Source organism: Pseudoliparis swirei, chromosome 20 (genome assembly GCF_029220125.1).
Source record: "Pseudoliparis swirei isolate HS2019 ecotype Mariana Trench chromosome 20, NWPU_hadal_v1, whole genome shotgun sequence".
NCBI lineage: Eukaryota > Metazoa > Chordata > Actinopteri > Perciformes > Liparidae > Pseudoliparis > Pseudoliparis swirei.
In genome coordinates this window covers 5,360,580-5,477,894 of record NC_079407.1, presented here as the reverse complement: position 1 = coordinate 5,477,894, position 117,315 = coordinate 5,360,580, and the positions used below count along the sequence as shown (strand labels likewise).

Below are 117,315 nucleotides of genomic sequence, written 5' to 3'. Positions count from 1 at the left end.
GCTAGTGCACCGGCTTTCCTCGTATACACACCAGGGAAGTAGTGGATTACATCACACCTCGAGTCATCCATGGACAAACCTTTTGCATCTTGCAAATGCCAAAATATCATGACCAAGTAGAGGCCCGTTTCCAGGCAGTGGAAACAACAACAACACAGACTGAAATGCTTTGGGTTGGATGTCAGCAAAGTGCTGCTCTATCCTGGGAGGCAGCGAAGAAGATCTCAAAATGCAATGAAAGCAACAAAACCACCAAACATACGACCAATACCTGTGAATTAGGATGAATGAACTTTAATTCTATAATTCTCGGGAAGGAACAGCAGCTCGTAATCTTCATATCTGGATTCCTCTCTCACAGATGACGTCAATACAGTTACATTCATTTTATACTCGGTTTTATTTCCTAAACTTTCTGTAATAAGTACATATAAAGGCAGAAACACATGATCTGGCACATCCAACATGGAACTAGCTATTTAAAGCTATAGCATCACATTGGGTTTGTATGTGATTCATTTAATATTCAACAGCTGGATATCAGAACACATTATTTCTAGGTATAAGAGCATAGTTAAAAGGCATGCTGAGATATGTGGAGGTTGATATGTTGAGTATAGCCTGATAACAAAAAGCTGAGTCTGAACTGTTCCAAAACATTTGCGATACAACATTTTTTTGCTGCTCTTTTACTTTTCAGAATGATTAATGCGGCTTCTTTTATCAGTATTAAAGCCTCGTGGGACTACCGGCATGGTTGGAGACTATTTTTAAGATTTCATAATTAGGAGAAGAGAAAAAAAAACAGACTGAAAATGAGACTAACTTACAAAACCTGAGATCATTTTTTTCCTTGTTTCTGGAACAGGAATATTATTTAGTGTTTCATACAGTGTGTTATTTTTGGTTCACAGGTGAAAAAACTTAAAACCTCTCACTTCAATATAGGTCATACGACACAACTTTTTATCTTTTAAATACAACCATGGGGCCACAAGGTCAGATGTTCGTGTGTGTGTGTGTGTGTGTGTGTGTGTGTGTGTGTGTGTGTGTGTGTGTGTGTGTGTGTGTATTTCTCGGATACATTTCAAAATAACATTAAAAATCCCCTTAGCTGCTCACTTCCCCTGGCATGAGTCAGGAGCACTCTGTTAACCACCGTCTAAGCAATGATGCTAGTCCCAAAATATTTGTCTATATAAGTGTTTAGACAGACACAATGTGTGCTACACTTTACACATGCTATCTGAGGTGTGTATGGTACTCTGGCTCCTTTAGAATGACACCAATGTATTCTGTGTGAGGTTGGGATGCAGTACGAGGTTTTGAGTTCCTCTGCAGCCGCTGCACACCTCCACCTGACGTACAGTCTCGTACTTAGCAGAACATTGTCATTACGAGACATGTTACAAAAGTACCTGGAGCTGAGACAGTGACAAATACTTCTGCGGGAAGTTCGACGTCTCCCTATTGTTGTCAGAGCAGCAGTTTAAATTAAAGTATCCACATTTGTATTGTTCACACGGCAGGCGATGTGACCGTATGAATTCATTGATTTGGGAGAGTGGAAAACTATTTCTAAAATGTCCAATTCTAGTGGTCATTACTAACTATTTGTTATTTTAGAAGTTAAGGAATGCCATTGTTGTGGCCGAAGCACAAGGTTATGTTTTGATCGCCGTGTATTTATTTATTTATTTTTATTTTTATATATTTATTTATTTATTTGTATGCGTGTTATTCGCATAACAAAAAAAGTTTTAAACCGAATCGCATGCAATTTGGTGGGATGATTGGTTATTATCCGGGGACCATTTGATTAGATTTTGGGATTAATCGGGTGAAAGGTCAAGGTCATGGAAAGGTCAACATCTTCTTTTTACCATAGCATGGTCAATTTTTATCCAATTGGCATGCAACTAATGCCAAAATGTTCATAATTCAATGCCCAATCTTGTGATATGCGAAGGTATGCGCTCTACCGAGTGCCCGTTCTAGTTATATATGTCGCTGATGTCGTCGACGCACTAATGGGCAGCATGTCTTAGCCTGTCTTGACTCACGAGACCTGCAGTTTACCTATTGTCTGGAACAATCCTCTCAAGGTCTTCAAAAGCCAAATGCCAATCGTTGGCATCATCACTACTGCAATGCCAAACAGAAGAGTGGCTTGTTTTCCTTTACATTATTAAAATATGTCTCCAAGAGAACCATAGTTTTGTTTTATTAAATCCATACAGGTGTACACTTCCATTTACCGTCCCCAGTGTGACCCATACTACCCGTACATAATGCCCATACTACCATTTATTTACCATTAAAAAAGATTCATCATGTCCCAATAATAATATGTAAATTGCAATACGTTAAAAATACCAGGATGTACCTCGTAAGCTTTTCGGACTCTTCTGACCCGTAATCCTCTGCACAGCGGATATATACGAGCAACCAGGTTAAAGTTCAAGGTGTAATGTTATGACAGAGTAGTGGGTGTCAATCGTATGCATACTACATGCAACAGTAGGTTCTTTGTAAGGGCAGCTGCAGTATGTACTTAAAGTAAAAAACAGAAATACGTGAAATGACCACAATGTCCGAACGCGTAACCTGGTGGTGGCACGTAATGGGTTAAAACTACAATGTGAATATAAAGTCAATCCTTTGTATGTGTTTGATATACAGCCGTAATGCAGCCACATGAATATGCACAGGGAGAACCACTATGTATGGTGGACCGGAGGGGAACCAGAGTGTCGTTGGGTTATTGTGAAGTTACGTTTGGAATATGTTGACGTATTTTGCTGAGTTTACGTACTTATTTTAAACCTAAACCGTATGACTAAGTTGGCATGACAATCCATCTAATAGTTGAGATATTTTATTCAACGTAGACTGACGTCCACAGAGCCTCTTGCAGACTGCAGTGCCCCATAACTGAGAGAAATGAGATCATTTACATAATACATTGGTCATTTATGCTCTGTGTTATCCTGGTGACTCTGAATCAGTTACAACTGTACAGAGCAACACTGGAAAACACCTAAATCAAGAAGAGCTGATTTAAATGAATACCAGACAGAAAACCATGCAGATCATGTGTGTGTGTCATTGTTTGTGAGTATGAGAGCGCTCACATCATGTTGGATAAAACCACGATATCCAAAGGAACATTTACATTATCATCATCTCTCTCTCTCTCTCTTTATTCTCATGTGCATTTGTTAGTCACATATCCTAAAATGTCCTCACCTAAAATAACAAGACACGGAATGGCTATCATGAGACCAGCGTGAAAGAAATCCACAAAATGTGCAACTTTTTTGACAGTCTTCGTTAATTCCTATATTTCAACTGTGCAGGATGTTCAGATAATAACCAATAATGTGACATCCTTATGCAGGAAAAATCCCTCGGTGTGTATCTGAAAAAAAGGACCAAATCTCAAGACAGTCATGTTATTATTGGTCAGCATTTTGCCTCATCTATGGCCAAAATCGTTTGATCATTTGAGGGAAAAACACTTTTTCGGTGGGTTCAAAGGAGTGCACTCCAACCTCAGTGACTGAGGGCAGTTTTACAGATACAGGCACATTCCTCAGAAAAGAGGAAGTGGCGAGGTGCTTTTACATGAATCACCGGGACCCTTTGAAAAAAGTGGACCCAAAACACTATAAATACCGCTCAGAGCTTCTTGATCCCAATGACTGGTTGGGACAACATGGAGGCAACAACAACGAGAGCTTTTCTGCTGCTGGCGCTGGTCGCCCACTCCTTTGCTCTGCCTCTGCCGTCCTGGGACAAAGACAGCTGGCTTTTAGCGGAGGTGAGACCTGAGCTCTCTAATTCAGACACAAATCCTGTGAACTGGTTCCAAGTGTGTTTTTTTTCTTCTTTTCTTTGCCATATAAAAAAAGAGTCCAGACAGTGTTCTTAGGAAGTCTGTTTGTTATGGATGTCATCACTGCTTCTGTTGTCTTTTCAACACACAGAAGTACCTCCGTCGCTTCTATGACCTCCCAGTTGGTCTCCAGGGGAGACACAGGTCCTCAGGTGCCTTTCAGACCAAGATCAGGGAGATGCAGAGCTTCTTCAAAATCAAGGTGAGCGTATTATTATTAATCCTATCCTGGTAAAGTCAGTGAGCAGCTGTTTTGTACACAACATTTTTGAGCTTCGACATAATATTGGTGGTTCACCGTGAGATCTTTTTAATGGGAGATCGATAGATAGAGATAGATAGATATATACTTTATTAATCCCCAAGGGGAAATTTGTCGTCACAGTAGCAGCACCAATAAACGAAACACACGAGAATAAATATTATAAAATATAAAATATGAAAAACAGGGATGAAAGATAAAGATGTATACAAGTAAAATATAAAATACAAAACACAAATTTTAGCTTGAGGAGCATTTTATGTGATGCTCCTCTTGTGAACATGTGGAGATGTCGAGAACATTTTGGTTTACATAAAAAAAGAAATTATTTTGGAAGCTTTTTTTTGGGGGGGGTGGAGGGAGGTTGAATTGGGTTTTCCAGTTATCCGTGTAAAGATATTTTCCTTCCACCTAAACCTGCCTCCTGAAGGTGACGGGGAATCTGGACGACAACACTTTGGCGGTGATGAAACAGCCCAGATGTGGCGTCCCTGACGTCGGGGAGTACAACCACTTCCCTCGACAACTCAAGTGGCAGAACAACAACGTCACGTTCAGGTACGAGCATCACGATAATAAAGAATATAATACGGTGAACGCCAGTGTCATTTATTCAGTCTTTTTCCTTCTCGTAAATCCCCTGATGTTGCAGGATAGTGAATTATACACCGGATCTGCAGAAGTCTGACGTCGACAGAGCCATCCGCAACGCTCTGAACATTTGGTCTGACGTGACCCCGTTGACCTTTAAGAAGCTGCGCGACGGCAACGCCGACATCATGATCAGTTTTGGAAGTAAAGGTAATTCTGACAGACACGGATGTGGGTGTTTATACACTGAACCTGCTAATCACATGCTCTGAATTTCACTCGTCCACATTCAGCAGCATATTTTTTGAACTAAATTGCCTCTGCTTTATTGTGTAGAGCACGGAGACTTTAACCCCTTTGATGGGCCTGATGGATTGCTCGCTCATGCCTACCCGCCGGGCCAAGGCATCGGAGGAGACACCCACTTTGATGAGGATGAACAGTGGACCAAAGATTCATCAGGTCAGCGCCGTGCACAAATGTGCAGCACGAGTCCCTGACCTGTCTCCCGATGATTCCAAGCGAATGTGTTTGCGTCCGCAGCTTACAACCTGTTCATCGTGGCGACCCACGAGTTGGGCCACGCCCTCGGCATGTCCCATTCCAGAGACCCGGGCGCCCTGATGTACCCCGTCTACTCGTACACGACAGGCTTCCCGCTGTCCGAGGATGACATTGAAGGCATTCAAGCTCTCTACGGTTGGGAGAATACAAGATCACAAGTCAAATTATAAGAGATACGCCGCTGGGGGGGAATATGATGAGAACATGTGCGTTAATGCCAGATGTCCTGTCACAGGCCCAAATCCAAGCTCAAGGAAAGTGAAGCCAAAGCCTGTCGCGCCCAACAAATGTGACCCCATGTTGAGCTTTGATGCCGTCACAGAGCTCAGAGGGGAAACCATCATCTTCAAAGACAGGTACAGGAAGAACCATCTTTTTTCATGCAAACACCAAAACACATAAAACTAGAATGGGCACTCGGTAGAGCGCATACCTTCGCATATCACAAGATTAGGAATTGAATTATGAACATTTTGGCATTAGTTGCATGCCAATTGGATATGAATTGGGTGAAATTGGGCTATGGTAAAAAGAAGATTTTGACCTTTTCGTGACCTTGACCTTTGACCCGATCGATCCCAAAATCTAATCAAATGGTCCCCGGATAATAACCAATCATTCCACCAAATTGCATGCGATTCAAGAAGAAGTTGACCTTTTCGTGACCTTGACCTTTGACCCGATCGATCCCAAAATCTAATCAAATGGTCCCCGGATAATAACCAATCATTCCACCAAATTGCATGCGATTCAAGAAGAAGTTGACGTTTTCGTGACCTTGACCTTGACCTTTGACCCGATCGATCCCTAAATCTAATCAAATGGTCCCCGGATAATAACCAATCATCCCACCCAAATTTCATGCGATTCGGTTTAATACTTTTTGAGTTATGCGAGTAACACGCATACTAATAAATAAATAAATACACAGCGATCAAAACATAACCTTCCGCATTTTCAATACGAAGGTAACAATAAATAAGACATGTTTGGGGTTGCTCCATCTGTGGTGACTTGGTTTAGTTCAAGCTCCCGAACGAGCCAAGCACGGAGCGTGGATCGGCGGCTGGTCAGAGGTGCCCTTGAGCAAGGCATCGAAACCCCAACCTGCTCCTTATGCTCGAATGGGTTAAATACGGACACAATGCTGTGTGATTGTGTGTTACAATACACGTTTATTTAGATTGACATGAACCCATCTTCATCCTCATTGACTAGACGTATCACCACCAGTTGATTATTTTGTGACTCAAACAACTTTGTCTAAAGTACTGAAATGTGCATATTGTGGATCAGTATTGTACGCGATGTTTTGTCAACACGTCGTACTCTGTTGCAGATTCTACTGGCGTCTCCATTCTCAGATGCCGGAGCCTGAGCAGACACTGATCAAGTACACGTGGCCCTCCCTCCCCAACAAGGTGGACGCGGCATACGAGTACCCCGAGAAGGATCAAGTCATCATATTCAGCGGTGGGTTGTACATACGTATTGTATTGTGTCATTGTGTTGGGTCATACGACACCAGATATGGACCAACAGCTCTGTGTTTCAACAGGGATCCGAATGTGGGCTTTGAGTGGATACAACCTCGTGCACGGTTACCCAAAGTACATCCACAAACTGGGTCTTCCCAAGACAGTGAGGAAAATAGATGCGGCCGTGCACATCGGCGACACCGGGAAAACTCTGCTCTTCACCGAGGAGAAGTATTGGAGGTGTGCGGTGATGATTTCTCCGTGAGAGTCGAGTTTAAAGTCGTTGAACGAGCGCACGACCTTCTATCATGACGTGTCACCAAAATAGTGTCGTCTCTATTTGTCCCACAAAGCTACGATGAAGCGACCGGCACCATGGACAGCGGCTCCCCGCGGTCCATCGAGGTGGATTTTCCCGGGATGCACGACGAGGTTGACGCGGCCGCGTATCGCTATGGTGATGCCTCGATTGTCATATTTTCTGCATATAGTTCAAACGTGCAACTTTTTTTCCTGACTGATATCTCACTCTGTTGTCTTTCAGGATACTTGAATTTCTTCCACGAACACCTCCGGTACGAGTACAGTTACACCTCAAGGAGGGTCATTCGCATCATGAGGACCAACTCCATCCTCAACTGCTGAGGAATGCCAACGAGGACTTTATAATATATGTAACCTAAATGCAAAATAACATGCGCGTTAAAAAACGATGCAGTTCATTGAAGTGGAGCCATGCAGGGTTGACCTGTTAAAGCTTATTTGTACTCGTGCTGGACACCTGTTAGTCATACAGGATCATTTGTCATACACCGAATGCTGGAAAATTCCTCAGAAATTTATTTTTTCTTCGATTATTTTATCTATATTTATTTCACATCTCTATATTTGTACTACTAGTTTCTCTACAAACAGCAAGATCCTTAGCAGGTTAAGTTTCTTGTCAATATCAGTTTGTCTGATTTTGTGAGCTCTGCATTTGACTATAGTGTAAATGTTTCACTAACTTTAATAGTTGGCAGTTTAATATATTGTTCTTTTTTAAAGTGTTGTGAATTACAATAAAAAGCAGTGAAATAAAGTTGAATTGATGATTGTGTGCTGAAAAACTGAACTTAAAGTGATAATGTACCATTTAGTGATATGTTGAGGCACAATATTTCATTTAAAGAATTGTATATTGAGTAAGTTAAATATGAGGTTTAACACATCACATGAATGGGACTCTGTATGAAATATCTACTCAAACCATATGTTTTAACACAGACGTCATCACGTGTCGTATTTCTGACACGTTTAAAACGTGTTAAATAAAATGTGAGGAAACTAAAGCAACCGGTACGGTCTTTGATCAGGACAAATGAAGCTGTCTATCAGATGAAATAATCTTAAAGCAACTGGACTCTGCCACACAAAATCATTAATAGCTTTTTAAAATGTATTTTTTTAAAATACCACATCCACCTCATCTCAGTCGGACACTATCCTGGGACCAACACTGGAAAGAAATTGGGTCATGTCCATGTGGTTCTCCACCTTCTCCACTAGAGGGCGCTCTTATCAACAGTTTGAGTACGTGACGTCCTGCTTTAACCTGGCAGTTCTGGGACAGTGAGATAGAGAAAAATGTAAGAATACACAGGATATATGCAACATCAGCACAATATTCCACTGCTGAGGTGTCAGGTCTCTTCCCCCACCAAGTGTCTCAGCCCGTTCCTAAAGAAAACAATCAGTTTCTGCTTCATAAGCACAACAAATGTTAGGGAAAAACTTTGGCTCTGGCCTCATTAGATCCGCAAAGCCGCAGATTCAGACTAACAGTATTAGTAAAGGGCAGGAGCGTCGTTAGGCCTATTTTAGGGGGGCTTCAGTCCCCCTAAAAAGTTCTGGCATTATTGGCTTTAAAAGTTAGTAGCCTACAGCCGATGAGTTTAGCTCAAAGGAAATGATGCACGGAGAGACCTGTAAGTCCAGGTGTAGTTACAGAATATCGGTAGGTGTTAACGATTGTTAACATGTCTCCATTGCGCGAGGTTTGAAATACAAGAAATATCTATTGACATGTCTATTCTTTGCAAAAATATATATATTATTATAATATTGTTTTCCATTGAATGGTATATTTGACACTGAACTAGTTCACCTGTATCTCACTGATAAGTATCCAAATGAGCATAAAATATCACTATGACCCTGAAATTCTGTCTCTAACAATGGATACCCCACCCCCCCCCCCCCCAAATAAAATTGCCACGCGCGCAAACATAAGCAGTCATAACTCTCCTCTTGGGGCTTAGCCCCCCTTTCTTTGAATCCTACAAACGCCCCTGGTAAAGGGTCATTACACACAGTATCGTCATCCTCCATGATTAATATAACAATTATCCAATTCTCTGAACAGAACATTTGGGGAGCATGCGTGACGTTTTTTGTGTGTGAGCGGTCTACTGGAAGGTGTAAGGTCTGTTCTGAAACCCTAACCCTAACTTCAACCGGCCTCGTCAATCTATAATACTAACATACAGTCACTCTCATGCAACATACATTCATTCTTGCCATTTACATTTGCATAGAGTAAACATTACCCCTATGCTTCATAATACATTAATAACAATATCAATATTCTCCCGAATATTTTCGATTATAATATCTTTCTATATGTATTCATTTAAAACATAAGACCTCTGCAGATGTTATCAAAATAAACTATTACAACCTAACAATGGTCAGCTTCTCTATCGCTGAAGTTAAGGAAAGAGTGACGCCCGAGCCGAGCGGCGTAATCCACAGGCCCGACCGTGTGGAGGTAATTGCAGTGCAGCGAAGCAGTCGCCTCATTTGCTCCTTTTTGGAGGTATTACGCGTCACCGCTTCGCAAATCCCACGTGTGCATCCCCGATGTCGGCTCTGAGAGTTCCCAGATGGTTTATCTGAAAGCAAATATGAAGACTCGCGTGACGTATCGATTCTGACACATGCTAACGTCATGTGTCCGAATTGATACCTCCCCCCTTCCAGGATGCCACTTATAAGAGTTCACGTGTTCTGAACAGAGAAGTCTGTGATTCCCAACAAGGGGAACGGACGTGACAAAGGAAACATTCAAACAAGAGAGCTCTTGTGCAAACACCCGAGGCTGAGGGGGTGGGGGGGGCTCAGTGACCACTGATGCAGCTGTCTTTGGTCTAACATCCTCCCTCTTCCTGTAACTTTACCTTGATGTTTATAACGCTTATAGAGATTTGTGGCCCCGGCAGAGAAAGCCGATCCACTTTTGCAGAGATGGAAGAAGCACCCATAGACATTCAGATACAGCTGATGTCACATTTATAGCTCTCTCTCTCTCTCTCTCTCTCTAGTGTATGTTTATTCCAGTGAGCGGATCACCTTTTTCACCTAGAGGAGGAGTGTTCACTCTTCGTGGAAGGGGAACAAGACGTTCTCTTGTCTCTGAGTATTCGCCAGTGACACGCTCTCGCTCCTCGGCGGTTTGCAGGAATTGGGCGACTCCTGGTATCGACTTAACGTTGGGCTTTTTTTTTAAAACGCAGTGCAACAGAGAGGCGTCAAAAAGAGAGACACTTTTAGCCCCGTGTGGATTTAGAGGTCATTTAATGAGGTTTTTTTCATTCCAGTCACATTCGGGCACCTCTCCCTGTTCCCTGTGTCAAAGGTCATTACCATATCTGACTCTTTCATTCCTTTTTTTCCAAAATGCAGCAAACTGGAGCAGCGCAAAAAAAGACCATAAAACTTTTAATTTGTATACGTATCCGTTGGTTACAGGTTCAGCGAGGTCAATGCATTGCAGAGCGTCTGCTGCCCTGTAGCCGAGACTCAAAACAAGGCGGGTAAGGGTCCGAGCATCTGTGCTCCTGGACTGGAATGATCTCCCTGAAGTTAGTGATGATCTCATTCACCTTTTTCTTTGCCCTAAATGTTACTTTACACTACTTCATCACTTTTTTTTAGGTTTGCCTCCCGTTCAAGCGCTACAGCGCTTTGGTGTAAATACAGATGTAGGATCCTTTGAGAAAGCCTCGTCCTGCCCAGCAGCTCCTAGATGGAAACCAGATGGAGGAGGATGACGGAGAGGGTCTCAGGATGTCTCCCTTTTCTTCTAGGAAACTCCCTCCTCGGACTACTAATAAGAAAAGGCTGATGCAAAACTCCTGTGACTCCTACTATAATCGTTTTAATGTGTGAGCTCGAGCAAGCAACATGGTTTTTGGGGACATACATCTTCTTTTGTTATAACTTGTGTTCTTTAAAAAGCCTTGACAAACACGTTCCTACACATTTTACAAGGTGCACGTCAGAGCGTGGGTGAGCCGTCGGTGCCGGACAGGTAGTGTGACGTGGTTCAACTCAGTTTAGGAACAGTTCAGACGAATGTGGCTTTTTTGTTTGTGTTGACAGCTGATATCAATCATCCTTCTGGGCGTTTATTTTCCGTTGTCTTTGGGCTTTTTGTCTCGTCTGCCCGTTAATCTTCCTTTTCCCCCCCGACTAGAAAAGAAGGAGGAGAAAAAAAAGTGTTTCGAAAGCAGCTAAAAGTCTGCGTCAGTCTGAGTTTCTTCCTCCTATATTTGCAGGAATTGGGATAAAGTCCGACTCGGTTCTGAGCTGACCCATAAGTAGGTCATCCTGACCAGATACGACCCGGGGGCAGATACAGCCGTGTCGTAAAAGTGACCAGGAAGTTGAGTCAAAGAATTCCTCTCTTTGGGTCGACAACAGACCTTTCTGCAGGCTTTTAAGAGTATTTATTTTTTAAACCTACAATTTTAGGTGTTCACTCCACATTATTAATAATTGGTAATTTGTTAAGAAGTGCAGGCAAGGCCTTCGTCAAGAACACGGACGTCTTTGCTTTAAAACATAGTATAGACAAAAGGTAGAGGAACTCTTAAAAGACATCATGCATCTTTTTTTATTTATATAGTGTAGGAAGCAAAACGCTTTTCAATTCAATTCAGTATATTTTATATAGCCCAATATCACAAATTACAAATTAGCCTCAGAGGGCTTTCCAATCTGTACACATACGACATCCCTGACCTTTGACCTCTCACATCGGATCAGGAAAAACTCCCAAGAAATAGAAAAAACTCTTTCACAGGAAAAAAATAAAAAGGGAAGAAACCTTCAGGAGAGCAACAGAGGAGGATCCCTCTGCAGGATGGACAGAAAAATAGATGTCATGTGACCAGAAGGAATCATTACAGAGTTATAACACATTCAATGAGGATAACAGAGTGTATGAATAGTTGGTAATTCGTTTTGCATATCTTAAAGTATTCAAGGACATTTTACGCCATTTCAGTTTTAAAAAATTACAACTGGAATGCTAAAAATAAATCAACTGTATCAATGAATAGTCAAATAACTGCTAACTAGCGAACACTCATTTTACCAGTAGCCCATGTTGGTGTTTCCGTGACCAACTATAATTATATATGAATATATTTTCTTTACTCTGTGTCAGAAAACACAGCGTCGGCTAAAATGAGAAACACGATCCAGGATTTGTTTGATCAAGCTAAGTCATGCTGTTCTCTCACATTCCTCCCGTCACACGCCGTAGATTCATAAGAGATAAGCCGGAACCGTCTCAAGACCTCCTTTAACAAACAGACATGTTTTTAGCCAGCACACAGCGTTAATTCCAGTTGCATATGGTGTTGTTATTTGAACTGTCACGTCTTAGAAATGTGTCACATGTCACATGACCTTTTGTGTGATTTTCAATGATTGCAGTGTTCACCTTGATGAAGACTCGTTGGGTGGGAAGACGTTGGTTATCCAGAGATTAAAAACTTAGTCAGTGCTTTGGATGCTTTTCAAATTGCAAATCAATAGACTTCCACTGAAAAATATGTTTATTCCTTAAAAATATGACTTATTTTGCTCGATTTAAGGTCATCGGTAAAATCATTATATCCTTTTTTTTAAATCACGACCCCTTAAAACAAAGTTTTGAGAGGCGATTGTCCAAGGTTGCACATGTTTAATTGTGACAAAGAGTGATTAAAAAAAATCTATTTTCATTTCATCTTAGAGGCTTAGAGATATGTCTGAACATGTTTTTTTCCCCTGCTGCCTGCTTTTAATCATCTAGCGGCCCCTTGTGAGCCCCCCCCCCCGAAGTTGAGAACTATAGTGCCTTTAACCACAACGTGGCATCAGTTGTTTTTACATGAGCATCAAATGCAATCCGTCACACCCAAATATTGTTTAACCCTAAAGGAATGTGTTGCATTGTCATCGTTTAAGCCCCATTGTCTTTAGGATTTACCAACAGCGTAGTGCAATACAATGGTACAAACCTTAACAGCTTAAGTAGCTTTTAAATAAAACAAGCACATCTTTGTTGCCTGTGACAAGTTGAGCTGATCCTTTGTTTGTCTTGAAAAAAAAAAACCCTGTGAGCTGCGGTCCGCTGACACAGGGCGCCTCGGTGTCCGGTGTCACGGCGGCACGACGAGCCAGAGGGCATGCGGAGCATCAATACCTCAATATCGCTGCTACAAGTGTCACTGGAAGTACGTGACAAAAACACAGGTCGTGTTCAATTTAAGGAACAATTATTCCCTCTTACATTCCAAACAGATTAATAAACCGGCCTGTCAAAAAACACGCCTGGGTGTCGGCCTCCTGCGGGATTTGAAAAGTGAAGCAGAGGTCAGAGCAGCGTGGACTCGCTCTCCAATTGAATCAGCTGCTTGGATAGCCCGATATCCTCCAGAGGATTCATCCGGGGAAGGTCAAATCACATTTGTTTCATAGTTGTTCATGCAAGAACAGGAACACTTAATTCTGGTTCTGCTTGTCTGAATTAATTATACAGTCCAAAGCTCCCCTCTGCTTTGGAAGTAATTACATCTTAGAGCCAGACCACTGCAGAGAGGAGGGTGATTACCTTTTGATTTGTTCACTCCCACATCTACACGCTGCCACAATGCAAACAGCACGGCCACATGAAGTCGTTTCTGGATATTTTTTAATGATATATTACGACGTTTAACACAATCTTTTGTCGCTGTTGGTGTGCTTTGAAAAACAACAACACAAGAACAAGAAGAAACAGGTAAATGAAGTTGTTTTATTCAGAAAAAAGGCCAGATATTCATCTTGTGTAATCTCGTTCCGGCCTGCATCAAAGCGAAGTGCAGATAACAGCAAAGATACGTACGTGCACATGAGATATACACGCCGATAGTGTTTTTTTCAGACTTCAGCTGACTGAAAACATGGCTCACTCACTCAGGGTCTCAGGGTCAACTCGAGGCACTATGAGGATCTCTTGTCCTCCTGTGACTGCACCGTACGTTTTCGTAATGAAGTTACTTCGAAAACACGAGAGCGAGATGTCACAGGAAGATAAAGAACGCCACGCTTCTCCACGGATGTACTTGAACGCGTCCTTTTCTTCACGTTCAGAGGAAATTATCTTTGTGTCAGAGCGGCGTCAACAGTCAGACGGGCATATTCCAATTGTGAAACATCATAAGCTCTGATAAATTGTGATTAGTCATGTAGAACTTCCTGTTTATCCTGTACTGCACAATGCAGTTTGCATGCCAACACATCTGTGCATGGCCCGGAGTAGAGAGAGGGGCGACCGGGCCTGATGTTCACTCAGCGCAGCGTTCTTGGCCACTGAGGTTTCATGATTACCTTCGCATTGAAAATGCGGAAGGTTATGTTTTAATCGCCGTGTATTTATTTATTTATTTGTATGCGTGTTACTCGCATAACTCAAAAAGTATTAAACCGGATCGCATGAAATTTGGTGGGATAGTTGGTTATTATCCGGGGACCATTTGATTAGATTTTGGGATCGATTGGGTCAAAGGTCAAGGTCATGAAAAGGTCAAAATCTTCTTGAATCGCTTGAAATTTGGTGGGATGTTTGGTTATTATCCGGGGACCATTTGATTAGATTTGGGGATGAATCGGGTCAAAGGTCAAGAAAAGGTCCCAAAAAAATTACCACAGCGCGGTCAATTTCTATCCAATTGGCAGGCAACTAATGCCAAAATGTTCATAATTCAATGCCCAATCTTGTGATATGCGAAGGTATGCGCTCTACCGAGTGCCCGTTCTAGTTCAAACTCTTTTCGTCACACATGAAGGTCTGCAAAAGTGGGACCAAAGGGGAAGAAGTTGCTTTTATCTGTAACCCGATTTGTTTCGCCGTCGCATTCCCCGAGTGTCTTTGCGATTTCACAGCGTTGTAGCGAGCGTGTATATCTCTATATGGAGAGACGGCTCGGTTCCTTCGGGTGTCAACGCGCCAGGCGTTCAGATGGACGCGAAAACACAAACATCTGGAAGTGTTTTGGGGCAACGGGGTCAATCCGCGAAGGGCCCTGAGGCGGCCTCAGACTCGACACGCACACGTAAGCCTCGTTAAACTCAGATCTGTAAGACGACTGGGAGGATGAGACCTCGGTGTGAAAACTCATGTTCGGGATATAACATGTACGGGACAACTACGGAGCAATCCGTGAACAAAAAAACATGAGACACACTTTTCTTTGAGAGAGGGGGGAGGGGGGGGGTGTTTCTAGGTGTCTTGGGAGTTTAAAAGATGTGTCACAGAAAGGAAGGAATAATGTCTCCTCTGTCTCACAGGAGAAAACTCCCTCTCCTTTCTCCACTCGCCTCCTTCAGTCACCTCCTTGGCAGGTTACCAGCCCAGTGTCGCACCATTTTCTAGCCTTGGCACGTCTGTCCGATTCAGTGTTATTATGGACCATTCAAGATGACGTGTGTGTGTGTGTGTGTGTCTGGACACTTATAAAGTGAATAAAGCAATGGGAGTTAGTTTCAATCGTAAAAAAAAGCAGCTGAGCAATCAAAAGTTAAGAAAGTGCTGCGAGGGCAAACCACCGAGATCTGAAACGTTGCTCTCGTCCTGGAGAGCGTCATGCCCTGCTCTGAGTCAGCGTAGAGCCAAATCACACACACACACACACACACACACACACACACACACAGGTTAAACCAGTTTCATGGCCAAATGTTAAATCGTGTCGATGCAATATTCCTTTTTGGAATTTGTGCTCCTCTGTCGACACGTCACACAGAACAAAAACATACGTCATTCAAACCACGAGAGTCCATTTATTACACATGATTTATATATGTATACACGTATATATATATATACACACACACATGTATACACGTATATATATACACACACATGTATACACACATATATATACACACACACTATATAGTTACATACATATAAATATAAAGACTGGGCAATTGACCAGCTGAATAGGTGGATTTTCTTTAAAACCGCACGACCAGAAAACACTAAAGGCCTTCACAGATTGCCGACGTTCACAAAAACCCGAACACGCCGTCCGGAGGCCGGTCCACAGCGACACCACAGGAATGCGGGACCGGTGGCGCTGCACACGGCAGCACAGTGCCGCTCGGTGTTGACACGCCAACGGACGCTGGCATCGCCGAGCTCCCAGATACGAGAACGCCGTCCTGTTCAAAGTCGATTCGACAGCGGGTCAAAACAAACCCCCGGTCAACGTGGCCCCGGCGTGTTTACTCCCGTCGGGCAATGTACAAAAGACGAACAGGACACGGATCAGCGAGCACCGCGTCGGAGGGGGTTTTGAGGACGCTTAACGGAGTATGAAGGTTAACTGTGGACAAGAGGGCCGGTCAGAGAGAACAACATTCGAGGAAAGGAAACGGTCCTTTTGAGAGTGTAACGAGAATAAAAACCTTTGCAGACGTAACTGTGAGTTAGATCTCTGGTTCTTGGATCGGATGGATCAACATTTTCGGGATATATTTATTTCTATACACGTGTGCAATACAATAATATAGAATACGCACATTAGTTTCCTTGGGTGAGAGTTAAATAAGAAGATTGATACCGCTCTCATGTCTGTGTGTAAGTATAAAGCTACAGCCAGTAGATAAGTACAGCGGGGGGGGGGGCATCCAGGAGGTCTCTGCAGGGGCCACGAGACCCCCGTCTCCGGTCTCCGTGCCAACAGGTTGTAGCGTCACATCGAACAAACGAAACTCCTCTCGTTTTAACTCTCAGCGAGAAATAGAGCCGCCTCCTCCTCCTCCTCCTCCTCCTCCCAAAATGTCTCCCTGTCCCTTTGATCGTTTCAATAAGGCGTCACATTCAAGTCAAATCATAAATCATAGTGGTCAACGTCCGCGTGGATATATTTATGAGCAAAGCACAGGAGGTTTTTGTATCGCGCCGGGTGACGTTTGGGTCGCGTGTCGAAGAAACGGAACATCGCGACTGGAAGAAGTGCAAAAATCTCTCAATGCGGTCCCGCTTTAAACGACGTGCACGACGCGCCGACGTCATCGTTTTGGATTGCCGATCGGTTCTCTAGCAGCCTGAGGAGACAAGAACGACATGGATCCGTGCTGCGTGTGGAATGCTGTATTATTTGCCGATACACTCCAAAAAGGCACACCTTGGCAGAGAGGTCAGTGAGTGAAAGTAACACAAAAATACAACAAAAAGAGGATTTTGCATATCAAAAGCGGATAAGGCACATCTCTGGAATCTCGTATGCTCTTTTAAGAACTTGCTTGTGCGACCACGCTGGAAATCAAACGTGTGTTTGTGCATTGTTGGGGTTTCCAGAAACTATCTAACCAATCCGACAAGCACTTCTGATGGAGTATGTTCTGATGGAGCGGTCCATTTCCAAAAATAAAGCCGCCGTTTCACAACACGATGCCCTCCACGTTACAGTTCAGCACCTCGTCGTGTCGGGCCTGGCCCAGTTGTCGGTGGAACTGTCCCTGTTTCTGGGTCCTCCAGCACTGGATGCTTTGTCCCAGTGTAATACTCTTCACGCTGGGCAGATGGGTCAGCATGTTACTGGGCAAAGACGCCACGCCGGAGCCAGACAAAATCAGCTCCTGCAGGGAGTCCAGTCCGGTGAAGACCGCCGGGCTCAGAGTCTTAAGCTCCGGGTTATTTGAGAGATCAAGAACTTGCAGGCTCTGGAGGCCCTTGAAGCTGGACGGCGCGATCTCCTGGAGCTCCCGGATGCCGCCGACGGACAAATAGACCAGATCCTTCAGCTGAGCAAACGCTCCCTCCTTAATCCCGGCGATGGGGTTGCCGTCGAGATTGAGGTACCGCAGCGAGAGTCCCGCCAGCCTCGGTACGCGCGACAGCCGGTTCGACGACAGATTCAAGCTCTGGATGTGTAAAAGGCGTACGTGCAGGATCGCGGAGACCGACACCAGCTGGTTGTGAGACAGATCCACGCTGACGGGTTCGCCGTTGACTTTCGCCGCGAACACGTCCATGTCGAACTCTTGGAAGCGGTTGTGGCTGAGGTCGATTTCCACCAGAGGCAGGCCCGAGAAGCAGCTCGGGGAGAGGCTCTCCAGGCGGTTGTGGCTCAGATCGAGAGTCTCTAGGTAACGCAGCTTAGACAAAGCATTGGGTGTCACCTGGAAATGGGAGAGACAAAGAATTTTAAGAGGTATGCAGTGGTTAGGTTGTATAAAGTTACGGAAATAACACCAGACTTTGAGTGTTCACGTGTCAAAAATATTTGTTTAACCCTCCTGTTACCTTTCGGGTCAATTTGACCCCATTCAATGTTTAACGTCGGTGTTCTTTGGGGTCAATTTGACCCCAGGCTGTTTTTCACTGTGTCAAACATATAAGAAATATCAACTTTTTTATATATTTAAAGGGCTATTTAGGTCGTCAACAAACAAACATAAAGTACCTCACACTTAAACTTGGAAAACAATATAATAATAATAATAATAATTCGGACTTCTATCGCGCTTTTCTAAATACCCAAAGACGCTTTACAGGGAACAAGAGACAGACAGAACAAACAAAAAGATAGCAGACAAGACGAACAAACAGGAACAGTAACGTAAAGAAAGGAAAACATATTTTAAAAAAATATTAATTATAATAATTTTCTGGAGGTTTTAATTGCTGGGGTCAAATTAACCCCACGGGTAAAATATGTCAGTAAATATAAAGGTAACAGGAGGGTTAAACATTGAATGGGGTCAAATTGACCCGAAGGTAACAGGAGGGTTAACAAAACAGAAGCTCTTTCGACATCTACGAACATCAAAAGGTTAAGCAGCTTCGCTCCAGACCGAGCGGTCTTCGCTGGAGCTCATTTCGAACACCGACCTCGGTGATCAGGTTGTCGCTCAGGTCCAAGCCGACGAGAGTGGTGTAGCCCGGGCCGGCGAGCATGGCGTCGCTGAGCGGGCCCATGGCGTTGGAGGACAGGTCGAGGTGGGCGGTGTCCAGCGGGATGGGGATGGGCATGGAGGCGTCGGGTCCCAACCCTCGGCAGTCCACCCTGGTCAGGCTGAAGCTGTCGAAGAGGCCAAAGTTTTCCACCTCGCAGTGGCAGCCGCGGTGGCAGTTCTTGACGGCGCTGGACTGGACCGAGGCCAGCAGCCACAGGCCGAGGCACAGGAGGAGCGCCATTGTGCTCTGGAGAGGGGGAAGAAAAAACTATTGTTTACATTTGGAGCCTTTCCCGTGGAAGTTAGAAAAGCACGTCTCTTTATCACGCTCTCAAAACAAAAACACAGACAACCTCAATTATCAGATCAGATATAATTTCTTTCAAAAACTGCTTGTTTCTGGTTTTATAAATTAAGACAAACAGTTCCTGCTCAAATGCCATCTTCAAGGTATTTGTTAAGCTTTATGGAAAGACTTTAAGCTTTTATTTGAGCTACTTGGGCAGCCCCAATGTCCCTCCCTCTTGGCTTCCCAAAGGGTGTGACCCAATTTCTTTGATCGAAGAGTTAATTTGCCCTTTCTTAGTTTACTCACTAGAATTGAGCATGCGTGGAAAAAACAATTGCCGTAATATGTGTCCCGTCCTGAAAAGAAGAAAATATAAGACGCGCCCCTCTTCTTTGAATAAATAAACCGCATCTGAAACAATAACAGATGGGAGAGCTTCAAAATTTCATTTTTTTTTTATTTCTATTAAAAAAAAATAATATACCAGTCAGTACTTTGGAGTCAAAAGTCAAAGAAATGATAAAAATGCAGCATGTCTTACTTCAAACGAGAGAAAAACCTCTCGCTCTTCTTTCAGGTGTTGCCGCGGCTGTTGCTCGTCTGTGTGTGAACGCTGAACGGAGCTCACCCGGGAACTTGAGCGACGCAAGCAGTACGTCACAAAAACACATATCATTGGCATGAGTTATGCAACAGGTAGAAATCAACCCCGAGTGACCCTGGCATGACAAGGCAAAGTGTGCGTTAAAGACACAGCTTTACAGCGCATGTTTCTTTATGACATAAACGAGACACGTCTGCGAGCACTTTCGCTCCATGATTCACCCAAAATGCGCAAAAAGGGTCGGCAGATCTCAGCGAAACGCGTCGGTACATTCTTGCAAGAAAAAAGTTGAATAATAATCCTCACTGATCCTCCGATGATGTTTAAATTCCTTTTGGGAACACGCCGCTATCGGGTATATCGGACAGGGGTTACAGTTATGTATCTTTCCTTATGCAAGAGGATGAGGTTACGTCGCTGCATGGTGCTTATGGGCGAACATATGCAGACTGATTATCGTGGCTCAAAGTCTACCGAGAGCCGATCACCTCTGTGCAGAGTTCCTCTGGTTTTGAGCCCTGAACTCCTCGACGACAACGACGGTTCGTAATGCCGACAGTCAATGAGTCGCCTGCAATTGTGACAACATGTTGCACTTTTTTTTAATCTACGGTTAATATATGAGTTTTTGTCAACTTTGTTATGAGTTCACTTTATTGAGGATACATTTGAATTTTTTTTTCTAATTAATATCTAATGTTTTGAGTCTGGCCTCAGCGACCGAGTCCTTCGCTGCAGGTTTTGACCAATCAGGAACGGCCGAGTTTTAACCGTCCTGTTACCTTCACATTTACTGACATATTTTACCCTCGGGGTCAATTTGACCCCAGCAATTAAAACCTCCAGAAAATTATTAGAATTAATATTGATTCCCAAGTTTAAGTGTGAGGTACTTTATGTTTGTTTGTTGACTACCTAAATAGCCCTTTAAATATATAAAAAAGTTGATATTTCTTATATGTTTGACACAGTGAAAAACAGCCTGGAGTCAAATTGACCCCAAGGAACACCGACATTAAACATTGAATGGGGTCAAATTGACCCGAAAGGTAACAGGAGGGTTAAGACTCGAGTCAAAATTGAGCCGAGCTGACAAATATTTCACTCGCTGAACACAATTTAACAGGATTTTAGTTTCCGGTTGAGCGCTTCAGAAGCTAAACGGTCCACTCAGGGGACAAACCACATGTACAAAAAGGACAGAGGGGAAAACTTGATGATTTACAGATATCGCACACATGATGTGTTTGGGGAAGTTACTCTTCCACTTATTTCTACTCTTAAACTCTAATTCTGTGTGTACATATCACATCATTAGCTGTCATAAAAAACAATTAAAGTCTGGTCCCTTTCGGCCCACTCTGCAATTACACCTCGGGCGAACACCGTCCTCAAAAGGAGCCGCCTCGCTGGGAGACCACAGGGCAGCCGTTTAGCAGACTAAACACGGGAAACTGCCAGTAAAACCAAGTGGTTATATCAAAATAAAGATGTTTTCACGTCTACCGCGCTGGTATTCGGCAGCTCGTCACCTCGGTGCGGTTTTCTGCCGTCCCTCTTTCCCTGCTCCATCTGTTGCTTCACGCGAGGAACTTTCTGCACCAGGTGTTCCTCTCGACCTCTCGGCAGTAAATCGAACGGGGCCAACAGCAAACGGCTGCCGGCGCTGCCTTCCAATCAGACGCCTTGTGACGACTGCGTTTACCAAAAGGGAGACTGCAGTGAGAGCTGCAAACCCCTTTTCTGAGTGGACAATCGGCAAAGGCCTGTGAAATCCCGCCCTCAAAAACACCTTCTCACTTTCTGAAGGACTTCTCACAGCTTTTCATCCTGGGATCCTGCTGTGCTCCGAGCGCCGTCAGCCATTAAGTCGTTTCCTTTGTTTCCCGGCCCTCCTGCAGCTGATGCGGAGCAGAGATCGCCTTTCATGGCACCATTTTGTACTGAACTACATGCAGACTTTTGCCCCACTCTCACGCCGTATGCGTGTTATCGGTGTAAACACAACCATCCAATGTGTCAGAATCTGTAATAAAACCACCACTTTTATTGCCCGCAAGCAATACACTTATCTAAATTCATTTCACAGATAAGTTAGATTTGTTTTTCCTCCAGCAGGCTTTTCTTTATCTAAATAAATGCACATTTAAAAAAAGACAGAGATAACCCACCATAGCTAATGTCTACTTAGTTCTCCCATTCATAGACATATAATTGCATCTTTTTCAAACATCACCTTTAGCCCTAAATTCGTTCGGATTTATTCTTCGTGTCTCAATTTATTCTTCTAGATGAAGCCTGAAAATGGTGCAATTAAAAGATAAATGCCACAATAATCCATTTAAGCCAAATGAATGTACAACACTGAGGTGGAGGCAGCGAGTTTGAATTAAATTGATGTTGCTTAAGCGATATAAAACATTTAGGCAACACCAGTGCGCTTACAGCGAGGAAATAAATAAACTTAAATACATTTTGCAAAGCAAGAAGAGACCGTATTAGAGAACAAGGGAGATAAAAAGTTCCAATAGGTGTAGCTAACCGCATGGCTGCAATATAATGACCACTTATGTCAATGAGACAGTGTAATATAATAGTTTAACCGAAGGCTGGGCTTTGGCAAGAAAAAGGTACTTGTTATGCTGTGTGGTTAAGATAAGCCAGTCAATACCAGTTATCAATGAGTTCCTATCATTTGACACAACAAAACACAGAAAGTGTATATTATTACAATTAGACATGGTCTCATGTTTTTCTAGTACTGTACTTCAGAATAGTTTTAAGTATTTCCATTGCATGCTACTTTATAGTTCTTCTCCAATTCATTTCAGATTAAGATTCTACATTTAAATAAAACTGTGATTGGCTAACAAAGTGTGATAAAACAAATATTTGTTTGAAATACACACACATATATATATATATATTTTTATAAATTCAATCACAGTATTGCTTTTATTGTACTTGAATCCTTCTTCCAACCACTGTTTCTCTCAAACAAACACCATCCCATCAAATCCAGAAGCTTTTCTCCTCCTACATCACAAAATTCGTCCCATCTGGGGCATGCGTGTCTGTCTGCGTTACCCCGGGGAACCACCGCCATGCCCCGGGGAAACACCGCCATGCCCCGCACAGCCACCTCCGCAGATCACGTTTCTTGCAGCCGTAACGTGGCAAACCACGGAGGCAGCCGAGGGCTCTACTGAAGCCCCCATCGAATTAAAATACCCCCCCACCTCCAGGAAAAAAACACAACAAGTAGGCTACCACATGTGCGCCTCTAAAGTATCTCCAAAAACTAACTTGCGACGTCAACCCCGCCCCTTTCAGCTGTCAATCACAGCTCCACATGTCAACGGAGAGCGCGTGGATCATCGTTCGAGAGAGTTTGCGCACCCCGTAAAAGTTACTTTCTGCGTCCGAACGATTTGCGGTAACGATGCACACGCGGGCGCCTGGTCAGCGCAGACGAGACACCAGGGGCGGTTTCTTAAAAGCACGTGAAATTTGATCTGACCACAGCGGTCCGTCGCTCTGCGGCGTGTCTGTGTCCGAAACTTCGCTGCGGAGAGACGGAGGATTTAACGGACACTTTGTGATAAAGTAGGATTTTTTTTTTTAAGTTAACGATAAATGGTCACACTTTTAGAATTTTTCTCACCAGTTTGAGTAAGTTACTCTGGTGCCTTTCCTCCAGACAGCTTTTTTTGGCCGTTTTTCCTTTTTTCCCCTTCACTTCACCGCTCCCATTTTCCGGACCCCCGCAGCGTCGCCGTGTCCCGGTGGTCGATCGGTGCTGCTGGTCTACATGAGCTCTGCTGGATCCCTCTGCGTGTCTGCGCAATAAATAACTGCCAGGAGCCTGGAAACACTGGGACACAAGTCTGTTCCCATCCCATAAAGTCCTGCCTTCCTTCGGCTCGTTTTTTTTTTTTTTACCACCATCAAATCCGCCAGCGTTGGAAAAAAAGCACTTCCTGCCGGTAGCTTTTCAAAATAAAATGCACCTCTGGCGAATGTTTGCGCTATAGATAATGAAGCTAACTGTTCGTGTCAGTTTGGGATTTCGTTGGGTTGCTAATGATGATTTTAAAATACTGCAGCAAATAACCTAGAAAAGAAGGAAGGGTCATTACGTCCCTAAACTCACTCCACATGTGTATACAAACGGTGTCGGCTTTATAAAGCTACTAGTATCTTACGACTTTAGATATGTTTCCCTTAATTCGTCAATAAACTAAACCAGCATGTGTACTTTGTTTAGCTCCTGTTCGCAAATATCTCTGTTTAGATACCTTTCGTTCATTTGGAGGTACAACTGTTGACGTTGGTACAGAAAGAACCCCACATATTGTACGTCACGTGTACATTTCTCACACGCGTACACATTTCTTGGACCACATTGTCCCGATAGTGCTCCTCCGATTTACGCTTTTATTTTTGAAGGCCGGCGCGTGTAACATCCGGTCTCGGAACAACTGTTTGAGGTAGCTTTGGCGCTGCCTGTCGGTGCGCACTCTAGTGGGGACACCGAAAACAAATCCGCGTGAAAAAGAAAAGTTGAAGTAGAGCATTGCGCAACTCGGTGGTTTGTTTCATTTGGCCGAAAAAGCATATTTTGATGAAACTGATGAAAAACATTGTGTGAACGGAAACCCGGACCTTTCCTGTTGCTGCGCACGCAGCGTTTCTGGCCTGGTTCTATACAAAGACGAGCTGTTGGTGTGGTTGGAAACTTTTGAAAAGATAAATCCTGCAGGGTTATCTTAAATAGATCATTTAAAACTATCGGCTTTTTAAAATAAAGTTTCACAGGTCCTTTCATAAATATAAATAACACATTAAATACTATAATAATATTATCAGACAGTCGGACTAATATTAGGCTTCAGTAGAGTCAAACACAACCTATACAAGTCCAAGGTGTGCATTTATTGTCATGGGCCATGGTAAATTCATGGATAACCTAGGCTACAACCTGTTTCGTACGTTATTATAACAAGTTCTCTTAGAGACAGAGGTCAAGAGTCCGATGGCGAACATCTGTTGCAACTCACACGACACTCGAGTGTCGGATGAGTTGCAACAGATGTTCGCTCCCTCACACATCGCTTTCCTTATGAGAGCATATCAGTGTTCAACCAGTTCTACATTCATTCGTGCACTCTCTCTCTCTCTCTCTCTCTCTCTCTCTCTCTCTCTCTCTCATGCATATTTTCTTTTAAAAGGAAGAGAAAAACAGATTAAAAGAATTTAAAATGCCTAATAAAAATACATGTTTTACTAGCTGTGATAGAAAGGAGAAGCTATTTTGACTTGTCATTTGGTGTTTCACAAGTAGCTACGTGTATACACCCACGCACACACGTACACATTTCCATGTTGTGGTGTCTGGGATCCTTCAAGGCTGTAAAGATAAGATTGGGTCACAGGCGGACAGAATGCAGAGCTCAGTATGAAGAAAGGAGCAAAAAGCCTCAAGACCTGTGTAGGAAAAACATGATATATGATGATGAGCCTCTCAAAGCAAACAAGACCAAAGTGGACATTACAAAGACATTAATACATGAGTGTATAACTCCCGTTAAATTCTTCCAGAATGTAGCTTGAATAGTTGTTATCCCTCAAGTAGTTTGACACAGTACCGTACTCTGCACATATCAAGCGACGATAAAAGCTATAAAGTCCCAAAGGCCTACTAAATATAGTGAACATTACCATAGCTATTTCATGGATCCTAGAGGGATGAATAATAGTAACTGAAGAGATTTAAGGTCATTTAAGTCATTTCAGATCTTCTCATCTCTTCTCATCTGGTTCTTTCTGTTACTGAGTATTTTATTTATATATTAAATAGCATTGAGAAAAAAGAAAAAGTTATTGTTAGTTTTTATATGCATCCATAAAGGTTCATTTTCCGAGAGCTATAAATCCACTCTCTTTATCCCATGCAGTGTAACATGCAGTAAGGCTTTCCGCCCGCTAGATGGCGCCAGAGCTAAAGCCATTCTCGAAAGAAGTCACCGTCTGCACAATGAGGCTGGAGAAGCCATTCAGAGAAACGACTGTTGGCAGGCACAAGAGGTCAGTGCAGGGGCCATATGACAAGAGTTAATTGCGTCACAGCAAACTGTGCTCACTCGTGACCTGCCCAGTAGTCCGAGCATGTTTTTTGGTTGTTGTGGTCATCTTTTCACAAATCTCCATGTCATGTATACTCATCATAGATAGGTCTGATATTTGCTATGATCAAGCACACATTATGGTGAATATGTATAGTCTCAAAAGTGACTAAGCCCACAAAGAGATACTGTGCTTTATTCTTCCTAATTAAAAATATTATTTTATAACTTAATTTGTTGAATAGAATCAACTATATCATATTTTGTGAGAATACGACATATCCCATTTGATTATCTCAACGTTACTGGTTAAATCTTCTCAATCCTTAAGCAACATTCAAGAAAGGCCTTTTGAGGATACTTCAATATATTATCAATATGCAAAGCCTAAGTGACTTATTTGTGTCTTTCCTCTGTGTTTTTTCTGCACCATCCTCATGTTATACATTTATTTGTTATCATATAATATACATTTATTTAAATAATCTATCTATTTTTACCCATGATGCATTTACTTATCCTCACTGACATGTTGTGGGTGGCTGTATTGAACATTAATTTCATGTTATATGTGTTTGCGTGAGACTTATGTTCCATTCCACAGTCTCTGAGACAAAGCACAGAGCTGGTCTCAGGAGCAGCATCAGATGTGTTGTGGTCACTGGTCACTGGGCGGACGTATTGTGCCGAGTCGTCATTTCTGTCCTCTATTCCTGGATGCAGGACAGCGGCGTCAAGGTGTTACGTTTAAGAGGCTCATCAGCTTATGTGGGATATAGGTCAACAAAGGTGGAATCACTTACCGGCTCCATGCATGTGCACAATATCAAACAATATTCCTGCAGCTTAATGTTTATTTACTGGCTTGCTGGGATTAGGTTTGAAGGGAGTTTTTGACACGTCATGTCCTCAAAACACACACACACACACACACACACACACACACACAACAGCAGGAACAGCAGGCAACTGCAGCCTGGTGCTGGTTTCTAGATTGTTCACCATTTTGGGTTTGAGGAGATCAAACAGATCCTCAAAAAGATTGGAAAAACTGCAATGTCTCTGTTTGAAATCATGACCCGGTTAAGATCAAGATAATCCACATACCTTGTTGTGAGCACTTTCATGTGGAAACATGTGGTTGAAATAAAATTGTTGAATTTGTATTTGTGTTTTTCTTTTCTCTTTATAATTAGTTTACATGTACTGTCCCTTTAAGAAGCTTTTATTATTCCACCCTACATTGTATTGAGATTCTTTTCCCTGCAGTTTTATTGATAACATTACTGGTTCAGTATAAAAGGTCAAACTCTTTGCACTTCCCTTTAGTAATACAGATATTTCAAACTAGTAAGGGAGGGAGAAACTAGAGTCAGTTTATCCTACGGTTATTATTTATACGGTAATATGCTAATGATTTGGGATGTGTTTATCACTTCGATGATTGCTTTCCTACCTCTTTAATTTGTTTTGGTGGCTGTTTGCTTGCTAGTGATCACTGGTTTACTCCCATCTCCTGCATGGCATGATATGGTTCTGTTAAGTCATCCTCCCGGCCCATAGTGGGCCTTCAACGCTCTCATCCACGGTTGGTGTTGTAGCAACCGGCTGTTCTTGGACTAATTTGCCAGGCAAGGCATGCTTCTTCAAAATAAATAAAAAAGCTGAAAAGACTGACGCAGGCAAAACAGGGCAGCAGAACTCAGGGGACCCACAGGGAGAGCCCTTCGTTATCGTTAATTACCCACCACCAGGGTTCAAATTCACTTCATCATCTGCAGGCACATTAGACCAATTAAAGCACGGGTCAGGTGTCTTCATGCAATGCGGCTGAGGCGTCTCCAGGGCGAGACACATAACCCCACTCTGCACATCGGAACATGTTTGTTGACGAATCACAAAGTTGTATTTCAGGTCGAGGCTATGGGAGGATTTTTTCTTTCTATATTTTTCATGACATTGACTTTTGGAAACCATCATAAACTTTATTAATACTTGGTATTTTGTGACTATACTTATACAGTAACTGGTGGGCGAGAGGTCCTGTAGCCTCTCCAGTGGATGCTTTTAGAGTAGACTAAGGCCGCCTGTCAATCCTCTTATTTGTGCCTCTCTGAAAATGGATTAGACGGTAACACCTATACGTTGTGCCCCGGGTCACTTTGGAGGGATTTGATTGAATGGGCCTGTAGCTGACACTGGCCTCCTATATTCATAATACATCAATCAAACACTCTTCCAATTTTCATTTTTGAAGAAGGGTTGCTCACATTTTTGTATTTTTAAAAAACTATTTATTTGGACTACATTGAGGCCAGGCGTAATTTTCCTCGATCCTTTCTCCGGACATGCATCCCGTGAACACAAGTGTGTTTGTGGAAACGCACGGGAGCCTTCAGAGGCGCTGACTGCGGGACGTAAGTAGCTCTCCAGGGTGCTGAAGTCCTCTCCAAAAACACGACCGACGCAGCAGCAGCGCACGAGCTCTCTCTCTCTCTCTCCAGCCTTGTCACTTTCAGCCCGGTAATCCAAACACGATGACTTGGCTGCGTCTGCGCCGGGGCGACACCGCTGATCCTCGGGGGTGAAGAGCGACGGTTCTCGGGACATGGTGCAGGCGACGGTTCATGTTGGGATACAGAAAAAAAAGTGGATCCGAGAGGACTCGTGTGAGATTGTCTCATCGGACCCCGAAGCTGTCCTGACATGGCACCGAATAAACGGCAAGTAATGTATGTGTTTAAAACTCTTTGTGACTCGGGAAATATATTTCTTGAAATAATAATAACAAATGTTATTCGTGCCTGTTTCGCAGGTGCCAGGGGTCTGATTGATAGTTCAATAGGGAACACAACTATCCGCCGCCTTGGACGCCCTGGGAGGACAATGCAACATATTCATCCGCATTTCAGAGGGGCGCTATGGGAGTCACACCATCCATGTTTGCCCATAATTAGAAGCAGACCAAATCCAACGACACTGCCCTTTTACAACTCCCTGCTATGGGTCCTCGTCGGAGTGTTCACGTTCCCTTGCTGTGTCCGCTGTTTAATATTCAAAGTGGGGGTCCTGGGGCCTTGGAACTGCGACCCCGTGTACTACAGGGCTCTGCCCGCCGCGGCCGCCAGGCTCGCCGTAAACAGGATCAACGGAGACCCCGATCTGGATCTGGGCCTGACGATGGACTTCATCATCCTGCAGGAGCCTTGCGAAACCTCCAAGGCGCTCACGGCGTTCATTTACTACGAGAAGATGGCGGATGCGTTCGTGGGCCCCAACAACCCGGGATACTGCGTTGCGGCCTCGCTGCTGGCCAAGAACTGGGAGAAGGCCATCTTCTCCCACGGCTGCGTCAACTACGAGCTGGACCGGGTCATCGGGTACCCGACTTTCGCCAGGACCGTGCCTATTCCCACCGAGGTGTTGTTCACCGTCTTGAGACACTTCCGGTGGGCCAGCGTCGCGGTGGTCTCGTCCAATGAGGACATCTGGAGGGACACTGCCGGGAGAGTGGCCCTCGCGCTCAGGGACAGGGGGCTTCCGGTCGGCCTGGTGACGGCTGTCGGTCTGGATGAGACGGAAGTGGAGCGCACGCTGCAGAGGATCCAGGCTGCGGGAGAGGTCCGGGGTGAGTCCGCGTCGGCGTTATGAAATATAAGGTTATGGCACTGTAAAGTGATACCAGAGCAGGTACAGCGAATTAATAATCCTAAATAGTAATTTTGTAAAACAATATACTTATAACACCTGTCATATGGGCACCATTACGTCACCGTCCCGCCATTTTGACATTGCAGGTTTCACCTTGGACTTGAGGTGAACTGGGTCAACAACTTAATTAGTTTGTTTTAATCAATAACTGTTGATAAGAGGTTTCATGACAGAGCACTTTGAACTTTGAACTGAATTATTGGAAACATGTGAAATAGGGCGTTATGATATTTGGGGTTGTCACCTCTCAATTATTTGTCCATGAATCAAAGAGTTAAAAACAAAGTGCAATTACTGCTCTCACTCAGTGAAGTAGGTCTGTTGTTAACTCTTGGAGAATATTACGTCCTCTTGAGGAGCAAATTCGAGGAGTACAATGCTGCATTTTTCACAATTTACACCTACTGACACGCTAAATCATCACGATACCAAGTTCAGTCGCATTATCACTCTTTATATGTCCATCAAACAAAATATTGTGTGTTTTTCCTTCTCTGTCTCAGTCATCATCATGTGCATGCACTCCATCCTGTTTGGAGGGGAGCAGCAGGGCACTTTTCTTCTCAAAGCACAGAAAATGGGTCTGACATCTGGGCAGTATGTGTTTGTTCCCTACGACACCCTCCTCTACAGCGTGCCCTACACCAACGTCTCCTACTTCCCGCTGCAAAACAGCAGCAGGCTGCGGGAGGCCTATGACGCCGTGCTCACCGTCACCATGGCCTCTGAGCCTCTGTCCTTCAACGAGGCGTTCGCGTCGGCCCAGAGGAGTGAGGAAATAACGGTCGCGGTGGAGCCAGAGCAGGTAGTCTTCAAACTCGCGAGGACATTGACAAAGTTATTAGCTCAATCATTCCGTTTCTATCCTTCCACCACAGATCCTCAAGGAAAAAAAACTCAAATAGATGCTTATTACCTTCTCATTGAAGCTGCGGAAGGTTATGTTTTGATCGCCGTGTATTTATTTATTTATTTATTTGTATGCATGTTACTCGCATAACTAAAAAAGTATTAAACCTAATCGCATGAAATTTGGTGGGATGATTGGTTATTATCCGGGGACCATTTGATTAGATTTTGGGATCAATTGAGTCAAAGGTCAAGGTCATGGAAAGGTCAACATCTTCTTTTTACCATAGCGCGGTCAATTTTTATCCAATTGGCATGCAACTAATCCCAAGATGTTCATAATTCAATGCCCAATCTTGTGATATGCGAAGGTATGCGCTCTACCCAGTGCCCATTCTAGTTACTTTGTGCATTGTATCTAAATGTACGGCTCTGACCACTTCTTGCTCAGCATATCGAGAGAGGATGATTTAAAGTACAAATTGGAAAAATACGAGTGAACTTCTTGTTTTTTCCCCTGTGCTTTCTGCAGGTTAACCCACTCTTTGGGACCATCTATAACAGCATCTACCTGCTGGCCAACTCCATCCACAATACCAGGAGAGGAGGCATGCGGCTGTCCGGCTCTAACCTGGCGTACTTCACAAAGAACATCACGTTCACCGGCTTCAACCAGAAGGTCAAGGTGGACACCGGCGGGGACGTTAAGACCAGCTACGTCATCCTGGACTCGGACAACAGCGGGAGCAAACTGTACCAGACCTACCTGGTGGACCTAATGTCCGGGAAGCTTAGTTTTGCCGGGAGGTCAATTCAATTTCCTGGAGGATATCCTCCGCCGTCCGACTCCAGTTGCTGGTTTGACAAGGATGCCGTGTGCACGGGAGGTAAGAGGCTTCGCTTTCGCATGAATATCGGTGAACATAGAGGTGTATGGATGCAAGTCCTCACAGTTATTTGGCATGTTCTCCATACCTTTCCTCTCAACATCAAGTTACCTGTTGTCATCTTCAGGTGTGGAGGTTACCTACATCATAGTGGTGTTCGCCGTCATCTTCACTCTGGCGATAGTCGGGCTCGTTATAAGTCTTTATATCAGGTACAGTTCTCTTTCAAGTCAAACAAATGTAACCTTGTGTTTCTCTACTGTACTTTACTCTGTCTTTTCCATGATGCAGGTAACAAAGAAGATGCCTTCACACACTCTATGGTGTGGTGTGCACAATAACAGTTGAAAGAAGTCCCAAAAAGCATGAGTCAGCACAGACAACATTCTCTTTGAAAGTCCTTTTAGCAATACTATATTCTCCAAAAATACACACTTGTTAACTGATATCAAAAGTCACGTCCTGACCCTCATTCATTATCTTCCCGTCTGACTTTAAGCTGATGGGAGACGAGGAGTTGCTCTCATAAAAGAAAAAAGCTTTTATTGTTCATGTGTCTTTGGCCCCAAAATGATCTTAGAGATGGTTTTAGGAAACCCTCTGGCATCGGTGGAGCAGACTTTCTTATCTAAATCTCATTGGCAGGAGGAGACTCCAACAAATCCAGCTGGTCAAAGGTCCTAATCGGATCCTCCTGACCTTAGAGGATCTCACTTTTATCAATCCTCAGCTTAGCAAAAAGGTAAGCAGCGTCACCACCTCTCAGCCGTCGACACAAAACAACCTGTAGCACATACAACTGTTGTGTCTTTCTCGAACCTCTTGGACATAAAGCATTGAATGTTAATTCAGAATATGAGAAATTGTGCACATTTACAAGGTAAAACGTTTTTTTCTCTCGATGGCACTCCTTTCTATCAAACCTTTCCCCTGCTATTTGACGTCCCACAGAAAATCACTTTAGAGGATCTGAACGGGTCGAAGAGCACTCTGGGGGAGAAGTCTGCAGAGCGCTCGCGCTCCGTGAACAGCATGCAGACCACAACTCAAGAGACCACCAATGTAGCTGTGTACGAGGTACTTAACACTAAGGAAGGCATTGCACCCGCTGCTTTGGCCTGCGTGTGAATGCAATATTAAAAAATACAGTGAGTGAGGGAGTAACGGGTGTCCTTGTCAAGCAAAAAGGTTTGTTTTTACTCAGGAACCATAACGAAACCTCCCAGATTTGGGGTCGGATGGATGAACAGGCAGCGGCAAAATGGTTATTAAAAGTTTGGAAGAAACGCATGATCTATATTGGTTACCTTCGCATTGAAAATGCGGAAGGTTATGTTTTGATCGCCGTGTATTTATTTATTTATTTATTATTTATTTATTTATTTGTATGCGTGTTATTCGCATAACACAAAAAGTATTAAACCGAATCGCATGAAATTCGGTGGGATGATTGGTTATTATCCGGGGACCATTTGATTAGATTTTGGGATCAATCGGGTCAAAGGTCAAGGTCATGAAAAGGTCAACATCTTCTTTTTACCATAGCACGGTCAATTTTTATCCAATTGGCATGCAACTAACACCAAAATGTACATAATTCAATACCCAATCTTGTGATATGCGAAGGTATGCGCTCTACCGAGTGCCCATTCTAGTTTAATATATAAATAGGTGGACAGCAACACAAAGGTTTGTAACAACATGGCTTCCCTTGCAGGGCGACTGGGTGTGGCTGAAGAAATTTGAAGAGGGGCAGTTCAAAGAAGTGAAGCAAAGCACCACCAAAATGTTCACAAAGGTAGAGCAACATGTTAAACCGTTAAAAGCTAGTATGGTGTTATGAGGATCGATCACGTCTCATAGGGTCCATCGGACCTGGCTGGGTCTGATGCCATGGAGCTGCTGATGCCCCGCCCACTCCTCCTCTCTACCTCCATCTGCCTGATGGATCACGGAGGTCTGGATCGTGGGCCATGCCTACTACCAACTATTCATACACTCTGTCATACTCATTGAATGTGTTATAACTCTGTAATGACTCCTTCTGTACACATGACATCTATTCTTCTGTCCATCCTGGAGAGGGATCCTCCTCCGTTGCTCTCATTTAATTTAATTCGAAACACAACTTATTTCATCCCATCTTTCCATCAACGTGTGTATCCGCTTTTCGCAGATGAGAGACCTGAGAAACGAGAACGTGAATCCGTTCCTCGGCTTCTTCGTGGACTGCTCCATGTTTGCAGTGGTGACGGAGCACTGCTCACGGGGCAGCCTGCAGGACCTGCTGAGGAACGAGGACGTCAAATTGGACTGGATGTTCAAGTCCTCGCTTTTGCTCGACCTCATCAAGGTAAGCGCCGACATATGCACGATATTACAACTATGCGCCCGCTGTGGCCATCATCCCCGTGGGCTTGTTGATATTTACCTTCGCATTGAAAATGCGGAAGGTTATGTTTTGATCGTCGTGTGTTTATTTATTTATTTATTTATTTGTATGCGTGTTATTCGCGTCACACAAAAAGTTTAAAACCGAATCGTATTGGGTGGGATGATTGGTTATTATCCGGGGACCATTTGATTAGATTTTGGGATCGATCGGGTCAAAGGTCAAGGTCATGGAAAGGTCAAAATCTTCTTTTTACCATAGCACGGTCAAATATCCAATTGGCATGCAACTAATGCCAAAATGTTCATAATTCAATGCCCAATCTTGTGATATGCGAAGGTATGCGCTCTACCGAGTGCCCGTTCTAGTTCCTTTTGGATTAACTCCACTGTTGAACATATTGTGCTTCCAGGGTGTAAAATACCTTCACCACAGAGACTTCGCCCACGGCAGACTAAAATCTCGTAACTGTGTGGTCGACGGGCGTTTTGTCCTCAAGATTACCGACTATGGCTTCAACGAGCTGCTGGAGTCTCAGAAAGCTGCTATCAAAGAACCTCCAGCTGAAGGTACATTTGCTCTAAAAAAGAAACGTTTCATTAGTCTTTATTACAGTTTTGAGTGACGTTTTTCTTTTTCACTCAGAATTATTTTGGACAGCTCCAGAGTTCTTAAGAGACCTAGCGAACTCACGCAAAGGCACCTCCAAGGGAGACGTGTACAGCTTTGCTATCATCCTTCAAGAGGTGGTGGTCAGAGGGTCGCCATATTGCATGCTGGGTCTACTGCCCGAGGGTGCGTATCCCAGAGCGTGTGTAGATCTCAAGAAGATGTCACCGACATTTACCACGTTCTGATTTTTTTTAAACGTGATTGCGCAATCTCTTCTGTCCGCTGGCCAGAAATCATCCGGAAGGTGAAGAAGCCTCCTCCGATGTGCCGCCCCACCGTGGCTCCGGATCAGGCTCCGATGGAGTGTATCCAGCTGATGAAGCAGTGCTGGAGCGAAATGCCTGAGCGCAGACCGACGTTTGATGAGATCTTTGACAGGGTACGAGACACGTGGCTATATTTCATCTCCAAGCTTACAATTGTTATCCTTCTCAAATAAACCACTCGATGGTTTAACGAGATTCTCTGTGTGTTTGCTCGAGCAGTTCAAGCTAATCAACAAGGGTAAGAAGACGAACATCATTGACTCCATGCTGAGGATGCTGGAGCAGTACAGCTCCAACCTGGAGGACCTCATAAGAGAGAGAACAGAGGAGCTGGAGGTGGAAAAACAGAGGACAGAAAAACTGCTGTCAGAGATGCTACCGCCGTGAGTTTGTACACGCAGGAGATTGTATTTATCTTCCCGAAATCCCTGATCATGGGGTAATTGTAACGGTTCTGCCCGTCTTCAGTTCTGTGGCCGAGGCCCTGAAAACCGGTGCCACCGTGGAGCCAGAGTACTTCGACCAGGTGACGATCTACTTCAGCGACATCGTAGGTTTCACGACCATCTCCTCGCTCAGCGATCCCATCGAGGTGGTCGACCTCCTCAACGACCTCTACACTCTGTTTGACGCCGTGCTCAGCAACCACGACGTCTACAAGGTCAGGGAACACGCTCGATGTCCGCGGCACACAACCAGTGAACGTAGGACACGCGCTGATGTCCCCGTACCGCTATCTAGGTGGAGACCATTGGCGATGCATACATGGTGGCATCGGGTCTGCCAAAGAAAAACGGCAACAAGCACGCTGCCGAGATTGCCAACATGTCTCTGAACATCCTCAGCTCAGTAGGAACCTTCCATATGCGGCACATGCCAGACGTTCCCGTCAGGATACGCATAGGAATCCATTCAGGTGAGAAAGTACAACGTCTTCATGAGTGTTTTCCACCGCAGTGAATATGAGGGGCTCATTTCAGCTGAATGCCATGTCGACATTATTTACATGTTAATAAACTGTCATTACCTTCGCATTGAAAATACGGAAGGTAATATTTTGATCGCCGTGTATTTATTTATTATTTATTTATTTATTTATTTATTACCTTCGCATTGAAAATGCGGAAGGTTCTGTTTTGATCGCCGTGTATTTATTTATTTATTTATTTATTTGTATGCGTGTTATTCGCATAACAAAAAAAGTTTTAAACCGAATCGCATGAAATTTGGTGGGATGATTGGTTATTATCCGGGGACTATTTGATTAGATTTTGGGATCGATCGGGTCAAAGGTCAAGGTCATGAAAAGGTCAAAATCTTCTTGAATCGCATGACATTTGGTGGGATGATTGGTTATTATCCGGGGACCATTTGATTAGATTTTGGGATCAATCGGGTCAAAGGTCAAGGTCAATGTCATGGAAAGGTCAAAATCTTCTTTTTACCATAGCACGGTCAATTTTTATCCGATTGGCATGCAACTAATGCCAAAATGTTCATAATTCAATGGCCAATTTTGTGATATGCGAAGGTATGCGCTCTACTGAGTTCCCATTCTAGTTTATTTATTTATTTATTTGTATGCGTGTTATTCGCATAACTAAAAAAGTATTAAACCGAAACGCATGAAATTTGGTGGGATGATTGGTTATTATCCGGGGACCATTTGATTAAATTTTGGGATCGATCGGGTCAAAGGTCAAGGTCATGAAAAAGGTCAAAATCTTCTTGAATCGCATGCAATTTGGTGGGATGATTGGTTATTATCTGGGGACCATTTGGTTAGATTTTGGGATCGATCGGGTCGAAGGTCATGGTCAAGGTCATGAAAAGGTCAACATCTTCTTTTTACCATAGCGCGGTACATTTTTATCCAATTGGCATGCAACTAATGCCAACATGTTCATAATTCAATGCCCAATCTTGTGATATGCGAAGGTATGCGCTCGACCGAGTGCCCGTTCTAGTTTGAACTGTTTTCAGTGTCACTCCATTCAGAGTCCGACTGTTGAATCCATCTCGCGCTCAAGATGAAATTCAGAGCACGGGCCGAGATATTGCCTCCACGCACAGCGTCAACAAAGCGAAGCCAACTCAGCTGATCGATCACTTTGTCCGAACATACGTCAGATCAATTCATCCAGGTCCGTGTTGTGTTTCCAGGGCCCTGCGTCGCCGGGGTGGTCGGTCTGACGATGCCCCGGTACTGCCTTTTCGGCGACACCGTCAACACTGCCTCTCGTATGGAATCCACAGGGCTGCGTGAGTTTCCCCCGTACGCCTACACACACCACGTCGTGACGTGGCCTCAGTGTTTTGTATCTGGTAGAATCTCTTCTCTTTGTCCAATCAGCTTATAGGATCCATGTAAATATGAGCACTGTGAAGATCCTCCATTCTCTCAATGAGGGCTACAAAATAGATGTCAGAGGCAAGACAGAGCTGAAGGTAACGTCTACCGTCATATAAGCTCAGTATTTGTTTGTTTTTTAGACAAATATATTACGCGAGTCTCTGGTTCTATTTAAAAATGCCTTTTTTGGGGGTTTCAGGGTAAAGGTATTGAAGAGACATACTGGCTTGTAGGGAAAACAAACTTTGCAAAGCCTTTGCCAAAGCCGCCGGAGATCAAACCAGGGTAAGATGAATCCTAAAATAATAACAAGATGTGTACAAATTGTTTCATTATATCGGGATGACAACATCCACCACTTGGTATGAGTTGGACCCGATCACATGTTCTCATCTGAATGCTACTTCAGGGAAGACAATCACGGGCTGAGACCTGAGGACATAGCCGAGTACAGGAGAAAGAAAGCTGAGAAAAAAGCTTGACCTTCTTAGTCCAAACTTGGGAGGTAGAGACCTGCATGCCAGCCGGTGTTGTGTTGTGTTGTGCCGATGTCACCGTGGGCCGCCAAAGTTAAATGTGATCAAGCGCAATCTCTGAGTCCGACCTGTGATCTACTCGCCTCATTAATCTCTTGATTTTATCACCTTCTACATCTTCTTAAGCAGATTGGGGAAAGCCCACTTTGTTAAATTCACTTTTATTGTGGCTGGCTCTTTGTCGCTCACTCTTTTTCTGCTTTGTGGCATGTTGTCATGGTGATTTGTATTTTTCCCCGCCAGTGCTTTGCCTTAAAAACAAATGTCATTGAAGAACACAATATCGGTCTGACCTCCATCCTCTGCATTTACCAGTGACAACTGGCAGGAGATGGTAACAGAGGAGATCAAGACCCTTTTTCGCAAGGCCAACCGGCAGGTGGACAAAAAGATCTGAACGGGAGGACGAGAAGACGAGATGCGAAAGAAGCAACACCGGAGGAGAGGAAGAGGGGAGGACGCGTCCAGAGGAAGAGGCAAACAAAGAGCTGGGTGCAGGCATGGGACAGAGAGCACCGCCCATACTCTCTGCGGCTTAATGTAGACTTGTTTAAGAGGATTGTCCATCGACGGGCTAATCTGCCTGCGGCCAGCGCAGCAGAACGCGGCGGTGCAAATGTGATGAGAGTTGTCGCATTACCTGCCCACGTAGCCGCTGGCAGCAGCGCGGGGAAGGTGCACCGCTCCTCGACGAAGGGATGCACTCATTCCACTCCTGTGCGCACTCACCGGCCACTGAGTGGTCACCTATTTCAGGGCAACCAGAGGTTCACCCACCGGAAGATCGAACGCCCTCAAAAACGCCTATTTCAAAATGAAATGTTACACTTTCTGGAAAAAAAATTTGTTTTTAGTTTGCTCATGATTGAGTCGTGGAGGCCGAGGATTTTACTTAGTTATGGCTGAATATTAATTGTTATTAATCCCCTTCGAAGTCGGGGGGGGGGGGGGGGGGCAAAGGCTGCTATTATATAAAATAACAAAAGAAAGAAATATTATAATAATTAAATCATATTCATTAATATTAGTGTTTTTGTTTTGTTTTTTGGTGCTGTCACCTTTTTATTTACACTAATGAAAGGGGTCATGACAATGCAACAAAAGTAATCAAGATTATGATATATTCTTCTTTCTGTTATAGTCAATACAGTTTTACGGGCCTTTAGGGAAACGCGCTGCTGTTTCCAAGGTGCTCAGTGATGCACATGATTTGTTAGGCAATCTTTTCAACATTTAAAGAATTCTTTTCCACTATAACAAGTTTATAAACTCTTTAGCGCGTCAATGTGAGAGCACGAGCTCGATGCTGATGCTCACGCAGATATTTGATGTATTACATCAACCAAAATGCACTCTAAATGAAATATCCCTCTGTAATATCAGATTAACTTTTGTACACAAATCCAAAAAGTTGGAAATGCATAATGTGTTTGAGAGCTGAGCGCCTGCTAAAAAGAATAAGTTAGTTTTCAAATTAAGATAAGCATCTGAGTAAAAATACTCACAAACCCAAAATGTGTCAGTTATTTAACCAACCTTTTTTTCTTTTCTTTCTATAACATTTGAACATATTCCCCTTCATCTCATCATCTGAATGTTGACTATAGGAGCGACTTAATTCATGCTTGGTGTGCAGAACAACAGCAGCGAGTCAGAAACATGTATATTGTGGAATTGATATGTTGGTATTTGTCTTGTACTGTATTACTGCACTGCAAAGTATAAAGTGTATGTAAAAAATACGTCAATAAGTAATACAACATTAATTTGTAACCTCTTCATCAGCTGGCCTCTTCCTTTCAGTGTAACACGTCGTTGTCCTCTTTGCAACCACAGGGGGGCGCTACAGCTACGGAAACCCAGAAGGGATGAGTTCATATTTCAGGGGTTACATCAGTTTGTAAGAGAGAAGACTGATTGTTTTTTTTATTGTTTTTATTTGCGATGAAATGGACGATACATGAAAAGTCTTAAGATAAATTTGATTATTTTTATTCAACACACACACAACTCTTTTATTTGCTAATATGATGGAAGATTCCCACTCACCATGATGACCCTGCACCCCAGAGCTGCTGTTTTCTCCGTTTGGGCCGTCCCAACAAAGATCCCGCTGGTTTTATTATTCAGGTCAGTTGTGTTGTGGGAAATGAACCACACACATTTGTCAGATTAGCAATAACCCCCACATTCCTCCGACATTCCAGATCTGGGAGGATTAGTTGACCTCCAGCCAACTGGAAAGATTTTTGTCCTTTTCACATTCCTCTGTTCAACACTCCAGAAGACTCAACTCAGCTCGGATGGTACTCAGACATGATGTGCAACACACACACACAGATTGTCTTTGTTATTATTTATTGAAAAAAATCACAACTTTATTACATGACACACAATTTCAACAGCTTCATTGTGGAACACAGTGACAACATGGCACCACCTGGTGAGAGAGTGGATGTGAATGAAGCACCAGGGAAACAATTCAGTGCAGGCCGAAGGCCCACAAAAAGAAATAAAGAAAGAAAACTGGAATGGTGAAGGGAAAGAGACATTTCTTTCTTCTTTAAACATTAAAGAGGATACAAGAAAACGCGCATTGGTTTGCAATAGTGACAAAAACAGAGTGTTAAGAAAACCGACTTAATATAAGCGCGTTGTCTGTCGTTTTGTTTACAGAGATCGTAAATAAGGCAAATAGTTGGACATATTTGGAACATTATTCAATGCAAGGGGTCTTGAGGCTGAGACCTAATAACCTGGGAAGGTTGAGTGCGTCCTGACACAGTAAGTTCAGGTGCTCAGTCCACAGGTCGCCTATTGGAGGTAAAGGTCATATACCATAATAATTTCCAGCCACCGTTTTTAAGAAATAACAAAAGCCGCCCTTCACAATTCAAAACACTAACATTATAGCTCATCGCGCATCTTCTCTCCTTTTGGTTTCACCACTCTGCCGATGTACAGGATGGAGTCGGTCTTGTTGTCCTTCACCAGGAAGATGAAGGGGTGATCTGCGTAGAAAGTTTTGGGGTTACTGAGCTTGCCGGAGCCGTAGATGCTGTTGTCGAACGGGTTCCCCTGCACGTCCAGCTCCAGGGCGGACGCGTGGAAGACGTTGGACAGGTAGAGGTCCTTCTTTCCGGAGATGTTGGACAAATCAGCCTTGGATTTGTCCACGGCCTCGGTCAGGCCGAGCTCAGCCAGATGTTTCTAGAAAAGAGGGTGGCAAGTCAAAAGGGCTGTGGGTTGACTCTTAAATGTTCTACAAATCCAGGGTAGGAAACTTGTGAAATAACATTTAACCGTTGTGAAAAAATAATAAATATACTTATTTAAGCTCACAATTAATGAGCAATTGTCATAAAAAATGACAATAATAAGACTATTAGGCAGAAGTCTACAGATTCAAAGTGTTTTTTTAGATTTTTGGAACAAAAAAACAAAACAGAAAACATAAATCAGACAATCATATTCAATGTAATTCTTATTTCTTCGTGGTTATTTATTCTTATTCCTCATTTATTTAATTTTTTAATAATTCAAAATTATATATATTGATTTTTGTTGCCTAGTGCAGGTAATACAGATAGGACACACACAACAACGCTATTAAATTATCAAAAATTATGGGGGCTTTTTGTGCTCCTCTCCTAGTGATATCAAGGGCAACATTATATTTCTTCGGGGCAGTTTTGCCCTTTGCCCTCGTGTATATCAAATCCACTATTTACCTGCAGGTTGTGGCTGACTTCAATTGCAATTTTGGGAAGGGAAATGGACACAGCCTTGTTTTCCATCTTGCTGATCCAGGTGTCCACCTGCTTCCTGCTCAGGAGTTTCTCGAGGCGTGCCAGGGGCTCCAGGAAGTAGGGCATGATAACGATCAGAGACGCCTGCTTCTGGCCCAGAGGCATATTCAGCACGAGGATACGGTTCTCCGTGTCATCGTGGAAGTCGTACAGGCCTGCGGAGAGAACGCAGATCCGATATTTTGTCTTGTCTTTGAAATCTTTGTAGCACAGAAGCAGAGAGAGACGTTCGGGAAACTCACCTGTGCGATGCATCATGGGAATTCCGACGGAGAAAGAGCGAGTAACCAGGAAGGAACGGTCGTCCACCATTTTATCGTTGAACGTCTCAGCCCAGTGAGCTGTGGGACACACGGGAAGAAAAACCTCGGTTAAACATCCGCACAGCCCTATTGACGTCACCATGCCTTCCAGTTATAAATACAACACACTAATTAATACTCACGCTTCCAGTACATGGCGTTGACGATTATGACTCCGTCCGGGTTCTGCACGTCCTTGATGATCTCCGGCAGCTTGCCGTCCGTGGCCTTGGCCGCCCACTCGTTGATGGAGTTCACTGCGCTCCTCTTGTCGAGGAAGTTTATCTTGGAATGGTCGTAGTTGTAGTGCTTCTTGCTGTTTTTCACAAAATCATCAGCGAAGGAGACGGAGCTGGGGCCGTAGAGGCGGCTGCTGATCTTCCAGGTGGTGTTGCGTGTCTTGGCGTCGCTCACCTAGGAAGGGGGGGCAACGAATACACGGGCACAATGTGAGCACTAGTTTGATGCTGGGTCTCATATCCACTATTTCATATTGTTCGACGTACTTCGGAGAGCAGCTCGGAGAGGCCTGCGTGCAGATGCTCGTCCTTCAGTTTGTCAACGCCGAGGACGGTTTTGACCTGGGAGGCGGTGGAGGACTTGCCCCCGAGAGCCACCATGCCCAGAGAGGAGGCCACCACCACGGGGGAGATGAGGATGTTCTCTGTGTCTTTCTCCTTTGCCATGCTGTGGTAGAGCCTGAATTTAAAAAAAAAAAATCAACAAGAAAGATTATTTACTTGTGTTTATAACAGGAAACAAACTTGAAACGTTACAATAGAAACATTAAAAAAACTAGAACGGGCACTCGGTAGAGCGCATACCTTCGCATATCACAAGATTGAGCATTGAATTATGAACATTTTGGCATTAGTTGCATGCCAATTGGACAAAAATGTATCGCGCTATGGTAAAAGAAAAGATGTTGACCTTTCCATGACCTTGACCTTGACCTTTGACCCGATCGATCCCAAAATCTAATCAAATGGTCCCCGGATAATAACCAATCATCCCACCAAATTTCATGCGATTCGGTTCAATACTTTTTGAGTTCTCCGAATAACACGCACACAAATAAATAAATACACGGCGATCAAAACATAACCTTCCGCATCTTCAATGCGAAGGTAATCAGAGTCATGTGTGCACGTCAGACCTGAAGGCCAGACTGGCGCTGCTGTCGGCCAGCGTGGCGGCGTGGCTGCTCAGCTTCTTTTCCTCTGCAGAGGCCGCGAGGGCCAGCAGACAAAAAGCTACGATGCTAGTCATCCACATCCTGTCAGTCTCGGAAAGCAGCTGCGGCAGCCTGTGCAGAAGGAACAAAAGACAGAGACGGGGGTTAACATCTCTTCACCAGGGCTGCTTTCATGAACTCTAATTAGTCTGTATTGAGTATGAGATTTGAGAAACAGCTTTGATTTCATCAAATTATATGTATCAGGAAGAAAATAGCAGGATTGGAGACTATGTTTGTGGGCAGCTGCTCGTTGGGCAGGGTTGGCTCGGCCCACACGGAGGCTTGGGAACGCCTCCAGTTTCAGGCAGACATGTTCCTTGCCACGTCGGCAGCAGCAGCTCGAGTCTTATAGCTGTACAGCTGGAGTGCAGCTCTGACTCGACGCTGAAATTCGATGCCTCTCTGTGCTCTGCACTCATTGTAAAGGATGTTAATGCAAGTCTGCACTTGGACGATTTTAATGACTTCATCCTGAGCCAGAATAATCAGGATACTTTTACTTTAACCAACTTTTGTCTCAGAGACACTGTGTGAGCCTGAAGGTTAGATTAAATTCGTCCCAAACCACGGATTAAATACAAAAGGGAACTAGAACGGGCACTCGGTAGAGCGCATATCTTCGCATATCACAAGAGTGGGCATTGAATTATGAACATGTTGGCATTAGTTGCACGCCAATTGGATAAAAATTGACCGCGCTATGGTAAAAAGAAGATGTTGACCTTTCCATGACCTTGACCTTTGACCCGATTGATCCCAAAATCTAATCAAATGGTCCCCGGATAATAACCAATCATCCCACCAAATTTCATTCGATTCAAGAAGATGTTGACCTTTTCGTGACCTTGACCTTGACCTTTGACCCGATCAATCCCAAAATCTAATCAAATGGTCCCCAGATAATAACCAATCATCCCACCAAATTTCATGCAATTCGGTTTAAAACTTTGTTTGTTATGTGAGGAACACGCATACAAATAAATAAATAAATAAATAAATAAGTAATGAAATGACGCCACGACAGCGGCAGCTCTGAACTCCTCCTCCACCCTTCTGATTGATTTAAGGTTTTGTCTGCATCTCTGTATTTGTATTTTTGTGAGACGGCAGAAATGACTTTGCATCATGTTTGGATACCTTGAGATGCTTTGATGTCTGCAATTTTCATTCTGAAAGACAAGAAGTGTAAAATAATCTCCACAGAGCAGGCAGGGAAACATTATACAGGCTCTGATGGAGGCTTATTCTGTGTTGAATACTTTCTACATTTTATATCCTAGTTTACAACTTTTACACGAAACACGTTTAAGTTTGGCTTGTTATACAGGTTATTTATCACTTTTTTGATTGTCTGTTTGTGACTCAGAAGAAGAAAAAACATGTGTCACGTCGACTGTGCCTCAAATGAGCGGCACTAACTTCTAGAGAACTTCTGGAACCTGATGGATTCAAATAAAAAAACACAGATTGAGTTCCCTTCCTCTGATTGCGCTCAATGCATTGAGATAAAGTGCATATAACGGACATGCTAGAGGCACACATCATGCTGGAATAAGTTTGTATGAAGACCAAAGTTGTTGTTTTTCTCTCACAAAAATATATAAACTGTCATATCATGTCAAACAGCCAGAGAGATATAGAAGAGATTTGAAGAGAAGAGAGGTTCAAATTGATTTTTTTAAATAACACAAAGTTGCAATAAAACTCTCACGAGTCACGAAACAAAGCCCCCCATTCACCCTTTGCATTCCTCCTTGAAAATAACGATGGTTATCTTCTCACCCTTACCTGGCACAGATTCACAGAGCTTCTCTTCGGATTTGTGTCCTGCGGATAGTGTGTCTGTGAGACATCCTCCTGCTCTTTATACCCCTGAGAGGGAACTTTCCAGAAAGGGGGAATGGGATATTCAAATGAGGCTGTATGTCTTTCCTCAGGAAACTGGGAGCTGGGACCTCCCCCCTTGAAACCACAGGAATGAGAAGGGGTCGGCTGAGGTTAGCTCTGTCGCACTGGTCTGGGCTCAGTTTGGAAACTTTCCGTCCTGCGTCTGCAGACAGAAACTCAGAGAGAAACTGATTCTGGGTCAGTTACAACCAGAACTCCTCCTCAGCCTCTATAGGTGCTGATGCTGCTTGCTGACTCAATCTCCAACACTGGTTTCATCACATGTATAAGATGTGTTTTTTTACTTTTAACTGAATGATTCTGGCAGAGGGGCGGCCATGAAAACATAGAAACACTGATTTTGCAGTTCATTCGAGTGCATGAGCCTCTTTGGAGCACGACTCTCCCGAGGGCGGGACGTCAGTGAATGAGCACGTTGTTCCCAAATGTCCACAAAAGAAGAGCACTCATTTTACATTGAGCTCGTGTCAAACTACAGATGGAAATGTCCAGAACTTTAAAAAGCTTCACTTGGTGGTATTCCTGCCTCCCAGCAGATCTCCAGCCCTGCCTCCCACCTCCACAGCGCCACGTCATGTCCCACTCTGCAGCATATAGCAGGGTGGTGGTAGAGTGGGGGGTTTAAGGAGAAACACTGTCGTAAAAACGGTCATGTCCCGACCAAAAAATGACAAAATAGAATAAGTTACAAGTGCTCGTGTAAACCTGTTCAGTCACACACAGCGGATTCATCTTCATTTTTGCATTATCACATCAAAAGTTGAACAAGGACCATAACACTACCTTATTTTCCTGTGTAACGTGTGTAAAGAATCTACAGACAATGACAAATTTGCCCCAATCCTATTCAAGACATGCGGTAGTCCACACAGTACGTACAGGACACATTGTACTTCCGTGCTGACCAGGGGCGGCTTGTCCATAAGGGCGATTGGGGCGACGCACTGCCTCCGGGGAAAAGAAAAAAGAAAGAAAAAAGAAGAAAAAAAGAAAAGAAAAAAGTCGCATTCTACCACTGGACGTCTGCTCTGCCTCAGTATGTCATTGTCCAATCAGGTAACAGTCATTCAGTCAGCCTAAAGTCGTGCTTAAAATGGCCCCGCCCCTTCTGGGGCGATTTTGGAAAATCGCCCCAGACCTCTCCCATTGACTCCAATGTTAAACCCATTTTTTTCACAAAACAGAGCTCTCAATGCATTCTCTATGGCTTCCGGGAGGAGTCGCCCCTCCAGGTCTTGTCATAATTAATCGACGTAAAAGCGTCTCAGTACGTCATACAGCTTCGACAGAGGCGTATTCAGTCGGCCAGTGCTCAGGGCAACAGCAGCGATTCAATTCTTTCTTTAAAAGAGACTCCTTTCGGTCGGCGTAACATCGGTCGACCTCGGAGACGTTCCCTGTCGCTCTCCAAAATAAAATGAAAATAAAATCAGAAACACATTGTTCCTCATTCTCGAACATTTTCTGAGGTGTCTTCTGAAACGTTTTCTTCCTGACTGGAAGATGGGCGTCAGAAAAGATCTCCGCCTGATGTTAAAGAACGCCTGTAAACGGGTTCTCTGACAGCCGTGTTGTCAGCTGTGCTCCTGAAAGAGGAACGTAGGACTACAGGTGAGGCGCAGGGGAAATGCAGAAAGACCTTTATTGACAACTCCACATATTACACACGGTCAAAGTACACCGACATAAAACTAAGTCATGAATAAATAAATGTTGAAATGCCTGTACCTTAATGTAAATGTTTACGTTACGGTATTTACAAGTTGCGCCTGCGCATGCGCGACAGCCGAGATTCTTGGCGACTTGCCAGGTCTTACCTCCGTGAGTTTGGCTTTTCTGCTGTTGCCCTTCAAAACAAAAGCTCAACATTTAGCTTTTTCTTGTCTGGTGGAGCAATCTGGTTTACTTGAAAGTGATTGCAATTGTATTTCTTCTATTATTTGAAAAGCACAGATGCAGGAATCACAAATGGGGATCTCATATTTATTATTATTATAATTATTTAAATCTTGTTGAAAAAAATCACCAAATCAAAGACCAGGAGCTGGATTACTGACAGACAGCTCACAGACGGCCTCAGACTGTCTGTCTGCTTATGAACTAACTACAAGCTCACAGACAGAGTTCAGTCACAGCCGTCACACTGACTGGAGTCACATGACTTGATGGCATTGTGAGAAAGCTACACATAGACAGCTGTCTGAAGGTCTGTGGTTTTGGGAGGGTTAATCATTATCAAAAAAATTGCCCCCCCTGAGAATTTTTTCAGGAGCCGCCACTGGTGCTGACTGATGAGTGGCTCGTCTCCTTTTGTGTGACTTGTTGGGGGCAAGCAACCAGAAAGTTCGATGAAAGTTTGAGGTAAAAAGAAAAAACAAATTCTCCACAAATCCTCCCATCACAACCCTTATTATTCACATTTTGGGGGCCAGTGAACCCACTCTACAATGTCCCATTTGAAAGGTTTGAGAAAGCAGCCCCCCCCCCCACACACAAACACACACACACACACACACCCCACCCTTCAAGGGGTGTTTGTCATTCGGAAGAAGCTTCTGGATCAACAGTTTACACGGAAATTCCTCAGCAGCATGTGCAGAGTGACGGTATCCAACAAGTCTGGACGGATCTTCTATCTAATGCACACATTCCATCTTAAAATAGGATTCCTTTCTTGGTTCCTCTTGACTAAAAGGCATGGAAGGTCCAAGCCATTAAAGTACATAAAATGTCATTAAAACATATTGTGTTTTTGTACAATAAGGAGATAGTCATGTTGTAATAGTGCATAATCTCAAAGCAGACTAATGAGAACATTGAATGATGCAATATTTCACCACCAATCAAGACTGCTTTTAATAAGAAGCTAATAAAGTCATGAAGCAAGAGCAGGATTAACAAACCTCGGTGGGAACACGACTGCAGCAATTAATTGCTATTTGAGGACAGAATAGGCCACTCAACTTGTGGACATCGGTACAACTTCAGCACAGGTCTTTTTTACTTTAGCTGTGGCTCTCTCAGTGCTGCTGAAATAGAATTGATGAATAAGGTTTTGTGCTTGCTGTTTTTTAAAATTGTTTTCATTTTAGTATATCCTTCAAAGTAAAAGCCTGTTGTAACGGTTCATTCTGCTTCTCTCTAGACGGATCAGTGCTTGGTTTCCTCTCTAATATACTTTCCAGATGGGCTGCAATATTGTTGTTTGCTGATTCCAAAGCCAGGGTCTCATCCGGTGTCAAGGAGACAGTTTATATTATTCTCACAGAAAACTAAATGTATCATCCTCGAGGGGGGAGAGGGAGGAGTTCTCATCACTAAAAGTTTCCAAAAGACCAAAAGTTGCCAAGTTTTAATATATATATAGATATATATATCTATATATATAGATATATATATGTCATACATCTGGACACAAAGACTCCAGTGAAGGAAGCAGAGCACAGCTGCCAAGAGGACCATGACGCAACACCCCGGAACAGTTTCAGCTTTGCTGCATGATGTAACTTTCTGAAGTTTTGAGTGCAGAAAGCTGCGGGATGCAGTCTGTAATCTGTTTATGTTCTCGGTCAATCTAAACCAGACTGGAGGCTGTAGTGTGCTGGCATAAACTTTGTGTCAACTGCTGCTTTACAAGGAGTATTGTCTTTAAACATTTAAAAGAGTTCAATTACTGCTCCCTAAAAACAATATTTTACACTCCTTTTTTTTATATACTTGATATTTTATATAGGTATTTTTACAGAAATACAACCTTCAAAAGTAAGAATGCATAATAATAATAAAACATACAAATAAATAAAAATGAAGTAAAAATGAACCATGCATCTGGCTCAGAAGGGCTGGAAGGAAACACAAAAATAAAAATGTAAAAAAAACACTTCTCCAATGTTGTCAGTCAATATTACATTTATTGTACACTCCGTTTTAAGACAGTTTAGGTCATATTATTATCATACAACTGTCTGTATTCTGTCACTAAACAGTTCATGTTTAAGTTAATTAATAATATATTAAGTTAAACTGGCAGTGGTGTTTATGTCTGATTGAACATATATTCAAAATAGGAAATACATTTTTGGCGGGGGTCAAATTATTATTACATCATATAATTAAAATAGCCAAGTGTCAAATGTTTAAAATCTTTATTAAAAAAAATATATATATATATACATATCTTTTTGTTGTTCTTCTTTTTCGAGTAACAGTTTGTATTGGATCTATCTTCATAATGTCAAGGCCGCTCAGGTTCATCTTTCTAATAGTTGTAATAGTGACTAAACACGCCCCCTAGTGGGCAAAGGTTTGAAAACTTCCTCCAAAGCCATCAAAGTTTGCTTTGTAGTCATTAATGTCTTAATTAAGGTTATATTCAGGCCTGTATTCTTCATTCAGGCGAGAGCTGTTTTTAATTTGCACTTTGTTTGATTAACTTTTGTTTTTATCTGCCACTATGTGCTTGAGAAAAAGATGTTTAACAGAAAAAAATAAAGACAATGAACCAAGCATTTGGCTCTGATGTTATACATCCCGAATGTCTAAAGAATTATAAGAACCAGTGGAAATATTCCCAAACTATTTTTCTAGGCACTTTATACATGTTTTAGTTACCACTACATTGCATTGTGGACAAACAACCACTAGATGGGGTGCAAAGAAAACCAAATGAAGTATCTGTTGATATTCAATAAAAGGGTTATAGTCACAGTGACTTCCACTTTCTGTTTCGTGGCCAATGACTGACACACGTCTCTGATTTCATATGTCCAGTGTGTCAAAGTTAAAGACATTTTAAATCAAAATGTTCCGAGAAAGATGTTGTTAAATATGTGAAAATCAGCGTGTCACATATATTGGAATAACGGTTTCAGATTAAAGTAATTAATTTCATCCTGACTCCCTCCAGAGATCTGAAGAGTCTTATAATATGTTGCTGTTCCAGTGCAGTGAGGCCTCTGAATAATTTCACCCTCGCCGTGAATATTCCAGCAGACCTTCCACATCATAACAAGCTGTTGAATTGGCATTCGTCAATGTCTGCGCTGGTGTTCTCATTATTTTGTCCGTGGTCCCCCCCCTCTCTCAGCACCAGTCACGTTCTGTGCCCTTTCGGTCAGTAGCAGTCACAAAAACTTCCGCCCTGCTGCAACACCACCTGCTCAGGAGACCCCATACCTGCAGCCCCACCTTTCCCTGTGGATTCTGGGTGGCATTTTGAAAATGGGTGGAGATCATAACAAAGTGCAACAGCTGGAGCTGCCTGCCTAACGCCTGCCTGTGGAGAGAGGAGCAGGGAGGCCCGGATCTGAAACATCAAACGGGGATATGCCACACAGGAAATTGTCCTGAGAGGAACGTTTCCCTTGCTTCCCCACCTGTAGAGATGTTGGAGAGACAATGTCACGGTGTGTGCGTGTGTGTGTGTGTGTGTGTGTGTGGTGTGTGTGTGTCACTTTGAGTGGTTGCGGAGATGTGAGCTGATATAATCTCAACATCTGGATATTTGCGTGGAAGTTATCCTAAAAGCTAAGAATATTCATGCACGCACACGAAAACACACACACACACACACACACACACACACATTTCCATCAATATGATGCTGATGTAGCTGGCAACATCACTGCTCTGCATGTTTCCTTGGTGATGAATCTAATGCTCCCAACTCCTCCTCAACTTCACACATAAATAGAAATCTTACTAATGGACAGTTTAGATATAGATGCTTCAAATACTGCATCTGTATTGGCTGATGAGTCATTTCACACACCATGGAGACCTGCTCATTGCGTCAGACCTGATGACACAAGAATAATAGGAACACGATAAATAAACAGTTCACATAATGCACTTTCATATTTAGTCGACAACTCTCCCTTGGTTCTCCCCTTTTAAATACATATCTACAGAAAAATCACTCCATCTAATCAAACTAGAGTCTTTGTAATTCAATGTGTTTTACGTTGTGTACTTCTGGACAGAACAGCAGTGTCTATATTGCCAATGTAAGAATTACATGGTATCTATGCAGTCAATGTGATGAGGTTACATTGAGTGGTTGAATGTAGTTTTTGACATCAATGTTGATACCAAAAACAAGAATATTTTGTGTGGAAAACACGTTTCATTTTCTGAAAACCTTACAAGAGGTCAACATCTGACATCATCCGTCACTGTGGCACCAGCTGACAGGACAAATCAGGGTGGATACTACGTGTCACAGTGTGTCCCGATCGGTCGTGAGATTACATGTTGCCTTTGAATATGATTCCGATGGTGTTCTCTTGACAAAAATCACTAAATCATTTTTGTTGGATGAGTCATTCGCTACGTGTCAATATAATCAAAGGAGAGAAAGTCTGAATCTGGAAAACACACAATCAATCCACCAAATGGTCAATACGATGTTTATTTGCCTTGGTTTCTTCCCTTTTTTCCGGTTTCTTCCCTTTTTTTCTCGTGAAAGGGTTGTTTGGGAGTTTTTCCTGATCCGATGTGAGGTTTTGGGACAGGGATGTCTACGTGTACAGATTGTAAAGCACTCTGAGGCCAATTTTATCAGATGCAATGGTCCACAATGATACTGGAAAGTAGACTTCACCCCTTGTGACAACAATCACAGAAAATAATATCAAAAACATGCCGTGCATATGAGTAATCTAACAAAAAAATACAGAATGAAAAGATTATAACACAGAAGTGATAAGAAGAGGATTGGTTTGATATAAATAAACCTGTTGTTTTTACACCTACCTTCCCAGCAGTTTCTGTTCATAACCTTTAACCTTTTTTTACGTGTCAACAAGCAGAACAGCATTTTCTTCATTATCTCTCATTATCAGTTAAGTGAAACCTATTGGGTTATTTGCTTTTATGATAATACACAGCTTGATAAAAAAAGCTTTAAAGCTCATGCTCAGGTTGCAATTGTATTTACACAATGTTACGTTCAAGTTACGTCGGAATTTTTGCTTGCAAACGACCAGTCGACGAGGGACCTCGATAACAATAGTTTTAGTGGTCTAAGGGTGTTCGGACTGACAGTAAATTAACACAACTTCATTAAAAACCCAGTGCACTCTATTTCATTAATCTCAATGTTGGTAATTCCAATAAATTAAAAGGACGCGGACCGCTTTATGGCGTCGCAACAGGACAGTCAACCGGACCAACGGTTCCTTTCAGTGTGCCCTGAAAGTCAGCTTGATGACGCTCACCCACTGTTGGAGGGCTGGAGATAACAACACAGACACACGCACACACACACCCACACAAACTCACACACACACAAACACACACACACTCCTCCCACCCATTCGGTACGTTTAATTACCCTGCCGGTGAGTGTGTGTGTGTGTCGGTGCTCACACAGAGACGAGGAGGCACGCTTTAACCGCAGAGAGGACCGAACAACACGCAGGACGGAGTAACCGAGAATATGAAACGGGACTTCTTTTAGCGGACGTTGGACCGACGCCTCCGCCGCCCTCCGCGCACACCCGGCTTTGTATTTATTTCTCCCTCTTTTGTTTTCGGTGTAAAATTTCGGCGCTGTCAGCATTCAGCGTCGCTGACCACCCACCTCTTCCCCTCGCACGTTACTTTCGACACCGGGGAGTTGTGCCCGTTTGACTACCGGGGGACAGGAGGAGGCTCATCACCGGGGGCAGGAAGGGAGAGAAAAGCCCCCCCCAACTTCACCGTGTGCCGCATAGCTAACTCTGAAATCAGAGGGAAGTGATACGGTTAGCAGCCCAGCAGGCAGGTGAGTGCGTGATGCGGTTTGTTTGAGGTGTTTATCACGTTTAACTTGCTTTCTTGCAACATTTCTGAACTGTTTAAAAACAATGCTTTCCCCACATGTTTGCATTTGCATACCTTCATTAATGTTAAAACATTTTCTTGTAAATTAGAGTCCCATTCCCCCATTCCTCCGGTATCACGAGCTAAGACTGCTGTAACGTGCCGATACAGTAGAATACAAGCTAGTACCCCTCACAAGTTGTGCACGTTTAATATTTGCAGCTTGGGTTTGACTTGCACTTACTTGCACATTCAGTGTATGTATTATTAGAGGCATGGCTTTTTACCCATCACGGGCTTTAAACTCAGCATTTCTCTCATGGTCTCGTGTGTGCGGAAAGACGCGAGACACGCCCATGATGTCCCACGAAAGTCAGGGTTCCGGTTAGTGAAACTATGGATCGATCAGTTACCCATCGTCGGTTTGTCCATCACAAATTCATGAATGAATGCAATTTGCATAATGTAAGTAATTAAAATCAATTCAGTAATTTTTTTTTCTCTCCCAAAATCACAAATTACATTGTTGGCTTTGCAATCTGTGCATACACATCCTCTGTCCAGTAAAGCCCGAGAGGTTAATTATGTAGTGAATTCTCTTATCCACATCCATTTGTGTTTACTCTTACACGGCACTATTGTCACATGAATTGCATAATAATTGCATTCAATTTCCCTTTTGAAGATGAGGGATTGTCATGGGGGTGTTTCCCGGTATGTTTGCTATTCCATGAAAGGTTGCACGGGGTCCTGTGCTGCATATTTATGTGGTGTATCACTTCATAAGAGAGACTGTAATCTAGTGAATCCAATTGGAGAGTATCCGCTTGGTGCATCGTCTCTGACCGTTAGCTCCAAACCTGACACTTTCTACACCTCCAGTGAAAACAGCTCGCCCAACACTTGCTTGTGTTTGTAAGGATTCCAGCTGACTGACGCCATTTATTTGCATCCTCTCAGCACGTCAAACAATACAGATTACAACCTCTTTGTTTCAATAGAAACTTTGAAAGGCTGTTTGCAAGTCTGTTTCTTTTGCTTTTTTGAAATAAATTTTTTTTTTAACAATGTCTATAAATAGATTGAAGAGTGGTGCGTACTATTATGGGTTTGAACTTCGATTTTTCTTTTCTTGTAGTGTAGAACGGAACATGTTTCTGCAAGTAGGGCTCCTGTCCTGAGGGCAGGCAGCACTCTGAAAATGTTTTCAGAACATGACATTGAATCTCATATTGTGTGCCACGTAATAAAAATAAACACTTGCCATTTAGAGGTTAACTGGAAAAACAGTGACATGACGTTTTGGTATCTTCAGTTCTTCAAATGTGCTTGTTTTAGAGTGGGATTAGCAGAAACAAAGTACAGCAATGCCCAAAAGACTTGGGCTTCTTTCAAAAAAATGCTTTAAATATTCCCCATGAAATGTTATTTTAGGAGAATAACTGGAGAACGGAGGGAGATGTGATCGGGCCGAACGGGGAGGAATGCAGTGCGCTGTGTTCACAGCAGTAATCCACTTACTGGTCACCGACTCTTTCACACACAGTTTTGCAACGCGTTTAATTCATTTCTTCTTTATCTAGCTTTTTCATGCATGTTGCGTCTGATTTGTAAAGCAGCTGTGCTGCTGCTTTCAACTTGTAGAATTGCACTGTATAGACAATAGCGGACCCTGGTGTGCATTCCAGAGTGTATTGATTCTGTGTTTCCAGACGTTCTGCCCTGCTAATGTAACTGCCACTGTGTACTTTATGTTTATGGACTGTATCCTTAAATAGCTGCTCCAAAGCGTTACATACCCATCCTGCAATGGATGCAATATCCTATAGGATATTTGTTAGCTTCGTACACCAAAATAAAACTCCTCTGAAGGATTGGTCAAAGCTGTGCAGAAACATCCAGAGGGAGTGCAAGTCTGACTTGTAAAGAATGACTTGTTATTATTGGCTGACATGATGCAGTGAGGTCAAGTCTCTCTCTCTCTCTCTCTCTCTCTCTCCTCTATGCACTTTCCCCAGTAATAATAATGAACCTTCACCTGAAAAAAATAATTTGTAGCCCCCAAAAGAAAAATGTGGCTTCACTCGCTGAGGCAAATGTTTAATGCAGAAGTAATGTGTAGCTAAATGTAATCTATAGATTTGAGAAAATGACAATAAAAATCATAGTACGCAGCCTTGTCTCGGTCCAGCACTATGATATGATTTCCATTTATCTTTCTGAGAATACATTTCTCGCCACCTTTTTAACAGGGCTGGGCTACAAACACGCAGCAACGATTACGGTCAAACTGGTGCTCAGGGGTGGAGGACTTTGCCGTAAGCTCGGGGTTCGTACGGTCATGGAAAACCTGGAAGTCATGGAATTTTAAAATTGTCATTTCCAGGCCTGGAAAAGTCATGGAAAAAAACTTAAATCATAAAAGTTTTGGAAAAGTCATGAAAATGTGTTATAATCACATGTTCATTTACGCCGAGTTTGAAATATGTAATGTTTTTCAAAGAAAGACGCTAAAAATATAAGCCGGCGTACGCTCTCAAAACGCTACATGTTCTACATTGTTCATGTTTATACCGAGATTTCAGTTTGGTCATGGAAATTTGGTTTAAAGTCCTGGAAATCCATCGGTCAACATGTGTAAGAACCCTGTAAGCTGGTCCGATTGGTCGGGAGTTTGTGAGGTAGACGAGCGTCGAGGGCGATCACGGAATCATCCTGTCGTCGAGGAAGAGCATAGTTCAGATTCACAGAACTGCGGGCCGTGAATGTGTTGATAGTTTGCTTATCGGATTAAATCCTCTCCTTGTTGTCAAGGGAGCAGGTGGCAGCTCCGGGAGCCGGACCTTTTTTAGTTAGCCTGTTGTAAAAACTTGAATGCAGCCAATGCAAAACCCCCAGGTTGTGTAACCGCAGCGGAAAGTATTCGCCGCTATTGACAAAGCGTTTGCAGTTATTTTAGTACCTTGCTCGAGACACACACACACACACACGTCGGTCGAGGAGGTGGCGGGGGACGGTGGGTTCTGACATTATTGTCAAATGGGAGCCCACAATAAAAGCAAAGGTACGTTTTTGAAAAATCTCTTGTTTTTTTTCCGCCTCTTCCCATTAGTGCAGGTAACATTCCCGAGGATAATTGGTAGTATTCAACCCTCGTCGGACCGCGGGAGGCTTGGGTTCGCTGTCGTCGCTCTAGTTTGCAACTTGAGCTCTCTTCAAAGTCCAAGGCTCAGACGAACTGGGAGGTGCACGGTTATGTTGTCAAAGCTGAGGCGCTGCTTTGAAAAGAGGCATAAATACCTACTTGGCTGCATAACAAGTCTGCTTGTTTTCCTTCCATTCTTGGGAATATTCCCACCATTTGAGACCCACCGCCGCAGAGTTCAAACATTGACCGAGTGAGAAAATGCGAATGTAGTAAAAATGAGAATCTGCCCTTTTTCATAGTTTTCCATATCATCAGCGCCTTGTTTTACTACTTTTGAGAAGTGTTTGAGGTTATTTTCTATTCCTCATAACTGGAGAAGGAAAGGTTATGTCAAATTTACACTGTTCTTGTATGAACTCATATAGTGCTGTTGCTTTTTTTGTGTCATGATCCCTGTAATAGACTTAAGTAAGCCGAATGATTATTGAGGGAGAACGCTCCGTTTCTCTGCCCAGAAAGCCACGTGGTACCATATCGGCACCTGCTCGTCTGGCCCCGCCTCCGGGGCTCAGACAGCCATCGGAGTAGAGGACAGAACTCTGTGTGATGTCAACAAGCAGATGGTGGTGGAGAGCCCTCATGTCGGCGTACAGATGGTCCCTCGATGCGACATACGAGTCGGCCCGAGGAGGCCCGAGCGAACCAAGCCGACGGCGTTCGCCGCACGCGGTACAACAATGGCACCCACCACGTCTCCGCATGCCACGGATGTCTTTGTCAGCTGTTTGTTTTCCAGGCCGCAGTATCAGCACCACAGTATCTCCTACGATTAGGAACCAACCCCAGAATACTTTCTCTCGCCCATACCAGGGCGACGTGCTCGGCGGGGTCCAGGCACTCTGCCTCAGCCATTGCCGTGCATTGCTTTTAATCCTCACTGCAGACGGCAGGAAAAACAATTAGCGTAGCGAATTAACTTAGAAAGCGCTGCTCCCGGTTGAAGCCGTGACTCGTTGAAAGTATTTCGGACATTTTTTTCCCGCGGAAAGGTACGGCCCCTGATTTTGTCTGCTCCATGTAACTCTGCAGTCACTTCATCCCCCATGCCGATCTGGCTGTCCTCTGCCGCCATGAAACGCGATTACACACCACCGCTGTTGAAAGAAAAGCAATTCTAAGCTACGGATTGCGACAGGGATTTTGACTGGTCAGCGCCCCCCCCACCCCCCTTTTCTCTCTTTTGACTGGCATTTTATGGCAAAAGCAGCTGTGAAAGCAGAAACATTTGTTGAATAAAACACTATGTTCAACTATATAGGGGAACTGTTTAAAAAAAACAAGGTATTGAGAGCCATGGTTGAAAAGCATTTCAAATAGGCTTTAGAGCTCTGACACGTGTCGGAGCTCCACTCTTTCACACAAAATGCATCAGTAAAACTAACTTCATCAAGAGCAATCGGTGGAAAACATCATCTGGCTATTCTTTACACCGTCATTACCAAATTCATGCTCGTTTTTTCTTTATTTTTTTACAGTTTTCCTACATTTCCAATGATATGCGTGGCTAACGTGGGACAGGCTGTTATTGTAGATTAAAGCTGCTAATTTGGCAGACGAGCCGAGCGCAGAAGCTCCGAGAGAAGGAACATCGAATCCAGATGAAAGTGTGACAATAAAGCGGTTTGAAGAAGAAGAAAAAGTCTTCCTATGAAGCTCGACTAAAGGATGCAGAAGTCGCAGATCTCGTGGTTATAACATAACACTATTCATGCCCTTTCAACCAGGCTGTCGTATTCTTCTTAACATGCATCGTGTTTTCGTAGAAACAGAAATGTACATGCAGCCACTTCACCGCCGCAATAATTAGTTTAGCTGCAAGGCTGTCAGCTCCGTCTGTGTCCGGTTGTGGGAGTATCGGCGTGGATAATACGCATCGGTTCCCCTAGTTCTCCACAGCATGGCTTCTCCTCCAGACATCCAAATCACCGGCCGTGCTAAAGCTGATGAGGAAAATGTGGCACACGTGTACATTAAGCCGACAAAGAGTCGGTTTCATCCGGTCGTTTTAAGGTGATAATTATTCAAACCCACTCACCGTCAGCTGCCTTAACAGGAGCCCGGTGTTTTCGTGCCGTCACCTCCCACCAGGAACATGCCTGGTTCAAACACTGCAAAGTTGATTTTGGCATTTCTTTGTTTGTTTTCCTTCACGCCTTCTTCTCCAAAAGCCTGTGTTTGGGTGGTTCCCTGAAGGGCACACGCCAACCCGATCCGGCCGCCTGTGGCCTTGACTCGATGAACTCTGAAAGGTGTTGCTCAGACTGTAGCTTGCTAATATTTTCATGGTACATCGGGGGAGGCCTCGAGGGAGAAGCACAGCATTTCCCGCACCTGAAGCACCTAAATCAATAATGAGCGACCTCTGAATCCACAATATGGCTTTATTACCTTCGCATTGAAAATGCGGAAGGTTATGTTTTGATCGCCGTGTGTTTATTTATTTATTTGTATGCTTGTTACTCTCATAACTCAAAAAGTATTAAACCGAATCGCGTGAAATTTGGTGGGATGATTGGTTATTATCCGGGGACCATTTGATTAGATTTTGTCATCGATCGGGGTCAAGGTCATGAAAAGGTCAAAATCTTCTTGAATCGCATGACATTTGGTGGGATGATTGGTTATTATCCGGGGACCATTTGATTAGATGTTGGGATAGATCGGGTCAAAGGTCAAGGTCAACATCTTCTTTTTACCATAGCGCGGTCAATTTGTATCCAATTGGCATGCAACTAATGCCAAAATGTTCATAATTCAATGCCCAATCTTGTGACATGTGAAGGTATGCGCTCTACCGAGTGCCCGTTCTAGTTGGTTTCTGCACCTACTCTGCTTCGTCAAGCCCCGTTGTCCCCGCAGCATCAGGTAAAGTCCCGTTGGCCGAGACCCCAAGCCTTTCTTCAGTTAATGGAGGAGACGTAACACGATAAGGGGAAGCCCACTCTTTGGAAAGCTTTTTTACCTCCAGATGAACAATGGAAGCAGTATCTCCTCATATCCTTTAAACCAATTATACTGCAGGTTTTATTTATGATTTTTTTTCTTGAAGCCCAGTCTTTAAAATGGACTTTACGTTGGTTCCTCCAGCCAAACTTAAGCCTAGTCTTAACTTCGCCCGGGCTCAGCGACGTACGTTCATGTTATCAACCTCCCGCTGCATAGCTAATCCTTTTTTTTTTCTCATTTGCTGCAACATTATTATGTCGGATCGGAGTAAAGGAAATCTCACGGAAATGGAGATACAAGAATGAATCACCACAAAAACAAGACCTTAATGCAGTGCCTCTCAGTCCTTTATTTTTTGAAAACTGAAAACATTCTATATTATGTTCACAGGCAGCTTGTTAGATGCCACGGGGTGCAGCTGCACTGCATTCTGGCCGCCGCAGCCGATCACGGCCACTTTTTGATGCCTACAGCCGTGGGATGATAAATGATTGTAAGAGTAACGCGTGCCCTTCGCGAGAAGAAGGCCTAAATCTAGAATGTGCAACTTGTGTAACGGCTAGGTCTGGCTTAGAACGCCAAGGTACGACTGACTTAGACCAGATGTGATCCCCGTTGTTGCATCTGGCCATCTGGTTTGGTCTGCCTTAAAATAAGTGTGTGGATTCAACTTTTTTCATCCCAGTCATTTCTTCCATTTCCTTCGCGCTAGCGACTGACATTAATGGCACTTCCTCTTCCTGCTGTCAATCTTTTAATTTCAAGCCACCGATGGAGCATTTATTAAATACATTTCCCGCCTGATTATCTCTGACTCCTATTTTGTCTGATGGATGAGCAGAGAGTCAAATTATGTGTCTTTTCTTCGACGATACAAGTCCTGCCATCGTTACTAATTATTTTGCCCGTTTATTCTTTGCTTATTAATAATGTGACGGATTCTTGGTTGCGTTTCCTGCCGTCGGGTCGGTTTGAAAAGTACCTCCCCTCTTAATAATTCCTTTTTCTCAGCTGGCTTTGAGTTACAGTCGCGCTGCTCGCTGCCTTGTATGGCACAGCCCGGAGTCTTTTAAACCCCAGGTTTAACGACTTTTGATATTGTAAGCTGCCGTGAAGACCGCTCGGCTCAGTCGGCCAGAAGAAAACCACAAATCATTCTCCAGCAGTGTCTCCATCGAGCTGAACTGTCCCCTCTGTTGACTGTATTTTGGTTATTTTGAAATGTTGCCTCTCAACAAGTTTGTGTTTTATACTTGATTCTTTTTTGTTGCATCTCAATGTCATACACCTGAGAGAGAAACTTGTACATTGATGTTACAGAGTAGTCATGCCGCAGCTCTTGTATGCTTAGTTCACTCTCATGAATATTCTTCAAGGGAAGGCCATAAATATTCCACGAGGACTTCATAGAAGTCGTGCTGTCAAAGACCAAGAGAGGTGTTGCCCTCACATTGACTCATGTCTTCTCTTAAAATATGCACTTTACACCACAACTACAGGCGCCTGCTCTGGCCTGCTAGACTGCTGCACCTACACAAGAGGAAGTAATAACAACAATTAGGACTCTGATTGATAAGAAGCAAAAGCTACCTGGTAAAAAAAAAAAAAAAATCTTCTTCCAATATTGTGTGAGAGCAATCTGCAAAGTATTAACCTCCTCTTTGCAGGTGCACCCTTTGTGGCTCTAACCAAGTGAAATCAAAGGTGTGTGTGTGTGTGTGTGTGTGTGTGCGCTTTCTTTCTTTCTTTCTTTCTTTACCCTGTGTGTGTTGTAGCCGGGTATATATTCTTTTTTACCCTGTGTGCAGTGTATGTTTAGTGTATTATTGTACATAAAAGGAGAGTGTTTGTGTGTGTGTGTTAGTTGTCGCTAACTGGCACAACTGTCCAGGGGTATTTGCGAGTGGTTTGTGGTGGCACTTGATGTGGGCCTCGTGATGAACAGGAGCTGTGGTCTGCAGGCTGTGGCCATTAATTATTTCCGCTCCACCACACTGACTTATGGGAGTGATTTATGTAAGGTTTTGGATTATGTTGACAACTTGTGTATAGCTGGTAATATTGATGGTTGCATTCGAGGTTTGAAGGAAACATGCCGCACATTGTCTTTGTTGGGTAATGCAGACGCTTTCTACTATCAACAAAGCCCCAATTACGGTGCATTGTGTTCATATGTTATGCGGTTCACATGTCGCTATTACTTGGACAAGTTTTCTAGATGCGTGTTCTTTTCGAGATATAGAAGAAGTAAATGTTCCTCCAATATGTTTTACAAAAAAAAAAATGAAAAAGTCTTTGCGAGCCAAATGTGTGTTTTAGAAATGAGCAGACGCCGCTGAGTCTGGTCGGGCCTGAACCAGAGCATGCACGGATTTTATTCCCTCAAAGTTGTTCTTGTAATCTGCTATCCCATGTGTTTGTTTTTTTACAAGTGTTGTCTTTAAGTGAGCATACTCTTCTGGTGTTCACTGACTCGGTTGGTGTTTTAAGGTTAAATCCTCTGCTCATCAACTTGATGGTGATCTCGGGGTGTTATTTAAGACTCTCGACACATGATGGTGGATATAGTTCATTATTTTCATCATGCTGTCGAAGAAACTCTGCTAAAGGAAAGCCAGTGCTTTGAGGGCCTCGGAAGTCATGCAGCGGGAATAAGCTGATTGACATGGTAATCTGTCCTGTGACTCTCCTGCTGGGATTAAACTCGTGTATATCTCCTCTTGTTCTTGATCCGTAGCTCTCCTTTACCAACATAGTTTAACAGTTAGTTAGTGGCCGTAGTTACCTTCACATTGAAAATGCGGAAGGTAATGTTTTGATCGCCGTTTATTTATTTATTTATTTGTATGCGTGTTCCTCGCATAACAAAAAAAGTTTTAAACTGAATCGCATGAAATTTGGTGGGATGATTGGTTATTATCCGGGGACCATTTGATTAGATTTTGGGATCGATCGGGTCAAAGGTCAAGGTCATGAAAAGGTAAACATCTTCTTGAATCGCATGACATTTGGTGGGATATTATCCGGGGACCATTTGATTAGATTTTGGGATCAATCGGGTCAAAGGTCAAGGTCATGGAAAGGTCAAAATCTTCTTTTTACCATAGCGCGGTCAATTCTTATCCAATTGGCATGCAACTAATGCCAAAATGTTCATACTTCAATGCCCAATCTTGTGATATGCGAAGGTATGCGCTCTACCGAGTGCCCATTCTAGTTTCTCTTTGCTTTACTTGAGCACTTGAAGTAGTTCAATGATGCACAGAGTAAACACTCGTACACATTCATGTAGTCTACTCCTCACCAGATTTCCCAGGAAACTCTTCTGGCTTTGTCACATCATGGAAAGTTGGATGAAAGAAAGCAGAGAAGCTTTTGCAATCGTGCATTTCTTTATTTTCCGCGTTGATCATCTCCGTTTGTAAAACTTGTATTTATCCGATTAAATCAGGATGGATCGAGGGAAAATGTGCCATTTTTTTTAGATGACTTAATCAGAGATGACCTTTGGCGATAACTACAGAGTCATACGTCCTTGTCACGTGATTTATTCTCAAATGGTAAACAGTTGCCGACTGTTACAACAAAAATAACGATCGAACCGACGGTGGGTTTATAAAAGCCTGTGTGTTTACTGTTCTAAACGCTGGTTTGTTTAGCCTAAACGGAGGAATAGGTCGGCAACATGAACAAACGTGGGCCAAGAGTACAACTTGGAAGGGAAAGGATATTTCATCAAGAACTTTTAAATAATGCCAGTATATTTTTCTACAGCAAGATGCATCTACTGTCAGTGCTGAGCCAGCAGTAACAGCTGGTGTAATGACTCTCTCATTGCTTGTTATAATGGGCTTCATCATCCACGTGTCGCTAATTAACTCCCTCACAAGCATCTTCTGATGCCGCGTGATTAAGCCAAGTCCTCTGGGTGCTTTACAACTCAATATCCGTTGCTTATGCTCGAAAAGCGATTCGGATCATATGAACCTAATGGGGGGGGGGGGGGGGGGGGGGATCAGGAAGGATTAAGTGGAGCAGTAGACGAAAAAAAAGCAGCTGAAAAAGATTGATTTTAAATTCTCGTGTGTCGTGTTTATGATTTTTTATAATGTAGAAATGTCCTCTAGTGGCACCGAGACGTCAGCGTTGAATTTGTCTTGTGCGTGAAACATCTCAAATGTGTGTCGATCCTCTGAAGGACACGATGATGAGTTCGATGTGTGTTTTGGACCCACATTGCAATCATTCAGCGCAAACATTTAAGATGATGTTTTTATTTTTCCATTTTTGTGAACAAATACTGACGAGGGTGAATTGAAACTGCAGCAGCTACTAGCTATAGTTGTACTAACATACAGCGCTCAATAACATATCAGAAACCACTGACAATAAGCATGACCTCTGTGAAGTTTATTCATATATACACTACCGTTCAAAAGTTTGGGATCACCCAGACAATTTCGTGTTTTCCATGAAAACTCACACTTTTATTTATCAAATGAGTTGCAAAATGTATAGAAAATATAGTCAAGACATTGACAAGGTTAGAAATAATGATTTGTATTTGAAGTATTAATTTTTTTCTTCAAACTTTGCTTTCGTCAAAGAATGCTCCTTTTGCAGCAATTACAGCATCGCAGACCTTTGGCATTCTAGCTGTTAATTTGTTGAGATAATCTGTTGAAATGTCACCCCACGCTTCCTGAAGCACCTGCCACAAGTTGGATTGGCTTGATGGGCACTTCTTGCGGACCATACGGTCAAGCTGCTCCCACAACAACTCAATGGGGTTGAGATCTGGTGACTGTGCTGGCCACTCCATTACAGACAGCATACCAGCTGCCTGCTTCTTCCCTAAATAGTTCTTGCACAATTTGGAGGTGTGCTTTGGGTCATTGTCCTGTTGGAGCAGGAAATTGGCTCCAATCAAGCGCTGCCCACAGGGTATGGCATGGCATTGCAAAATGGAGTGATAGCCTTCCTTATTTAAAATCCCTTTTACCTGGTACAAATCTCCCACTTTACCAGCACCAAAGCAGCCCCAGACCATCACATGACCTCCACCATGCTTGACAGATGGTGTCAGGCACTCTTCCAGCATCTTTTCACCTGTTCTGCGTCTCACAAATGTTCTTCTGTGTGATCCAAACACCTCAAACTTGGATTCATCTGTCCATAACACCTGTTTCCAATCTTCCTCTGTCCAATGCCTGTTTTCTTTTGCCCATACCAATCTTTTCTTTTTATTGGCCAGTCTCAGATATGACTTTTTCTTTGCCACTCTGCCTAGAAGGCCAGCATCCCGGAGTCGCCTCTTCACTGTCGACGTTGACACTGGCGTTTTGCGGGTACCATTTAAAGAAGCTGCCAGTTGAGGACCTGTGAGGCGTCTATTTCTCAAACGAGAGACTCTAATGTACTTGTCTTCTTGCTGAGTTGTGCACCGGGGCCTCCCACTTCTCTTTCTGCTCTGGTTAGAGCCCGTTTGTTCTCTGAAGGGAGTAGTACACACCGCTGTAGGAAATTTTCAGTTTCTTTGCAATTTCTCGCATGGAATAGCCTTCATTTCTAAGAACAAGAATAGACTGGCGAGTTTCACATGAAACTTCTTTTTTTTCTGGCCATTTTGAGAGTCTTATCGAACCCACAAATGTGATGCTCCAGATAATCAACTAGCTCAAAGGAAGGCCAGTTTTATAGCTTCTCTCATCAGCAAAACAGTTTTCAGCTGTGCTAACATAATTGCACAAGGGTTTTCAAGTGTTTTCTAATCATCCATTAGTCTTCTAAGGCGATTAGCAAACACAATGTACCATTAGAACACTGGAGTGATAGTTGCTGGAAATGGGCCTCGATACACCTCTGGAGATATTTCATTAGAAACCAGACGTTTCCACCTAGAATAGTCATTTACCACATTAACAATGTATAGAGTATATTTCTGATTGATCTAATGTTATCTTCATTGAAAAAAGCAATGCTTTTCTTTGAAAAATAAGGACATTTCTAAGTGATCCCAAACTTTTGAATGGTACTATTCTAGGTGGAAACGTCTGGTTTCTAATGAAATATCTCCATAGGTGTATAGAGGCCCTTTTACAGCAACTATCACTCCAGTGTTCTAATGGTACATTGTGTTTGCTAATCGCCTTAGAAGACTAATGTCTGATTAGAAAACCCGTGCAATTATGTTAGTACAGCTGAAAACAGTTATGCTGGTGATATAAGCTATACAACTGGCCTTCCTTTGAGCTTGAAGTTTGTAGAACAAAATTAATACTTCAAATATTAATCATTATTTCTAACCTTGTCAATGTCTTGACTATATTTTATATTCATTTGATAAATAAAAGTGTGATTTTTCATGGAAGACACGAAATTGTCTGGGTGACCCCAAACTTTTGAACGGTAGTGTATATATAAAAGTGTATATATATATTTATATTATATATATATTTTTTTAAAGTATATATACATATATAATATATATAGAAAATACACACACACACACTAGTCTCTCTGATGGGTCGCTACATTACCTTTTCAAGCTTCATAACATTAGTAAAAATCCTCTGTACATACAGTGGTGTTGCGCTGGTTATAAAAACATAAACTTGTCTCTTTTTGGTGATTTTTATTTATTTTGTCCGGGGGCTTTTCTTTCTTCTTAGTGGGTTAGCCTTGGATCTCACCGCCGTCTGCGGCGTGGCCTCTACCATAGTTCCCTGGTCGGGAGAAGACCCAGTTTTCTGCTGGGAAACTGCTGAAGCATTTCCTCCCTCGCAGACGGCTTTCCCTTACTGTGCCTTTTGATTGGAGGAAATGAGGCAGCAGAAAAAGGGGACGACAACTGCCGTTCCAGGGGGTGTTCGCGCAAAACCCCGCCTCTTCTCTTCTCGTTCGGACAATTTGCGACCGACGCACGAATGTCGGAAAAGCTGCTTCACTTGTTGACTTCACCTGTTAAATCCAGTTCAGTCATGACGGGGGAAACGTAGCTGGCGAGATCAAATGGTGTATAAAGACTTGGCTCAGTAGTTTTTATGTGAAACTACGCACGAAGAAAGGGGGCTTTTCTTATTTTGTACTCGACATCTGTGGATCTGTTTTTAAGCGTCACTGTGACAGTGCAGCCCAAATGGTGGTCACACCTACTGTGGTCCGTGGCGTCACATCCATGTTGGCAAAATATGATCGCTGTGATTTGAGCACAAGTGCAGACTCTTGGGTGATAATTATTTTCCTTCTGAGGTTCAACTGCAGAACATAATTGCTCGTGCTTTTTAAAATTAATTATTTTTAATTAGGCTTTGCCAATACGTAGCAGTTTATTACCTTCGCATTGAAAATGCGGAAGGTTATGTTTTGATCGCCGTGTATTTATTTATTTGTATGAGTGTTACTCGCATAACTCAAAAAGTATTAAACCGAATCGCATTAAATTTAGTGGGATGATTGGTTATTATCCGGGGACCATTTGATTAGATTTTGGGATCAATCGGGGTCAAGGTCATGGAAAGGTCAAAATCTTTTTTTTACCATAGCACGATACATTTTTGTCCAATTGGCATGCAACTGATGCCAAAATGTTCATAATTCAATGCCCAATCTTGTGATATGCGAAGGTATGCGCTCTACCGAGTGCCCGTTCTAGTTCAAGATGTAATTATCTCCACTGACTGTCATTTAGCTGATGAGTTTCCAGCGGTAATCATCATGGCTGATAAAGGGATTATTTGCGGCGCTTTTCATTCCGTCTTCGCCCAGCTCGGATGAGGTTTGGGGGGCGTACGGATGAGCCTCCAATCTCAATGTGACCAATCTCTAATGCTCTGCCTCCATTATGATAATAATCCGCGTCACATTGTTGGAATTAAAGAGTTGCTTAATGTTCAGCTCAATTAGCGGCGATGTGTTTTTGACTTTGACTTCAAGCGGCTGCATCGAGCTTCAAGAGGTAAACACGTGGCGCCGTTTAGCCGTAACGACACGGAGCCATCGCTACGGAGACGGGTTTGAAAGTTATAATTTGCCAACAAGTGACAACATGGCGTGCAGAACGTGGTTGTTACTTTGCCTGGGTGAACACAGCAATGAAGCCGTGCCGTGTCAGCGTTTCCTTCTCCAAGGCTTGGTCTGCATGCCCAGACACATCCATATTTGTGTTGTTCATGATGTTGTGAGCCGTTCATCACACACAACACACAATACTCATAGACAGGTGGCTCAAGTCTGCCAATACTAATGTGAAATAATTTCATCCAGTTGACAGTCACACGGTATTTATGTGTGCAGGACAACATTTTAACATAACATGTAAAAGTTTAGTATATATCATTGTCTATAATGAATGAAAAATTTAGACCCCGACCACTCGGAAGCATATTGGTTTCCGTTTGTTGTCTGAGAAGTATTGACCAATCGTGTGTAAGCAGTCTTTGGCCGAATGCGAGTAAACAGTCTGTGTTCGGAGAGCAAACGCGTTGACCGAGATGCAGGATTCAAGAGTGAAAATCCTGTGCTTAGAAAGCTGTGATCTCCATCGATCCGACAGACACGACTTATTCAGAAGAAACATCCGACAAGAATACCAGTTCATCTCATGGTTGTATAGTTCCTGATCTGATCGAGATCACTGCCTTCATGACCGTTTTACTCGGACAATAATACAGACTCCAAGTAGGATGCGGTGATTATTGATAATACAGAGACAAATTGTCTTTGACCAGTGGTCTGATTTTAAAAAGTGATTCTCTGCATTCGCCGTGTATTTATTTATTTATTTATTTATTTGTATGCGTGTTCCTCGCATAACTCAAAAAGTATTAAACCGAATCGCATGAAATTTGAAGGGACGATTGGTTATTATCCGGGGACCATTTGATTAGATTTTGGGATCGATCGGGTCAAGGTCATGAAAAGGTCAAACTCTTCTTTCTACCAATTTGTATCCAATTGGCATGCAACTAATGCCAAAATGTTCATTATTCAATGCCCAATCTTGTGATATGCGAAGGTATGCGCTCTACCGAGTGCCCGTTCTAGTTTCTTTTGTTATATTGCGCCGCGTGATTTATTTGAAGTGTAAGACTTTTTAAAATGTTCAGGCGTAGCATTGCCTGTCAAAACTTGTGTCATCCTGCCGGGGTGGGCGATGTTTGCGATACCCTCGGGTCAAGCCCGTCTGCCTCGGAGCAGTTTCACTAATAACAGGATACACGGCCACTGCGGCAGCTGCTAATGAGCAGCTGCCTCCAGCGTCAGACAGCTTGATTATAGCAGGAAGAGTGCAGTTGAGATGCATAAATACTCTGAAACTTCAGATGTAGCCACATGCTATCTGCGCTTCACAATCTGCGAGCAAAGAGGAATATCGCCAGTGAAAATTATCTCGGAAAACCGCGTTTGTGGGTACTCTTTAATCGCGTCTCTCTCATCAGCAGAGTTGTGTTAATTCCACATCAAAATGATGCTATTTCAGGCACGGATTGATCCGAGGCACCGCAGTAGGCTCTCCCACGTCCCCCCCGAGAGTGAATTAAACGTGTGATAACAGCCAGCACTGTTCTGTCATTATTGTGATTATAGCTGATTGCAGAGTCTCGGGGCTGAATCAGCAGGTGCTCAAATGAGGACCGAGTTATAACTCTTGATTATACGCAGCCTGCTACTTCCTTCCATCGCTAACGCAGCATTAGACGGGCATGCAAGGGGTGCTGGGTATTTTCTAAAGGGCCATGATATGATATTCCTTTATTCGTCCCACAGTGGGGAAATTTCAAAAATCACAGCAGCGGTGCACATCAGAGCATCAATGAAAATAAATATAAAACACAAAACTTTACATAGCGCTCTTCTTGCAGGGTTCGTAACGGTCATGGAAAACCTGGAAAAGTCATGGAATTTTAAAATGGTCATTTCCAGGCCTGGAAAAGTCATGGAAAAAATTTTAAATCCTAAAAGTTTTGGAAAAGTCATGTAAATTTGTTAAAATCACATGTTCATTTACGCCGAGTTTGAAATAATTAATATATTTTTTTTTAAAGAAAGATGCTCAAATTATAAGCCAGCGATAGCTCTCAATATGCAACATGTTCTACAGTTTTCATGTTTATACCGAGATTTCAGTTTGGTCATGGAAATTTGGTTTAAAGTCCTGGAAATCCATCGCTCAAAATGTGTAAGAACCCTGTTCTTGGGTTCAGTGCATCACATAATACATGTTCTGGTTTTTAGTTGCTACATTAACCATTGCAGCTGTACAAAGCATCCGCCATTGTCTTGTTTTGTACTGTAAGTTGACAGGATTTGCTCAAATGTCACAGTTGTGCAACATCCATTGTTACACTCGTTGGTCTTTTCTCTGGCTGGCCTTTCTTCTCCGGGCCTGACTTAAAAGCGAGAGAGGAGGCCTGCATGCTGTCTTTTGACCCAGATACGTAGGGCGCTGTGTGATATGTCCGTGGCCACTGTGATTGAATGTGATGTTCAATAGATGCTGGGCTCACCCATTTCAATTTGATTTCCTTTTCTTTTTCTCCTTGATCATATTGATGAAAGCTCCTAGCAGTCTCAGTTGTCATGGAAACAGGAGCTGGGGGGGGGGGTCTTAATTTTAGGCTTGGTGGTTTTCAGGTTTTATATCGAAGTGCCAGACTTGCTTCTCTACTGTAGTGTTTGTACTATTAATTGTCTGTTTTGGTCTCATCATGCTGCATCAATGTTAATGCTAACATTTCTTTTTTCTTCTTCTCCTCCTTCTTCTTTTTGTAAAAACAGGCTTGTTTCGTAGTCAGTGGGATGTTCGAGCTCTGGAAGCAGGACTGACTGAAGGAGCATGGTGAAACACCAACCCCTCCAGGTCTATGAGCGCCAGCTGTGTTTGTCATGTATCACTGGGCTCTACGGTTGCCGCTGGAAACGCTATCAACGTTCCCACGATGACACCACCAAGGTGAGAAACGGAGGGAACCCCTTTTTTGTGGGTGAACCGGATCAATCGGAAATGCTGTAAATCCCTCTGTGAAGCCTTCACGTATTCACTTATAGTTTAATATTTCCCTCTTTTTTTATAAATCAAACGGTTAATAGTATAAAGCTTGGTTACAAGGAATTGTCAAAACAACAATGGGGAGCAAAGCAGTAGGAAATGGAGTTGAGGCTTCCTTTGCTGTCATTGATTATCTCACAAGATAAGCTGTACACACACTCGCGTGTCCACATCGGGCCGGCAGTGAATGAGACCTGATTATGTCATTCTCTGTGAAATTTATCTGGCCACGGTCATTTCAATGATAACTGTACTGTCCTGGGAGATCGATGGAGAATGATATCACTTTTCACCTCTCTTAATAACATTCCTTTTTAACAACAACATGTAAAACCCATAGAACCATCTGTGTCCCTAATGGTGCCCAGATACCTTCGTCTCTCAACCTTGAATAACAATGTTCAATTATCTTTGAACAAATACGTCCTTGCCGGCTTATCCGCCACGCAATAACCTTGAGCTTTCAACATAGAGGTTCATTTGATTTTGCAATGCTCCACTGTTTCCAATAGCCTGTCATCTCCTGCTTTCTGCACATTTTGTCTTCGAATAATGAGATTTTTTTTTTTAGGAACATTATCCATCAAATGTTTTATTTTTTCTCTCTACTGGATTGTTGTACAGAACTTCGAGCCAGTGTGTTGTGCTTTCTTTTCATTTTTAAGCATTTCTTAATTCTTAATTCCGCTCTAATAATCTCAATCAATGTTTCATAATTTCAAATTTTTTATTTGTTGTTAAACCTGCAATGTCAGCTTAAGTATTACAAGATGAGTAATTTGTCCTGACCTTTCCCTTTTATCTCTATTCTGTATTTAGGAAGGACACACAGGTTATGTTGCTGCAACAAACACACACACACACACACACACACAGACACACACACTAGGTGGGATCATTTATTTATGCCCACATACCACACAGTAGACGAGCAGAACCCTAGGACACCGACGATCACACACAGATGGCAAAGAAAATATATGGCGTGCATTAAACCTACATTCTGTGTGTAAACAAACGCAGCCAAATGACACGGACAAGGGACGTGCGGTTGTATTTTGATAGCTCTTGGATCATCTAAAAAAAAAAAGCATTGCGGAACTAAATAAAAAATATATAGATTTTATTCCTGTTTGCAGGAAACTGGACACCGTGTCGCTCTGTTTCCTGTTGCAAGTGGTTGTCTTTCAGGCCAACTGATAGGATAGCGCAGAGTCAGCATTCTTTGTTCACGGAGCTCATCCTTTTTGTTTTGACCGTGTGGCGGTGGAGAGCACTCGTCTTCACCCGAGTGCAAGAAGCACACAGCCGGGCACATGCGCTCTGCAGGCGGCCGTCAATTTCTCCTCCGGTGGAACAGCGAGGATATTTTACCCCACAAACAGGCTTTCAATTTGTTTACATGAAGAAGGATTGAGCCACAATGATGTGTCCTGCAATCATTTTACATATATTAGAAAAGACCTGTGTTATTCGTGTGTATTTATTAGAGAGCTGTCATTTTCTTTTTTAACGGTGCTTCCTAACATAGGTGAAGCAAGGTGATGTCATATAAGACTGCACCTTTTAAAGATTCCGGTACACAAACTGACCAATCCAGGACAGGCATCGGCTACATGTAACCGGACCCGATCGAATCACAGGCGCGTGAGACCTGAGAATCTCCCGTGGAGGCGGCTGTCGACTCATTCATAATCTACAAGTGGATCGTGCTATTTCTCGCCCTTTTTTTCCTAATCTTTGTTCCCTGTAATGATCCATTTGGGTTGACGGTCTAAGAGTCTGAGCGCGGTGGCTTCTGTCTGCGTTCAAGGTGCTTTTGTAGGAGCTCAGCCCACGTCACGCGGTGCAAGCCGATCTGGCCTCTCAGTAATAATTGAAAGTATTTCCATTTAGCCGTTCTTTACCATTCAGTCACACAAAGGCTTCTAAAATAGAAGCAACGCTGCCGCGCCTCCTTTTGTCAATAATCTCGTGGTCTTCTTCATCTCTTGCCAGGGAAATATGGGACAAACGAGACAACAGAGTTACCTCGAACACGCAGTTACACCGACGGTGACGCCACAAAGTGGAATATTGTTGATGTCATGGCAATGTCAAAGGAGCCGGCTAAAAATACGATTATTGTTGTCAAATCAAATTGTTCCCCCTTTTTTCTCTTTCTTTTTTGGGGTATGATTTCAGTCGTTGGATCTGTATTCATTTCGACTGGACATCATGTTCACTCTGTGTAATTGATCACGTACTTGTCCCTCCGGCTGTCTGGCTGAAAGGTCATACGCCTCAATAACTCGCATGAGCTGACTCGCTGATGAGGCCGCGGGTGTGACGGGTGGTCTGATATCCGTTTTAATGATGTGGTATAATTCAAATCCATTTTTTGGTATTGTCATGTATGTCACACCTCAGCTGTCTCCTTATGACGCGACGAAAGGAGTCAGCTGGATGACTCCTGGACGCCTCCCGTTAGAGGTCTGGGAGGAGACCCCGGGGAAGACCCAGGACACGCTGGAGGGATTATATCTCCAAGCTGGCCTGGGAACGCCTCAGGTTCCCCCAGAATGAGCTGGAGAATGTTGCGGATGAGAGGGAAGTCCGGGTCAGCCTGCTGGGATAAGCTTAATTATTTCAACACATTGTTAAAGAAATTATCATATTTGTCCTCTAGACCTGCTCTCTCAAACGCCCACCTTTTTTTATATTCTTCTGCCATCTTTTAATTCTCATTTGGTGCAAAATATTTCTATATTTTTTTACAAATTTATAACTTGAGATGTTGGATGACGTCAACTTGAGGTTTAGGAAACTGGAATCAGGTTTTTCGCAATATTTTGACACTTTATGGACAAAAATAATAATTAGTTCCAGCCATACAACCTGACTTACTGTAACACAACAAAAAATAATAATGACTCATTGAAGTATTTTTGATAATAGAGATTATTTGGCAGTATGAATGTACATGTACTAAATATGTGGTGACGTGCCAGGGGATCGGCTGCTTTGCCCGACTTCTCTGAAAAGATTCATTCTCTCCCAATGTTTCAGATAATGAAACGAAGCCTGGAAGGGAGAGGGATTCATGTGCAGCTGCACTACATTTATGTGGAACTTTACACGAGAGCCTCTAGTTTTAGGGCAGTCACTTTTAATGTGGAAACGCGGCGCAGAAGGTCGCTTTGGAAAAGTAACACACTAGGGAAGAATCAAAGCAGCCGTCGCTTAGAAACCGAGGCAAACTATGTGGAATCTAAAATATCCAGCTGTTAACGCCCTGATAAGTTACACAGTCGCTGAACAACATACTTACTTTATTTCTCCGTTTTTAGAAAATCCTCCAGCTATACGTCCTGTTGTGCGACTGTGATGGATACATTAAGTGTCTTGGGCCACATTTTCTAGTTTGTTGTCTACTTTTTTTTCTTTTTCTTTAAAGAAGTATCAGGAAGCATCCATCAAAAAAACATGTTCGATGTGAAAGCTATAGAACGATGACTTCTATCTGTCTGGCACTGCCTGTGACGTCTCATACCGAGTTCAGTTTAGAGCCAGACTGATAATCTCGCAAGAGGGTTAAACACAATAACCACAGATATTGCAGAAATGAATATGATCCTCTCCCAGTAGAGCAGTGGTCCGATTTTAAGGAGGTTTAAAAGTGAGACGCAATGCAGCGTCAGCCAGCCATATCAGACTTCTAATATTATTGGCGGCAATGGCAGCATGATATCCCATTTTTAAGATTTAAAAAAAATCTACACGTTAAATTATAGTAAATGTTGGTAAAATATGTCACCCAGTGTTATTTCTGTATTTGTAATTTCTGCTGAAAGGAATGTAGATAATGGAGGGTCAGTATTATAAAGGTGTGGTATGGCGGCATTATAAAGCAATACACACCCTTTGTGAAATGCCAGGGATTTATCTGGATAGGCTCGGGAATGTGACAACGGACTGAGGCGTTCAATCCGGTGACGACGGAGGCCCTCGCGGGGAAAAGAGCACCGTCGGCTAAAAGAATAACGGCCAAGGGAGTTTTCTGAAAATAATCTCTCCTACATTCACATGAGTTGTCAAGTTTAGTCACACACTCCAACGTGCTTGTGTTTGTTGGTATCCGTCGGGTTTTGTCAGCACATGTATTCATGCGAGATGGCGGCATGAGTCACGCCGTCAATCTGATTGAAGGCATCATTTAATTGTCTGTCGTCTACATAAGAAATCCACTTGTTATTAAAACGCGCCATGTCAGCATATTACATTGAGCAAATGGATAATAAACTCGTAAATAGTCATAAAGAGGTCTGATTTTCATGTTCTCTGAGCTTGGGTATTGTGCTTCTTCTGTCATTTTCAGCATCTGAGTATATTTCCAATACAGTCGTAACTATTGCTCGCCCCTCCTGACTAATCGTGTCACATAGTCGATATGAACTGTAAGCCACATGGAGTTTATGTCGCAGCCAGAGAGAAGCAGCCGAGCACAACAAGTGTTGAGAAAGTTGTCTTGTGATATCGGTGGGTAGAACACACAGCGTGGTCGCTGGTGACACACTGTACATGACACAAGGACGCTGTCGGAGCTATTTAATTTGACTTTTGTATTTAGGTTTTATTGTAAAGTAATATTGATTATTTATTGTTTATTACCTTCGCATTGAAAATGCGGAAGGTTATGTTTTGATCGCCGTGTATTTATTTATTTATTTGTATGCGTGTTACTCGCATAACTAAAAAAGTATTAAACCGAATCGCATGAAATTCAGTGGGATGATTGGTTATTATCCGGGGACCATTTGATTAGATTTTAGGATCGATCGGGTCAAGGTCATGAAAAGGTCAACATCTTGTTTTCAATTTGTATCCAATTGGCATGCAACTAATGCCAAAATGTTCATAATTCAATGCCCAATCTTGTGGTATGCGAAGGTATGCGCTCTACCGAGTGCCCGTTCTAGTTTAGGTTATGTTTTGATATGTTAGTTGTTTCTTCGGATAGTTGTAATTTAGTTTAATATATTTAGTTTTCGGTTCACTGTTTGGGTAACACTGGGCACCTGTGGTTATATTTAGAGGTGGGTAGGCACAGGACCAGCATGCACCAGGGTGGCCAATGTTTTTTACCACAGCACAGGGAAGTGTCAATATTTTGTTTGTTCTTTATTTTTTGGTTTAAGAAATAAATTATCAAAATAATAACAGGCGGAAATGGACAGTACTTTCTTTTGCATGCGTCAACACCAAAACCCACGGCGCATCAGTGGCGGTTTGATTTATGTTTTTGTTTGATTTCGGACGACAAATGGCCACTACAGACGTCTTCTTCATGTCGTCATCATAAACTAGTAACCCTGTGGGATTGCAAGGCCCTCTGACCGGGTTGTGTCATGGTCGGTGGTTAAGCACAGAAAGCTACCGTCGCTGCATTTGTAGGTTTGACATTTTGTTTGTACATGGCGACGCACAACTCGACAGAATGACGTTGATTCTTTCGCGTGCGAATGTTTTTCTCGTTTCATCACTTCCGAAGAACGTTTCATCCTGGCTCCATATTTGGCACATTTGACTTGCACATCGGATGTAAATCAACATATGTATTGTTTGACCATTTGCTTTGTTTGAATAATCCGACAGCATGTGCACATGCGTTTTCTTCCGCGTATCCGAGTATGCAAGCGTGTTTTGTTCATGCACGTGTAACCTGAGAAGCTGCTGAGCATCAATAATATCCATCCTATATGGCACTCATTATTGCAGACGAGATCCTGTTGGACAAATTGGAGCATTCCTGGAGGGATAAGAAAGAGTGCATCGATCACTCGGTCATGTTGGCATTATCATTACCTTTGTGCTCTTGCATGGAAAAGTAGGGTAAATGAATATCGGAGAAATCCCAGCAACCATTACAAAATCAATGCCCCATTTTCCCGGCTTTGAATCTGATTGGGAGAGACCCAGAGGACCACATTAAAAGCGCCAGAAAGTCTACACAAAACTGTTAAGTGGTTTTTAGAAGTCAATCTATTGCGTATCTCTGTCCATTACTGTATGATAACTACAGTAAGGTAAACTCCTGACTGCGAGACTGGTCTCGGAATGTGAGGACGCATGGGTTAAATAGCTGGTTGCTCAGCAGGAAAATACAACAGTACTGCTTTGAATAGATTACTTTTATTTTAATCCAATAAACCTCCTTAATAAATGAATAATTGGCTGCTTTGATCATAATCCTCTGTGGTGGACTGGCTGTGAGCCATACAACGTTGAGAGAAATACAGAGTTCAGACAGAAAGCCACTGAGGGATACAGAAAGCTAGAGCTGCGTCGGCTGTTATTGCAACGAGGCTATCTTGTCAGAGCAGACGGCGCCTGTAAAAAAAAAACTTATATGCTCCTTTTTACCTTCGCATTGAAAAATCCGGAAGGTTATGTTTTGATCGGCGTGTATTTATTTATTTATTTGTATGCGTGTTATTCGCAGAACTCAAAAAGTATTGAACCGAATCGCATGAAATTTGGTGGGATGATTGGTTATTATTATCCGGGGACCAGTTGATTAGATTTTGGGATCGATCGGGTCAAAGGTCAAGGTCAAAGGTCACGAAAAGGTCAACATCTTCTTGAATCGCATGAAATTTGGTGGGATGATTGGTTATTATCCGGGGACCATTTGATTAGATTTTGGGATCAATCGGGTCAAAGGTCAAGGTCATGGAAAGGTCAAAATCTTTTTTTTACCATAGCACGATACATTTTTGTCCAATTGGCATGCAACTAATGCCAAAATGTTCATAATTCAATGCCCAATCTTGTGATATGCGAAGGTATGCACTCTACCGAGTGCCCATTCTAGTTTAATATGCAACATGATTCTTTGCCGCCGTCACATAAGTCTTTCAATATTTCTGAACCACGGTAAAACTTGTCGAGTCTCTCTCTTCACACCTGCTATTCCCAGATGTTAAATCTCCGATGCAGTTTCCTCTGCGCAGAGGTGAGTCAGCAATGATCGGCTTCACGCTATTTTTAGTGTTTTTCGCAGTCCCTCAATATAATTTTGCAGAGCAAAACACTACTGGACTCATAAGCACCTGCGCTGTGTGCATGTTTCTTAAATGCTTAAACAGACGACTTTAAGGAATATATATGAGGAGGACGGATCATTTAATGAGCAGTTGGAATATTTTTAATGAACCTATACTTGCAATGAATTTTCCTCGATCCATTAGATCCTTTCATTGGTATCAGTGGAGTTTGTTTTCTCCGGCTTTTAAAATATTTCTGGGTTGCGAAGTAAATGTAGTCTTCGCCACCGCAGCAGCTACAGAAAGGGTCCCTGGTGGTTTGGAAAAGTCATTGCAATGTTTTTGAATTACAGCACACCTCGTAATTTGATTAGAATTAATAATTCAATGGCTTTGAATCTTCCTTCGGAGGATTTGTCCTCCGAAGGAAGATTCAAAGCCATTAAATTATTAATTATTAATTATGAGACCAGCCCACCGATGACTGTCGGCACACACTGCTCTTTAGACGCTCCCCGTGATGGTGGCGTCCTGTTCGTGCCACGGGGCGCTCGTGCCCGGATAAAATGCCAGCCGTGCAGAATGGTAATGCGTTGTCACGGGGGAAGGCCAAAGTCACGTCGGGCTGGACGAGCTCCGCTGCCGAGATGGCTGACAAACAGGAAGCAGGAGATCAGCCCTGGCGAGGGGGTCCACATCTTCAAGGAGTGAGAAATCAGTTATTCTTTGAAGCCGATTTGTTAGCTTCTCGGGTCGCATTACAACATCATTTGGAGAGGGGGGGGAGGGGGGAGGAGAGGTAATGACAGGGCTGGTGGAATGTCCTCTTTCACGAGCAAGGTTGTATCCCCAAGGTGTTTCCAGGTAGTCATTTAGGACCATGGGAACCAGGGTCGCCGCTCTCTCATCAACGAGCAGAGTCGTCTGTCGCAGACGTACGGCGTGCACTCTCAGACCGAGACCACGGGGACCTCTTTGAGGACTGCAATTGATTTGCCGTTTCCTTTTTGTTATGAGATATATCTGAATGTTGGCAAATGTGTTGTTGTTTTTTTGCAGTTAGTTTGATAAAAAAGATAAAACCATTTGGAGAGTCAAACAGCATTTGCTTAAGTAAACAATAGCAGGAACTGCTTTTCTAGGTTTTACTTATTAGGGTCATTTCCTGCCTGTATTATCCGGTGCCCCATGTTATTAGATGAAAGTGGACCTTCTTGCATTATGATTTTTTTCTTGCACGTCTGAAATTCATTCAGATGCCATGTCCATAGATGAGAGGCCGGGGATCGAATCGGCTTCCCCTCGGGTTTGTTTCCCTTTTTTCAACAACTGCTCTCTGTTGTGCAAAAGAACAAAACATGGCCAGAAATTAATTTAAAGATTTTTTGTATACAGTCATGAAAGCTCTTAAAACAAGCGTGTAGCCACAACATGACCTTCAAACGCAGCACTGAAATAATTTTATTGTTTCACGAGTGGAGACGTCCCTATTTAACCTTTTTTGAAGAGCTTGTAGAATTTGTGAAAAAAAAGAAAACTCTCTGGCAATGAGGCCAGATATATACAGGTCAGGCGGACTGTCTTACCTGTGTGTCGCATCAGCCGGCCGTGGTGATAATCTGATCCTCGGCACACACGACAACGATTCTTTAAAGCTGATACTTCACCAAGTCGTTCTCTTAACTGCAGTGCACACAATTTACACTCGCATTGTGTTTTTTCAAAGACGTTTAGATGGCAGCTAACAAATATGCATCGGCCTGTTTTTCTCTGGTCATTATTTTATTTGAATATTTGCACATCATGTCACTTGGAGCTCAAACTGACAACTTTAAATGTGCTTCTTTTAATTTGTTGTCCGATTATCAGTCCAAACCCCAAAGATAGTTATTTTACAGAGATATGGAACGGAGCTGGAATCGGTAAATGTTTGCCATTTTTGCTTTGATTAATGAACTCCAACAACAATCTAAATGCATCAAAACATCAAATAACGACTAATGTATTGATGCAATGTTTACTGTATCCCACGTGTGCATATATTAGTCCAAAGTCGTTGCCTTCCTCTCATGCTAGACACGCAAAATCTGTAATGTCTACAATTACAGTTCAATCAGGGGATTCAACAATAATCTTTATTACATCGGTATAACAAAAATGGAATCGTGCATAGTCTTTGGCGATCGGACTCTATCCTGAACCAGGATAAACAAGGGGCAGTGACGCCGAGTTCTGATCCGACAGAATCCCCCGTGGAGTCCAGACACTGGTGGTGCTGGTGAAGAAAGGAGTTGCTGCCTGGAGGTGACTGGGGCGGAGGAGGGTCGCCTTCCAGGTTCCAGCTGAAACGACAACCGACAGCAGAGTAGAGAACTCCTTTGAAGTTTGACGGCAACGATCTGATTGGCTTAGAGACATCGTGCCGCATCTAATTGGTCGCTTAAAAGTGGACGCCCCATCCAGATGGGCTGATAGCGTAATCACTGGGAGGAATAGACTGACGCTTATGCACGACCCGTCGTGTAAAGACAGTCTTCGTTCCTGAACTACCGCTTGAGCTCCATTTGACGTCTTCCAGCAATTTGACTTTCTTTCCCCAGAAAGAAGGAGAATAGACTTTCAGGGGAAATGGGCATGTTGTCCAGATAAGACAAACTTTAAGTCCTGAGCTGTGTTTTAAAGTCGCCGTTTGAACAAATCCTCCTGAGCATGACCTCGGGGTGAGCTTCTGCCGGTCTCTATCTAAAGAGGTCGCCAATTTAATATGAGCTGAAGACAGTAATTGGTCTGCTTGCTTGCGAAGTTATTAAAACTAATTCCTTTATGAGGTGTATAAGGGAATACTCTCTCCAAAGGTCAGCAGCAGCCAGCTTAGCACCACGTGCTCCATGGAGGTCATTTTGTAGAAAGTTAACTTCTAATGAGCTCTGCTGCGCTGGTCAAGGCAAGTTATACAAATTCATCCCAGCATAATAACTTTATGTCCGCAACAGCAGAATTTATAAATTACATTAAGTCATGCTTCTTTTAATGGATTGTGTGTGTGTGTTGCAGTGGGAGCTGCTGTGGTCCCTCATCCTCCTCTTTACCTTCTCCCTGCTGCTGGTCTGGTTCTACTTCTGGTGGGAGGCGCACAACGACTACAATGAGTTCAACTGGTGAGTGCACATCCAAACGGAGTGCTCCCGTCAAACGCCTGACTCCGTATTGTTTCGGCCGTGAATGAATTCTATCCACGCTCGTGGATTTCCTAAATCGCCTGTTTAATCCGTCCTCTGCCTTTTTAAAATCTGAGCGGAGACCACTCACCCCTCCACAGATTAACCCCGTTACAGAACAGAGACGGCCCCGCCCCACATTTCCCAGACTGTAAATGACGTTGCCCCGTGGTGCTTTCATGTGGCCACAAGTTTGTGACCGATAACATCATAAACTACCTAAACGTTAGACTTATTCCAGACCTGTCGGCAGGATTCATCCGTTTTCAGATTGCATGTTCTCATGCAAAATGACTTCCTGTCCTCAAGGTGAGAGCATGAGTATACATAATTAATCAAACATCCATCAGAAGATTGAGATTGTAGTCGACACGGTTTCAGCGTTGCAATCTAATGGGCACATTTGAAGCATGTTGTTTTATATCATACTTAATCTGAGTTTGAAGTGTCCCTGTAAATGCTGTAGCACAAAATGTCCCGTAAAGTCACATGCACTGGTCTTTCCTACCTTGCCCATCCCCCTCTCCTCCTGCTCTGTCACCTCTTCAGTGTCACCGTTTCCTCTAATCGTCTGGTACCTTCTATTGCCTCTTCTCACAATCCTCCACTCTCCCTTCCTCTCTCTTATGTATCCCTTTTGTTTGTTTTTCTCATTTATCTTGTAATAACCCTTTTCTTAATAGCTCTTACTCTGTCTATATATACATTACCGTTCAAAAGTTTGGGGTCACTTAGAAATGTCTTTATTTTTCAAAGAAAAGCACTGTTTTTTCAATAAAGATAACATTAATCAAAAATACACTCTATACATTGTTAATGTGGTAAATTACTATTCTAGGTGGAAATGTCTGGTTTCTAATGAAATATCTCCATAGGTGTATAGAGGCCCATTTCCATCAACTATCACTCCAGTGTTCTAATGGTACATTGTGTTTGATAATCGCCTTAGAAGACTAATATCTGATTAGAAAACCCTTGTGCAATTATGTTAGCACAGCTGAAAACAGTTATGCTGGTGATATAAGCTATACAACTGGCCTTCCTTTGAGCTTGAACTTTGAAGAACAAAATGAATACTGCAAATATTAATCATTATTTCTAACCTTGTCAATGTATTGACTATATTTTCAATTCAATTTTCAATTCATTAGATAAATAAAAGTGAGTTTTCATGGAAGACACGAAATTGTCTGGATGACCCCAAACTTTTGAACGGTCGTGTATATATTTCACCCCAGTTGACTTTTATCATCAATCTCACTGTAGCTCTGGATGTCAGTTGTGGTGGGAAGACGTTTGCCTTTCCTTTCTAATGTGTTCACATTTCCTGTTATTTCCTTCCTGCCTTTAGTGAGGTTTCCTCCGATAGAGATGACATCCCTGCTGCCCTTATGTGTTCGAGTGATTTAACTTCAGTGTCTCAGTCCATCTGCAGGATACATTTCTTCACAAAGGGCTTCAGCGCTGAGTGACCCTGCTGTGGCTCTGTGCCACTAAATCTCTGATAAGGCGTTGCAAGTAATTAATGCCATAGGGCCAGGCTGTGAATGCATTGATGCAGCCAGTGTCACTCTGTTGAGCATCACACGTACAATGTTCAGGGTGTTATTGTCAATATGACATTGGGTATCATTTGAAGTGCAAAAAAGGCGCACACGCATTTCCCCGAGCCTTCACACATGCTGGTCATGATGAAATGCAGGTGAGCCCTCTCAGTATGCGAGGGGGGTTACTGATCCGGGACTCACTCTCTTCTTCCCTGCAGGTTCCTCTACAATTGCTCCGGGGAGTGGAGCGATGGCACTGTTCCCATCCTGGCCGCCACCGCTGTCGGCTTCACCTACATTGCATTTTTAATGGTCGGTCCTACATCAAGTGTTCACTGTAGAGGTTTTATTATGTGCGTTAACAACTTATCGGGCGCGGTAACCTGACCGCGGTGACGTGTGTGTTTCTATTTTCAGGTTCTTGCACTTTGTCATGTTGCACTCGGGCAACAGTTGAATTTGCACTGGCTCCATAAGGTAATGTGCCAAATGTGAGGTTGAGCAACTTGGTGGGTGTGAGGTGGAAGCGGGTGGGTGAGGTTCACATAACTATCTTTCGATAAGCTGTGCGGTGTGTCGTGTGATGGGGCTGTTTTTACATGCGTGTGTTCATTCGTTGCCGATCAGCTGAACTCGTCCTGAACTTACAGTTTTGGATCGTGTTGTCCCCGGCGGGGTGTGAAAGCCCAGTCGATGGCCCGGTCTAAATTGCTATCGGCAGAACAAATCCACGGACCGAACACTCTTTGGGGTGTGAAAGGGCTCGGGGGTTAATTTGCGGGCGGGGGTGTTCATGCATGCGTCCGAAGTGACGGCCTCTCTGATTCTCCATAACTCTCCCTCTCCGTCTGCGCAGATTGGAGTGACGGCTGCGCTGCTCACCACCACGGTCGGGGTAATATCTGTCAATCAAACATGGGGACAGGAGTGGGACGTCGTCCCCATCTCACTGCAGGTCAGCAGACTGAAAGTAGTGACGCCCCGAGGCCACGCGTGACAGCTTGACCTCACTGATGAGGCTGAAGTCGGAGCACTAAACTGAGCGTGTTGTCTATAGACCTACGCAACAAACTAGACTTTGACCATTGCTTTATGGGCACTGGATAGATAGATAGATAGATAGATGGATACTTTATTAATCCCGAGGGAAATTTAGGTCATCCAGTAGCTTATACACTTAACTTAACTCACAAACATACATACACAAATCACAGTAGAATCATAGTATTAAAAAACAATACACATAGGGAGAACATGTTCACAGTGTGCAAAGTGATATAAATAGTACAATCTGTGCAATGGGCTAGTAAAAAGAGTAAAAAGATTAAAAGATGGACCGTGGGATAGAAAAATAAAGAGCTGAGAAGAGGAGGGGAGACCGAGGTAGACTCATGCAGAGAAGCCCCTCCTCCTCCCCCTCTGCGTGGCGTTGTACAGTCGTATTGCCCTGGGGACAAAGGACTTCCTCAGCCTGTCCGATGAGCATGACAGTGACAGGAGTCTGCCACTGAAGATGCTTCTCTGTCCGTTCAGAATACTGTCCGTCCAAGATAAAACTGTCGGGCTGTAACAACTTCTATCCTGGATGAGGAAGTCCAGCAGCGACTGTTTGTAAACATGCAGAGTCTCTGTGTGGATAATTTACAACTCCTGTTTGTCCGGGATTATATTTCCATATATCGCTGTATAAGAAGAAGAAAAAAGGGTAATGGTTTAAATTGCATGCATTGTGGTGACAAGTCAATCGATCTCCATTTACCCTACGAACAATTAACAGCTCAACGATATCCAAGGAGTTTTGAGAAGCTTATAATTAGTGTGTCCCTGTGAGATCGTTGCACCACCACGAATGTGTGATTTTCGATGTGGACACGCAAGTCCACTGAAACCGAAGCCATTACCATTGAATGCTTCTACAAATTATAGCTATTATCTCTGAATAGTGTGAGCCGTGTCTTAACCCCAGATAATGTCTGTAATTCAATGCCTGTCTCTCTTTATCTTTGTTTCTCTTCTGCTCACCGTCATCTCTCTTAAACCCCGATTCCCTTTTTTTGAATGATTTTTTCTCCCCCTGTATCTCCATTTCTCTACATCCACTCTCTGCCTCACGCCTCTGTCCAGGCCACAGGTCCCTTCCTGCACATCGGGGCTCTCGCTGCGGTCACAGCTCTGTCCTGGATCGTGGCTGTACAGGTCGCCCGAGCAGAGAAAACAAGTACGCTTACCTCTGAAACACTACACACTAACATAAAAGTAATTCTTACCTGCCGTACCCATCCGCCACACACACACACACACACACACACACACGCGCAAAGGAAGAGTGGTGAATGATTAACACTGTGCAGACAGAGGCCAGGACCTCCACCTAGGGTGTCGGAGATAACGAACATTCCTTCGGGCTCATGTGATGTTTTCAAGCCAGGACACCTTGGATTGTTTTCTTATCGGGAGTCCGAGGGATAAAGTAGCTCCGAGTGTGTATTCTGACTCTCGCTGCTAAGAACTGAAAGTCTGTTATTTCTGCGCTAGTTTTATTGTCTGCTGAAGACATTTTAGCCAGATAGCATGACATTTCTTCTGAACTAAGACTGAATTAATCTAAAGATACTTTAAGCTTTAAGAGGATTTTACTTCGTCTTTTTTTTTTTTCATGACCTCAAATTGGACAAAGCAGTTTTTACTTTGTACTGTGGGAGATATTTCAAGCAATTAAAATTCCTGAGCTGCATTTAAGGTTCTGCTTTTGGAGAGGCGTGACGAGGTGGAAAGGTCGAGGCAGTGGAGAAGCATCTCTGCTGTAATGCAGAGTGAGAGTCTGAATACCAAAGAGGGTGTGTGTGTGTGTGCATGTGAGAGTGTCTGTGTGTGGAGATGAAAGTCCCTGTGTGTAACAAGAGTTATATTCTCAACTTCACCCCAGAGCTGACCTTGAAACGAATGCATTGTGCTGTGTGCTGTGTGTGTGTGTGTGTGTGTGTGTGTGTGTGTGTGTGTGTGTGTGTGTGTGTGTGTGTGTGTGTGTGTGTGTGTGTGTGTGTGTGTGTGTGTGTGTGTGTGTGTGTGTGTGTGTGTGTGTGTGTGTGTGTGTGTGTGTGTGTGTGTGTGTGTGTGTGTGCCGACACTCAGCCTTCAGTCGCTCTCTTGAACAGAGGTGGATGCAGTGGAAAGTGGATCTTCTTGGCCCCTGATAACAATATTGTTGGATACTGTGCAAAGCTGTGAACCGAACTGAACAACACCGACATTCACAGCCACCACTGGCATCTCTCAGAAACCCGAGACGCCTCCATCGCATAACACTTTTCTCTGGGTTCAAATCAAAACACAAACTCTCAGACCTGTGGTTTTAATTATTTTCATTTCTGTTCTTGTTTTGGATGATTGTTGAAAGAGAAAACTGGAAACAAGCTTGGCGAATATACTGCATTAGTCACTGGCCTCGCAGGTGAAGCTGCTAACGATGTTATCGGAGCAAAACTATTTCTCTATGGAAATTATTTTAATCAATTTTCTTTGTTGTTATTTTTACATGTTCTTTTTACTGCAGGTCAAACGAACAATATAACAGTTAATCACCCGTCTTCTCCCAGTGTTCCAGGTGGCGGTCGTGCTGCTGTATCTCAGTGTGTTACTGGGACTCTACATGGTGCCCCTGTACATCACCTCCCCCTGCATCATGGACCCCAACGCCCTCAAACAACGGCCTGACGTCATCGGCCACCAGGGAGCTCCCATGGTGAGTCAGCTGACCTGCATCGTCCAATCTGAATGCTGGAATATGAAACAATGTATATTACATATGCTTTGCCAGGCACCTTCAGCGACCTGATACCAGCCTCACAGGTGGTTAAAAACCTCTAACATCAAGCTATGTTGATGACACTGAGCCGCTGCGGATATGAACCCTTTAATCCAGAGTGTCTTGAGTCTGATTTGGTGAAGGCAGAGGGGAAAACTGTGCTGCCCTTCTAGATATGTGTAGCTTTTTGTTTCTCATTACTTTCTCTACCCCGTCCATTCTGGTCTATGAATGACCTCGTGGTTGGCAAAACTGTGTGTGTGTGTGTGTGTGTGTGTGTGTGTGTGTGTGTGTGTGTGTGTGTGTGTGTGTGTGTGTGTGTGTGTGTGTGTGTGTGTGTGTGTGTGTGTGTGTGTGTGTGTGTGTGTGTGTGTGTGTGTGTGTGTGTGTGTGTGTGTGAGACTTGGCATCTCTTTATTGAACATATAGATTGCTTATGATCATATTTACTGCCCTCTTTTTGCTGTTTTCTGTTACAGCTTCTCTCTCCCAGATCTGATTTAAGACCCCACTACATTATTTAAAAGCTTGTTAGAGCGTGTTGGATAAGTATGCATTCGAAGTCTGCGTTAAACTCTGACGTATGCGCACACAAGCACATTGTTGCTCTTTATGTTTGATAGTTAATGCTTCTAAACGTTACCCGAAGAAGGATTTATGCACTTGGCACAATGTCTGACTCGGTATTATGCAACACATGGAAGGAAAATGAAGGTAGATCTCTGGTTATTCATGACTGATACTCACACTGGTGTTTGTGTAAAGCGATCGATCCGCACAGTGGGGTCTAAAATTAGGAGTGGCTGTGAGAAACTCTGCCACGTGACTGGACTTTGTTTCCCAGAAGGACTCCTCTCTAGTGATGACCGCATCATTCCTATCCTGCATTTCCCAGTCATGAGCTTTACTCACAGGGGATGTTAGGAAGGTGCTTTTCTAGAAAGTGATGCTTAACCTATTGACGTGGTATTGGTCATAACCTGGACTTGAAGATTTGCAAAGCAATTCACAACGCTGCTCTCATGAAATGTGTGTTCAGGAAAGCGTCTATTTTCACAACCATCTGTGAGACGCCTCATCCATGTTCGTCTTTTGACTTTGCAGCATAACCTGCTTGATAGACGGAGATAAATTATTATTGATTCGTATCTTGGCATAAAAAACAGTTCCCTTAACAGTGGCAAGGTTTCCAGAAAGTCACCCAATAGCTCTTTGTTAAAGGACTCCATGTAATAATCGTGTTTGTCCTTACTGTGTGTGTGTGTGTGTGTGTGTGTGTGTGTGTGTGTGTGTCCAGCTTGCTCCAGAGAACACACTGTGGTCCTTCCAGAGAGCTCTGCAGATGGACGTCACTGGGTTGGAAGCTGACGTTGCCATCAGGTACACACACACACACGCACACAAACACATGATTCAACAAATGTTTATCGTAAAGTAGCGTTTACATATGGAGTCTCTTTCAAAAAAAATGATTGTTGACGAAGAGAAATGGGCAAATAAATATTGTCCTTTGCACAAAAACAAGCGATTAGCGATACTGACGTACGACCGTAGCAAGGATCCGCTACAGAGGAGCAGTGGATGGAGGCGCGGCATCGCCTGCATAATTGGATGTGACAGGCTGCGCTCAAAGAGACACACTTAGAGGAAGAAGAAGAAGAGGAGAGGAAGTGGGGGGGGGGGAAACTGTGTGTCCATGGTTTAAGATGGTAAGTGGGTGTATGTGGAGGGGGGGGGAGGGAGGGAGGGAGAGGGAGGGAGAGAGGGGGAGGAGTGTTTCTTTGTTGCTTTTGTGGGTCGGCCTTAATTTAATAGCGTAGCGTGTTTACGGTTACAGTCCCAGGAGAGGTGAAAGGGTGTGTGTTCGCTGCAGCCCGCTGACAGGTGAGCTCCTTACTGTGCCAAGTAATTAGACTTGACGACAGCCAGAGCTGCAGTGAGACTCCACTCCTGCAGCAGATCACAGATCTCACAGGGTTTTATAACAGAATCACTGTTTCCATGACTTTTGGGGACATGACATCGACTTAGAATTGTTTCCTCGGGACTCACCCTACCCCCTTTTCATAACCGCTACCATCCTAATCCTAATCCTATCCCTTAACCTCAATTTAAACCAAGTCTTTCCCCTAAAAGTTTAATGATTTACGTTATAGGGCCCCCAAGAAACATGCACACACTCATACGCTTACAATAAACCAACATATTATTCATGCTGTGCTGGTTTCAGTTTTCATCTGTTTGTCATTCATCATTTCAGTATTTTATCTCATTAACTTGATTGTTTGCATTTCAGGTTTACACACACACACGCAGCATGCACACACACACGACAGAAATTACATTATTTTTAAGCAAAGTTTAATTTGAATAGCAAACATTGAAAAATATGGGGGGATTTTTGGTCTTGGTATTTGGTATTCAAATATTGAGCAGCAGCTTTTCAAGGAAACAAACCTGACAATTGGGCCGAACTCTCATCCGGCCTCCTCTTCCTTTCTCTGAGATATTTTATGTCTTAACTGAACATGAACTACAGAGAACAATACCTTTTTGAGTCTGTTTTGAATTCTTATTAAGATGTGAGCGACAGCAGCTGAGCGATCCAATGTCTTTGATGTCAGCAGGGTTATAGAAAATGATACAGATGAACACTGCTGCCCAACAATGAACACGCAGTACTCAGTCTCCCAGTACTCTGACCAATCGGCCTCCAGGATTCTCCAGAACTACCATATAATGCTGAATATTATCAACAGCCTGACTCATCACTCTGCTCCCACCTCTCGCCACCAGTGTGGATGGCGTGCCTTTCCTGATGCACGACCACACCCTGCGGCGGACCACAGACATAGAGAACGTTTTCCCGGACAGGCAAATGCAAGACGCCTCATTCTTTAACTGGACAGATCTCCAGCAACTCAACGCGGGAAAGTGGTTCCTGAAGGTAGTTCTATGTTGCTCATGAAGCTATTTTTTAGCTTTTTGTTTGACAGTGTGATGTAATACAGTGATGTGACTCGAGGGGATAATGACCTTGATCACACGAGCGTCCTCGTCCCCTGCTGTCATCAAACTACTGAGCTCCGTTAATGCTTTAGAGGACCTCTCCTGAATGCCGAGTGGATCAGGGTCATCGAGTGCTTCAACCTGCTCTAAGTACGTGTGGGCCGAACAGGAGTGAGAGCTGTTTAGAAATGCTGCCTTCTCTGGTACCGAATGATTCCCTCCCACACGGGATATCGCACACTCCAAGAAAAGGAGGAATGACCGGCTCGATTGTGTAAATGCATTTACCGTGGCATTCTGTTCCTGAAGAAGAGCATTTGTATGGATTTGGGGCACGATCCAGTGATGTAGATGCTTTTTGTGCAGTGTGCTACTTCGCCGTGCCCCACTTTAATCCTTCTACACACTACCCTCCAGTCAAGTAGTTTTCTATATCAGTCTACTGACTCGAAAACTATTTGTAATTGTATACACTTCACTGTGTGGGTTTTGTTTCTAAATACAGACGTGTATTATGAGATCAGATTGCTACCTCAGTATTGGTTGTTGTTGTTTTTCCGCACTCTACTTCTCAGTGTATCTGCATTGCGTGTGATTGCGGCTGGGGATCGCATCACGACTTCTGTGCGTAATTATGCCGATTCGCTGTCGGGAGTCTGATTACCTTCGCATTGAAAATGCGGAAGGTTATGTTTTGATTGCCGTGTATTTATTTATTTATTTATTTGTATGCGTGTTATTCGCAAAACTCAAAAAGTATTAAACCGAATCGCGTGACATTTGGTGGGATGATTGGTTATTATCCGGGGACCAGTTGATTAGATTTTGGGATTGATCGGGTTCAAGGTCAAAGGTCATGAACAGGTCAAAATCTTCTTGAATCGCATGAAATTTGGTGGGATGATTGGTTACTATCCGGGGACCATTTGATTCGATTTTGGGATCAATTGGGTCAAAGGTCAAGGTCATGGAAAGGTCAACATCTTTTTTTTACCATAGCACGATACATTTCTATCCAATTGGCATGCAACTAATGCCAAAATGTTCATAATTCAATGCCCAATCTTGTGATATGCGAAGGTATGCGCTCTACCGAGTGCCCATTCTAGTTTTTACTGTGTCGTGGTTGTGTAATAGTAGCGTCAATAAAATAACCACACTGAAGTGTCTTTGAGTCAGTACGGTGAAGCGAAGCACATCAATGTTGACTTCAATAAGAAGCATCTGACCTCCTGTGCGCTTGGACAGGGAGCAGTGAAGCGAGAACGGATGAGGAGGAAACAAGGGAAAATATTCCACTATTTGCATTTTTCTACATTGATGCTTTTATTCATGAGAGCTCCAGTATCAGAAAACTGTATATATCTTCCACAGGTTTCCCAAAACCACAATTGAATATATAGCAGCATTCGTGTCGTTGCCATGTTGTAATTGTATTTACTGTGACATTAAACACACCTCCATCCTCTCTCCCTGTGCTGCAGGAGGACCCTTTCTGGACGGTGCACGGCCTGTCACCGCGGGAGAGGAGTCTGATTGCCAACCAGAGTGTGTGCAGCCTGGAGCAGCTTCTGAAGCTGGCTTCCTATCATAACAGCACGGTGGTTTTCTGGCTGAGGAGACCTCCTCCAACGCACCCCTGCTACCACAGCTGGATCAACGACACGCTGCAGGCTGTGCAGCAATCTGGGGTTCCTCAGAGCCTGGTCAGTACCTGAATATAGACACACCCGGTCCATATTGTGTTTAGTCCTCCCCGCAGCATGATGTCTGGCTGTGTATTCTGAACATATTTTATTCAAATGTGATTTAAATCAAAATCCTGTTATCTTTTAATCATGAACAAATACGTATAAAGACCGCAATAGTCCACACGGGGCGGCGGATGGGTCCACGAAACACTGATCTTTCCGCCAGAGGACCGCAGTTTGTTCCCCAAGTGGAACCAGAAGTTACCGTTGATTTATTTATCACACAACTTGCATCCTTCAGTAACGGCACTTCCACAGTTACTTTCACCCAATTAAAGATCTTTTAATAAGCCGAACTCAGTAGTTTTGCTGCCCAGACCTAATGAAGTCGTTTCACGGCCAGACAAAAGTTTATTTTTAACATTTATATTTAATGTGACGAGCAGAAATTGACACGTTGCTGGCTTTCGTAGAAAAAATACATGAAAAAAAAAGAAGTAATGTTTAAATAAGATATCAGAGAAGCATTGTAATAGGATACGTTACCTATTAATGTGGATTTGTAACCCTTCACTACATAAATGTTGATGACAAAATGTTTTATTGAGACGAGCATAACTGTGGTCTTGTGTGCTGTGTGTGTGTGTGTGTGTGTGTGTGTGTATGTGTGTAGGTGATGTGGACTCCAGATGAACACAGAGCTCAGGTGAGACAGCTGGCTCCCGCTCTGATCCAGACCTCAGTGAAGAAACGGAGTCCTCAAAGTCTCCAACAGTACGGCATCAGCAGGCTGCTGCTCCGATACAACCAGGCCAGCACAGAGGAGATCGGGTAGGAACACACACACACACACACACACACACACAGACACCTCTGAAGTTGTTATCTGTTAACAGACACATGTATACTTAAAGACATGCCTGAATGTGTGTGATTGCTCTCAGAAACTTCTCCCAGAGCAACATCAACCTCACTCTTTACACCATCAACGAGCCCTGGCTGTACTCGGTGCTCTGGTGCAGCGGGGTGTCTTCAGTCTCCTCCGAGGCCTCACATATCCTCAAAAAGGTGTCTTACCCCATCTGGCTCATGGTAAGGACCGCTTAGCTTCTGTGTATGGAACTTTCTCGGGTACCGCTCTGCAATCACGCACTGTTGTTCAGAAAATGTCTCGCAACGGATCAGAAAAAACAGCGGTACAGAGTTACAACGCGGTCTATGAAATTATGAATAATGAGTCGTTGGCATGGACCACAATCCATGTAAACAGAAGGAGGAAGAAATGAGAAGTATCGGCAGTGCCATGGCGGCGGGAACATTATGCAGGAGGCATCGCGAAGGAGGTGAGGCCAATGAGGCCAGGCCTGGGGCAGGAGGCAGGGCCCAGGAGCCAGGACCGGCTCCAGACACAACCAGGTCCAATGGACCCTGTGAGGCACAAAGACTCCGGGGAAGACTGTAGACACAGCTACAGGGAGAAATTCAGGGTTAAGTGTCTTGCTCAAGGGCACATCGACTAGGGCGGGGATTGAACCACCAACCCCCTGATTGATTGCTAACCACTGACACACAGAAGGGGTATATAGATATATATACATACACATACATATATACACATACATATATATATACATACACATACATGTATTCACATATATATATATATATATACACATACATGTATACATATATATATATATATATATACACACACACATATAAGTATATATATACATATCTGGCACCCTGGACATTTTAAGGGCAAATATTGTTGTCAGAATTGTTATTGTATTGTGTTAGTACCTTCCCCCCCATCATCCTTATTCTCTTGTTATTATTATTTTAAACACTTTGTGTTAACTTAAAACTCACCTGCTTTCACCTGAAGCAGCTGCAGGGCGATACTTGTGTTCGCCACTCGGTGCGTGAATCACAGAAAGGGTGGGTGGGAAGGCGATTCTCCGATGCATATGAGAATCGCCAAGGTTATAAGATAAAAGAGGAACAAAAAGGAAATTCATTTCTTACATAAAGAAATTTAAAAAGTGTTCAAGTGCGTTGTCTTTTTGAATGCATTTTCATAAGAATGCACATCTAAAAGGCCTTTTTGATTCCTTTTTAATCGTGGATGTATTCAAAAATGCATTTGCAGAAGTATTGATACAAGACGGTGTGGATGCTGCCGCTCACACAAGGTGGTGTATAGCACCTCCCAGTCGTGGCTTGTGCTATGAAACTGTGTGTGTGTGTGTGTGTGTTCCCAGAGACCACATGAATACTGCCTGATGTGGGTGTCTGTGGACCTCATCTCCTTTGCTGCAGTCATAGGAATATTCATTTTCCAGAAGTAAGTACAGCCGCTTGAGGGTTTTAACTGTCGAGTCATTATCGTGAGTCTTTACGCAGACGCTCGATGTTCCTGCATCTTTCTTTCTGCTGGTGTTTGGAGAGAAAAGAGAAGACTGGTCTTTTTGCTTCGGGTGTGTGCCTCTCCCACATGCGGCGCACACACACCAGTAATTACAACTCTTTGCCGTTTACCTCTCCGTCTGGAACACATCGTTAGAACAACAGCTCGTACACACTCACACTGTTCGCTTGTGTTTCTAAACGATGTCGCTCGTGCAGACCTCGCCGGAGAGAACGCGACATAACGTCCGCCTCAAGGGAACCCGTTTTATTTTGTATTGTCTCTCTCCTTGCACCAGGTGAGATGTCCTCTGTATGAGCGTGTCTTCTCTTGCTAACGTGTCACACTCCTCCAGTGTTTCCTCTTTCTGCAGGAGGGAGTGCTTCTGTTTGTTTCTGGGACCCTCTAGAGACAGATGGCCTCCTCCTCTTCCTCCTCCTCCTGTGCTCTTTTTTGAAGGTTCTGGTGCTGGTTTGCTCCAGTAGCTTCCGCTGGCTTCTAAACTGACCTCTCTTGTCTCCCCGCCTTCTTTTGTCCTTCTGTTGTCCTTCTGCCTCGTCCTCGTCCCCTCTCCTCTGCCCGATGTGCATGCTCTTCTTCTCCTCCTCTGCTGCACTCTGGCCTCCTCTCTCAGCTATCACGTGATCAGGTAACTGGGTCACTTCTTCCGACCCAAAGTCTTCTCTCCTTTCTGTCTTCCTCCATCCACCATTCTCTTGTTCAAGCATTCTTTTGACTCCTCTCTCGTTTTTCCATTATTACCTTCGCATTGAAAATGCGGAAGGTTATGTTTTGATCGCCGTGTATTTATTTATTTATTTGTATGCGTGTTACACGCATAACTCAAAAAGTATTAAACCGAATCGCATGAAATTTGGTGGGATGATTGGTTATTATCCGGGGACCATTTGATTAGATTTTGGGATCGATCGGGTCAAAGGTCAAGGTCATGAAAAGGTCAAAATCTTCTTTTTAACATAGCACGGTCAATTTTTATCCAATTGGCATGCAACTAATGCCAAAATGTTCATAATTCAATGCCCAATCTTGTGATATGCGAAGGTATGCGCTCTACCGAGTGCCCGTTCTAGTTCCTCTATGTTTTTGTTTGTTTGCCGCCGTCTTTATTATCTAATCAAACTCCATCCGATTTTTTTCCCTCCACTGTTTCCATAATCATTTCCTCTTTCTCTTCTCTCTGTCTCACCTGAATCGTTGTACTGCGCTGCTGCCGCATTCCTCTAGAGCAGGGGTGGCCAACCAGTCAGAGACTAAGAGCCACATTTTTTACTGTGTCACCGCAAAGAGCCACATCATACACATATGTGGCACACACACACCTCTGATCAACCAGATTTGTTGTAAATGTCACACACCAACATGATAATGACAGAAATGGACTCCTACAGTACTAAGACAACAAGTCTGTCATGTTCAACAATGAACATTGTGTACACTGTCTCACACACAAACACACATTATCTCAGTTCAACCAAGTCCACAAACAAAAATAGAATAATTTACAATAGCGTTTTTCTTTTACTATGCGTGTTGCTTAGTGGGATTTATGGGATTCCTTGCCTTGAACAATCCTCTTCAAATCTGGCTTAATTCCGTTGTTGCCACTCGAAGCAATTCCTTCACATGGTGTCAATCAGAACAGGTGTCCGAAAATCGAACGGTGCACTTGCGCCATGAATGCCGCATTATGGGGGGCTGGAGTAATCAAACGCCCACCAATAAACCACTTTAGCCGAAGAGAGTGTTCGACATTCGGATGCGGTTCTCCCGCAACGCTGCTCTTACACCGTGTCCGCTGAATTGAGGGCGGCTGGAGAAAGCGTCACCGTAAACTACTTTAGCCATAGTGCGGGACATCCAGCTGCCCATAATGCGGCGTTCATGGCGTAAGTGCAGTGTTTGATTTTCGGACACTTTCATTCGCGTAACCCACCGTAGAACGGCCCGCTCGACATTCGGATGTGGTCTTTCCGCGTTTGGCCCACGAGTTTGAGACCCGTGCCCTACTGGGAAACTTTGCGTTTTTTTCATCTCACGCATGCGCGTTTGACGAAAAATAGCGAAGCGAACACGCACATACAAAAAAACACAAACTTAGATATGAACGTAAGAGCCGCATGACACCAGGCAAAGAGCCGCATGCTGCTCGCGAGCCGCGGGTTGGCCACCCCTGCTCTAGAGGGACGAGCTCGCGTCTTCCTCCCTGTGGGCTCAATGCAACTAACGCTTTCCACCCAGACAGCACAAAATATCCACAGCATTAAGACGCCAGTGACTTTTTAAATGTATTATCCATCTCATCAAGCCAAACGACTCAACGTCCAAAATGAAGTATGGATTTAAATTCATCAGGGGAAGTGCCTCTTATTGATGCTGATGAACTAAGCTTGCTTTGCATTTCTGTTCCTGATGTCCTCTGCGCATTAGTCCCAGTGTATTTTGACTAATGCTCTTCAGTTAAGTAATTGAAATAAAGACCTTCCATTAAAGCGAGGATGCAGTTCTCAACAACTCACAAATGTTGATTCAGTGAAAACCGAATGCAGCAAAATGTTCAGTAATTTAATTGTGTCGTTTTAATTCAGATATATTCAGCAGCGATGCGATGGCTGCAGGGAGGAATTAAAACGGCTCTACTCTGTGACTTTTTTGCATTTCTGCAAATATGTTACTGCAGCACACGCTGTGATATTCTGACATATGTGGCACTACTTTATAATAACAGTTGTAGCCATTAGTTGTGTTCATAGGAATGTGTCATTTGGTCACGCTAGACAGATTAGATCAAGGTTGTGAAACTTATTCGGTTTGACCACTTACCTTCTGGAAAAAGGCTGCGGAGGATCTGGACCAGAATCCATTTATTAACTAATTATTTTGCATTTATTCACTGATTAACCTGCATTATTTTAATGTTTACCTCCAGTGGGATTGATCACAACTTGGCTCCGTTAGTTGTAACATAAACTCTAAATAAAGGGTGTCTTATCAGGAAGTGTTTCTCATATGTAGGGGCTTTCAACTATGCAATATACACTTCCATATGATAAAAATCAAGTAAATTGTTTTGTATCTGCATTTATATGATCCAAATGAAAGACTCCTTTTTGGTTTTCAAGGGAATTATTTATAAAACAATTCTTGAGAGTTATAAATGTGATTAAAAACGTATTTATATGGAAGATGATGTGGTAGTATATATAAATATATTTAGTTTTTTTTTCTTTTTTTTTCTTTCTTTATTCTATATTAATTTTCTGATTTATTTTGATTTCAATTTAGGATAGGAATTTATAAGCATTTTTTGCTTCGACCTATACCTTTTCAGTCTTTCTCTTTTGCATATTATATAGAATAATATTGTCTTGTATTTGATTTGATTGACTGAATAAAATACACAAACAAACAAAAATACACAAACAAACATTCTGAGAGTAATTGTCCAAATCTTCAGGTCAAACAAACCATTTAAATTCCCTTTTCCACCGAGTCAGGCCTGTCCACCAAGTCCATCGCTCCTCTAAAAGAAATGTAGACGTTATTAAAACTTGACCCGGAGGCAGCCGTATTTGGTGATGACGTCATCGTCCCTGAGCTAACGACTGTGACCCCGCAGGTATCGGATGAGCGGCATGCGGAGCTACAACCCCGAGCAGATCATGCTGAGCGCCGCGGTCCGGAGGTCCAGCAGAGACCTCAACGTCATGAAGGAGAAACTTATCTTCTCTGGTGAGACCAGGAGGACGCGTGTGTCACTCCTCAATGTTTTGTAGCGCTGTTGTTGTTTTTGTCGTTTGGGCTCCTGAACTCCGAATTAATAAATGCAACTTTTTTAAATACAACAAAATAAAAATGTCTTTACCTTTTATTCGCCGAAGTTGAAGATGAGGAATGAGCCATTTTTCGAGTTTCAGGTGCCCAGATAGCATGTCTCTGCATCCCAGCATGCATCTGTCTTGAGTGTGAATGTTCTCGCTCCTCTCTTCCCCCCGTTGAAGGTCAAGCCCAGTAGCGGCCTGTGTGATGTGCACCACCTCCTCCTCCTCCACCTCCTCCACCAGTGACCTCTTCCTTTATTGCATCCCTCGTTGCTCTGCCACTCCTCCGCCCTTCTCCCCTTCATCCACCCCTCCATGCACCAAACCTCCCCACTGGAGACCACGCCATGCGTAGGAGGGGGGGGGGGGAGCTTATAGACGCCCCAGTCTGTCTCGAGAGCCTCTGGTGCTGGGGGTCAAAGGTGAGTCACAACAGTGCCAGCGCTCGTCCCAACACCCCCCTCCCCCCTCCCCATTCATTTCAATTCATTCAACTCTTTCGTTGTATTTGTTTTGTCATCTCTTTTGACAAGTTGAGTGACTCCTTGCAAACTGTTGTGGTTTGTGCATGTCATCACACACACACACACAGCAGAGTTCTTTTTACATGTCTGTTTTGTATTCCTTTGGCTCCCTCCAGAGGTGGGGAATGGAGTCGGCGGTGCTGATGAGCACTACCCGGACGACAGCTACGACTACTACGCCAATCAGGGCATCAGCCAGTGATCGGGCCTGTGTGAGGCGCGGGCGTCAGTGCCCCCCCGCCCCCCTCCCCCGCCCAGTGTTTACACCCCCCTGAGCTCCTCGTCCTGTCCTGCTGATGAACTGACAGACTGCTGTATCTGATGGAGAAGGAGCTCTGTGTACATTGTGTAAATAGTTTTGTGTCTTGCTTGTCAGACATGCTGTACATCACACGGGACTACACGCACTTTTTATTCACGGGAATCGCCAAATCTGTGGCCGACCGCTCTCGCATCTCGATGAGTTACCGACGCCAGCTTCCTTTTAAAGATGCGTTTCCAGATTCTTTGTTTTTTAAGCACATTTTCCAAAGCGGTGTCTTTGTTTTTAAACCACTGCTCACGACGTTCTTCTCTCAGCGGATGGATTTCTTTACAACGGGGGGGCTTTTCACGAGGCTTCATCGCAGCGTGAGACTCGAAGCTATAAGGGCTCGTCTTCTCGCCACCGTGCCGCGTTTCACAGAAGCACTCGCATTGATATTTATAAGTAACGAGGAAAACACGAACAAGCTGTTTACAGAAGTCCTGCCGTCTCCTCCAGGTGAAATATTCACATGATGTATGTAGGATGAGCATTTTGATAGAGGCTGAAAGCCCCTCCCCCCGCCCCCCCGCCCTACTTCTGACCAGTGCTTGTAACTGTAATGAACTGACGCATGTGAGCTGTGCTCCCAGTGCAACTGGTAAATGGTTTGAGGGGTAAAGATGTGTGCCGTCTTTGTGGTTAACGTGAATGTTTTGGATTTGTTTTTTAAAGATGTGAACGGTGTATTGTGTGTGTTTGTCTTTGTGTTGTAGCCGGGTATATATTCTTTTTTACCCTGTGTGCAGTGCTATGTTCAGTGTATTATTGTACATAAAAGGAGAATGCAAGTGTGTGTGTGTGTGTGTGTGAGAGAGAGAGGGATGCTACAGCCAACTAAGCATAACATTTGAACAATGTGACGATAATAATTAGCAATATCCTGGTCACGGTGGGAGTCACGACACTTCCTGCACAGCCTCTGAGATGCCGTGGAGTCTGTTGTTGTTGTTGGTGTTGTTCAGACGATGCGTCTTCATGTTGGTTGCTGTGTTAAACGGACTGCTGTAGGACAATGAAGTGGGTGCTAAATGTGAAAATGAAGCTGCAAGCTCCAGGTATCGCAACAGGCAGCACAGGGTCAAGAAATGAACTGCTTTTTGTGTTTATTTTCTTTATTTGGGTGTTATTATTATTATTGTGCCTCCAGAAGGAAAAAAATAAATTTAATAAATCTTCTAATACGTGAGTATTTTTGTCCGTTTCATATGCTCCAATGATTGGACCACCAGTCCCACAATTAACGCAAATAAGTATATTTATTGTTTTGAGCAAAGGTTATATTTCACAAGTTTCAAAAAGTGCCCCCAATTTATTTGTATGTTCCTGGATTTCAGTCAGTGGGGGGAAAAAATGCCCCCCTAAAAAATCTGTACATTTCCTACCCTGGTTGATGTGTAGATATTAGATGACAACCTGCCTCCAGCTGTATGACTACACGACATTTAACCGGTGACGCCAACACAGGAGCAACGTCTTTCAACTGAACTCATGCACCGAGCATGCCGTCCTCTTTTTTTCCTATCGCTCATCCGAGGTCCCGGCACAAAAGAGACGAGCATCCTCGCTGTGCTGCATCCTGTATCACGACTCGTGCTTTTCCTTCAGTTCAGTCTCCTTAAATATTGAATCGGGTCAAAATGACCCGAAGGCAACACAAGGGTTAAACCTCTAAGCATAGCTCGCACCCCCGCTGGGCCTCTCTGGTATGAGCTCACGCCTGTGGCACCATGCCTGGACTCTGAATGACAACGTGACCCCCGGCCCCCCTGCTGGGAGAGTTTAAGCCGTCGGGGCAGTTGAAGTCTGTCTTTAGATGTCGTAAGGCCACTGAAATGTGATGTATATCCTTAAGAGGAGACGTCTTTATGTTACTTTACATGACGTGAAGGATGGTGTTTCATTACATGTCATTTAGCTGACTTTTATCCAGAGCGACTTATAATCATGTTACGTTCATTAAAAAAGGCCGGTGATTTCTTGGAGATCTTGGTTGAGAAAAAAAAAGGTTTTATTGGACCACCTGATCATTATTCTGGGTTGTTTCCCAAAAGACACAAATGGAAATCACCTTTCATACTGGATGTACAACAACCAGCTTACCGTCTACCAAGAGCAGGAGAAGTTATGAATACAAAATAATTACATTTGAGGGCAGCAGCAGTAAGCGGCCACCTGGGAGGCAGTGGGTCAGCAGGTGTTCCAATCAGAGGCCCGGTGGCTCGATCCCCGCCCGAGTCCGTGTGTCCCTGAGCAAGGCAGCGGTCTACGGTGTACGATTGGAAGTCGCTTTGGATAAAAGCGTCAGCTAAACGTGATGCAATGGTCCTTCTGCAGGACCACCAGAGATGTTGCTGCAGCATGAATGAGTCTAAGTCGCTTTCATTTAAATAAAGCACACGACTATTGCACAAAATAAAGCAACACTTCTCTTTTCCCGACAATTATTTCAGTCGGTATTTCATTCAATTCAAAGGGGGGGGGGCACTAATGAATTAAGACATCAAGGCTTTCTCCAACATACGCCTTCATCTTTCTTTGAAGAGGCGAGTAGTCAATAATGGAGGGAATATTTGACATTATCTTTTGTGCATAATTAAATCTTTACTTTCCTCGGATTGGAAACACGAGCTTTTAACGGTTCGCCTCTACATTGAGACTCAGAGTTCACACTGTCTCAACCTTTGAGGGAAATGTGCAAAAATACATTACATACCTGGAAAACACACATACACTCTGAATGGGAATAAATAAATAAATAGCTGAAGATGTTCTGGCTACTCGGAAAGTCCTGTAAGAACGGTCGTTCCCTGAACTAGACGCCGTTAAAGTATCCATCGGTGATAGAAGCTCCTCGTTCACATTTCATCAGTTTATTTTGCTTCTCGTGCAACAAAAGCAACTCGACGAGGAAACCGGGAACCGGGGCCGCTCCCTCCTGCAGCCGGCGATCCGTCCAGGAGGAATGTCGTTCAGACTCAAAACAGAAACCTTCATCGCTCAACAAAGCAAAAGGAGTTGTATAATCTGAGTCTTGGAAGTCTACATTCTGGTGACGCTGTCTTTTGTTTGACTTTTCTTTTTTGCAGGAAAATGTGAAGAATCTATGGTTAAGGCATCCATTTAATCTAAATAAATAGCCTTCGTGAAGATTAGCTGAAGTTCGTCTTGCGCAGGTGTCTGTTGGGGATTTCGATGGCGCTCACTTGCAGAGGCCAGGAGCCGCCCATGATGCCGGCCTGGATGGCGACACCCGTCACCACGGCCAGGTCCGGGTCTACCGACGTGTTCGGGTCCTTCCCAAAGTACTCGCCGATCAGCCTCCTGATGCGCGGGATCCTGGTGGACCCTCCGACCAGAACGATCTCGTCCACGTCCGCTTTGTCCAGGCGGCCCTCGGCCAACACGGTCTCCACGGGAGCCAGGATCTTCTGGAAAAGGTCCTCGTTGAGCTGCTCGAACAGCTCGCGGGTGATCACGGCCTGGAAGAGGACCGGGGCGGGAGCGGCGCCTCCGGCCGACTCCGAGCGGACGCGGAGGCTCAAGGGCACGCGGACGGTGACGCTGGAGTGGAGGGTGAGGTTGAGCTTAGCGGCTTCCACGGCCTGTCGGAGGCGGTGGATGTCCTCTTTGAGAGCGGGCGGGGCGCCAAACTCCTGCCGGGCTCGCTCCATGGTGTACTGGAGCAACCTCTGGCTGAAGTCTTGACCTCCCAGCTTGTTATTCCCTGCCGAAAAAATACAGACCGTTTAGGATTAGGCCACTGCTCCCTCCAACAAGTCCTCATCGAGAATCTCAGATTAAAGAAGTTTAACCCTCCTGTTACCTTTGGGGTCAATTTGACCCCATTCAATGTTTAACGGCTCTTAAAAAAATGATTGACATCATTTGCTTCATATTTCATGACTTTTCCTAATTTATTGGGGACAACTCGGAAAACATAAAATTTACATGATATGTTTTCAATGTCCTGTACACAATTTATAAATTTGTTAATTTGACCCGAGACTGTTTTTCACTGTGTAAAACATATAAGAACTAGAACGGGCACTCGGTAGAGCGCATACCTTCACATATCACAAGATTGGGCATTGAATTATGAACATTTTGGCATTAGTTGCATGCCAATTGGACAAAAATGTATCGTGCTATGGTTAAAAAAAAGATGTTGACCTTTCCATGACCTTGACCTTTGACCCGATTGATCCCAAAATCTAATCAAATGGTCCCCGGATAATAACCAATCATCCCACCAAATTCCATGTGATTCAAGAAGATTTGACCTGTTCATGACCTTTGACCTTGACCTTTGACCCGATCAATCCCAAAATCTAATCAACTGGTCCCCGGATAATAAACAATCATCCCACCAAATTTCATGCGATTCGGTTCAATACATTTTGAGTTCTGCGAAAGATTTCGACCTGTTCATGACCTTTGACCTTGACATTTGACCCGATCGATCCCAAAATCTAATCAAATGGTCCCCGGATAATAAACAATCATCCCACCAAATTTCATGCGATTCGGTTCAATACTTTTTGAGTTTTGCGAATAACACGCATACAAATAAATAAATAAACTAGAACGGGCACTCGGTAGAGCGCATACCTTCGCATATCACAAGATTGGGCATTGAATTATGAACATGTTGGCATTAGTTGCATGCCAATTGGACAAAAATGTATCGTGCTATGGTAAAAAAAAGATTTTGACCTTTCCATGACCTTGACCTTTGACCCGATTGATCCCAAAATCTAATCAAATGGTCCCCGGATAATAACCAATCATCCCACCAAATTCCATGTGATTCAAGAAGATCTGACCTGTTCATGACCTTTGACCTTAACCTTTGACCCGATCGATCCCAAAATCTAGTCAACTGGTCCCCGGATAATAAACAATCATCCCACCAAATTTCAAGCGATTCGGTTCAATACTTTGAGTTTTGCGAATAACACGCATACAAATAAATAAATACACGGCGATCAAAACATAACCTTCCGTCATTTTCAATGCGAAGGTAACTAGAACGGGCACTGGGTAGAGCGCATGCCTTCGCATATCACAAGATTGGGCATTGAATTATGAACATGTTGGCATTAATTGAATGCCAATTGGATAAAAATTGACCGTGCTATGGTAAAAAGAAGATTTTGACCTTTTCATGACCTTTACATTGACCTTTGACCCGATCGATCCCAAAATCTAATCAAATGGTCCCCGGATAATAACCAAAGATCCCACCAAATTTCAGGCGATTCGGTTTAAAACTTTTTTTGTTCTGCGAATAACATGCATACAAATAAATAAATGCCGACCAAAACATAACCTTCCGCATTTTCAATGCGAAGGTAAATATAAACATTTTTATTTATTTAAAGGGCTATTTAGTTGTCAACAAACAAACAAAGTACCTGACACTTAAACTTGGGAAACAATATTAATTCTAATAATTTTCTGACTGTTTTAATTGTTGGGGTCAAATTGACCCCACGGGTAAAATATGTTAGTAAATTTGAAGGTAACAGGAGGGTTAAACAAATTATTATCTAAACAGACATAGGACTATCTGAATCCAGTAAAAGTTCTGACTATCTTAAACGGTTAAGAGACAAATTAAAATGCTACTTTCAGACTTTAGCTGGGACATGAACTGCACAGCAAAAGGTAAATCTCTTTTTGCCCGTATCGCCGCCTCTCTCTGATCACGCGGAGCACCTTACCTGCCATGGCTCTGGTGAAGAACATGCCTCCCTGTTTGTTGAGCAGAGAGACATCCAGGGTCCCTCCCCCGAGGTCGACCACCAGCACGTTGAACACGTCCACCTTGTGCAGGCCGTAGGCCATGGCGGCGGCCGTGGGCTCGTTGATCACACGCAGGATCTCCAGGCCTGCAAGACAGACGTACACCACTTATATCACCAGGGTGTGCAGCTTGTGTGTCGAATGCTTTCGGGCTGGAGAGGCCGTCACGGTTATCTTTAGGAGTCGGCAGTGTGTTTTAAATGACCCGCTGCGACGTCCAACATCAGATACCAAATAATCACGAGGACTGACCGGCGAGGTTGGCGGCCCTGACGGTGAAATTCCTCTGTCTCTCGTCGAACTCGGCCGGCACCGCGATGACGGCTTTCTGGATGTGCGCGTCGAGCCGTCGCTCGGCCATCTTCCTCATCGTCAGCAGCAGCCGAGAGGCGACGAACTCCGGGCTCACGGTGAAGGTGTGGTTGGTGGAAAGCAGAAACTCTGCACTCCCATTGTTGTTAATCACCTGGAAGATGTGCGAATAAACGAGTAAGACTGGGAACAAATTAAAGGCAACAGGTTTTTTTTATTACTCAAGCAAAGGAGGAAGGAAGGAATTACGAATATAATATGTCGGCATGTTTTTAACATTCTCTTGTGTCCAGTTTATCAAAAAAGGTGAAGATTTGAGAGGTTTTACTTCATTTTAAATTGAATATATATACACATATATATATATATAACACACACATGTATATATATATATGTATTATATACACACACACATGTATATATATATATACATATATGTATATATATATTATATATATACACACGTATATATAAATAAATAAATAAATATATATACATAAATATATATACATAAATATATATATATATATTTATTGATTTATATATGTATTTATATATCTACACATTTATTTATTTATATATATTTGGGTTTGTGGCTGTTGGTCAGACAAAACAAGTAATTTGAATGTGATTAAGCTATTTTGAGAAAAATAAACTACCTAAAGCTACTAACCTCGACACAACTGTGTTGTATATATCTGAGTCTTAATAAAGGATGAAGACGTGGGTCATAATCCCAACAATCAATCAATCAATCACACACTGCTGGTGTTAAATCGACCCCACCGTGACCCACCTTAAACGGGTACCGAGCACTCTCCTCCTCCAGCGCCTCCGCTTCAAATATCTTCCCGATGAATCTCTTGGCGTCGTAGACGGTGTTCTGCGGGTCGCCGTCGGCCAGGTCCACGGCGTCGTGTCCGGCCAGCACCGCGGTGGCGGTGAACGAGACGGCGCTCGGGATGCTCTTCCTCCCTTCTGCGTCCGCGATCACCTCCACCTCCCCGCTGCCCGGGTGGAAAACGCCGACCGAGCAAAAAGTGGTGCCCAGATCCAGGCCGATCACTTTTGGTTTAGGGGGGGGTAAGTACTGCTGGCCCAGGTAGCCGGCCAGGAACAGGGCCAGGATGACCGAACCTGTGTGGCAACGTGACAACACGCGCATTACAGGTGATGTGGACAAGTTGGCGAGCTGTTAGTTAGCTCGTGCGTTAGCATCCAGACACCGGTAACGTTGATTATCGCAAGAAAACACGTGTCATTTAACTTACCAATCAGAGAAATTTCTCCAGACATTGTCACACAGTTGAGAAGTCACCCGCTGCTTGTAAATTCACGAAATTATCTTTAAGTTGTTCAAGTTGCGGTTAAATGTGACCCAACTGTCGGCTTTCACCACAGGATGCTGTGAGTTTTCCGGTGTACCAAGAAGATACACGTCAACGTTACATTACTCCTTTGTGGATGCTGGGTAATGTAGTTCATAGCAGACGCCATGGACCGGAGGGATGTAGCAATCTACTCTAGCGATAGACTACATTTCCCATCAACCCTAGCGACATTCAACGAGCACGAAAGATCCGTGACGTTCCCGTTGCTTCAACCAATCAGGGAGAGCCAGAGCAGTTGAGAATTAAGGAAAAACTTAATGTTAAAATAAATATGATTTCATTCAATTTAAATTAAGAAAACAATTAATGTATGAAGTTAACATTACATTAATTAATTCGTAAAAACATCTACATCACTAACGTTTTAAATTCACAAAGTAAAAATCCCTTTTTCATATTCTTCATTAATTTAATATATAATATAATATTTAATTTGTGGATGTTTTTATATCAAGCACTGGAAAATGAAACAATTCTGACCGACCAAACAGATTCTTGTTGTATTTTTCATTTTATTTACAAAAAAGTTGTGAACAGTTTAATGTTAACTTTTACGTGAGTTCATACACACACACAAAAAGATTGCACTGCAGGTTGAATAGTTGAGGTTTGATTTGCAGAGAATGCTGATGATGCAGATTTGATAAATAAAGGCTTTATATGGAGAAAAAGAAAACAATAAATGACTTACAGTGCAATAAATACAAGTGACTGACCAGTATTTAATAAATGAAATGTCACTTGTTCAACAACAACAAAAATAAACAGAATGTACAACTTGAATATTAACTATTGTATAAAGCAAGCGTATCCGTCTAATCACACACAGTAACAGGATAGTAACAGAATAGTAACACAGATCTTAGATAAGTGGATATTAACGTTACAACAGGCTCTTCTTCACTTTCACAGTTCAACACAAGCAGTATTTTATCTGTGTATTTTATCGGTTGTCGTGATTTGAGGACAACTGGCAAACTGGGGCTGCTTTACTTTGGACCTTTTCTTTAACTGGTATTGGCAATGGCAGAAGAAGTACAAGTTTACTGAAGTAAAATAACTTAACTTCTATTCAATGTGGAGCTTTCACTTGCAATACGTTGTTTAATGAATAATAATGCGTTCAGCTTTTGTTGTAATTATTATTACATTTTTTGAACAAAATCTGAATCTGAAAGACAACCAGTACCATTTCTCTGTCAGGTGAATGTCGTACTTCAATGGTTTCCTCTGAAGTAGAAGTACACAATAAGAATTGTACAGTTGAGGTCTTTTTGAGTTATTTTGCGGTACAATAGCTTTGAACTATTACATAACTCAATATTTTTTATATCGCTGTTTGGGGCCTTAAAGTAAAGTCTATCCCTGGAGAATTTATCCTGAACCAAACTGAAGGTGTGTGTATTTCCGAGGGTGTTTCTCCACTTGTGTGTGTGACTCATGCCATGGCAGGAGTATCGCTGAGGACCCGAGGAAGTGTGTGATGTTTTCTGCATGAAGCAGCAACACAAGGACAAACATGTGTCCCATCCTGAAACAGACGTGTTTTGAGCGGGCACTGCCCTCGTCGACAAAATGGACAAGACGACATTTAGACTGGTGGTTGTTTGTTCTCCCTGTCACACATTTAGCCCACTTTTTACGCGAGGCACGCTTTTGGCCACCTTGTTGTAATAAAGGATGTTTACATGACGTCAAAAAAGGTCAAACCACTCGTCATAAGAAAACACCCAACCCTGGATTTCATCACATTAAGAGTCCGCTGTGAGCGGCGGCTCCGCCTCCTCTTTGTTGTCTTAACATTCGGATGGAATGAAGCAACCCGAGTCTCTGGGACAGTCGCTGTCCTCTTCCTGTAGACTGTGGGAGGACCTCAGCTCCTCCTCGTCCGTGACATCGTCACCTGCGCACGCAAACCACATGGAATTACATCGAATGTCATCATAACTTCAAGCTTCTGTTTCCAACCACATTATAAAATGTGCATTGTGCTTCAGTTAGAAAATAACACGTATTTAAATGCTGATTCATTATAAAAGCGAAACAAGCTGATGAAATGACCAAAATACTGAAATACCATCTGCAGGTGAGACCCAGCAAAATAGAATTACAAAAACACATCTTCTTTTGGATATGACACCTCATAATTTGACGTCCTCTTTTGAGTTTTTTTTTATTACTTTCAGAGTGTGAATGTTCCTCCATTCTTTAATATTCCTACTACACTGATGGGAGCTACTAATCCTAAAAGGTTGCCAAATCACTAACCTAATGACGTTTAGCTTGATTAAATTACTGGCATCTCATGCGAGTCAACAAGCTCTGGAGGTCACGCCATCTGTTTAGTTACACTGGCGCACAAGCAGAAAAAACTCAACAATGACCTTTTATTTGCACTTCAACACATGCACAGACTGGACTCAAATAGCCAGTGGATCTTGTTCCTTCTTCATATATTGAGAACTAGTTTTGTTTTCGCTGATGACAAGAACACCTTCTGCCCTATTTTAAACTTTCTGAGTAACAGGAAGTCACATGTATGCCTCTCGCAGGATGTATTTCTCTTCTGTGTGGCACATAAGCCTTCGCTTTCGCATCCGACCCTTTTTATTGTGCAGCAAAAATGAGAAAACAAAGGCAAATAATTTAAGAAACCGGATGTTGTTATTTACATCTTTCCCTTGGTGTCTCCTGCTGTTTGAATATTGCGAAAGTCACACAAGCTTTTTGCAAAATGACTGATTGGCTGATGAACACGGTTTGGTGGTTCAGTTCATGCTTTGTTGTTGTTGTCTTTAGGAAAGTTTGGGTATGCTACTTTGCTCAGTTTATTTCATAATTCCCGTTTGGGAGTTTTTGGAGAGCAAATATTGTGCGCTTGTTTTGGGAAGCATGATTGTGTTGTGTAGCTTAGGTCTTTATACTTTATTAGGGCTTTAAACTCGAGTAACTATACAAAAAAAATTATGTGAGCTGTTTTGTAATCAAAGCGAATATTAAATAAAAAATACAATCATTTATTTCCTGATAGTTTGAAATCTAACGAGTATTCATAACAATAACAAGGCACAGATAATAACATTTAGAATTTCGGGACGGTTGAAATAATTTTTCTGTACGGGATTTTAAAAAAAAATGTAACAGGGGCACATGTGAGACATTTTGATTTCCATATGGCTTTATTGTCATAGACTGGTTATTTGGGAGTGTGATTACTTTGTTGTGTGACCTTAATCTCAAGAGGGCGGGGTGGATGACGCCCCTCCCTCGTGCTTTCATTGTTTTCATTGCTGATCGACCTACTAAGATGTATTAACCCTTCTGTTACCTTAGGGTCAATTTGACCCCATTCAATGTTTAACCCTCCTGTTACCTTTATATTTACTGACATATTTTACCCTCGGGGTCAATTTGACCCCAGCAATTAAAGCCTCCAGAAAATTATTAGAATTAATATTGTTTTCCAAGTTTAAGTGTGAGGTACTTTATGTTTGTTTGTTGACTACCTAAATAGCCCTTTAAATATATAAAAAAGTTGATATTTCTTATATGTTTGACACCGTGAAAAACAGCCTGGGGTCAAATTGACCCGAAAGAATACTGACATTAAACATTGAATGGGGTCAAATTGACCCGAAGGCGGCAGGAGGGTTATATAAACCTGCCATCACATTCCTTGAGTCAGTTTGTGACAAAAAAAGGAATTTAAAAAAAAAGGAATATGCATAGTGAGCAATTAAGCAACCTAAGAATAATCAGGAGTCCTAATTTCTAAGAGTCTTCTAGTAATCAGTAATTAGTGGTCATTGTTGTGAATACTACTTGGTGTTAGTCACCCTTTGGCGTGACGCTCACCTGTGTAGCGGCATTCAGCAGCAGCGAGGAGCTTGCGTCGGTCCTCGGGGTCTTTGACGTTCAGCTCTATCAGGTGTTTCTCCTGCAGGTGCTGCAGGTCGTCCACCGTCTGGTAGCCGTTGAGCAGCAAGGCAGAGGCGTACTCCTGCGACACAAGTGTGCTCTCGATTACTGCCGCACTTTTACTGCGTGCACATTCCTCTTTCATCTCGTGGTTACAGGTGGAGTTTGTATGCAACTGCTTTTGAGTCGTGGACCACGGGGTCGTAATCAGGTCAGGTGTTCACATCTAATCTGTGAGCTTGATTTCCTTTGTTGACATCGAGGACGATGCAAACGGGAACTCTTTTAACTGCTTTCCCCGTTCTAACCTCTGCCCCCGCCCTCACCTCCAGATTCAGTCGCTCCAGTAACTCCAGCAGCGTTTTCGGCCGAGGTCTTTTGCTCAGCTTCTGTTGTCTGATCTTCGGAACTTCCTCCTCCTCCTCTTTGTCCGCCACGACGTCAACGTAGATGAACTTGAAGTTGCCCACTTTGTTGCTCAGCATGCCCGTCCAGATGCCCATCGGAGGCTTGCTGGTGATGTTGATGATGTCGCCGACCTGTAGGGAACAATCACAGTGCATGAACAGAAGAAGGGCCTCATGGCCTCGTCAATGACACGGCACATAAACATCGACGCGTCTCACCTTGAGCTTGAGGGAGTCTGTGTCGTACGGGCTGGGAACGAAGTCTGTGTGGACGCGAGCTCTGCCGCAGAACGGGCCCTGATAGGAGCCGTCCTCCTCCAGCCTCAGGCTGTCTCTCTGACCGGAACCGTTGGACTCGCTGGTCACGCCACCTGAACCCACAGACACGAGCACCGTATGACTACACAGTCACGGTCATCTAATGTCACTTCATTGCACTGGTTCATTCATACAGCGGGTGAATTTGTGAAATAACCCCACATGTCTTTATCTCCGTGGGCTAAAACCAGCCGGCGCTCTTTCTGTGCAGGTACTTACTCGAGGAGCTCTGGCCGCTGTAGAGACTCTCTAAGGAGTTGCTTGACTTTGCAGCGTTTTTCTCAGCCGCAGGGACTCTCTCCGTCTCTACCTCCGGGTCTTTGTCTGCGTCTTCACCCTGCGAAGATGAAAAGAAGAAAAAAGATGTGCAGTTTTAAATGTAAATCGACACGAAAAGTGAAGCCAGAACAGAGCGCCTCAGGGAGAGGCGTAGGTTGCGAAAGTTACTCAAATGTTCGTCTTATCTCTCGTCAGTGTTCAATTTAAACAGAAAACTACAAGAAGGTGCTTTTTAGGGTCGGTCAGAGTGAAGTGACTCATTTGAATATCGTAAAACTACAGCTTCGTATTGGAGGATGTGGTTTGATGAGAGCGATAAGACGCTTGAGAAAAACAACACAGGTTTGCTGTAAATGAGGCAGATTGTCGGCTTGTCTAGCTTTTACTCGATGTGACGGAGATCAATATTTGTTTTCATATTTTCACATTTGTGCTCACAAATTGTAGATTGATGCTCATCAAATGGTCATGTGTACCCTCTGGATAACTAATTCATAAGTATGCATTCTAGCTGATAGAAAATAGGCTGTGCGTATCTGTGTGTATTTTCCAGTGACTCACAGTCTCCTCAAAAGACTTGGCGTGTTTTTTGGCCATTCTTCGTCGCATCGTCAGTGAAATCGCCTTCATCTTCTTCCCAAGTCCAGCTGGTCTGTCCGAGTCCAACGTCTCAGATTCTTCTGTGAGCTGTGCAAAGAGAGTTGGTTTAGTCCACATAGCGCAGCAGCGATGATATTAAATAACCTCCTATTTATCCCATCTACTACTTCTTCGCCCAAACAATTTGTCACGTGAATGTTTCTTTACAATGACTTTTCCACTTGGTATTCTATTGTCAATTAGCTGCTATCAATCTTGATTATATGTGCATTTTTACTTTTCCAATTAGTATTCTATTGTAAATTAACTGCTATCAATCTTGCTTATGTCAATATTTTTGTTGTCTGATTAAATTAAAGTACTTCTCACTTGTGAAGTGAATGTGCCAAAAAGTGGCATAAATGTCAGAATATTCCTATTTTGTTTTGATTTTCATGTACCTTGGGCTTGCTGCTCTTTGCATGTTTGCTTTTCCACTTAGTATTCTATTGTTAATTAACTGCTATCAATCTTGCTTATATATGCATTATTTTCGATATACAAATCTACGAACCGCGTTAGTTCCGTTTTCCTCTGGTTTGGAGTGATGTCTGAGACCCTCAAACCTGCCGAAGCTGGTGGAGCGCTGTGGGAGGGATTAAACAACAACAGGAGGTTAGAGAAACAACTGGCACGGTACCACCAAGTCAATGCGCTTGTCCACGCTGTGTTCTACTGATGACATATGAAGCTTTCCAGTGGGTTCAGCGAATTAAATACTCTGTATTGAGGAAAAACTCATTCTGATTCTGAAATGAAAGTATTCAATATATACACACGTTGGTATATGCAGGAAACATGTGGTCGGTTTTAAAGGCGTTTCGAAATGAGAGCTTGTAAAAGAGGTGCTTCATTTGTGGTGATGTATTAAATGCAGAGGTCTGGCAAACCTGTGAATATGGAAAAGGAGTCGATACATACAGAACACGGCTGTGTGTTCCGGTTGCTTTCCTCTGGCCCAGTTTTAATTCTTTCCTACTTTTCTCTCTAATTTTTCATATAACTAAAAGTCGTTATCTCTCCCGGCTGCCCATCATCTCCAAAATAATTATATAAATGAGTAATCCCTGGGAAATCCTGGTTAAATATGAGCGCCGTAGTCAGTGGATTGACTTAATGCAGCGTCGACTGACGGGCCGGCACTTTACTCCACTGTCTGCACGTACAGCAGCAGAATGAAAGCCTCTCATTTAAAACTTGTATTCTTCTAAAGTGTTTGTGTTATTGCATTGTTTCTATATATTACCTTTGAGGATGTTTTAAATTAGGAAATTTCACTCGGATATTTAGTTGACCAAAACAGTCTTTTAAGGTTCAGTATTTTATAACATAACATTAAGCCTTTCTTGACATCCTTTAAAAGTACAACTTTAACATTTTCCTTTTTCAATATTTTTTTGTCTGATTAAATGAAAGTACTTCTCACTTGTTAATTGAATGTGCCAAAGAGTGACATCAGTGTCAGGATACTCCTATTTTGTTTTGATTTCCACGTACCTTGGGCTTGCTGCTCTTTGCTTTGTCCGACACATTGGAGGCCGTCCTGTGTAACATCTCTCCTGTTTTTTAAGGTTGTTGTCAGGCTTCAGTCTTTTGCTCCTCTCTTTTCTTTTACTCCCCACTCGCCTGGCAGTGAAGTGTTAACTAACTCTGGGGCTGCCTGTCTGATGGCCTGGCTGGCCCACTTCCTTACAACACAGGATGTGAGGCAATGGATGCTGCGCCTCTCGAAGCAGTATCGCGTTGAAGGGGAAAAATACAAGTGCTTGAGTTTGCACTTTGTGGCCCCCTCGACGAAAACATCGAGAACCACTTCCACGAACGGGGCTGTGTTTTTTTTGTTTTTTTTATAAATTTGGGTTGTTTGTTTTCCCTTAGAAGTGAGACATCCTGGTGAGGATGAGTTGGTGCCATATCTGCTACTGTGTTGCATTTCTTAGAGATAAGAGTGAGTCTAGTAATAATAATAAAACTAACTATCATTTTTACTAAAACAGTTGAAACATTTTTTATTTTTATTTTCATAGGTCAAACGGAAAGAAAGCAATGAGGAACTTGGTTATGGTAAATGATGCTGCAGTATGTCTTCTGATGCAGTCATTTCTTAATGCGGGGAGAATTATTTTGAGGAAGTGCGGCCGTATGACAGAGGAACAGCTGAAAGTGGCAACTCAGTTGTGTCGAAACACTTTCCGGTTTACCTCTAGTCCCAATATATACAGGACTGTCTCAGAAAATTAGAATATTGTGATGAAGTTCTTTATTTTCTGTAATGCAATTAAAAAAACAAAAATGTCATGCATTCTGGATTCATTACAAATCAACTGAAATATTGCAAGCCTTTTATTCTGATTTATTGCTGATTATGGCTTACAGCTTAAGAAAACTCAAATATCCTATCTCTAAATATTAGAATATCATGAAAAAGTATACTAGTAGGGTATTAAACAAATCACTTGAATTGTCTAATTAACTCGAAACACCTGCAAGGGTTTCCTGAGCCTTGACAAACACTCAGCTGTTATAAATCTTTTTTAACTTGGTCTGAGGAAATATTAAAATTTTATGAGATAGGATTTTAGAGTTTTCTTAAGCTGTAAGCCATAATCAGCAATATTAAAAGAATAAAAGGCTTGCAATATTTCAGTTGATTTGTAATGAATCCAGAATGCATGACATTTTTGTTTTTTTAATTGCATTACAGAAAATAAAGAACTTTATCACAATATTCTAATTTTCTGAGACAGTCCTGTATATAGAAATATATTGTGTTACTTTGTCTTAGAAACACAAAAATATGAAGACTAGATGCTTCTACAGTAGATGTTTCACTAAATAACCACATGAACATGGCATCGTCTCTGAATCTGAGCGGCAGGAGCATCCAACATGACTCTCCTCTAAAAGCCGTGTGGGGATTTCCCCGCTGTGTTTACATCGTGGGGGATTTAAATCAATTGTTAAAAAGGGAATCTAAAGACCAAACCAGTCCCTAATCCCACTGCTTGCAATCAATTTTAAACTCCCGTCAATCCAGATTACGGCTTCTAATCTGTGACTTCAGAGGCCCTCGGCTCATCCGGAGGAGCTGTTGTTCGGCTGAGAAATTCAATATTAGAACTTCTAAATTAAAAGGAATAATTCACCGGACCTCTACTGTAATATATCTAAAAGCGCTGTTAGGGAAGGTCCTCTGAATTACCAGTGTGATTTGTGAAAAAAAAGTGGAGAAGAGGATAGAATAAAAATAAATAAGAAAAAGGGAAAAAAATGCAACATAATATTTGCGGTAAATGTGCATTATGATATACATTGTAAAAGTATACCGCGTTTAGAATCTCGTATAGGATCTGAAATGTCTTCAGATACTTGATTGACTAGGCCAACGGTTACTTTTTAATATGAGCAGAGAGAATGGGCGGAGAGCGACCAGGTCTTTAAACACGCGGTACAAAGCCTACCCCATCAACTCTAGACACTCCTAAGAGGCTTCATGTCCAATGGAGTGACATTTTACCCCCAATAATCACTACAGACACTATAGATCCATAGGGATTTTGTAATCTCTACACCGGATCATCCTCTGCATCTGAGACTATTTCCTCCCAAGTCACGTTAAGCGTTAACTACTTTGTGTCACACAGGGTGCCCTCTGCACGTGCTCACTGGCAATCTGCAGAGGTCGTTGTGCTTCGAGGGATGTAAAGTTCACGCAGAGGCAGTGGCCTTTCATGTCAATCTGCACTATCGTGTGGTGTTAGCACTGATTCTGGTAAATTAAAACATTTATTAAACTAGAACGGGCACTCGGTAGAGTGCATACCTTCGCATATCACAAGATTGGGCATTGAATTATGAACATGTTGACATTAGTTTCATGCCAATTGGATAAAAATTGACCGCGCTATGGTAAAAAGAAGATTTTGACCTTTTCATGACCTTGACCTTTGACCCGATCGATCCCAAAATCTAATCAAATGGTCCCCGGATAATAACCAATCATCCCACCAAATTTCATGCGATTCGGATACTTTTTTAGTTATGCGAGTAACACGCATACAAATAAATAAATATATAAATACACGGCGATCAAAACATAACCTTCCGCATTTTCAATGCGAAGGTAATGAAGGACCTGTCACTCACCCAGGTCCCACACTAACACTGACTAACTAACCGATTGAGGCAGCGTTAGCCCAGCAACCCCTGTGTTCTGTGAGATTATTGTTTTTTTCCAATGGAGTCCAGAGGCTTTGGCGAGAGCATCGATGGATACAACTTTAAATCCTTGTCAGAAACAGCGGTCTCATAAGTAAAGAAGTAGAAATATATCATACACTTAAATTGTGTTTTCATATTTTGGGTCTGCCTTTGTTTAAAGTGTCTAGATTGTGTTTCGCTGAGTTCCCGGTCCACAGCATCTGTGCCGGTACTGTCATCTACGATAGTAATACACCGACTGTGGTTACGTACCACACACATCCCCACTTCAAAATAAGCGAAATATCCGGTTAAGCTTCAGAAACGCGTCAGCGGTGATTGAGAGTACGCTCAGATCTCACTCAAGGACTGACTAATGGTTTCCAAATGACACACAAACCAGTTGACTTATAGCCCAATAACACAAATTACAAATGTGCATCAAAGGGCTTTATCATCTGTACAGATACGACATCCCTGTCCCAGGACCTCACATCGGATCAGGAAAAACTCAAGAAATATAAAAATATATAAAATATGAATGAAAAAAGGAAATTCAACAACTTCCTGGCAGCTGTAATCTCCGGGATGTTGATATCAGACACCTGCGTCATGTTGAGGTGTTGCTGCAGCAAAGCTGGTCGTTACAGCGATGCAAAGTGATTCAGAGTTCCCGCTGTTGTAACACCAACACAACAAGCTGCATGCAAGACTTATTAGCGAGGCACGGAAGGAAATACTGCTTTGTCTCTTAAACATTTACTTCCCAGAACAATAGAGACAGAAGATAAGTTTTGGGAGGAAGGAATATGCAGATGAGCTTTGCCTCTGTAACCCCTCTGTGTAGTTTGAACAGTTACTTGTTAGTTAGAAAGCTGCTCTCTGTGTGTACCTGTGTTCTAGGGACATACCACACACACACACACACACCTACGCTGAAGGTGGTGCAACACTGACAAGCAGAAGTAGATTTCCAAACTCATCATTGGAGAAAAGTTTGAACTAGAGTTGCCCCATTTGAATAGAATCCGGCACGGGTCTGTTCCTCTGTAAGCGTGAGTCATGTATCGTCACAGCGTCCGTGTTGAGTTACACAGACGCTGGACAGGTCAGAGAGGACAGGTGGAGACCCTTATCTAGGGTGACCAGATTTGAGTTTGTGGGGGGGGGGGGGGGGGGGGGGGGGTGACACAAATGACACAAATGACTATATGAACACCTATTTATTGAACTTTAACAAAACTGCAAATGTAAAACAAATCTTTTTTGTGGCATTTAGTCGGCGCTTCTTTCATGTGTCTTGTCCATATATTGACACAATAATGATAAGAAATACAAAATTTGAAATAATAAATACTTTGTAGAGCCACATATTAAAATAAGAAAATGAAGACACTTTTCAGTCCTCCTAATATATTAAAGCAATAATGATAACAAATACAAAATTCGAAATAATAAATTCTTTATATGACCACATATTAATATAAGAAAATTAAGACACTTTTCAGTCCTCCTCATATATTAAAGTTAAAATTTACGTTTCGGCATGGCTGCAGATGTCATGTGCTGTAAACAATGAACTAGTGGAGGCGGCAAGGTGCTCAGTGTTGCCAGATTGGAGATGGTGAAGTGTCGTACCAAAGGCTCAAAATGGTCGAATTTGGAGGATAATTATCGTGTATCTGGCAACACTGAGATCGGTCGACCAATGACTGTTCTCTATTCTGTCAGAGCTCGCGCAAGAAGGTGGAACGTAAGGGAGATACCATTTCCAAAACTTGTAAAGGCGTAATAACTAGTTTGTGAAAGACCCAGAGAAACACAAATATCCGCCGAAGCAAAATCCCGGCCGTTTTTGGAATCGCTGCCGGACGCATTTTTTAGGTCTCAAAAAGAGGACGTGTCCGGGGAAAAGAGGACGTCTGGTCACCCGACCTTATCTCCCCTTTTGTTGTCTCACCTGTTGAGTTGTGACTTTTCTCCGACCCTTCTTTCCCGCTCTTTCCACCTGGCTTCTTTCCAGGCTTTTGGTTTCTTTTGACAGCAGGTTTAGACTCGGTTGCCGCGCTATTGGTCTGGACACTCTGAAAAGATGCAGCACAGCACATGAATACTTTCATTTAGAAATTGCGACATCTCTTCTTCTCTCCCAACTCTCGTGTCGCACAGCTTAGAGTTTTCAGCCATTTATGGAATAATGTTGGTCGTGCAATATGTTGCTTATTCTTATCTGGTTGTGTAATGTGTGCCATACGTGTGAGACGATATGTTGTCGTTTTATGTGTGCATCCTTTGAGTCCAACACCATTTATCCTATGTGGACAATATATTGTTATTGTTAACAATTAAACAATCCCAGCATCATCATCTTAACAGAGCTGCCAACTTTTCAAAAAACCTTGGAGTGAGATTTTGTCATGCCTAATTCTCTTGCACAAATGTCCTGTCTTTATGTTAAATTTGTTATAATACATCTTAGGCTACTTGTTCAAAGTGCTGTTTTGAAATTTTTTGAGAGGGTCCTTTTCCTAGGCCTGCAAATAAAGTGATAAATGCTATGTGGGCAGCCTTAATAAACAATGCTCTGATGTGTTGAGCATGCAGGATACCAAGAGGTTAACAAGGTGCTCTCCTGCTGCTTGTTATGACAGCTGAGTTTACATCACCACA

General features: G+C 43.1%; 7 protein-coding genes across 17 annotated transcripts; 3 read left to right on the top strand and 4 right to left on the bottom strand.

Annotated features, from left to right (window-relative positions):
* Window positions 1-3,718: 3,718 nt before the first annotated feature.
* Window positions 3,719-7,880, top strand: mmp13b (matrix metallopeptidase 13b). The gene is made up of 11 exons (XM_056441266.1): window positions 3,719-3,823; window positions 3,990-4,100; window positions 4,591-4,718; window positions 4,813-4,961; window positions 5,088-5,213; window positions 5,295-5,450; window positions 5,551-5,671; window positions 6,655-6,788; window positions 6,874-7,033; window positions 7,147-7,250; window positions 7,338-7,880. Exons 1-11 carry the CDS (start codon window positions 3,719-3,721, stop codon window positions 7,436-7,438), a joined length of 1,395 nt encoding a protein of 464 aa, XP_056297241.1. The 3' UTR covers window positions 7,439-7,880.
* An 8,024-nt stretch (window positions 7,881-15,904) lies between these two features.
* Window positions 15,905-23,851, bottom strand: tsku (tsukushi small leucine rich proteoglycan homolog (Xenopus laevis)). Of its 4 annotated transcripts, none has more exons than XM_056441872.1 (3): window positions 23,612-23,851; window positions 18,990-19,301; window positions 15,905-18,277 (listed from the first exon to the last, which is right to left on the bottom strand). In XM_056441872.1, the coding sequence occupies exons 2-3, from the start codon at window positions 19,293-19,295 to the stop codon at window positions 17,537-17,539; spliced, it is 1,047 nt and encodes a 348-aa protein (XP_056297847.1). In that variant the 5' UTR covers window positions 19,296-19,301; window positions 23,612-23,851; the 3' UTR covers window positions 15,905-17,536. The 4 variants fall into 4 exon arrangements, with proteins under 4 accessions (XP_056297847.1, XP_056297846.1, XP_056297844.1 ...); XM_056441871.1 differs by having other exon boundaries at window positions 23,629-23,715; XM_056441869.1 differs by lacking the exon at window positions 23,612-23,851 and adding an exon at window positions 19,885-20,228.
* Window positions 23,852-28,005: 4,154 nt separating this feature from the next.
* Window positions 28,006-39,519, top strand: gucy2f (guanylate cyclase 2F, retinal). Of its 3 annotated transcripts, XM_056440955.1 has the most exons (20): window positions 28,006-28,489; window positions 28,577-28,795; window positions 28,888-29,700; window positions 30,287-30,588; window positions 31,165-31,519; window positions 31,647-31,731; window positions 32,165-32,261; window positions 32,471-32,596; window positions 33,237-33,317; window positions 33,696-33,872; window positions 34,324-34,480; window positions 34,557-34,706; window positions 34,814-34,962; window positions 35,069-35,232; window positions 35,318-35,510; window positions 35,591-35,765; window positions 37,013-37,111; window positions 37,203-37,297; window positions 37,402-37,487; window positions 38,054-39,519. In XM_056440955.1, exons 2-20 carry the CDS (start codon window positions 28,681-28,683, stop codon window positions 38,133-38,135), a joined length of 3,501 nt encoding a protein of 1,166 aa, XP_056296930.1. In that variant the 5' UTR covers window positions 28,006-28,489; window positions 28,577-28,680; the 3' UTR covers window positions 38,136-39,519. The 3 variants fall into 3 exon arrangements, with proteins under 3 accessions (XP_056296930.1, XP_056296929.1, XP_056296931.1); XM_056440954.1 differs by having other exon boundaries at window positions 28,006-28,795; XM_056440956.1 differs by lacking the exon at window positions 28,006-28,489 and having other exon boundaries at window positions 28,716-28,804.
* Window positions 39,520-40,079: 560 nt separating this feature from the next.
* serpinh1b (serpin peptidase inhibitor, clade H (heat shock protein 47), member 1b) lies at window positions 40,080-45,921 on the bottom strand. Of its 2 annotated transcripts, XM_056440959.1 has the most exons (8): window positions 44,875-45,921; window positions 44,224-44,255; window positions 43,006-43,155; window positions 42,356-42,548; window positions 41,993-42,263; window positions 41,790-41,888; window positions 41,470-41,702; window positions 40,080-40,948 (listed from the first exon to the last, which is right to left on the bottom strand). In XM_056440959.1, exons 3-8 carry the CDS (start codon window positions 43,122-43,124, stop codon window positions 40,646-40,648), a joined length of 1,218 nt encoding a protein of 405 aa, XP_056296934.1. In that variant the 5' UTR covers window positions 43,125-43,155; window positions 44,224-44,255; window positions 44,875-45,921; the 3' UTR covers window positions 40,080-40,645. The 2 variants fall into 2 exon arrangements, with proteins under 2 accessions (XP_056296934.1, XP_056296933.1); XM_056440958.1 differs by lacking the exon at window positions 44,875-45,921 and having other exon boundaries at window positions 44,224-44,868.
* A 6,363-nt stretch (window positions 45,922-52,284) lies between these two features.
* On the top strand, window positions 52,285-98,562 carry gdpd5b (glycerophosphodiester phosphodiesterase domain containing 5b). 4 transcript variants are annotated; one of them, XR_008834944.1, is made up of 18 exons: window positions 52,286-52,759; window positions 69,731-69,905; window positions 80,081-80,184; window positions 82,010-82,103; window positions 82,209-82,268; window positions 82,648-82,746; window positions 83,916-84,009; window positions 85,388-85,533; window positions 86,894-86,976; window positions 88,393-88,543; window positions 90,090-90,311; window positions 90,970-91,127; window positions 91,241-91,388; window positions 92,561-92,643; window positions 93,341-93,355; window positions 96,344-96,456; window positions 96,726-96,967; window positions 97,186-97,274. XR_008834944.1 is itself a non-coding variant. In XM_056441854.1 (17 exons), the coding sequence occupies exons 2-17, from the start codon at window positions 69,789-69,791 to the stop codon at window positions 97,269-97,271; spliced, it is 1,773 nt and encodes a 590-aa protein (XP_056297829.1). In that variant the 5' UTR covers window positions 52,285-52,759; window positions 69,731-69,788; the 3' UTR covers window positions 97,272-98,562. The 4 variants fall into 4 exon arrangements, 3 of the variants coding, with proteins under 3 accessions (XP_056297829.1, XP_056297831.1, XP_056297830.1); XM_056441854.1 differs by lacking the exon at window positions 96,726-96,967 and having other exon boundaries at window positions 52,285-52,759; window positions 97,186-98,562; XM_056441855.1 differs by lacking the exons at window positions 52,286-52,759; window positions 96,726-96,967 and adding an exon at window positions 55,794-55,861 and having other exon boundaries at window positions 97,186-98,562.
* Window positions 98,563-99,360: 798 nt separating this feature from the next.
* On the bottom strand, window positions 99,361-104,903 carry hspa13 (heat shock protein 70 family, member 13). The gene is made up of 5 exons (XM_056441857.1): window positions 104,765-104,903; window positions 104,290-104,630; window positions 103,434-103,647; window positions 103,100-103,267; window positions 99,361-101,100 (listed from the first exon to the last, which is right to left on the bottom strand). Exons 1-5 carry the CDS (start codon window positions 104,787-104,789, stop codon window positions 100,526-100,528), a joined length of 1,323 nt encoding a protein of 440 aa, XP_056297832.1. The 5' UTR covers window positions 104,790-104,903; the 3' UTR covers window positions 99,361-100,525.
* A 473-nt stretch (window positions 104,904-105,376) lies between these two features.
* On the bottom strand, window positions 105,377-116,717 carry LOC130211174 (SAM domain-containing protein SAMSN-1-like). Of its 2 annotated transcripts, none has more exons than XM_056441860.1 (8): window positions 116,606-116,717; window positions 110,960-111,031; window positions 110,368-110,493; window positions 109,747-109,864; window positions 109,429-109,580; window positions 109,129-109,341; window positions 108,740-108,884; window positions 105,377-106,787 (listed from the first exon to the last, which is right to left on the bottom strand). In XM_056441860.1, the coding sequence occupies exons 3-8, from the start codon at window positions 110,434-110,436 to the stop codon at window positions 106,681-106,683; spliced, it is 804 nt and encodes a 267-aa protein (XP_056297835.1). In that variant the 5' UTR covers window positions 110,437-110,493; window positions 110,960-111,031; window positions 116,606-116,717; the 3' UTR covers window positions 105,377-106,680. The 2 variants fall into 2 exon arrangements, with proteins under 2 accessions (XP_056297835.1, XP_056297834.1); XM_056441859.1 differs by lacking the exon at window positions 116,606-116,717 and adding an exon at window positions 111,943-112,742.
* Window positions 116,718-117,315: the final 598 nt, after the last annotated feature.

Bases quoted from the DNA above. Each gene is read 5' to 3' on its own strand.
- LOC130211174 (XM_056441859.1), bottom strand. From the start codon at position 111,999: ATGTTACACAGGACGGCCTCCAATGTGTCGGACAAAGCAAAGAGCAGC. The intron at 111,032-111,942 runs GTACGTGGAAAT...TCCCTCCCACAG, and splicing joins CAAAGAGCAGCAAGCCCAAG to CGCTCCACCAGCTTCGGCAG. The intron at 106,788-108,739 runs GTGAGCGTCACG...TTGCGTGCGCAG, and splicing joins TGCTGAATGCCGCTACACAG to GTGACGATGTCACGGACGAG.
- tsku (XM_056441869.1), bottom strand. From the start codon at position 20,025: ATGCCAATGATATGTGTTTTTGTGACGTACTGCTTGCGTCGCTCAAGT. The intron at 19,302-19,884 runs GTAAGACATGCT...CCCCCTCTCCAG, and splicing joins AGGTTTTTCTCTCGTTTGAA to AGCACAATGGCGCTCCTCCT. The intron at 18,278-18,989 runs GTCGGTGTTCGA...TCCCATTTCCAG, and splicing joins GCGACAACCTGATCACCGAG to GTGACACCCAATGCTTTGTC.
- mmp13b (XM_056441266.1), top strand. From the start codon at position 3,719: ATGGAGGCAACAACAACGAGAGCTTTTCTGCTGCTGGCGCTGGTCGCC. The intron at 4,962-5,087 runs GTAATTCTGACA...TTTATTGTGTAG, and splicing joins GATCAGTTTTGGAAGTAAAG to AGCACGGAGACTTTAACCCC. The intron at 5,214-5,294 runs GTCAGCGCCGTG...TTGCGTCCGCAG, and splicing joins GTGGACCAAAGATTCATCAG to CTTACAACCTGTTCATCGTG.
- gdpd5b (XM_056441854.1), top strand. From the start codon at position 69,789: ATGGTGAAACACCAACCCCTCCAGGTCTATGAGCGCCAGCTGTGTTTG. The intron at 84,010-85,387 runs GTACGCTTACCT...GTCTTCTCCCAG, and splicing joins CGCCCGAGCAGAGAAAACAA to TGTTCCAGGTGGCGGTCGTG. The intron at 88,544-90,089 runs GTAGTTCTATGT...CCTGTGCTGCAG, and splicing joins CGGGAAAGTGGTTCCTGAAG to GAGGACCCTTTCTGGACGGT.
- serpinh1b (XM_056440958.1), bottom strand. From the start codon at position 44,306: ATGTTTCCCTGCCTGCTCTGTGGAGATTATTTTACACTTCTTGTCTTT. The intron at 42,549-43,005 runs GTCTGACGTGCA...TTTTAAATTCAG, and splicing joins AGCGCCAGTCTGGCCTTCAG to GCTCTACCACAGCATGGCAA. The intron at 41,889-41,992 runs GTGAGTATTAAT...TGTGTCCCACAG, and splicing joins CAACGCCATGTACTGGAAGC to CTCACTGGGCTGAGACGTTC.
- hspa13 (XM_056441857.1), bottom strand. From the start codon at position 104,789: ATGTCTGGAGAAATTTCTCTGATTG. The intron at 103,648-104,289 runs GTGGGTCACGGT...CACATCTTCCAG, and splicing joins GTGCTCGGTACCCGTTTAAG to GTGATTAACAACAATGGGAG. The intron at 101,101-103,099 runs GTAAGGTGCTCC...TTTTTTCGGCAG, and splicing joins CTTCACCAGAGCCATGGCAG to GGAATAACAAGCTGGGAGGT.
- gucy2f (XM_056440955.1), top strand. From the start codon at position 28,681: ATGGTGCAGGCGACGGTTCATGTTGGGATACAGAAAAAAAAGTGGATC. The intron at 28,796-28,887 runs GCAAGTAATGTA...CCTGTTTCGCAG, and splicing joins GACATGGCACCGAATAAACG to GTGCCAGGGGTCTGATTGAT. The intron at 35,766-37,012 runs GTGAGAAAGTAC...TTGTGTTTCCAG, and splicing joins ACGCATAGGAATCCATTCAG to GGCCCTGCGTCGCCGGGGTG.